The following is a 142,938-nucleotide window of genomic DNA, read 5'->3' as shown; positions in this document are numbered from 1 at the left end:
AGTTACATAGTTCATCATGTGACATTTCTGGTTTGCATGGAGATGTTATTGCTTTATCTGGAATGTTCCACAGCATCATTATCCATCTTGCATGTATCCAATTATGGCTGCCTTTATTACTAAAGAAATGCCTTGAAAAACATGAATTCTTAGAGTGAGGGAGTTTTACCTCTCCAAAGATCTGACCTGTAACTTGGCCTGGCAGCATCACCTGCTTTTTTCTTTATATGTTAGTTAGTTCTCAGTGCACCTTTAACTAACTTGATTACCGGTAACATCTAACTACAAATAGTCTAACTCTCTCTCCATATCCCCAGACCTGATGTATGTGCTGTGGATGTTCTTGGTGTCTTTGGCGTGGAACTGGAATGTTTGGCTTATTCCGGTGCGCTGGGCATTTCCATACCAGACTCCTGACAATATTTACTACTGGCTATTGGCTGATTATGTATGTGACCTCATTTATATTTTGGACATCACTGTTTTTCAACCACGCCTGCAGTTCGTTCGTGGAGGGGACATTGTGGTGAGTGAACTTTAAAGGTGCAATATTTAATTGTTCTGGTGGAGGGTCTGTCACTTATTTGTCTCCATGAAGATATTATTGCTTTAACTGGAATGTTCGACAGTATTACATTAAGCTTACAAATGTTGCATTCATTTATTCAGTCACATCACACTTGTTTGTATTGTTTTATCTGTTTATACTTACTGTAAGCAGACTTGCCTCTTCACAGATCTGTCCTGTAATTTCACATCATAGCATCATCTGCTTGTCTCCATGGAGATCGATTGGTTTAATTCCATACTGTGATACATGCCAGGCAATAATAAAACAATAATATCTCATATAATATGGAGAAAAACAAGTGGCAAACCAGAAAAGTTTCATAGTACACTTTTAATTTAAAAAATGTGTATGTCAAATGTCAAAATAATATGCCAACCATGATACTTCTGTGTAGTGTGACAAAACAGAAATGAGGAAGAATTATATGAAAACAAAGCGCTTCAAGGTAAATTATCATAAACTCCCAATCATAACTCAAACTACTTGTACATATATTTATAATATGTAATTTCTCTTCCATTTCAGTTGGATGTGATTAGTCTGGTACCACTGGAGCTTTTCTATTTTAAAACTGGGATCAACCCTCTGCTTCGGTTGCCCAGGTTGCTAAAGGTGTGACTCTACAAATCACTCTTAGGACATGAGCTTATGCACTTTAAACACGCTGACTAAATGTACCCTACAACCTTGAGTCATGACTTTACATTTCTTATTTTTCAATTTCTCTTTTTCAGATCAACTCATTTTTTGTATTCAATGAGCGCCTAGAGGCAATTTTAACCAAAGCTTACATCTATAGGTCAGTTATGATAATAATAATGTTCATTTCTCTTTGTCCTCAACAAATACTACTATATTGACACTAAAATGCCTATGTTTTGTTCAGGGTGATTCGTACCACAACTTATCTTCTTTACTGTCTCCACTTTAATGCCTGTCTCTATTACTGGGGCTCAGCTTTCAAAGGACTTGGATCAACTAAGTGGGTCTATAATGGAGAAGGAAACAGGTGGGTTACTTGTTTGGATAATACTGTATTTTTAATATAACTTTGTATTTACCTCTAATAAGTTGTAGTGATCATGTTTAATGCTATTTTAATCTAATGTTGCTTGAAATTAACATGTTTTTTTCCAGCTACATTCGGTGCTATTACTTTGCTGTAAAGACCTTGATCACCATTGGAGGTCTACCAGATCCCACCACCCTCTTTGAGATTATCTTCCAACTCATTAATTACTTTGTTGGGGTTTTTGCATTCTCTATAATGATAGGGCAAGTAAGTACAACTGTGTTACTCTGGATATTTTGTTTTGATGAGTGGAAGAAGATGGACAGTTTATCAATTTTTAAATATGAATTTGAATCATTAATTTGTTTCAGATGCGTGATGTAGTTGGTGCAGCCACAGCTAGTCAGACGTACTACCGCACCTGTATGGACAACACAATCAAATACATGTCATCCTATCGCATTCCAAAGGATGTTCAGAACCGTGTAAAAACCTGGTACAACTATACCTGGCAGTCACAAGGCATGCTCGGTGAGAACAATTTGTATTATTTCATGTCTTATTGTGTGCATTCTGTTTTATTTCAATTAAGAAGATGTGTGATTATTTAGGGTTTAAATCATTTAGCAGTCTATGAATAGCATGTTTTTTCTGCTTGTATGCTTATTTGCAAATTGTGCTCAAATTTATATTGCTAGCTTTCAGTAAATCAGTCTATTTTCCATTTCAGATGAGCAGGAGCTACTGACCCAGCTGCCTGATAAAATGCGAATGGATATTGCTATAGATGTGAACTACTCTATTGTAAGCAAAGTTCCACTTTTTCAGGTATGGAAAACTAAATGTGTACTAAATATGTGCAGTGCTGCAGTTGTAAAAAGTGTTTTCTTTCAATTTATAAAAATGTATCTTTTGATATATTTTTCCCTTTTGTGTTCATGTCATAAACAGGGTTGTGATAGACAGATGATCTTTGACATGCTGAAAAGTTTGCGCTCTGTAGTCTACCTTCCAGGAGATTATGTCTGCAAAAAGGTATCTTTATACTTACATTTTACATATATTTTTACATTGCCTATTCAAACCAAATGTGCATTATTTATGGACTTGGTTTCTTGTTTAGGGAGAGGTGGGCCGTGAGATGTACATTATAAAAGCAGGAGAAGTTCAAGTGGTTGGAGGACCTGATGGAAAGACAGTCTTTGTTACTCTCAGAGCAGGGTCTGTCTTTGGGGAGATCAGGTAGCTAATAAATGGTCATAACACATGTTGTCAAAGCCACATGTTTATGAGCATCTGCCTGTTAGTTTGCTTGCAGTCGGTGGGGGAAACCGGCGCACGGCCAATGTAATTGCTCATGGATTTGCCAATCTCTTTATCCTGGACAAGAGGGATCTCAACGAAATCCTGGTTCACTATCCTGAATCTAAGAAGCTGCTCCGCAAGAAGGCCAGGTTAGGCAATAAATACATGGTGGCTTTACATTTCTGTATTCCTATTCAATAACAAAGGCTTCATGTTTAAATATCAGAAAAATGCTTAACAAAGGCAAGAAACCTGAGCCTAAAGAAGAGCCCAAGGAGGTCCCCACTGCTCCAGTTCAAGCTGAGACGCCCAAATTATTAAGAGCAGCTCTGGAGATGACAGAGCGATCCACGGGACTCAGAGGAGCTTTGGCTAAAGTGAAGGAAAAGACAAACAAGTCCAGCATCTCATTACAGGTAAGACATTAGACATTATCACAGAGGTCACAGAGAAGGAAGTTATGCTGTCTCCTTTTATTCTAGCCATCCATAGCCTCCACCAACCCCACTCCATCGCCTACCTTCAGCTCTGCTGTTGATAGAGACATAGACACCCCATCACCCCTTTCTAGCAGCTGTGCTTCTCGTCTGAACATGGCCTCTCTGCTGTCCCACAACCCACAAAGTCATCAAGACGGGCAGCACATGGAAGCAGAGAGCAAGGAGGGAGGAGACGGGGTGGACGACACTCAACAAAAATAATGAGGAAGGCGTCAGTGTTTTTCTTCCTAGCATGGTCAACTGAAGCATATACAAAGAAACTCATTTAGAACGTTTGGACACCATTTTTTTTACATTGACCCGTTATCTTCCAGTTGGTTGATCTGTCTTTGCTGTTGTTGAATCTTTAACGTTTACAACTTCTGTTGATAGAAGACATAAAGCCTTATATTTTTGTTTTGTTTGCACAATTGCAAAAAACTGTATTTTATTATGGAGTTAGTCAATTATTTTTTTTGGTTTTGTACATAATTTTGTATGTTTATTTTAAATATATACATTTTAGCCAACAGGATTTATTTATGGGCAGGGCAGATTATAGGAAACTATATGAGATGACATGAGCTGCAGTTTTACCAATTAGCTGTACAAAAATGCAAGATTTTTAGTCTTTATTGAGATAGCCCTAATGTTGTAAATGCCTCTTCAAAATTTGTATGTTTGTGTAAGCTATTTTCTGTATTGCAAAACAATGTTCTTAAAGATCATTATGTATTTACATTGAAAATGTATATTTATTAAAACCAGCTAATCTTACTGCCAGACCATGAGTCAGATAGAGGGATGTATGAGAACTTGATGAATGATCATTGTATAGAAAAAGAAAGCAAGAATAACAGAATTAATGTACATAAATGGTTAACTCTTATTGTAGTTATTTTGTATGTAATTATAATGTAATAAAAGTGGATGTGAGTGTTATGCCAATTATGGTGTTGTAAAATATACGTTTCACAAAACATTTGAATGCCTTCACAGTAGAAAAACAAACAGAATTTTATAAAATCCACAATCAGCTCTCAGGAGGTGGTGGAGCAGCCTGGCGCACTGCTTTGGTCAGAGCTTGCTGGATAACAGGATACAATTTATAGCATCCCTCAATGCAGGTGCGAACCCCAGCTGTCAAAGTCTGTTCAGTCATTTCTCCGTCAGACTGCAGTCCAGAGATCTGATTCAGGCTGGGGAGGAAGGCAACAGTGAGGCCACCTTGATTATCCTGACCTGCTGAACCACCATGATTTTCCTCCAAATATGTAGGGTCCACCACGAAAGAATTCCCATCCTGACGCATAGAACAACCAAGAACAAGGTCGTACATCTCAATCCCTGCATCTGCGAGAGCCAGAGATGCACACGTGACAGCATGCCCCAAAACTGACCCACTGTTCTCCAGAACCATTACATTAACCTCGATCTGTGAGCGGGGATACTTGTGAAGGCACACAGCGGGCTGTAGACTCTCAAGAACCATCAAAGAGAAGTCCTTGTCCTGACTGCCCTGGATCCACGAGCCCCTTTCAGGACAGGAGAACGGAGCAAAGCGCATGTCTGCTGTCAACCTAAACACATAAGACATTTACACCAAGAAATTAGTTACCGAGTGTATGCTCATAAAGTGAATAATTAAGAGTTACTACCTTCCACATTTCATATCAGTTTCATCTTTGCGCTCTGTCTCTCTTGGGCCATAAACGCAGCATATCACCTTAGTATTTCCAGCCTCCATGTACGCGGAGCCTTTGGCTTGACTGACCAGCCCACAGCGGACAAAGACAGGCCGAACGTCAACCTGGTCCCGCTGACGGCCGTCCTCTCTTGTCCCTTGTAAGGGGAGCCTCTCAGCGGCTTGAGGTTTGCGCTGAAACACAGACGGGCTCTGGGAAAGCTCTGGGCCTCTCACACGTTTCGTATCTGTAGGCATGTTTCATCTGTTTTCCTTCCACCGCAGCGTGCAAAATGGTGCAATGCTCAAAAGTATCCCCCAGAAAACTGCCACATACAATAGTTCCACTCATGCGGTTTCCGTTGGTATAACATGCAGCTGAACTAGTCACAAGGAACTACTTTAACTTGCTTGAAGAAAAAAAAAAAACAACAACAGAAAATTAAAACTGTAAAAAAAACTTATCTTAGTGATATTATGACATATATTATGATATTTTTCAAACAGAACAGTACCATTCATTGCATCAGCCAAACCGGTAAATGTATGACCATCGCCGTGGCGGGCTTGACTTTAATGGATGCCTGTCTCCACCAATCACAGTCGCTCTTTTTGACGAGGAGGTCCGGCTCGTCCAATCAGAAGAGGCCATGGGGCGGTCACGTTTCCTGCGCTTTCCTCTTGGTTGTGCAGCGTGGACTAGAACGGTGTCACTGGGAGCTTTAGTCACTCATTCTCCGTCCAAACCACTTTCTGTGAGTATTTTAATATGTCATTTCTCACAATATTTACAGCAGTTTCAGTGATGATGCCATGCAGAAATTACAGTATGATTGCATGGAGGAAATGAGAAATGGACAATCTTGCTAACATGTTACTGCTAGCTTGCTAATGACAGGTTGATCTGCAAGTTGGCTGATGTAACTCTACATAGTGCTGTTGATGGCTCAATATTTTTCTCATTGTGCCTCTGGTTTGTGTTTTTGCAGTTGAACATGATCAGTATTTCAGCCACTGACTTAAGATAACAGATTTATTTTAGCTACCTCACCCTTTACAAAACAAGATAAGCTTGTGTTGAGAAAAGCAAACAGGCACAAAGCTGTTACTTCCATCTCATCACAAGAAGGTTTCAGATTCATGTGGTTTCCAACGAGGAGGTTTCGTAGTCAGGATGGGGATAGGAGCTGTTTACTGTCCGCTTGTCAGGGCCCTAGAGAGCAGGTGATACCGGCTGTGTGATTTCCATTCGCAACGAGTGTTCCTATGGGACAGAGAGGGTTTAGCGCTTTTTAATTAGAGGAACTTATAGGAACAATATCTATGACACTAAACACATGTCTTTTATATTATTTTTTTATGATATTCCTGCAATAAAGTAGATAATGGGCTATAATAATTCAGGTAACAACATAAACAACGTGTTTTTTTCTTTTGCATTTGTTGCAGATCAGAAAATGGACACTACTTTGAGTGCATCTCAAATTCGTGAGAAGTTTATTGACTTCTTCAAGCGATATGAACACCAGTATGTCCATTCATCATCCACCATCCCCCTAGATGATCCTACACTGCTTTTTGCCAATGCTGGCATGAATCAAGTATGTGCTGTTGACTTTGACGCATATTGTGCCAAAATAAAAAAACAAAAAGTTTATAATACATAACTCCTTTTGTATTATTAAAGTTCAAGCCTATTTTCCTGAACACCATTGACCCATCTCACCCAATGGCCAGACTGAAGCGTGCAGCTAACACACAGAAGTGTATACGTGCAGGAGGGAAACACAATGATCTGGATGATGTTGGTAAAGATGTGTACCATCATACATTTTTTGAAATGCTTGGGTCCTGGTCATTTGGAGACTACTTTAAGGTATTTCAATCAAGTTTTTATGGGTTATTCCTGTCCTTGTTTATTCTTCTCTGAATGTCTGTGGTTTTCACCCCTCCTTACAGCAACTGGCCTGTAAAATGGCCTTAGAGCTTCTCACACAGGAGTTTGGAATTTCCATTGATCGCCTGTACGTCACATATTTTGGAGGAAACGCTGATGCTGGTCTAGAACCTGACCTGGAATGCAAACAGATTTGGATTGACCTTGGGTTAGTATGGCTGATTTATTTATTTTAGATATAAAGGTATTTTCTCTGTAGCCTGTGCAATATATACAGAACATTCTTGTTAATATAATGACATTCCTGTTACTTTAATTGTGATTGACTGAAGTTGTTCAATTGTAAATCTGTTGACAGTGTTGCAGAGGCCCGTATATTGCCTGGTAGTATGAAGGATAACTTTTGGGAGATGGGTGATACTGGCCCTTGTGGACCCTGCAGTGAGATCCACTATGACCGCATTGGGGAACGGGACGCCTCTCACCTGGTCAACATGGACGATCCAAATGTTTTGGAGATTTGGAACCTTGTGTTCATCCAGTTCAACAGGTACTGTTCTATCTAAATTTTTCTTATTTTCTAATAGCAATATTCATGATTAGTAACCACTGTAGTCTTGTGAAGCACACCATCTGCCCTTAATGTGTATTGTATAGGCTTTAAATAGAAACAGTTTTCCTGTAATGTAGGCTTGCCCTTGTTTTTCCAGTTTGACAGGTCTGGTAAAACTGGTATTGCTACATAGATTTTATTTTAATACAGTATATAGAGTTGACCATAATACTTAATGTTATGATTATTATTATTATTATTATTACTATATTAATAATACTTAATTCGTAGTATCATGTTAATGATAATCATAAAAATAATAATCATGTAAATATAAAATAATGATAAAGATGATACATAATTGTATTATTATTATTAAGGTAAATTTAACCCAGCATAATTGCATTATGGGACATATTGATGCCTTGCAGGTTTTTCATAGTTCAATCTGTAAATCCAACTACTTTTGTCATTATGTATATAGTTATAGTCAAGTATCTCGGGGTATATAATATATATAATGCTAGCCTATTTGTGGGTTCTAACTTTCTTTTGGCTTGATCTTATGTAATATTTGTTGTATTCAATGTTAACCATTGCACCATTCCACCAGTTTGTGAATTCTGTGTACTTTTTAAATTCTCATTCCAATATTGTCAATTCAAAAGGGAGTCTGAGACTTTGCTGAAGCCCCTGCCTAAGAAAAGCATTGACACAGGAATGGGCCTTGAGCGCTTGGTGTCTGTCCTGCAGAACAAGATGTCAAACTATGACACTGACCTCTTTCTTCCATACTTTGAAGCTATTCAGAAGGTAAGAAAAAGTACAAAATGGGCCTAACTATTGGAGTTTAAAGTCATTGTCATAATTGTACTTTGTCTACTTCTTGGGCCACTAAAATTCCTGCCTCATTTGCTATAATGGCATTTTGACAGATTTTAACCTGCTTCAGGGCTTTGTAAAATTAATGCATCAATTAACTTCATCACTACACCTACACACATACAACACTACATCATAAATCATCATATATCCAGGCCTAATAAGAAAAAAAGAAAACATATTTGAAAAATAATTACCGGTACACAGTTCTGGAACAAAATTTCCCGTTCATTTTTCTTTCAGAATAAAAATAAATATTAAAAGTTCAAAATCTTGCTCTGGGCTAATCAGCCAAGTGGTAACTAGTGAAGTGACCACAAGACCTATAATCTTATTTAAAACTGGTTTCTGAAACTTTGTAAACGGTGAAGTTATTAAAACATATCGCAGAATTTTGCCTTTTTGGACGTAAAACGGCCACATTAATGATAGTAGTTGCCATATAGCTGGTTAGCCTCCGTGATGCCTTTGAACTCTTAATATTTGAATTTGTTGGAAAGTCTGGTAAAAATGAAGGGAAAATTACTTCCGGAGCCTGAGCAGGCTATCACTGTTGAATTTTTTTCCAGGGCACAGGGGCCCGGCCATACACTGGTAAAGTTGGTGCTGAAGATGAAGATGGCATTGATATGGCTTACCGTGTGCTGGCGGATCATGCTCGCACTATTACCATCGCTCTGTCTGATGGAGGTCGGCCTGACAATACAGGAAGAGGGTAAAGCATACATGCATAACTTACTGATGCAGCCCCATTGCGCAATAGTTATTTTCTCTTTAGTTTATGGTCACAATGCCTGGTTTTGCAACACACCACAATGATTAGGTGTTACCCTGATCTTAGTGAAGTGTTGAACTCCTCAGTCTCTGTGAAAAATGTCTTGTAGTTTGATGTGTCCAGTAAACAGATTTTTTTTTTTTCTTTTTAGGTATGTGTTAAGGAGGATTTTGCGTCGTGCCGTCCGTTATTCCCATGAGAAGCTTGGAGCTCAGAGAGGCTTTTTTGCCTCACTGGTGGATGTGGTGGTGGAGTCCCTTGTAAGCCTCTTTTCTATTATTGTTTGTCATAGATTTGTGTTGTACATTTACTCTAAACCTACTGTGCTGTAGGGCAATGCATTCCCAGAACTCAGGAAAGATCCAGACATGGTGAAAGACATCATCAATGAAGAGGAGGCACAGTTCCTCAAAACCCTCAGCAGGGGGCGTAGAATCCTCGACCGAAAGATCATGAGTCTTGCTGACAGCAAGACAATTCCTGGTGAGAAGCTGAATTATGAAACTGCATCATTTTGAAACTCAAAGTTGTTTATTTGTTTTTTAATTCCTTCGTTGGTGGGTAATAAATCTATGAATGTCTTGTGTGCATGCAGGTGACACAGCATGGCTGTTGTATGACACATACGGTTTCCCTCTGGATTTGACCTCTCTGATAGCAGAGGAGAAGGGGATGCAGGTGGACCTCGCTGCATTTGAAGAGGAAAAAAAGGCAGCGCAGGTGAGGATATGTAACAGTTTTAGGGCAGTATATACATGGAGGAGCTTTTATTCCCTGTGGTCTGAGTATGACCTTAGTATCTGAACATTGGTCCTTTAGTCAGCAGTTTGTTTCAGCACTTTCAGTTTCCAGTATTGCACTATTGGAAAGAATAATTTTTGTAAAAAATAAATTCCCTATATCCTGTTGTAATTGGACATTATGCATAAGTAAGTAGTGTCATTTCACTAACTTTACTAAAAATAAATTTGACAGTGTGTTTTTGCTTTGCTGCCTCATTGAATTAAGGGAAGGACCATGAACCTTTCATTTTTGACATTCGCTTTAGGTTCTGATTTTAGTTTACATGTAATGACTTTATTGCTATATTTTGCTTGTAGCTAAAGTCACAGGGAAAGGGTGCAGGAGACGAGGATCACATCATGCTTGACATTTACGCTATTGAAGAGTTGAGAAACAAGAACGTTCCAGCCACAGACGACTCCCCCAAATACAAGTACACCTCGGATGAAAAGGGCGACTATGGTTGGTGTTAATCTCTTAACATCCCAATGCTCTTAGATGGTGCTCTTTGTCTAATGCACTTTCCTCCTGTTCTCAATGCAGTGTTTGAGGCAGCCTCAGCCACAGTTCTGGCCCTGCGCCGTGACCGTGCTTTCTGTGATGAGGTGACCACCGGACAAGAATGTGGGGTGTTGCTGGACCAGACCTCCTTCTATGCAGAGCAGGGAGGACAGACATTTGACGAGGGTTATATGCTTCGCGAACATGACTGTACAGAAGATGTGAGTACACATAGATGGATTACACCTAAACGCTCATTAAAGGTGCACTATGTTGCACTAAATTTTATGGTGGAGGGTCCATCACCTGCTTGTCTCAGGTAAACAAGAGGTTTTATGTGGTTTTATGCCATTTTGTAGAACATTCCAGGCAAACATGTCTGGGGGGAAAAGAGAGTTTTGGAGTTTTAAACCTGCATAATGCTCCTTTTTTAATAATTGGAAATAAAAGCAAAAACATTATTGCTATGTTTTTTTCTGTTGAATTGTAACAAAGTCTTTCCTCTTTGTTGCAGCGTATGGAGTTCACAGTTAAGAATACACAAGTTAGAGGAGGCTACGTTCTGCATATCGGTACAGTTTATGGCACACTTAAAGTTGGCGACCATGTCACTCTATATGTAGATGAGGTAAAGTTCAACAAATATTCAACTTTTTGTTTTTTTAAAATGACCAAGGGGTGTTGAAAGTAAAATAAGTTGAAACTTTTTTTTAATGTTGTTGTTTAGGCTCGCCGGAGGCCAATTATGAGCAACCACACTGCAACACACATCCTCAACTTTGCCTTACGAGGGGTTTTGGGTGAAGCGGACCAGAGAGGCTCCCTGGTTGCTCCAGACCGTCTACGCTTTGACTTCACCGCTAAAGGATCTCTGAGCACTGGGGAGGTCCGACGCACTGAAGAGATCGCCTCTGCTATGATCAGGGACGCTAAGGTCGGTAAAAGGCATAAAAGTGTAACTCCATACTGTAGCTCATTTTTGTCAAGGAAATTAACTCATTTTAGAATGTGGACATCCAAAAAGGAGATCATTATGGGTTTTGAGACCAGTTTCTGTGGCTAAATTTGATAGTCTTCAAATATAACGAAATACAAAATACTACCTGTATTGCAATGATTTTGAACCTTGTTTCTATACAAACATACAAGTGGGCCATGCCTCTTTGCTCTACAATGTTCACACAAAACTTTACATCTTTCCTTTGAGCTGATATGCTGTGCAAATATCTTGAAAATATCTCTGTCTAAAACAAAAGGCAACTCCTGATATAAATAGTACTGCATACATTTTGAAACCTTTTTTATTCCCTGATTATAACTATATGCATACTATTTATCTTTAACAATTTGTATGTAAGATTTGTTGAATTTTGATGTTCAGCTATGTATTTTTGACTGAATGAATCCCATTCCCTGTTCCTTTAGCCGGTGTATGCGATGGAGGCTCCTCTGGTACAAGCCAAAGCCATCCAGGGGCTGCGTGCGGTGTTCGATGAGACGTACCCTGATCCTGTGAGAGTGGTGTCCATCGGCATCCCAGTCCAGGACCTGCTAGATGACCCCAATAGTGCTGCTGGTTCCCTCACTTCCATTGAGTTCTGCGGAGGAACGTAAGGAAAAGTTTTATTCTTAGTTCCAGCTTTACTTATAAAATGCTTTCTGTATGGTGTCATAAAAAAAGATCCTTGTATTAATAACTTTTAATTACACCAAATTGTCCTAGTGACACTTGCCTCTTTTTGATTTATATGCAATACTAGGCTGGGAACCAGATCCCTCACGATTCAATATGATATACGGGTCACAATACAATAAACTTGAAAATGCTACGGCGATACATGCGTTAAATAAACTATAAAACTGTAGTGCTGCCGTAACTTTTCTGAAATATACCAAAAGTACTCATAGATATATCGATACAGGAGGTGCACTTTCAATACTGAATCAGCAAATTAAGTATCATAAGTACTGAGTATCATCGGTGGTTTGCACACCTCTTTCTAATACTGCCTTTAATCATCAGCATAATTGCATGGCTACGATTTCCCAATTTAATCTTTAAGTTTTAAGTTTGCATTACACACAGATTGCTGAAATAGTAAGTTTTTTTTGGTTTGCATCGATCCAGTCATCTGCAGAACTCTGGGCATGCTGCACCGTTTGTTATTGTCTCAGAGGAGGCCATCGCTAAGGGCATCCGCCGCATTGTAGCTGTGACAGGAACAGAGGCCCAGAAGGTCAGCACTCACTCACACACTGCTTTAGCTAAAGCTCCTTCACTATGCATCACTACTTTGTATTCCTGAGTGTACCGTTTGTTTCTTCTGACTCTTAAAAGTACGAAGGGAGCCCTTATGGGTGCCCTTTAACTCAAATCACCTTTCACTGTTATTTAAACATGCAGTAGAATGGTTTTGAAGAAGTTTTAAACAGTCTTTCTGCTGCTCTGTTTTATTTATTTTTCTGTCTTATTCATGTTTGCTTTGAAACTTGAATTAACTTTTTTATGAGAGCAAAATTCTATATTGATATCACTGTATTTTATATCCACATTTGTTTTCCCAAAAGCCTGAGAAAATGCATTCCTAATAGCACAACATATAATGGTAATCTGCTAGGTTTCCTCTACACACTGTTGTATACTTATACTCAATTAAAAGTGCACAAATATATCTATGCCTTTTAATTCATGCATTTTAATAGACCATTTAACCTTTATTATCAAGTCTCCGTGACCCCTGTGCCGTGTCCCTCAGGCCCAGAGGAAAGCTGATGCTCTGCACCAGGCTCTGGCCGCTCTGGGAAAGAAGGTAAAGCAGCAAAGCTCACCCAACAAGGACATCCAGAAGGAGATCGCTGACATGACAGAGGTGGCTTTCTTTAAACATAATCTGTTCTTCTATATATTGTATTGTAATATATTGTTTTAACACTGCTTCTCTTATAGTCCATCGGCACTGCTGTCATCTCACAATGGCAGAAAGATGAGATGAGGGAAACATTAAAAGGCCTAAAAAAGATCATGGATGATTTGGACCGCAACTATAAGGCTGACATCCAGAAAAGAGTCCTGGAGAAGATTAAGGAGGAGATTGAAAAGAACCCCAACCAGGAACTGCTTATCATGGAGATGGAGCCTGGGGCCTCTGCAAAGGTGAACACAGTAAATGAAAGTTGGATATTGCTGTGTGGGGCCTCAGCGCTGGACCGGATTAGCATGCGGCAGAACACTTTATTAAAAAAGGATTCTTTGTTGCAGTGCACTTTTTCTCACAGCTTATCAGATTGTGTTTTCGCCAGAGACTAAATCAGCGCTGTGGCCATTAGTTCTGACCTTGGGACATCGATACTGCTGATAAGACTTTGCTTCATTCTTGTTTACTTTTCTCTCCTTCTTTTGCTCAGGCCCTTAATGAGTCACTGAAGCTGCTAAAGACCAACTCTCCTCAAACCGCTGCCATGCTGTTTACGGTTGACCCCGAGGCTGGCAAGGTCACCTGCCTCTGCCAGGTTCCACAGGTGAGCACAACAAAGGCAATGCTGGAATTGAAGCCGAACTTTTAAACTTAGTCACTGCTCGGTATATTCCTCATTAGAACTCTGTAATTAAGCAGATTTTAATTGAATAGAAATCCAATCATTCCAAATGATCAAGGATATGTTTGGTTCTGTTTATGAGAGGTCTGCAGCAAATCCTGTAGGAGTCTGTCTTGAATACTGAAAGACTTTTTTGATCATATTCTTTCTACTACAATCAATCAATACAAAACGGAAAATCGCAATACTGCTCAGCCGTTCTCTTCATACTACTACCATCTGACCTTTCTCCAGTTTGTCAGCAGACTAAAAAAAAAACAAAAAACATCTGAATTTAAGATGTAATCACAGTTTGAGTCTGGACCCAGCATCCCACACTGTCTCGTTTGAATAAACCATGAGGTACAATTCCTCAATGTGCTGTGTGTAAATAAACCTTGACTTTGCCCTTGTGAAAAAGTGTGATTATTTATTATTTATAGAGATAAAAAGATTTGAATATAGATTAATCATCTATAATTAAATCTATTACATTTCAATATTAATCTGGTCTTTTTGCAGCCATTGAACCACAGTTAATTTCTTTGTTGATTTCCAGGAGACTGCAAATCGTGGCTTAAAGGCCAGTGAGTGGGTTCAGGAGCTCTGTCCCCTCTTGGATGGGAAAGGCGGTGGGAAGGACATGTCTGCCCAGGCCGCCGGCAGGAATACAGAATGCCTGCAGGAAGCGCTACAGATGGCCAACAATTTTGCAAAGCTTAAACTGGGAGAGAATTGAGAAGGAAGTGATGAAGTTGTGTTTAAAAGAATTGGTTGGAAAAGTTAATGCCCTGACTGGGTCCGCCATCTTCATCAACTAACCATCTTCACTCCATCAGACATGAGAAAAGGTCGCAAAGCACACACAAAATAGCCACTATTTATTGTTTGAATAAAAGTGATGCAGGAAAGTCTTAACACTTGAATATGTGAAGATGCTATTGGTAGAAGACACCTCAGGCTGTCAGAATAAGGTTTTTTAATGTCTGGTTCCTTTTATCTTGCATGTGTCCATAAGAGAAGGATAACATGGCCTGATTTAGCCTCGTGGAAGTTCACTACAGCAATCCAGGTTAAAACTCGGTTAATTTTTTACTGTCGCTGTCTTGCTCTGTACATCTTTGAGCAAAGTCCAAGTTCTAATTGGTGGCTGAATTTGACTTGCTCATGCAATGGCTGTATGATAGGTTTGATGTTTCTCCACTAATTGTCATGTATAATACCTCTTACATGTATGAAAATTATGTATGTCATTTAAATATTAACATTTTATCATTGTAGCATTTCATTGTCAGTCAATGTAAATTGAATAAACTTGATACTTGATATCTTCTGTCTTATGATCTATAACTTGTAAAATCTTAATATAATAGATCTATTTAAAGACCTGATTTAGATTATCTATTAATAGTCTATCTATTTTTAATTAGTCCTGAACAAAGACTAGCCCAAAAGAGGACAAAAACATGACTCTAAAGTAAACAAACATTAAACCTGCAGACAACATTGGCAGCTCCTTCTGGTAGTATACAATGTTTGACAACCACAGTGATGCTGAATATAATATCACTTAATTACATCTAAATAACACCCAAAATAGGTGTGATTAATTAGTAAGCCCTAGTTAAGACATTTGAGAATTCAGAGGCATTCCAGAGGTAATACCACAAAGCAGTACTTTCATGAAGCTTTTATTTGTACAATAAGATACAAAGAGCCTAGTCACGCATCATACAGACATGTCCATGTAGTAAATACACAAGTACTCCCTTAGAGCTGTTGAGGCAAAGAGTATTCTTATATTACCAACTTGTTCTAATGCCAATAGGCTTTAATACACCTGTCCAGTGCTTATGTTAGTGGTGGTTAAGTAATAAGGTGGCAGGTATAGTCCACAGGTGAAGTCTGAAGCTGGAGTGGCATTTCTAGTGCAAGAGAGACTACAACAGTTTTGACCATGACATATAGTATTCCTTTAAGCCTCTTGTCCCACAGTGAAATCTCCAGTAAGCAATTGTCCAATACCTTAAGTAGAATCGAAAACACCTACACCATGGTGAAAAAAAAACAAAAAAACAAGTTTGAACAAGTCCGAGGATGCAATCTCCTTTTCTGTACGATTTGTTTGTATCCAGTTGCTAGAGAGCACACAGCTGAAATGGATCAATTTTTTGTTTTATGCATTTGTCCCTATCTGTTGCCATTCTCAAAATGCTGAATTTCACACTGACCTTTATGTCAAACTATTCAAAGGATTGGGTAACAGATTCAGGCACAAACCATCTCAAAAGAAGAACACAGGGATTGTGAGTAACCTGACTCCTACTTACATTTCAATGCCTTTCAAATTTACCTATTCATAATTTCTTACGTATACCAAAAGAATAATTATCTTTTGACATAACTGAAATTTATAGTCTCTCATTAGTAATAAAGCCAGATATATTTCTGCAGATATTTTCTTAACGTTAGAAATGCAAGAAGGGCAAAGTTTCTCTGTTACAACCCAAAATTAGTAAAGATATGGTTAGTTTTAACTGTTTGACTGTATTATTAGAAACTATTGTAAATAGGTCTGGGATGTACGCCCTAAAGTTATGAAAAATATGTCTTGTTAAAATGCATTTGATATTAATTTTCTGAACTTAAAAACATTTACTTTAAATCAATGCCCAGAAAAAAGTGCATTTCTTTATGCAAAGACTGAATTCTGCTACAAACCACCTTTCACTGACAAGATTGGCTGTAGATCACGATCAAAAAGACTCAAGCTGATAATTTGAAATCAGAAATAACTGAATCTCGATCTCGATTAAAATTTGATTAATTGTCCAGACCTAACTGAAATAGAAGTTTTGCACTACAATACATTTTTGTTTCCTTGATAGCTTTTATTTTTTTTAGTTTAATGCCTGATAACTACTACAAACAATATCTGCATCTTGGATCAGCAGTGAAACACCAGACCTACTTAAGGGTTATAAATTCCTCCAGGCTTCCAGATCTGTGTCATCTCCACTACTGTAGGTGGCAGAATATATATATATATAGGAAGAAACAACCCCACTGCCCCCCTTTCCATCTGATCGCAATGTTCTGGGACTGCAACTGCAAGGAGTACAGAAAACTGATGGAGCCCTCGTTTGTTCCCTCAGGTAACTACCGCTGTGTTACCAAAATGTGTTTTAGTGCTACTACTGAGGCCAGAACTGTTTTCTTCTTTCAACTTCAACAACACATGTAAGGTGAATAGGAGCAAACAAAAGCATAAACATTGACATAGCAGTGGTGCACAGATATGTTTAGGGAATCACAGTCTCTCAATCTTGAAACTGGGATTCTCAACAACCCATGCTCAGACCGATACACCCACCTCTAGTACGGTAATTACCCTCCCCCCCAGCACTTTACAGTACAAAACATTGACAAAGCCCCAAACCCAGGCAGAATGTATGCAGTTCAGAAAGGCACAACCACAAAGTTTCTGTCACTTTCTGTTAATTATAGGCTTGTATGTGGATGCGTGTTGATTATGGGGCAGCTGTAGGCGAGTAATGTCCGGGAGCAGGACAAGGCACAAAAGCATCAATGTGTGAATATGTTAAAAGTGTATAATATAATGGCTGAAAGTTTGCAATTTCCTAACATGATTTTTTAAACAGATGTGCAAAGAGGACTAGAAAACAAAGTAGTATTGTAGGACAGGCACCATTATTAGTAGCTATCCACATATTGTGGTTGTGGTTTTGACAATAAGCCAATCTCACACTTGTGTCAGTGTCACCTGAAGGGTAGCAGCTTTTCTCCACACATCTCACCATCTCCAGTCAGAAAATCTCAAACTGTAGCAGGTGGTACTCTGTTATCTGGCTGTGTATCAAGTTAACACCTACAGAAATAACACAGACTACTTCTAGGAGTTACAATGACTAGGTGCTATCATGCACTAATCAAAATGTGGGTTTTTGATGTATTAGATGTGGTTGGTGTTAGATAGTAAGAAGTGATGACATAGGTCTTTACCACGGTGATGCGCAAACTTAACTTCTGTTGCTATGAACAAACCTTTAATCCGCTTCCCAAACTTCAACACTTTAAATGACCAATCACAGCAGACCGTCTGTCCGGAGCTATCTAGCATCAACCATTAGATACTGGTCAGTAAAATAACCCGAGGTGGAACATCCTAATCCGCCAAAGAAAGAGACAAATTTACATTAGGCTAAACATTCTCAAATTTAAGTGTGTTATTAAGCACACTTTACTATAAATTCTATATACCAGTATACTCATTTAAACACTCTAAAATGAATGTAATATAAATATAATATAAAAGTCCCACCTCTGACTATCACTTCTAAAAGTAGTGTGTACATAATTTTATAAAGTAAACATTAAGTCTGCTGGTTAAAAAATAAAAAAATTAACTTTTTTTTGTAAATGTAACAGCTTTAGTTTAGACAATGTGAAGTTGATTTCACAGTTATGTAACAAACTGCTCTTTAATAATGGAAATATTTAAGACACTTGATCACTGGGCTTATATCCCCTACCCCTTGTGATATGACTTTTTACTCCCCTCTGAGTTCAGCGTATTGTATTAACTTCCATAATCTGTTACTACTATAAGATGCTGTATAATATAACATCTGTGGAGGAAATAAACCCAAGACAATTGATCAATCTGTGAGTGATAAACAAAACAATGTTCATGAAACTAATTGCCTGTGTTGTCTGTGGAGATGTGAAAAGAAATGTGGATAGTGCAGTTTAAGTGGTGTGTGGTAAAAAGCTAAGGCGTCAGGTGGCTCTAGATCAGTGGTTTGTGAAGCCACATTGTACCACATTGAGAAGTCCCTCCAACCTCAGTTCATTAAAAAAGTGGTGAACCCATAAACTGAAATAATTGTAGTGTATACACAGTATTTTTATCATGGGTAAATATTTTGTTATTCACCATCACCAGCCTTGCAAATAAAACCCTATCACACCACACAGAGATTAGACTGAATTACCACGTTTCCACTCAAACCCAAACTCCCAGGAGTATTTTGGCCTCCTTCAAACACCCTACAGCCCTGTCCGTCTCTGGGCGTGAACCAGAGATCTTGCTAACGATGTGTTCTGTGTTTTTCCTTGCTCCATTGATGCCTTGTTTATGAGTCACAAAGTCCAGGAGTCTTCAGCCAGCTACTACTTGATTTGGCAAGTCCAGTTAGATTCTCGGGGCATAACAAGGCAGTCACATGATGTTACCACACAGTGATTGGTCCTGGCCTAACACCAGACAACCCACCACTGCTTAAGGTGAAGTCTACAGAGCCACTTCTCTGGTAACTGGAGTCCAATGTGACAGCTTCACATTTTCAGCTTTGATGTTGACATGCCAAGTCCTACGGCAACAAGATCCTTAAGATTCAAGATGGCTGATATGCTCCAATGTGATAAGTGCAGGTCACAAACTCACAAAAGTGGTAATGTTGAATCTGCTGTTTTCAGTACCAGGCATACAGTTATTAGACAGAAGATTAGTTGTCCATTGTGAACACTTCTGCCACTGGATTAAGCCTAGAACAGGGGCTTTGCTTGTGAGAGCCGGCTAGAGCATTTCTCTCTTATCCTACTCTCATTTGTTGGTCCTCTTGAGGTAAAGTTGGCCTAACAAAGCTGAGGCTGCATTGTCACTCAAGCCGACCATTAGGACAAATCCAGCCAAAAAGCTCAGGGCCAGTTGTCCAGTCACAAGCCATTAGCAACAGTCAAACCTAGATGGAGCAGGTCCACCATAATTTTTTAAGAAATGCTAGGATATGTATGAAATCTATTTTCTGGATTTAACCTATTTAAAGGTTTTAGATGGGAGCTAATCATAGATATTTCAGACCTAGCTTGTGACATGATATGCCATTTATTTGCCAGGGAAAACTGTGATTTTGCCAGCTTTGGCTAGTCTCTGAATAATCTGAGCCTCATAGTCAGCATCATGCACTCCGGTCTTCCTGAACTCTCCAGAATAGCGGTTTTGTTCCCAGTAGTGGTGCCAGTTGCCCCGGCTGTCTGCCCCAAAACCAAACACATTCACCTACAACACAGTAATAGAAAATATGTGTTAACATGTTACATACTAAAAAGAGCTGGATTTGACAGTGGCTAAAGATGTCCTGACCTCATCACAGACATGCAAGGCAAAGAAGAGCACCAGCATGCCAGTCGATGGATAGCGGCCATGATGTTTGGTCCAGTGGTCATGGATGTATTTGAAGAAGGCTGGGTTGAAAACCTGGACCTGGAAATGTAATGTAAGAGATGTATATTTAAGAGAATTTTTAATTATTAAAACAGACAAAATGTTCAGAACAATAGAGTAATTTCAAAATTTGTTTTCGATATATAGTAGAAGATAATGTAAGTGTGGACTGCTTTCTTTTCTACAGAGAGAACGAGCTGTACTAAAGCAATAACACTATAAACATCAAACAGACACCAAAGTGCAAATCTGAGCGTTTTACAAAGACTTTTGTTGCTGCTGCAATAAGACTCTTTAATGCAGTTAATGCTTTTTCGCACTTTTAATATATGCGAATGAATGCTGTTTTTGATACTATTGTAAGTAAACTACTGCAACAAAATAATTTCCTGAAAAGTATAAATAAAGTATATCTAATCCATAAATTTTACAATGCAAAATAAAATGTATCTGACCCATATCTCAACTTTTTCTTTCCTTATTTGGGGTTGCTCTAGTGAATTATCTGCATCCCAGTGTAATGGTGGAACCAATACCATGCAATTCATATTTGCTGTTCACAACTAAGTCTCTCTGGCCTTGTGACCTGCTGTTGTTCACCCTCTTGTAAAAATATTTACTTGCTATGGGGGAAAAAATCCAAGGTTATATTATCTTGAAGGTGTAAAATAACTGGGTAGTAATAATTACAATGTATCATCAGCTTTTAGGCATTTTTACAGCACCAACACTCCAGGCTGCCCATAGCTCTTCTTTGGAAATCTTAGCACACTGATCTGCCACAGACTTGAACTTCACCCAAGACATAAAATCCGCAAATTCTTGGGACGACAGGGATTAGTCTGAGTTTATTTATTTTCACAGATTAAAGAGCAAGCAAAGGATTATTGAAACTAAAGGATGGTCTATAATCTAACAGTAATCCCTCATCAACAATGGGCAGGGGATAATATAATTGTGGTAAGGCAGTTTTTGTGTGTGTGTGTGTGTTTCAGACACACCTTGTCTTTATCCACACGAAGAAACTGCTTCACTGGAGCGTAAGTACTGAGGGCACAGAGTCACAGTATGATTAAACACAATCTCTACTTCATGTGATTGCAGCAGAAATTTCAGTTTGATACAGGCTTGACATTTGAACTAACTCTCCTCCATGTGTGTGTATGTCGTGTTCCTTACAATCTAATCTGGCCGGTTGACAGGGCGCTGGTGATCCAAACTAGGTCTAGTGTCTTAAATGGGACCAGGACAAAGCTGACGTTTGCTGCGAGATTCTTAGCGCTTTCCGGATACATGAAGTGGTGAGTGGTGCGGCTCCCTGCGTCCTCTTCGTAGCCCACTGTAGGAGCCAAGTTAATCCTACACAGACAGAAGCAACATGGGTTTAGTTAATATGCAGTAAAATGCGACATAAGTGATATACAACAAAATCTTTATGTAACTGTTATACCGTTTTTATGAGATACAGACAGATGCTTATAGATTTTCAGGGGCCTACAGTATATTTCCCAGGTTTCCAAGTTTTGCTGCAGTGCCCAGAGATAAAGTCTTAAAACTTGAGCCTTACACAAAAAAACGATAGCTGTGTTGAGTTTCAACTACAGAAACCTTTCCATTTCAGAAATCCCAACTTCACCTTACCTACTACAACAAGGTTACTGTGATAATGAATCAACCTCAACATGCACCAGTGAGCTACTAACTTAAAATGTGAGAAATGTGGCTACAAAGTTTGGTTACTTATGTTTTTCTATTCTTATATTGTAGATTGGCAGCTGTGTGTATTTACAGTAGGGGTGAGTCACTGTCTGGAGGTGTTTGTCTAAATATGAAAGCACTTCTGCGCAAATGATTTTTCGATGTTGCCTGCCCATATGAAGCTGAACAAAGCAGACGCACGCTGAGAGCCGTGAGCCAAAGGGCGGACAGGCAGGAGGCCAGACTGCAGTGATTTAAAACACAAATGAGAATCAATGTGTGCGGAAAATCTGGTGTCTGCCCACTCAGGCCTAAGAGTACACCATTCATGGATAATAACATTGATATGGTGTCTAACTGCAAATACAAATATTTGCCTGCAAAATCCGGTGAGGTGTTCATATATTTTTTTTAAATTAATGTCAGCCTGAAACCACTCAAGGGTGTGATAATTTAAATTTGACTTAAAGAAGGGCATTTGATTATTGTTGTGATTTCAAGAACAAAATTGATTGATGCATCATTACTTGAGAAACCAGGGCTCACAAACATCCAATTTCTGGGTTTCAGATGACATCAGAACATTCTATAGGTCAACAATATTCAGTACTGCTGGGGGCAACTAAAATTCATATTGTTAAAATGCAGAATACTTTTGCAGCTCTTCTTCTTCTCTAGTCACTAATTAAAATGATCAGGTTTGTAAATTCACCTTATGGATGTGGTATCTATGAGGAAAATGCGGATCTTACCCCGCATCTGAGTGTATGACATTATCACGCTCTAGAATATGAAAACCACAATACACATAAATAAAACAGACTGTCCTTGCACCTGCCTGGCACGCTGTATATTTTATGACAAGTGCGTTTCCTGATGCGTATTGGCTTAAATGGACCTTTTTATTTTTATATTTTCAAATTCCTCACTACAGTGCATGGTCAGTCAGCCCAACAGAAATATATATATAGCTGTATGTCATGCCAAGTGACAACAATTAGGCTGTGTGATTCATCTCTGCTGCAGTGCAAGGAGACAAAGGGATTTATGTGGCCTGCTGTGAGAGAGTGTATGAGGGAGCTGCTATACGCTCCAGCTTCTGAGGACATAAACCTCTTTGTGCTGATGCTGCACAAGTCAGGTGGCGACTCTTTTAACCAGTAACAGAGGGGCAAAGAATTTCACACAAGAAGTATAGATTTAGACACATGTATGTACCCACAACGTCCCATGTTCCAAATCCCAATCATATTTATATTCACAGTCTGTGTATGTATGTGTTATGAAGTATGTATATTCCAATACAACAATGATTATTTTTATTCAACTAGACACGATTAGTCGATTAATTGCTGCAGGTCTAGTCAGAACTGCTGAGTCCAATAGCTTTTCTCATTTGTTATCCAGATTTTTAATTTCCTTTAATGCACTTGTATCTGACATCTTCTACTATCAAGTCTCGTCATCTCACCTATCCTCTCACCTCATGATGTAGTTGTGCCCATCGATAGAGGCCCCGTATCCGGCTCCACGCAGATTTCCAGAGTTTCCAACCACCGCACAGCGCAGACAGCGACCTGGATCCCATGACCCATATGGAGATCTACCGGGAATCACCTAAGACAGCAAGCATCCAAGTTAAAAGAGCAGACTTTGTTTAATGAAATGGGACACTTGCCCTAAAATAGCAATATGAGGACAGGGAATAACCCGCAGCTAAGCCCTGTTTGATGAAACTTGTGATACTGGGGTGAATTGTTCATGAAAAATACATTACCCCCTGTGTACCCGCGGGGAGCTACAAAGGTTAAACTTATGGAGCAGATCGCACACACACACAAAACATTAAAAAGGAAGCTGGTTACTGATGAACCCCTAATGTCTACTAAAGAAAATCTGCTCCTGTTGGCCTTTGCCTGCAACTGTGAGGTAATGGGGTCCTGAGCACAGAGAAGATTTGACACTACCACAGTAATGGAAAGATGTATTCATTATATATATACCTGGAAGAGTCTCAGAAGTACTTGCTGGATGCTGTGTGGTTTGAACTGTGGCTGCAACATCTAGAGAAAAAGCATAATGAAAATCCTTTAAAGAAAACGAGATACACAAGCTTTACACTGTCAGTTAGTTACTTCATAGTCCACTGTGTAACTTTTCTGATGATGGTCTGCAATGCTATCTGCATGAGGACCAGCAGGAGGCACCATCAGGCCAAGTTACAGGTCAGGTCTGTGGAGAGGTGAACCCCACTTAAGAATAAGTAAGAAAGCATTTATGGAGGTAGCAATAAAAACACCTATTATAGAATAAATACATTATACACAGGTTTAAAGCCATACTGTGGAAAATTGCAGGTAAAACAATAACTACATGGAGACAAGCAGGTGGCTGACTCTCCACCAGAAAAGTTACATAGCAAGCCTTTTATAATTGTCATAATACATTTTTGAAAATGCCTCTTACAGGGAACATTATGAACAAATGGAAACAAAAGGTCCAGGCTGCCTCCTGTCAAAAAGCTTAGACAACTCATGGAAAGTACTGAAATGAGAAGAGACACTTTTGATACAAGTCAGAAAATGTTGAAGGTGCAAACACTTTCTTTACTTGTTTTTCTTCTTTTATTGCCTTTTCTCAGACTGTTTGCAAAAGAAACACCCAAGATTTACTCAAGGCGATGCTGAGCTGGAGTGTTGTGCACCACACAACTTTCCATTTCCACTGTCACTCACAAAAACATTGCTTTGTCCAAAAGGGATAAATAAAAGTGACAGCAATGACAAGCCGCTGAGCTCTCTCAGAAACACAAGAAAACAATCCAAAGCCTGAGCAGAATGTAAAGAATGTAACGGGAGTTGAGGTAATATGAGGCGTTGTTGAGGTGAGCGACATGGCAAGTTCAATTTGAAACCCCAACCCTACATTTTAAACCATAACACTAAGCTGCATTTAATGAGATGGAATATGTCTTAGGGTTAAAGCCTTGTGACATTTATGCGAAATTAGCTTTTATTGAAAAAGTAAACTATATTGTAAATCATCTGTAGAGTCCAATGTTTTGTTTATTGTTTCCTTTTAAAAGAAAACATGATTTATAGCTCATCTGAAATGAGTTACTTAAAATTCAAATGCATCACAAGAAGTCAAAAGGTGCTATATATTTTGTGCTAGTTCCAAGTCTGAATAGAAAAGGTTGCAGAAAAAAATGCCTGTGCCAAATCAATAATGAATAAAATATATATAGAACCTTATGCAACAGTGTTAATTTACAATACATTCCACTATATCCCAGGGCTGTATATTGTGAGACACTGCGGAGGCGTGTTCCCGGTCTGAAGTAAAAATAAATTCTTATTGTCTTGAGATGATTTGAATGCGGAGAGCCCAATTTTCTCCCATTTTAGATTTTAGATTCCACTTGGCAGCTCATAAACAGAAATGGTGATGACACTTTCTTACTGGCATTGGACCTCACCATTTGACCACATGAGTAAGCCTTCCCCCAGGCATGTAAATATACAACACCTGCATAGAAATTCACATAGACCTGGCAGATGCTACATGGACATTTTGGGTCTCTCTCCCACACAACCAGCTTTTGTCACTATTTTCTTTCACCCACCATTGGCCTTCACAACACACACACACATATTCTGAAAGCTTGTTTTTATTCACATACCATCCTGTCCCGAGTGTGTACTTCCTCCTCAAATTTCTCTTGCTTCCTCTTTGTATCCCCGCCCTCAATTCTAATCTAATCTCATGAGATATAGTTCATTCGTAACCTGTCAATCTTTTTTCAGTTCTTCAACGTTTTGTCTTCTCTTGTTCTAGCTGCAGTTTTTATTTTCACTTTCTTACTGCTCCACTTTACAGTCTGGCTTTCAAAGTGACGCAAGGGACAGACTTGGCATGCCCCGCTACCATTGTTGGGACTGCTGCTAATATCTGGCAGATGTACCTTGGAAGGAGTGCCAAAAAGTATCTTTGCTTTATTCTGTCAAGCCTCCCCTGACTATGCAACTATAAGCAACCTGGCTCCTATCCTTGGAGTTTATGGAGAACTTTTCTTGTCCATATCAAGGTCAAGTTCTTTTAGCCCTGCTTGTTAACACAGTGATCAGCATGGCATTGAAAGTATATATTTAGCATGTATTCATAATAATAATCACCTCTCTACAGATCTGATTTGTAAAGTGGCCTGGTGGTGTCACTTGGTTTATTTCATGTTTAAAGCCATACAGTGGAACATTCTATGCAAAGCCAATGATAGGTAATGATACAAGAAATTTAGTTCTGGATGGAAAGGATATGGATGAAAAGCATATTAAAACATATCGTGGAATTTACTTCAGTATCAGTGAAAGCTCAGGGTCAAGAAAAATAAACCTAAAATGTCAATATGCCCATAAAACTTCACTATTGTTTGGGAAAGAAATTACAACAAGAATGCACCTTCTCCGGCTATAGAGCAAGGATACACATCAATAAATATAAATTACTTTTTAAGAGGTTTAAAATGCAGGCGCAATTGCAATAAGTGACAGCCATAGTTTATAAATGGATCCACCCTTAAATAAATATTGGATACAGAAGTCAAAGTCAAGAAATATTGTAATACTATTCTTGAGCAGTACAGTATATTTTCCAAATTACAGAATAACAAACCAACTTGTTTTCTAATGTTCTCACCAATTTCCCACAACACAACCACCTATATTTTTTGTCATTTTAGTCACATACAGAAGAAAGTTAAATAGAACTTAAAAGAATTGAGTGCATCAGCTTAATAAAAGTGGCTATTCTAACAGCTACCAATGCATATAAAACAAAAACTACTCAACTTAACCTTAAAATTAATTCTCTTCCCATCCTAATTTGCACTTGACCTTTGCATGGTGATGACTGAAAACTCCTGCAGCTCAGATATATTGTGTTTTTGTTCTGTCTGCTCTGACCTCAGCTTCACCAGCACATCCATTAACTCAACTTAGGTTCAAATGCTTTTATTGATCTTCTCTAGCTTGCCTTTGCAGACTGCACATCTAATAAATTCCATATCTTGTCAATATAAAAGAAAGCTAGAAAGGCTAATAAAATATACCTCCGGGAATTATTTTAGCAAATCTAGGAACACAAGATCTATTTTGAAGAGTATAATGCATTCTCACAAAGCCAGATTATGTCTCATCTTTGCATTACATACATACTGTGTTTTGTAATCTAAAAGCTGCTATTCTTTTCAAGATTAACAAAGCCTTCTGGAAATTGTCCGTTAAACCTTATATACCTTGGATGCAGCAACACACTATCCCTGGCCATCTGTGCCTATGGATTCAGGGTATAATTTGAGCTTTCGTTTTTTTCATAAATTTAAAACCTGCCTGACGAAGCAGAACTCACTTGAATCACTTTTATGGAAAGTAACACTGGGCCAGGAATTATTGGGCACTAAAAGCAGGGAGCACTGCAACTCACTGATGAGGGGACAGGAGCAAGCAGAGGTAGACCGCTCAATGCGTCTGTCCACAATAAACAGATTTCACAAGCTAGAAAAAATATGACCGATGTTCCATTGCAACTTGTGGCTTCATACTGTAGGAAACTGTTGTGAAGTTGGCTTTATTAAATAATAGTTTCGTTAGAAGTTTTGTAATACAGCATCTTTTTTAAAAACAGAAACAATGCTGGTGAATGAGCTACTCTGCTATCATATTTCCAAAAAGGGAGACAAAAAACAAATTCTATTGGATTTACAAAGCCGCATAGTACAGGTTATGCCAGGTTTTATTGCCCAAAAGTGTCAATCAAAAGTAGCTTGTGTAGCATACTAATATTTTTCCATGTATTTAAAAAAAAAAATCACTGCAAGCTTAGTCCTTACTGATTAAAGTCCATATTTGAGCTAACCAGTCAACATGCTCATTCCTTCCTTGTTTATCCATCACTATTTGCCTTCTCCTGTCTGACCTTTTCTTCCCTTGTCCCTGCTCTGCCTCCCTGTCTTCCCAGGTTCCTCACCTCACTGTTGCAGAGTGTGTGACCTAATGACTTGGCAGGAGTTGGACTTGTGTTTGCACTTTTTGTTCATTTCAGAGAGTGGGGCAATGGCTCTGAAATAGGACTGTAGACCCACTACCGAAGAATACTGGACTTTGGACAGGTTAGTGGAAAAGCTGTGTCACAAACTTACTTGACTTTTTTTGTTACTTCACTTTAAAGCATATAGTCAGTTTCCTAATTCATCATCTACACTTTTACGGCACATTACGTTTTGTATTTGAGGCAGAAGTCGGCATAGTTTATAGGAAATGCAGTTGTCAAAGCCATAATGTGCCCAACTGGCAGAGATATATGGGGGCATGTCGTGCTTATATGAAGGGATTGGTTGGCTCACAGCTGAGGATAAAGAGGATGAAAAGAGATTTGTAATTGCAATGCATTACTTGCTGATATTCTTGCTAACTTATATCACACACCAATCATATAAATGTCACAGGGTAATAAAGAAGCCAAATTCAAGATGTTTGGCTGCAATTTTATTCAAATCTAAGAGATGCTAATTTAAGTAAAATCCAGTGGAACCTAATCTTTCTCACAGCTAAAGAGATTGTCTTTTGGTTCATCTTTTGTGCAGCAAGAAAAGCTCTACAGTACTTCTGCTGTTTAACTGTGCAAGTACAAATGGCTCATTAAACGTTGGCTGCATTGAAAGATAGGCTAATAACAGTAGGACACCAAAGCACTAAAAGCAATTAACAGCCTATTTTAATGCACTGCAAAATAAAGAAAGTGAAATAAGTACCTCACATGGTTGTACAAATCTACTTGAACTACTGTCTGCTAGCCTGGCACCCTTGTACTGTGTAGTGCCTACTATAGTGCCTCACCTATATCAACTTCCATTTCACATGTGGCATTGCACAAAATGTAATAGTACAACATCGTGTTACTTACCACCCACCAGTAGTACACATCAGAGGGCAGCTCGATGTTGTCACGGGTCCACACAGGAGAGATGTCCGGATCATAGTTCTCATCAAACCATTCTGACACCCCAGGGTCCCCCACACAGCGAGGGCAGGCACAGGTCTTCTGCTGAGGCAGGTCTGGGGGGGACAGGCGGTGGGCACCCACATAGTTTGGCACCAGCTTCACTCGCCTGGACTCCTCCCAGCTGGGAGGCTCCAGGTAGTTGAACCCCACCCCCCCACGAAGAGACATGGAGAAGAAGAGTGAGGTGAGGAAGACCAGCACCAGTGTCCCCAGGAGCATGCACAGTCTACGGGAGCACTTCATCCTGCCCCCCTTGTCCAGCTCACTGCTACCTCCGCTCCCTCCTGTTGAGAGCCAGGGCCTCATCTCGGACAGTCTGCCAGGAGCCCCTCTGGACAAACCCCCGCCCCAGGTCCCCCAGCTCCAGCGCCGCTCCCGCTGCAGGGTGGAGGACAGGAAGCGCCCCCCCCACGGCCATGCCCCCACCCCTGAGCCTGCCACTGTCCTGAGCCCACGGCCTCCACTAAGCCACCACCAGGACCTGCTCACTGTCACTGGGACCACCCCCTGGCTCACACTGTGCACCACGGGATCACCCACACTGCCTGCCCCACACGAGCTGTCCTGCAGATAAGCTCCACTCCAGATTTTTCCACTCCTGAACTCTGCCTTTAATTACGCCTCTTCTCTCGCTCCCCTTTCTGGCCTCCACTGCACCTCGTCTCTTTCTTTTCCCTCTGGCTAGCTCCGATGTTCATTCTCGTCCAAATCCAGTCCGCTGTGTTGATAGAAGCCGTTCCTCTTAAGTTTGGCAGCCAACTGTAGAAGCTGCAGGAGGGGGCTATGTGGCGTTCAGTGGCTGTCGATGCACTGGAGCGATGTGGAGAGCGAGCGGACTAGAGCAGAGCTAAGGAGTGAGGGAGGGCTGAGGGGAGGGGGCGGAGGAGGAGACACAAGGAGGACGTCTGGCTCCAAGGGTGTTCCATCATGACTACAACAGAGTTACAAGGAAAAAAACTTTCTCAGGCTATGTTTTTTATCCTTGTGTTTTCTTTTGATCTGACTTCTTTGGGCCTTCTCTTGTCTATTCCTCTTCTGCCTCTTAACACTACCACACTTTATATCCTCTCTTTTTCTCAAGATTTTTCTTTCCTTCTGCAGTTCTATTCAATCTATTGTTCTTGCCTGTTTGGTAAGGGTCCCGGTGAATGGAAGTTAAGAACAGTTTCATTAAACTTTTGCCAGATATAAACTTTTTTTTCAAATCTTCTTTCAACTCTTAGTGGTAGAAGCAATGCATTTCAAAAGGCTCAAGATAATACAAAAAAAGCCACGGCACAGTCCCAGTGAGAGCCTTTTTTGCTGCATCCAAGAAGGGATAGAAAAAATGCAAATAATTTTCAGCTTTTGAGAAGTAGTCAAAGCATACCCAATGGATTGTCTGTTCTGAAAGCTGATTTTTATAAATAAAAAAGAAGTGAACAAGCCGTGCTGAGAAAAGGTGACAGGAGTGCATAGAGGTCACAACAGCAAAAAAAGACAAAACCAATCAGTCACAAATCCCATCTTCTGTCCAGCTGGCTGTGGGACGACTAGAGGAAGTGGAGCAGGGGCAGCATCTGTCCTGCTCTGTTTGTCCTGCTCATTTAATGTGTGTGCGTGTTAAGCCAGGGCTGTATCTGTCTGCCACTGCCACTCATTTAATTGCTGCAGCTGAGCAGGTGTGCATATTCAACACACCCTTTCCACTGCAGGCTGAGCTTTCACAACGCTTGATGTGGAGATGACGTATGTTTGGTGGTTTAATCTGTAATCGGAGAGATAGACCCCAGAGCATCCGCTTCCCGTCCGATCACCTGATGTATGATTGTTGTGTTATAATAGCTGTGTCCAGGGCCTGAAGGCACACTCCACACTGTAGTGTTACTATGGCAGTTGAGCAGTGCTTCTGTGCGTGCTGCTTACAGACCTGTCTCCATCAAGAGCCGCCTGGTTTACTGTTACACACCTGCAAACAGAAAAATAAAGATATCTTCAGTTATGATTGTATGTTATTAACAAATAGTCACAAAATACATAAGGAATATTTATTATGTATTAAAGATTAAAGACTCAGTTTGAACTGTTAGCCCTACCCACATACTCCCTTCTCAGTGGGATTTTGAACCATAATATAAAAACAATGCTTCAGTATGATATCATTAAAAAAACAACAACAACAAAAAAACAAAGATTGAATTTAGTAGTGGCACGTTTAGTATTTGAATGTGTTCTTGCATTGCATGCCATACATTGAAGGCCATACAGTAAGAGTTATTCATGAAGCCTATTTTAAATACAGTTATCCGGGGAAACTAAAAGCATAAAGTTGTTTTTTTGTATTATTTCATTATGTTTTTTGTGTTCATCCAACATGGAAACCTCAGCTCGCCAATGCAGCTTTATTTTGCATAGAGTACTTTCCTTTTAGTTTAACTGTTTCAGTTAACATTCAGCAAGTTTATTTTCAAATGTCACAAGTCAAACTAGACTGGTTGACCAGATTGACAGACAGCCAAGCCCAGTGCGGAGAAGCGAATACTGAGCTGAATTATGACTGACACTCCTTACCCTCTGTCTGTGTGAAGCCGCTGGATCTAATACTGAACTATATGACTATACACAGATGACAGGCTCACATCTAAATGCATTATGCAGAGACGTTGCTGATGTTTTCTCAACAAACTCGCCCTATTTCTGAGGCATTGCCATGGCAGCCAAAGAAGGATGCTCAGTTGTTACGGCAACATGTGGCCAAAGCTACCAACCTTGACCCAGCTAATTAATGCTGGAGAACTAGGACAGGGACAGGTTTGCGTTGCTCCTGGTCTGGAGGTCTGTTTCTCTTATACAAAAAAACTATTCATGATTTCTTTAGGTTACGAAACACATTATTCAATATCTTTTTACGATAATCGAAGTTATGGTTATACTGAAGGACTGTACAATTAAATCTAAATCTACTGAACTGCAATTATTTAGGTCAATTAATGTGCAAACAGCATACACTGTATTTTTTGTGCTCTATGTGGACTAAATCCTTATTGAAAAACCTGAAACATTTTTCACATCTCAATTTGATTTTTTACAAAAATCATGTGGCTCTTTACTTTGTTAAAGCTACAGTATGGAACATTCTGGAGGTGGTACCTCACCTGCATGATTCATATACCGTACATAGAAAGTTAAATCATACTTTGAAACATGTAGCTAAAGAAACAACTTTTCGATGGAAACAAGCAGGAGAAGCCCCACCTCTTGGCCAAATAAGAGTCAGGTTTATGGAGATGCAAGCTCACAGTAGAGGATGAATATTTTTCAGTGCAATAAACACAACCAAAATTAAAATGTTTTAAAAGTTACATACTGTAGCTTTAAAAAGATGAAAATTTAGTTTTACCAAAACCTAAACCAAAACCTAAACCTGGTTGTGGTCGGAGGGGCTGTGACTGATGCATTACCACTGTAAAGTGACTGAGCGACTAAAAGACATCCATGTTTGATAGTGTGCAGTCATACAATGTTATGTGGGGACAGAGTGAAAGGACAAATGAGAGTTAGGTCAACACAGGCCTTTGACTCCAGACATGGTGTCAGGAGCACTGCAGGAGAAATCTAACATTGTGGACCTGGCATATTTTCACAGCCATTTAACACCAGATAGAACAAAAAACATTCATATTCTCTGCATAATAACTGTGTGCCTGCATCACTTCCATTTGTCATAACAGCCAAGGGGTACAATTAAAACTAGCCTTTGCCCCTCTGGTTTTCATAAGACATCCTCCCAGTGCACCAGCGTGTCCTCTGTTTAATTCTGCATTCATTTAAGGAAAAGTCAATAGCGAATGTTGATATCTCTGCTCCTTTTTCACCTCTTACCATTCAGTTTGCTTAGCTGCCTACAGTGTTTTGTTTGACATAGACTGGGTGTTTTGCTGCTACTAAACTGCTTTTACACAGTGGTTTCACATAGCTATGCATGAAAACACATAATCTGTAATGCATGGATACAAACAGCACAACTCTGAAGGAGAACATCTGAAATTGTGTGTTTAATCAGAGCAGAAACACAACTGGAAGGTGTAAATTTATCATCCATTTGTCTTGCCCAAGCCACATTTGTAACTTTGTTCTTTCTGATCAAAAACACATTTCAATTTCAGCACTTTAAACTGCCATTCACTGCCCACAATGTCTCCACCTTCCTCTATTTTCTGCGTGCACATTTACCTACTGTCACGTTCTGATGCGAGAAGTTTGATGCCATCACAGTTACAGCCAGCAATTATCTGCAAACGGCTCCTGACAACTATATTTTTTGTTTCAATAGCCCATCACATGTTCCAGATTTTTTCCTCCTCTCTTTTGAGGCTGGAGGGCCCTTAAGACACCATCAGCCTCCCAAACCACTTAACATTCTGGAGGTGGAGGAGTCTAATGATTGACTCGGAACAGATCTGTCCTTCTGTAAAGACGCAGCCGAGCCACGTTAGCGATGAAACCAGACGGTGCTGTACGCGGAAAAGTGGACCTAAAACGACATGGGTATTTTGTAATTATGAAGTTATGTGCTCGGTGCAATGCTACATGGAGTTCACATTCTCCTTAGTCAGCCTGGATAGCCTAATGCAGTGTGGTCTGGCAGTATACAAGCTGCTTCTGGTAGCACACAGGGCCTTCTGCAGTCTGACCATTTGTTTTATCACATCATTTAGGCCTGATAAAATTAGGATTTAGATCTGGTTGGACTCAGAAAGCCACATATTATCTCAGGTGGGACTAAGTTTGAAAACAACTGACCTACAGAATGGCACCATATGCCCCAATATCTACACTAATTGCCTTGTGTGACATTAGTTGGCAAAAAATGTTTGTCTCAGCCTCGACACAAGACAAACAGCCTTTTGTCTATTTATACTCAGCCCAGATTGCCCTCCTGATGTGCAATCACAGCCTTTAATGACTATAATGATTTCCCTTATCTGGTGTTTTATCTGGTGGGGCTTTAAGGTGCCCCTGTTGTTAACTAAGCTGAACAGTGCCAGTCCTTGCACATTGTATCCTCCTTTCTCATTATCACTAGACCCTTATGTACTCTTGAAAATGTATATCTTAATATGAATAGATTGACATGTCAATCTAACGAAAATGCTCTAGAATATTTCTTTAAATGTATCTCTGGTGGTATAATTATCAGACAAATGTAAAAAGAATGTATAATTATCCACAAACTTGCAAAAGTCTCACTTTAATATAGAGTTAAGTGATGATGTCACTTCCAACCAGAAAGTTAATAGCTGATTTCTAGCTTTGCTTTTGGTCCTTATTCATCAAACAAAATACTGTTACCTTTCAAAGGTGTATGTTTAACTGCAAATTGTATCAAATAAGTAAATAATGTAGTAATGATCTAGCATAACATAGGATTACCAGTGTGTATATCTCACTGTTGATCACTGCTAATGCTATCTTAGCCTAGCTTCTTACCTTTCTGTCACAGTTATAACCATAGATTCATGCTTATCCATGCAACCTTGTCAGCTTAAACGACTGCCATCTCTTTTTAACGTGAGATGTGTTGTTGCTAAAAAAGAGGAAATTGTAAACATTGTTTTCAATCAGCTGATTGGCCCAGAAGTAACATCCCATTTAACAACTTTATACCTTTTTTTTTTTTAAAGATTACAACATAGGATTGTTCTTTTGGATTTGTTTTTTATTTTAATTTTTTTTTTTATTAACAATTAACAATATACCCAATACTCAAATATTGCACATCTTCAAAACAACATTCACAACAGGCAATGCAAGTTTATTTGTATAGCACAATTCATAGACAAAGTAATGGAAAGTGCTTTACAAAATAAAAAAGACATTAATGCCACAATACAAAGAAATCAAAAAAATAAATAATCATCATAAAATTAACACATATTATTTATAATTCTTCAATATATGGCCCACCTCTACCCTTGAATATGAAAACTGTACAAACATTATTAGGACTACTTTTCTTTCCTTGCACCTACTTTTCTCCAATTAAACCTGACTATCTGCACCTTCATCTCACTCTTACCACTGCCAAATCCAAAATATACTTGTTGATAATGATAGACACTGTTGCTGGTGTTGTCCATTCAACATAACACACCTCACCTCTCCTGTCTGGTGCTTCTCTTTTTATTAAACCACTGTGACGAAAAATGCAATTTCAGACGCCAGATACCCTATCCCATTTTGTGTCTTTTGTTCACACATTGTTTTTGTGTGTTCACGCTCCTGCCTGGCACTTGGCAGCAGCAAAACTTCAATTTCACACAACACAGACCGCCACACTCCTATCAACATAAATTATATATGCACCCCAAGCCACCTATTCTACCATTTCTTTGCGGTTTTGTGCTTGATCTAAATCAAAGGGTCCTGTCTATACACTCACCTTAATTTTGTTTGCCTTATAATCACATTTTGGAGCAGTTCAAAGCACCAGTCTCTGCACTGGGCTGTCATTGTTACAGGAGCAAAAACCTTGTGTGATCTTTCCCCAATTAGCGATCATTCACAGCTCGACACCATGAGTGGAGGAAGGCGCACGCAGAGTCAAATCAAACACATGTGGCTGATAAAGTGAACAAAGTGTTTTTTAAAGCTTGTGTGCTCAGTGGCTTTTGTTGATGGGACCATTTCCTAAATTTTACAACCCTACGTTGTTTTCAAACGCTGGCATTTTAAGATAAGAGGAGATAAGATGACCTTTATTTGTCCCACAATGGGGACTACAGTTATGCACTTCAATTTTAATATTTATTTTACAAGACAAATCTGAAGCAAATGTGTAGTTACACAGAATGCAGTCTAAAATACTATAAATCTAAACAAATGTGACATCTTAGAGTCACACTCACAGACTGTGTTTATCTGTCAACGTAAAAGCTACCTTTGTTCTTAGAAATCAGTGTGTAGCTAAACACAATTCATTAATGGTGCAACACACACTAAAACTGACATATCTCTTGAGTATTTTGAAGAGACTGAATTTGTGTTCAAATATTTGAAGATTGTGCACTTCTCTAAGACCGCTCTGATTATAAACTCATATATTCTTTACTTTGCTCCAGGAACACAGTGACCTCACCTAGCACAGTACAGGAGCAAAAACAAAAACAGGAAATGAAACCCAGATAGCTCCCAAACCCAGACAAGAGGACTGAGAAGTAGATAATGTGTTATTTATCTACAAATTGTACACCCCACAAGTGCCTTCTTCTCTTCTCAAACTAAAAGCAGAAAACCTCGATTCTATTAGGCTGTAGTCATGGTAACCCCATCTGTCTCCTGGTCTTTTCATCACTACCTCCTCCAGTTAATTGGGCCACACATAAACTCTGTGATTACACAATAATATTACGGAAAATACTCCTTCAACGTTTAACTCCAAAAAGAGCTATAATTCATGTATTTCTTACCACTAAATCAGTATATTATGGAGACTACAGTCTTGCCTTTAACCACATCATACTATTGTTACTACTCAATACAGTTGAGTTCAGCATGTTTAAACAAGACCCAGCACACTGACTACTGCTCTTTAATGGTTTTTGTAACCAACTTAGTAACTTGTCCTCTCAACATGTATTTTTCAACAGCACACAAAGAACAAACCTATTTAAACCAAAAGGTGACATAGTTCAGTGGTAAATAATCCAGTTTTAGGGTGCCTTCATACTTGTCCCTGAGAGTAGACCTGGCTTGATTCTGTTCTAGTTCTTGGTTAGTTACCACACAGACCTTACCTTCATGTCTATGACAAGGATTCATCTGAAGATACTACTGATGCCAGTGAAAGCATAACTGGGAGACTTGACACAAGTTAAGATTTTCTTACCAAATCAAATCAAATCAAATCAAGTAATTAGAAATCTCTAATCTAAATTAATTTCTTGCAGATGAAGTCCAGCTTTGATGGTAACTCACTGGCAGCAGCTGTGTTGTAAATAATCAACTCTGCAATTGCTAAATGCATTTCTGGAGTTTGGTGCAGTCAGCATAGCTATAATTAGACAGGCTGGTCCTAAAGCAAAGGATCATTTTGTACTAAAGAGGCTCAGTCACGGAAGGACAAAACCAGTATGTACCACTTTTGGGTGGAACCTTTTGAATGCACAAAACTGCATGACTCAGAGAGAACAGTGAGGACTTGGTGAAGACTTAATCAGTGTTATTCACTTTGCCCATGGCACCTGTGGGTGGGATATACTGCATGAGACATTAGTTATAGATGATTGGCTCAAAGCATTATGAACACTACAGCTTGTGGAGTGTTCCCAAGCTGCAGTGAAAAATGCATCACAGTTTTTGAGAAAATGGCTTAGGCAATGTTATCACTGATTGGAGTCTTTTGGTGTAGTGTCAATGGGAGTTAAATTTTTTATTGATCACATTTATTACAGAAAAAACAACATTAGTTGTGTATTATTTTAATCACATAAAAAGTTGGCTTAATAAAAGACCTCATTAAATTAATGCTTTTGAGTGGCAGTAGCCAATTTTCTATCTGATTAGTCAATATAAATTTTTTCCCCCTTTGGTGCAGAGTTAAACAAATTCACATAATACCTCTGCAGACAATGCGTCACTTTGGCTGAGCAGCCCCCTTTGCACTATGCAAAATGCAAATTCATCTCTAAGTGGAGAGACGCCAGGAGCATATTTGAATACAATGATCCATAAAGTGTGAAACTAAACAGAGAAGCCTTTTCATTTTAGCCCTGCCATGGGTTACACATAAGTGTGTGTATGTGAGTCCTCTGTAACACTAAAAACTCAATTTATATGGGTAGATTCATTCCACGAAGTCCCGTCACACTAATGGTAGCAATTTAAGTCATAAAAGAGGAAAATCGGTTTCACTTCACCACTAAGAGTCAACCAAAAGTCTGCCTCATTGGCTTTCAAATGTACAGAAATCCCAACCCTTTCTCACAAAAGTAGAACTAAAAACACTGTAGCCACCAAATTGAGGTCCTTTAACATATTTCAAAAGGGGGACTCTGGGGTAAAATGACAAGACAGCCTGACTTTTGTTCCAACAAGCCTTCACAGTAAATCAAAGCAGATGGAGATTTGCATTTTCAGGACAAACAGAGCAGGGACAGACACGGCCTGACAGTACTTGCAAACCAAGTTCAAGGAGACATTACGAGTCACGATGTACACCCCACAAGTTCATTCACAGTAAATGAGAGGTAACATTACAGTGCAGAACAAATGACCCAATCAACCCAGGCAAACATCTGACATAGGATGGAGGAGGAGGCATGGGTCATTAGAGCAGAAATACATATTAAGCAAAACTATATTACTGGTTATCCTCTATGGCCTCCACGAACAGGGCTTATTTTTTGCTCACGCTGATCAATTCTATTATTTTTTATTTTATTTTAACAGATAACGGCTTTAGGTTCTTGAATGTAAACAAGATATTTAGTATTTTTAACACAGAAAACAGTCCCATTTCTTCTTCCAAAGTCTGTAGCTGTAAACTTGTCCATCCAAAAACGCTAAGCTTATCATCTGAAAAGACTGTATCTTGATTTGATTAAGATTGGATAGGTTAATTTAATAGCACAGCCCTCCACACAAGAAGTCATTTTAAATCATATCCACCTAAACCGGTTTCAGATCCAGTCAACACATAACACAGCAGGCAATGTGCAGTTTATTACGCACATAAATACCCCAATAGTCCCATTGGCTGCATATATATTCAAATACAAAGGCTATGAAGAAACTCCCAAAGGAAATTAATTTAGATGTCCACTGGGTTACAGCTGTGATTGAAATACATTTTATTTTGCAATGGGAATAAAACTGTGCTAAAGCTGATTTAAGAATGGTTCTTTGGTACAAGAGTTAGGCCTTTAATCAGTGTGCAATGGGGGAGCAGTAGCCATGTGGATAAAGCAATGGGGAGAGAATTGGAAGTCTCTGGGATGAATGGAACAAAAACAGAGAAATACAGCTCCCGAATGGCCAATTAACTGGCTATTTTTTATTCTTGAAGTCAGATGAATGTATGTGTGTAGGAATTATGTTTGCCTGTGTAAATGGACACTGATGATTTAGACAGAAGATAGAAGATTTGAAAAACAAGGGTTTCAGTTTAGATGCTTCAGCTCCCATCCAGAAACCTTTTTTAAATTCTGAGGCAGTACCTGAACTAGAGTTGAATTTGTACAGCAAAGAAGGGAGCAGTCTAATGGCCTATGGTTTTGTTTGTTTACTGCAGTTAACTTGATTAGCTTGTTTCCTGCTGGACTAGTACTAATGTTAAAGTTTATTCCTACCCATACTTTCCATTTGACCAAGTAATGTGGGTGTATAGAACATTGATGTACAAGTAACAGCAAGTAAATTAAATCCAAGTCTCCCATTCCTATTCAAAGATGTATTTTTATCACCTTTAGTTGGAGTGAGACATGCTGTGAAAAGAGTGTATGGGATCTTACTGTTGGACTGGAGTGTGTGACTGCGTTTTCTCCACTATGGTGACTTGACTGTTGCTGAGTCCTGCAATAAAGTAAAGCAATAGATCAGAACAGTGTTTTTATTTGTAATATATTCAAATGTCCAGTTACATTGTTTCTTGAGGAAAAGGAGTAAAATGATAAAGAAAAAGAAATACAAATCAACAACCATTAACAAAAGCTGTAATGTGGCAAACCAGTTTAAATTCACTCTGAACATTTAGTTGATAATTTTAGACTACAGGACTCTACAGGAACACACTATACAATGCAGTCCACATTAATAGAAGACCCAGTCGAATTCACTGATCAGTGTTAAATGCTTAGAGACGAATACGAATTTTTGACTATGCCAAAACCCATTACCTTTTAACTGCAACTCTTTAATTTCTTTCTCTTTCTTTCTCTTTCAAAATCAGAAATGCAAGTAGGTTATGGCACAGTTTGTAGAAAAACATTTGATGATTTCAGTTTAAAGCCCATCATTGTTGCTGTAATGTGCAATTTGGTGAAGCTTGTGAGTCATTGTCTTTGTTTATATGAAGTTATCTACTCTTTCTGTTCCTAAACTTTGTCCTATCTCCCAGACATCAAAGATGCACACTTGACCAGAGAGCTGTTACTCTGACATATAAAGAGGCTGCTTTCTCCATCTGCTTTTTCACTCACCTCATCTCTCCAGATTTATGGGTCGTAATGTATTGTATCTGAATTGAACAGCATTAACATCAACTGGGAAAAATGTCTGCACTTAAGGACTACCCTCTATATAACCAAACAATCTTCCTACTCTTTCATTTAGTTGATCTTGTCCCCCCTCCTGCTTCTAGGCCTCCATGCCTCATCTTTCTCGGATCTCTGGCTCACTCACATCTAGACATAAATTCATAAATTCACATAGAATTAGCTTTGTTAAATATATGGTATCTTCTTGTAGCTGCTTCACAGCTGTGCACAAACACATTTTCTAGCATTCTTACAATGATGACCACTCATATGAACAAGACTCAACATCAGACTGACCTTGACTGATTCCTGTATTTACATCAGTGAAATTAAGTAATGTAGAGGTTTGAAAGTGTGATAAAGAATGATAATAAGTCATGGTTTTGATTGATTTAGATAAAATAAGGTTTGAAGATCTGTTGACAAGTTTAACAAGTACACTGGCCTAAAAAGACATCAAAGTTCAACCTCTTCTTGATAGTTCATTAGTCCCCATCCATAAAAAAGTGAGAGGAATATAAACACCAATTTTTGGTATAGGCTCCGTGCCAAACACTGCTACAGAAGCCATCCATCTACTTGTACCCAAACAGCATTGGTTTGGAATTCAGCCATGGTGTCTGCATAAAAAGACAGGCCGTCAGTAGTGATAGAAACAACATGAGTCAACAATGTCCAGCAGGGACCTCAGAGAGGAGACTAAACAGAGCTGCAATGGGTCCAGTGTCTGACTCAAACAAACTTGTAGCACAAGTGCAAACAAAGTGCTTATGCAAAACACTATAGTATGGTTGGAGCCTTTAACACAAGTGTTTGCAGTTTGTTGGGTAACAGTGCATTTGTAGAATTAGCTAAAAGCTGTCCAAGTCTACACTAGGGATTGGCCTCTTCTAAGAATATTGTGCATATTTTTATTCAAGAAAAGGGGGGACAATGCATATCAATGAATATTTAGACAAATGTAAATATACTGGATAATCGTATAATAACTCATTTCCATTTGCAGACTCTATGAGAGGCCTGCAGATAAAAATGTATTACAACAGAGACACACTATACAGGCAGGCAAACAAGAACAGAAACAGTGTTTCATTAATACAGTATTACTATTTTTAAATTATGGCAAGAAACTGCTATGCATGGTATTTGATTCCCTTCCAAAATTGTCTATTTTAAGGATGTGAAATAACACAGAAATTGAAATGTGTCATGTTTCTGTATTCTATCACACTTGGAAGATCTATCACACTTAATAAATGTATACTTAGTGAGCAAAGGACATCATCCTGGAGACAAGTGTGGCTGGTTCTGAGGGACATGGATGGAATAAGAGTATTACGGTTGTCTGCGCGTACTCCCTTGGGTGCACTTTCAGGCTCCTCAGAGAAAGGACAAAGTAATGAGAAGGTTTGTGGGAGTCAAATGAAGTAAATTCTTGACAGACAACTATCCTGGAAGCGTCTCCTGTATGTCACTTTGGACCAAAGGGAGATTTCCTTTGAACTCAAATAAAAGACTCAGTTCTAGAGGTGTAAAATATCAGGGAGTTTTAGCAAAGGAAGGTCTAAGCGTGTGTGGTACACGTGGGTTCTCTGGTCAGGATATGGGAACCTGAAATATTATTATTACTTGAAATATTATTATTACTATTTCTATACTGTTAAGTGTTGCTAATTGTTTTAACCCTGTTCTGGCAGCTTCATTTCTAGTGTGCATTATTTAATGGTACAGGTACACTATGTAACTTTTCTGGTGGAGGGCCTAGAACTGCTTGTCAGTATGGAAATAAAACACCTGTAATTTAATTATATAGATTTTATAGGTTTAATGTCATATGTCATACTGTAGAGCATTTCAAGCAAAGCAATAACATGTCCATGGACACAAGTAGGGGGCATACTCCCCACTAGAAAAGTTGCATAGTGCACCTTTAATTTCAGACTTTGAGTTACACCTCTGGCTGTGGTGAGGACAAAGCCTGCCCCATAATCCTGCAGGCTCTGGGCTGCTTCCAGCTGAGCAGTGCACTGAAGTGATGGATGGACTCAACTGTCTCATGTCCCACTAGTCATCTGAAACACAGGCAGAGATGATGGGGTCAAGACACAGACTGCTGCACTGCCAAACAGGAGAGAGACAGCACAGCACCTAAAACCCAAATTCATCACAAAAATGTTATCAGAGATATAACGGTCTAATTACTCTCACTATCAACAATACAATGATTTTTCTATATACTCTTCTGACATTGAGGTTTCATCTTAACCTTGATGTCATATTCCAAGTACCTGCTTTGCATTGCTCTGTGTTACACACAATAGCTGAAGCTGTTGCATCAGATGACGCCCGATTCTGAGTTTTTCTAGCTCAGGGGCTCCTCTCAGGCAAACATGGACATGTCAAAGCCACACACTCTGTGGGCTGTAGCACAAAGACAAGTGGCCTTTCCCCCCTGTAACTCTAACTCTGCACCAATCAGATCAGACAGGAAAAAAATCTACTCAACATCGACAAATAAATGCCATCACAGATATGTAGCTGGGAAAAATCTAAAAGTTGTCTTCCACAAAACATAGATAAAAATATTTCAGCCACAACAGTACCAATAACAGGCCACTATTTTATTATGAACAACTAATTATTAACTCTATTATTTATTGTTACCAAACCAAAGTCACTACACTAAAATGTCCATTTTAAAATGTCAGTACTGATTTTGATACTACAGGGATTATTTTAAAACATATATATTTTATACTATAAAAATATATATTTTTCAAACTCAAAAGCAAAATAATTAGGTGCTTTAATTCAGTCTTATATTAGTCCAGATAAAGATCAAGACTTTCTATTCATAAAAGATCCAACTTCACATTTTTTTTTCAATACTGATACTTGCTAAAATTCAATATAAATTTTAATATCGATTAGTATCTGGATATACTGACCTCTTGTGGCTGTACAGAGCATATTTGATCATAAAGTGGAAGGTTAATTTCAAACTATTGCCTTTGCTTTGTGTCTCTTTGGTATTCTGGTATTCTTTGAAATGACCTGATTATAAGTATAGCGTGTATTTGGAATGGCAGTGTTGAGAGAGAGAGAGAATATGATGCGGTGAGATATTCTCCCTTGTCTCCGGGTATCAGAGTAACCTCATTAGGACGTCTCTTGATGAATAAATTACCCTGAATTGTAAGCAGGGCACAACAGCATTTTGATACAGAAGCCACACAGTTCTCTTAAACATAAGTAGGTGCAAACATCTAATTGTACAACATTCCAGTGGACTGTGTTGGTCGCCAGTGAATAATAAATTAAAGCCCCACAGGAAGTATGAATTTTCAGAATTTCACATTTAAGTTAGAATTTTGAGTTTTAAGGTACAAAAGCAACACAATGCACCATATTTACCGTAATAGATTATGATGCAAGTTAATGAAAAGACTGCATTTCCTAGAGAAGTTGTTCCCAAAGTCTGCAGCACTGCACCCCCCTTATTGATCAAAGGATCCCTTGGGCTCCCCAACAATTTGCTGTTAACTTTAAACTAAAAAACATTTTTAAAAAAAACCCCAACAACATTAATTTAAGTTTTCTCAATTGCTTGTTTTGTAAACATTTGTAATAAAAAAAAAAAAAAAATTCTGACATAAAAATAAAATGGATGTGGATGCAACAGTAGCATTTATTGAGCAACAGCATCTGGCCAGTACCACGGCTAGGCTATCGATGGATGCTGGCTAAACAATATTGTGACAGACAGAATTGAAATTTAAGTTTCTCTAACTTTAAAACTCAAAACTGTGATTGCTGTGTGGCATTTATGTTTTTTGTTCACTGGTAGAAATGGACTTCCATGAGCTTCAAATGAATCTGAAAATCATACATCCATGCGACAATTAACTTCCATACTCTGACACACTGGAAAGATTTTTACTTTAGCCTTTTACTGTGTCTGTTTCCCATTGTCCTCAAAGACTCAGGAGTAGACTCGGGCTTGTTGTCCTCCAGCCTTACCAGCCCCACCAGATCAAAACAAAATTACAAAGCCATTTAATTACAAGTTTGAAATACCAAATATACAGAAAACCATTACACTACTAGAAATGTACCAGTATGGAAGATGTTCTGGGTATGGGTCAGACTATGTAACCACGAGGAGCTTGCACCATTTGGCAAACATTCAGGCAATGTTCTTTGAGAATAATAATACATAATCAATTACTACAAGTACTTTAACTATGGTTCCATATATTCCATTCATCAAAGGGTGATAGTTCAAATGGAATAATTAAACATACAAATCAACACAAAATAATCAATAACATGGCAAACAAATGAACATCAGTGCAAGCACAAAACCTACTGAATTGATTTCCATTCATTTACATTTAAACACTGCAATACCACAATGAGAGCTGGAGCTGGAGCTGTGGTTGGTTATATTTGAGTGGATTCAAATCACCATGTAAACACAATGTGAGTGAGAAAATTAAGGAGTTTGCACAAATGGGATCAAGTGCGAGCACGTACGACTGCACAAGAGAGAAGAAAATTGTGTTAAGCCTTAAGTCATTTAAAATGATAGGATTATATGTGTGTTCTGCTGTGCAGAGAAATAGCTGCAATGGCCCTGAGCTCTGAGTCGTGTCCCACACGAGTCAGTGGCATGAAGGGGCTGGAGGGCCTTCACTTTAAGAGCAGCACAATGTGAAACGAGCCTGCTGCTCTTGGCATCACCACACTCACACAGGCCTATAAACTGTATCACTCTGAGGCCTTTACCACAGGCACTGTTTAAACTGGATGTATATTGCACACTTTCAGCAGCTCATTAGGCACTAAATTTTCTGTCACCATCAAATTCACACATGCTCTGTGATCCTAAAAGACTTTCACAGAAAACCATGGTAAAGGTTTGTTTTACTGTTATATAGTGAAACAGGCTTTCTTTGCAGTTCCAGAAGTGTAATTTTTGTCAACACAGTCAGCAGGTGATTCTCTGTGACTAATCAGATTAGTCACAGAGTCCCATTTGTAGAATTGGCTCAGGCCATTTAGAAGCAGGGATTCCATTTTTAAATCTACTCTTAGTATTCTAAGAGTTGACAGAAGTGTAATGACTACTGTCTGTGCGTGTGTGTGTGTGTGCGTGCGTGCGTGTGCGCGTGCGTGTGTGCGTGCGTGCGTGCGTGTGTGTGTGTGTGTGTGTGTGTGTGTGTGTGTGTGTGTGTGTGCGTGCGTGCGTGTGTGGGTGTGGGTGTGTGTGCGTGCGTGTGTGTGGGTGTGTGTGAGAGCAGTGAAGAGACACTTAAGAAACCTATTACCGGTAACTAACCTGATGGCTTTGGAGTCCAGCAGCACATGGTTCATATTTTAAATCAACAATGTTGGCTGTAGTAGCCTAAAAGTTGTGGTCACATGGGTACTGGGTAATTCTATGAATTGTGCTGTAAGTGTAAAGCTAATAAGTGTGCAACTGTTTAAAGAGTTTAAAGGCACAAAGGAGGCTAATCAGGGATGGGACAATATACAATAATATCGCTAATTGCAATCAAAAAGGTCTGCAATTTATCTTTTTTGGGATTTGTTTCCAGTTTCAAGGCAATGTTTAGATAGTTAGTTCTGATGTTAGCCCACAAGGGGGCCCTCTATTATAGCAATGAAACTTGTTAGCTTCTGTGCTTATTCTGAATTGGGGATGGTTCTTCACCACCATCAGTCACCGTCATGGCTAGTGGGCAGGCAGTGGATCTGCATCCAGATGACGCCACACATTTATATCCTCCATTCAAGAAGGTGAGGTCTGATGTGAGAATTATTATGGCTTTGAACCACAAGACCAACAAGGCGATGAGCCTTGCAGGTCCTGCCGAAAAAAAAGTTGCAGCTCCAAGGGCAAACATGAGCAACTTGCATACACATTTGTGAGACAACCATCCTGCATTGTTTGACAAACTTGAGCTGAAAATATCCATTGTAAGCAACATACTATGAGAAATAATGTGAATGTATGAATGTATGTAATAATAATAATAATAATAATAGTATGTGTTTGTGTCGACTTTGCTATCGCTAGGTTACCGCTAGCTAAATAACAGTTTGCACAGCATTTCCTTTATCATATCCTTTTTCTGCGGGCTTTCTCAGGCTGGTTCATGTGTTGTTGTTTTTTTATAGTCAAGAGTTATATAATTGACACATTTATTACTCATTCATTGTTTATTTCATTTGCAGCAAAAAAAACCAAAAAACAATAAAGGTGATCACCCAGACACCTGCAAATTGTATTTTAATTGATGTTTTAGTGGCTTTTCTAAAAACTGTAAAACTTGGTTTAATAATTATTGTGAGCCATAACAACAGTCGATAATCAAGACGAAATTTTAATATCGTCCCATCCCTAGTTGTAACTAATGGACATGTTTTCAGGCCAAAAAATACAACTTAAAATTCTGCTTTAAAATGTTTTTATAACTTAGAGCAGGGGTGTCCAAACTTTTCTCATGAAGGACCACATATAAAATCACAGACAAAGCCGAGGCCCGACTGAGGGCCATAGACTGGTCACCAATACAGTGAATACTTCAAATTTGTGTTATTATTACAAGTTAGACTGAACCGCTAGACCTTTATTCATGCTTACATATTCAATGGGACACATTAAACATTTGATAAGGGCTTGTTAAAGAAGATTTCAGAAATATACAGTAAAAAGTACTGGAACCTTGAGAGCCAAGAAAAATTGGTCTGAGGGCCGCATTTGGCCCCCGGGCCCCAGTTTGGGCATGACTGACTTAGAGGTTTATAATATTTCATAAATGGATCTTCAATAAAAATATCTAGGCTTGTGGTTATTAGTTACCACATAGCTGATAAGCCTCGAGCAAGCTCTCAAATTTGTAATATACTTTTTTTTCCAGAAAGTCTATGGTAAAAATGAATGGAAAAAGTACTTCCAAAACCAATTGGTGGGCGGCCATTGTTGACCTCCATAAATGTATTGAGAACATGATTAGGGTAGCATAGGATCAACAAGCTAACAATGTATTATAGGCTCAATAACGTATGGGTGAAAATATTAATATTCTCATTGAATGATCTGTTTCAATAATTTTTTTTCAAAAACAAAAAAATGGCTTTAAGTATTGATTTCAAGGACATACACCAGATAAACATTAAATGAGTGCCATTTGACAAACAAAATAGTCAAATTCCTCCTAAGTCTGAGCTCTGCAAACCACATGCTTTGACTGACAAAGGATTAGCTGTAGGCCTCTCTATTAAATAGACCAAAGCATATCACTGATGGTGAGACATGACTGAATTTTGATCATGATTCAAATTTGATGAATTACCCAGCCCTATTGCTCAGCCATTCACATTACAGGCCTAAGCTTTGAGTCCCTCAGATGAGAGTATGTTGTTTGCTTCTCTGGATGTTAATAAGCCTTGGGTCACTCCAGCCATGGTGCAGCAAAGAGCAAACACTACAAAGATTAGAAAGAGTCCATTTATAGAGACACGTCCTGACAAACTGATGCTGCGGTGCTTTAATGGAAATATGACAAGCACTGGAGTAGAAGACTGGGGGTGTGTAGCGTTAGCAAAGCTTCACACACACACACCATCTACACCGGCATAAAATGAGACAGGAGCAGCTTTAGGTGGTGTATTGACCGTGACTATAAAGGCCAAGCATGCTTTGTTGAGGCAAGATCTAAGCCTTCTCTAAACACTGTGGATGTGAATTCAAGCTTTGTGTTCGGTGCACTGGGCACACAGAAGGGACTCATAACCCTAGGGCCTCTTTCAGAATGCAACATACAAGCTTTCTGATCTGAAGTGGACTCAAAGAGCTGCTTGTCAGTTCCTCTAAAGGGGTATTTTTAACACTGCAATGGTTAAAGCAGACGGTCAGGTTGGAGGTTGTGACACTTTGTTTCCAGGGATTGCTAAGCTGGTGTGCGAGAGCACCCTCTGACTTGTAAGCCTCTGGAGTTGTCTTAGCAAGTGCAAGGGATGGAGAGGCGGTGCTGGACGCACTAATATTCTTGATTGACAGCAGCAGTGAGCTATTCATTATTTAAGATGATGAGCGGGGAGTTGTAATGGAAGGAAGAGGTTGCGTGTCAAATCTGGTCACTGTTTTAAGTCATCTGTCCTCTGGTTGAGCTTATCTGTCAGCTTGCTTGTTGGATTTAACCCAAACATCTGTCTTAGTGGTGGTTACTTCAACTGTCCCAAATACCCTACATCAGTTTGTGTAAGACAGCATATGCAATGTGAAAGCGAAACAACTGGTTTGCTTTTTGCATAATTGGAACCAAAGCAAAAGTACTGATGTCTGATGATATAGAGATATTTATGCTAAAAATCACAAGCTGTTTTTAAATACTATGGTTATAATTAGCAATGGACTACAGTCCAGTAGCATAATAGTCATCTCAGATAATGTCCCACTAAAAGAGGTTTAAAGGAGAAGTCTTATGCAAGTCTTATGGTCTTATGGTGTTCACTTCTAATTTACTCTTTCTAAGTTGTATTTAGAGGGATATCTGTATGTTTGGGAAATCTTTATTCTCCTGCATTCAAGACTCCATTGCTTTGAAAATTCTTATTTTTCATTCCTCCCCATACACACACACACTGCTCTACTTAGTACTAGTACTAGTGATATATGTAGGATTCAGCAATGTTGATTAACCATTTTGGCACAAACAAATCCACGGCCTGCTACATGATTGTTGTCAGTTACAAATTCAAGATTAAAGGGAAAGAATTGTGGAGTGAATCCTTAAGAAATTTGTGTATTTGTGTTTCTTTGAAAAACACTGAATCGCTCATAGAGGTATACTATACTCCATTTGAAATTATAACATCATCAAATTTTAGAATGTGAATGCAACCCAGGTATCTTCATCCTTAGAGTTCCTCTATGTAGTCATTAAACTATCCCATATATGCACACCAGTAAGAGTAAAGCAGCACAAAAAGCCCAAGTACATTCCAGCAACACGTGATCTGCCAGGAATGCACAGTCCTTTGTCACACAGCACATGTATACTGCTGCTTATTTCAAAACTTTAGGATATCAAATTTTATTGTTCTTGTTACTAAGAAGCATAACAATTTTATGATAATTCACGGTTATTTGCACCATGACCAAATACTCATAATTCAATCAGTGTCTCATAGCTTACCATTCCTCTTGTGTGTGACTTGATTTATGAAATTAGATTTTCTCAATTAAAAGTTAATGTAACATAAACAGTCAGGTATAACTTATATTATATAAAACAGGCACTAAATAAAACAATTTGGAAAAAAATGTACATGTATTTAATTATCAATCTTATCTTGTGTCATCAGGGCTGTAACCATAACAATTACTTTAGTCAACTAGTCAGCATTAGTTTTGGGTTTTTTTTAATTATTGATTAGTTAACTACTAACAATTTTTAAAATATTTTTTTTAACCAAGTAAAGGTCTTTGCGATAAAACATCTTTTTTGCATGTATTTTAGAGTCTGTATAGTCCAGTAAACAATTAACAAAATACAATTACTAGCCATAATTTCAATTAAACGTTGCTCTAAAATCACGTTCCATCAGTTGATTTACAAAGACAAATTGTAAAATACATTTATTACAACTATACAAACCAGTAACAGCTCTGAGAAACAGGCACTTTCCTCTTTCAAAGCAGGCAACTATCTGCTGCTTCCTCTAAGATCCCTGGCCACTATGGTCTCTTAGCAACGCCGCGAGGCAAATCAATGTGGGGGGGTAAAAGGAGAAAGACAGAGAGATAAATGGGGGTGGGAGGAAATGTGAGGAGAAGGGCACACCAGACCAGTGTCAAGGGTATAAAGAGGCATACGCAAGAATAGGACAGTCACAGTCCACAGAGCCATTACAAAAGGCCAGCTGGACAGTGATGTAGGCATACAGAGTTTAGGTAGCCCACATTACAGCCTGGTTAAAAGGTTAATGCAGTCATTCAAGTCTGCAGTGATGCTGCCCCTTTATCAATGCCTAAATGTACATATTTGTTGGAGAAAAAACTAATATGCATACATTTTTGTTTGAGACACAATGAGGCTTAAAAGCCATACGAGAAAAAGTCTGAACTGAACAAGCACAATGCATCTTGGCAGAGTGGGGTACAAATCGCCGGCCTTCAACAACAGCATCACTGGCATAGAATGATGCCTGTCTCTTTTAACAGACCACGGGTGCCCTTACCTAATGCATGCCTGTAAACAAAGACGTTGTAGGATGCTTACCTTGCAGTGATAGCGAATGTATTCTTCTGCAGCTCCTCAGAAATCTCTCCTACAGTCGGTGCTGTTCAAATCTCGCTGCCCTTTTTCAGACATCGTTCATGGCACACAGGCACGTTGTCTGAATAGAAATGCGTGAGGGGCTTTCCCTGTTCCAACTAAAACAGTAGTCCATCTGAATGGAAAGCCACACAGACAGAAATATTAGCCATTTAACGTAGCGATGCTAAGCAAAACCGCATGTTCCAGATGTTTAATATCTATCCACCTTGCTGATTCGTGAGCGCAGTGATGTTATCTCGTCTGGAGAGGACCACAGACCACTCTTCTCCGCGGCAGCCCATTTGACGGAGTCGAGGGGAGCGTGAAACCAGAAGGCGGCGTCGCGTCATCTGTGAGTGGATCGTCCTGAAAGACCCCGGAGGCCAGAGCCACCAGCTCGCTGCCATTTCTACCTTTTTCACGTTGTAAAATAAAAAAATAACTGAAACATGCTTTGCCACTAGCAATACAACCAAAAGTAAAACGTCTGTATATTATTGTTGTAAACATTATTATTGTCCTTATTTTTACTTTAAATCTGAATAGAAAAAAAACTTTTTTTTAATAGGCTGAAGTACATGGCTGAAGTACATGGCCACCCTGACCGTGGGTCAGGGTGGCCATGGGTGACACAGAAGCTCAAGCGTTATGTATTTCCAAAATGTCCTTAATTGGAAATCAATAAAGTACACAAATATAATTGCATCAGAAATGCTAATGCTTTGCTGCTAATAACATTTTTTATACGTTTTTGTAATATCTTTTAATACGCGCATTCTGATTTGTTAATGGTGATCCCACTATCAATTAAAGAAAGTCCTGCACATTTAAATCTTTTTCATTCTTTGTCTTTGTTGACATCTGCCGGTGAGTATCCGGTACTACTGTGCTTTTTTGAGCAGGCATCGCACTAGGCCACTCTACCTATGGTCTACGTCACTAAGGACCCCAAACAGCGTCGGGTCGTCGTTGCTTCTCATTGAAATGTTGGGAAACCAATTTTTCTAAAAACATCCGTTAAAATCAAAACCATCACAGCGGTAATTACACTGTTCTACATATCTATATGTTGTTCTATTTAAGTGCAGACATTCTGTGCATCTTTTTGCCGTGCAATTTATTAGTGAAGGCATTAGATGAAGAAGCGCCAATATCTTTAGGCACTTTGTTTGAATGGGTTTGTAGCCCGGGCTTGGCGGCTTCTGACCATGTTTCTTGTATCGTTTCCCTCTTCTGAAAATAGCTATACATGTATCAGTTCAGACAGTCTAAACACATCTTATAATTGCTTCGCTTTAGCGATACTCTTGGCATTTTGTCGGAAGCTAATATTAGCTTAGCCTTAGCAAATACGTAGCCTACTCTGTAAACAAATGTTATGCTCACCCCTATCCCTCATCCCTCACTCTTATATTTTTATCCTATCCCTGTGACTACATTACTAGATGTTTGGTGCAATTACATGACATTCATAGCTGTTATTAAATACCAGAAGCTTCCTATCCGAGTTGGATTTTAAGTTTTTTTTGTTGTTGTTTTTTTTAAGTAACAGGCATTCTGAGTAGTCCTCTATTGTATCTCTTTTCTCGTGTTACCCTATCTCTGGTTTGTTTCTTACTCCTATAGTCACTAGTGGGGTACCACTCACGAAGAGCCATGTTTCTGTACAACATTACCCTCCAGAGGGCAACTGGCATCACCCATGCCATCCATGGGAATTTTTCAGGTATAACACAAAAATTTAATATATACAGCAATAGTTGAATCTGCAACTTTAAAATGTAACCATTGTTCTTGTAGGAACTAAGATGCAGGAGATTGTGGTTTCCCGGGGGAAAATCTTGGAGTTATTAAGACCAGATGCAAACACTGGGAAAGTGCACACCTTGCTAACTGTGGAAGTGTTTGGGATTGTCAGGTCTTTGATGGCATTTAGATTAACAGGAGGAACTAAAGGTATGATGATCCATTGCATGTTTTTATATTTATTAGTTAAATCTGTTTCGAGATGGAATAATTCATTTTGTTTTTAGATTATATTGTTGTTGGCAGTGACAGTGGGCGCATTGTGATTTTGGAGTATCACTCTTCAAAAAACATTTTTGAGAAAATCCACCAAGAGACATTTGGAAAAAGTGGTTGCAGGCGCATTGTCCCTGGACAATTCCTGGCAGTTGATCCTAAAGGCAGAGCTGTCATGATTGGTATGAATTAAAGTTTTTTCTTGGTGCGCAAAAGTTAAAAAAGAATACCGTGGATATTCACCCACAACTAACCTAATTCCAGATGTCCATACATAACCATACTTGTCACTACATTTCATGATGCCACACAGATTATTGTTCTTTTTTTCAGGGGCCATAGAAAAACAGAAGTTGGTTTACATTCTGAACAGGGACGCTGCTGCTAGACTTACAATCTCATCTCCCTTGGAAGCTCACAAAGCAAATACTCTTGTGTACCATGTAGTAGGAGTTGATGTTGGATTTGAAAATCCCATGTTTGCTTGTCTTGAAATGGATTATGAGGTAAATTTGTGATCTTTAAATTTTACAGATGATTGTTGTTAAACTTTAAAACATTTCTGTGATGTAATTCTTGACAGGAAGCTGACAATGATCCTACTGGTGAAGCGGCTGCTAATACACAGCAAACCCTCACCTTTTATGAACTTGATCTGGGATTAAACCACGTAGTACGTAAATATAGTGAAGCTTTGGAAGAGCATGGAAATTTTCTCATCACTGGTAAGAAATTGATGTAGATGCAATGAAACATTCTCTCTGTGGCACAGAGGGTAAATTAGCACTTACCAAATATACAAAACATTATTATACAGGCTTTATTATCTGTTTTTGTTACAGTTCCTGGTGGGTCAGATGGTCCTAGTGGTGTCTTGATCTGCTCAGAAAATTATATAACATACAAAAACTTTGGAGATCAGCCTGACATTCGTTGTCCCATCCCACGACGCAGGGTAAGCTACACACATTTTTAAAGTAAATATTAGACCTTTAGATTTTTTGTGAATCAAGTTGATGACCTTTATCTGAATTTTTTTATCATTGTCCAGAATGACTTGGATGATCCTGAACGGGGCATGATTTTTGTGTGCTCAGCCACTCACAAAACAAAGTCCATGTTCTTCTTTCTGGCACAAACTGAACAAGGCGACATCTTTAAAGTTACTTTAGAAACAGATGAAGAAATGGTAAAACTAGTACTAACCATTTGAATGCATGTCCAATATTTTCAATTTGTTTGCTGCCTCCTTGTAGGTCACAGAAATCAGACTGAAGTACTTCGATACAATTCCAGTGGCAACAGCAATGTGTGTCTTAAAAACTGGATTTTTATTTGTTGCCTCAGAGTTCGGAAATCAGTAAGTCAACCTTTCAAAATTCAGTATATTGATTTCACATCATTTTCCTTACCATTAGCTCATACCCGTTTTTAGTTATCTCTATCAGATTGCTCACTTGGGGGATGATGATGACGAGCCAGAGTTTTCCTCTGCTATGCCATTGGAGGAGGGAGACACATTCTTTTTCCAGCCTCGTGCTCTTAAGAACTTGGTGTTGGTGGATGAACTAGAGAGTTTATCGCCAATAATGTCATGCCAGGTCTGATCCCTTCACATATATATTTATCTGTGTATAGTTTGTATAATTTATAAAGAAGATGTGCTTGTTTTATAATGAAGACTTTTCCTAAAAGGCAATACGTTTTCTTTTTGATTACAGATTGCTGATCTGGCTAATGAAGACACTCCTCAGCTGTATGCTGCATGTGGAAGAGGGCCAAGGTCTACCCTGAGAGTCCTCAGACATGGTTTAGAGGTGCAGAGACTTGTTTCTGTGCAAATTGTAATAAATGTTACTGTGAACAGTATGTATTTTTAACCATTGCCTATCAGGTTTCAGAGATGGCTGTTTCAGAGCTGCCAGGTAATCCAAATGCTGTGTGGACTGTACGCAGGCATGTGGAAGGTAAGGATTTCTGTTAATTTAAGATGAAACTCAATGTAACTACCTCATGCCTAGCTCTGACTATGGTTGTTAATCAAATACAAATTGCACAAAAGTACAATATTCAATGAGTCCTGCTTCTCCATCATTATGCCCATAACCATTTAATAAAGTATAAATATATTTTAAAATTTTAATTTTATATACTTGATTAATGGATAGGCTGATATATTTCCCCTTGCGCGTTTGCGGAGAAAGGATAAAACCATGTGTCAGTTTCCAACCAATGAAATGTCAGAAATTGCTTACTGTCTGCCTAACACTGTTTCTGATTTGGCCATTTATAATGTATATAGTATTCTACTTAGTCATCATTCACAATGGCTTATCTTGATACTTTTTACTTCTCAAAATCCAAGAGAAAATTGTGCAGTTCTTGAGAGCATAGCAGGGACTGATGAAGCACTGCTATCATGCGCCAATTAAAAAGTGCACTGCATTAACTATCAATATCAGCATCATAATGGACAAAGTGATAGCCAATTTGACGACTTGTTAAAAATTTCTTGCAGTTTTTAATGCTGTTATTCTCAACACTGGTTATCAAAGCTTTTTGCCTGTGAAACATAGATAGCGTTGCACATAACTATAACTTGATCTTTGTGTTTTTCGGTTCAGATGAGTTTGATGCGTACATCATTGTATCTTTCGTAAATGCCACTTTGGTCTTGTCTATCGGAGAGACTGTTGAAGAAGTGACAGATTCAGGCTTCTTGGGAACCACACCAACACTGTCTTGCTCATTACTTGGTGAAGACGCACTAGTCCAGGTGAGTGTGCCTCTCCCTCTATTCGAACCTTGCAACATTTTAAGACTAATTTGAGAAATATTTACTTATAGGTTTACCCCGATGGAATCCGTCATATTAGAGCCGATAAGCGTGTGAATGAGTGGAAAACACCTGGTAAGAAAACCATAGTGCGCTGTGCTGTCAACCAAAGGCAAGTGGTCATTGCCCTTACTGGAGGTGAGCTGGTCTACTTTGAGATGGACCCGGTAAGAAAAAACGCAGTAAAACTGAAAACTCTGAAAATGGGTCTATAAAGTGTTAGTTTTTTTATTTAGTCAGGACAACTGAATGAGTACACTGAGCGAAAGGAGATGTCTGCTGATGTGGTGTGTATGAGCCTTGCTAATGTCCCACCCGGTGAGCAGCGCTCCAGGTTCTTGGCTGTTGGTCTTGTAGACAATACTGTTCGGATTATCTCTCTGGATCCTTCGGTAAGCACAATTTTGCAATGCTTTGCATGTACATTTTAATAGCTGTATAATTACAAACATCATACAACTTGTTATATTAATTTAAGTTGCTGTATAAATTACTTGTCTCTTATTAGGACTGTCTCCAGCCGCTGAGTATGCAGGCCCTGCCAGCTCAGCCTGAGAGTTTGTGTATTGTAGAAATGGGAGGAGTAGAGAAACAGGATGAACTTGGAGAAAAGGGATCAATTGGTTTTCTTTACCTTAACATCGGACTTCAGGTATTTAGATATCAGGCCAGCACATAAGTTAGTATGTAATTGAACTAAAAGTGTATCTTTGTACTTCTCAGAATGGAGTGCTACTACGGACGGTGTTGGACCCAGTTACTGGTGATCTCTCTGATACCAGAACTCGTTACCTAGGTTCACGACCAGTCAAGCTCTTCAGAGTCAGAATGCAGGGGCAGGAGGCTGTATGTATCTGTATTTTGTATTAATTCTGTGATATGCATTTACACTTTATTAACTTCAATCTCTTGCCAGGTGCTGGCCATGTCGAGTCGCTCCTGGCTGAGTTACTCTTATCAGTCCCGCTTCCACCTGACCCCTCTGTCCTATGAGACTCTGGAGTATGCTTCTGGTTTTGCCTCAGAGCAGTGTCCTGAAGGCATTGTGGCCATTTCCACTAACACTCTCAGGTACAATGTTTAAAAAAACAACAAAAAAAACCCACTTAAAACAACTTTAACTAAAATACACAAGTGTTAGTTGAAATGTCCTGCCTAAAAATACTAAAAGAGCAGGGTTTAAAGCACTCTAACCATACTAATACATATGTAAGTGAGTGATAGGTGGTTGTTTTTGGTTTTATGGGTCTTTTGGCAAAAATTGGCAGCCACTCTTCTACCAGGCAACCCCAGCGCAGCTGTCATTACAGAAGTTGCTTACCAGTACTCAGCATGGGAAGTAAATTAATTTTGCATGGGATTGTGAAGAGAAAATGTAAGATTGAGTTTTTATTATTACTTGTAAAATCTGAAGTAGCAGAATGGCCATTTCTTTGTGAAAGCTTGCAAAGCTTGTCTTTCCTTAAGGTTGCATAAGTCACTCTGCGAAACATATCAAGTAAGCAGAATGGGATAAATAACTACCAGACTCGGGTCTACTAACCCACTAAACACTTGTCTCATGTTACTGCTGTAAACTATTCTGTCTGTACTATAAATCATTTTTAGACACCATTATGACCACTCAGACAAACCGATCTAGTCATACTTGCCCTATGACCTCTCTTTATTCTCACACTCTAACTCATCCTATGTCAATATTTTTCTTGTAGGATTTTAGCACTGGAGAAACTAGGTGCTGTCTTCAACCAGGTGGCCTTTCCCGTTCAATACACTCCCAGAAAGTTTGTAATTCATCCAGAGACAAATAACCTTGTTTTGATTGAGACCGACCACAACGCCTACACAGAGGCAACCAAAGCTCAGAGAAAGCAACAGATGGCTGAGGTATGTGTCTATTTAAATTGTTATAAATCATATTGACTTTGGACATCAAGCAGCAAGAGCAAAGGAAAACATTATATACCACCTTTGGGTGGGAAGAGATCTCATACCATGAGATGCATACAAGTGGAGAATGTTTTCTCAATATATTCCCCCACTTACATTTGACGTAGATGTGAAAGGGTTAAGTGCTGAAAAGTTGATGGAAAGTATCTTTGAGCAGCTGTTGTTAAGACTTCTCCATTGAGACTTGTGACGCACCTGCAAATGCAAAAAGAAAAAAAATACTTTTTTGAGCTTTTAACCGTGCTATAACTTTCCCTAATCAAAAACATACTTAGAATTTTAGAGATAGTATTTTAGTATTTTCTTCATTCACATTTGTTTTATTAATTCTATTAAGTAAGTCTGCTCCCGCTTAACTCTAAAAACATGTAACTTTTGAACTTCCCAGGATTGTTACATCACCTTTTAATAGTCCTGAGGTCTCCTGTGCTGTAAAGTAAATCAAAGCATTGGAGCTTTTCTGCCGGCAAATTGCGTTCTTTACAACTTAATGTTGTGCTAGCATGTCGGAAAATATTGCTAACCATAGTTTATTGAATAATAGTAATTCCCTCTGCTGCCAGTAGTAGGCGGCCTAAACCCAGTTCCAAGCATAGGGAGGGCAGCACCTATTGTCAGAAGATAGCCATTGTTTTAAGTTCTAAAACATGCAAGGAAAAGGTACTCAAGAATATGTTTTACAGCCAATAAAAAATGCCAGTTTTGTATAATATTTAAAATGTAATACTCTGCCTGGCCAAAACAAAAAGTCACCACCAAAAGAAAGGGTCACACACTAATATTTCATTGGATCGCCTTTAACTTTAATGACTGCACGCATTCGCTGTGGCATTGTTTCAGTAAGCTTCTGCAATGTCACAAGATTTATTTCCATCCAATGTTACATTAATTTTTCACCAAGTCCTTGCATTGATAATGGTAGAGTCTGACTGCTGCACAAAACTCTCTCTCTGTCTCTCTTCTCTCTGTCTCTCTGTCGTGTGTATATTCATATGTGTATGTATATGTACATGCATATACACGCAGACACATTCATAAATATGTTGTCACTCTCACTTGTACTTAATTGCAGATAATGTGATAAATTAAGTCTATTGACAAGTGAAAACACCTCTAACACTGTAATTGTGTTTATGAAGCCTTCAGGACATCCTGTGTAACTTATCCTGTGCTCTCTTTTGACCTCCGCAGGAGATGGTGGAAGCTGCTGGGGAGGACGAGAGGGAACTGGCTGCTGAAATGGCTGCTGCTTTTCTTAATGAGAATCTCCCAGAGGCCATTTTTGGCTCTCCCAAAGCAGGGACTGGTCAGTGGGCATCACTGGTGAGACTGGTCAACCCCATACAAGGAACAACACTGGACCAAGTGCAGCTAGAGCAGAATGAAGCTGCTTTCAGGTGAGCCAGGGGGTTGTGAGTGTGAAAGTATGCAGGGAAAATTGGCTCATTGCGTAGTTTATTTCCCTTTTGATGCATCACATGTTGTATGTGTGCGACGTAAGGACAGCAGGACCATGTGCATGTTAGTGTCTGTGTGTCATTTGTGTAGGCCTTATTAAAGACCTGTGAAGTTAATTCAAGTGGTATATCATAAAATAAAAACATTTTCATTGTAGACCTATCTTTAGTTGGGTGGACAAAACACACATGTTACAAAAAATGTTGCACAGAACAACCCTGTATATCTGCAAACATACAGCTTGGACTAATCCAGTAACACAGATTTCCAATACTGAGTGCATATACACTCATGCAAGCTCAAGATTAGGTACAGTAGTAATAATAGTCAACATGTTCTCAATTTGGTTGAACAATCTCAAATACTTTTATTACAATTCATTATTTTTACTCTCCAGCGTTGCAGTGTGCCGCTTCCCAAATACCAGCGATGACTGGTTTGTCCTTGTCGGTGTGGCCCGAGACATGATCTTGAACCCCAGGTCAGTGGGCGGGGGCTTTATCTACACCTATCGGCTCATTGGAGGTGGAGAGAAGCTGGAGTTTGTACACAAGGTAAGTTTAACTGGATTTTCTGCCTTTGTTTTCAATGACTTTGATGTCCTACTTGAGAAGTATTATGACTTACCAGTACAAACCTATATGCTAGTATCATAATTAAAGCCAACTATTCGCATGCATGATGTTTAGGCAAATAAGCTGATATTTAACCCCAGTTATATGTGAATAATATCTCAAGGAAACATTCCCCTTTACTCATTGGCTTAGGCTTTTTCAACCATGCTAAGATGAGCATTAGGCTCTGGGGACCCCTAGGCCCATACAACCTAAAGTCATTTTTAATGACACCATATGCAGATGTTACTGCCCTTGGCGCCATGCTCCACTGGGCAGGCAATTCCCCAGAAACCTGAGCCGGGTGGAGGCCATTGGGGTGAGGCAGCCCACATGTGTGTTACCTGATGATGTGGATCAGCAGAGGAAGTGAGTCATGGTGTCACCCAGCATTGGGTTACACACTTGTTATCCACTTTTTTTTTTTTTTAAGAGGAATTCCCCAACCACTTGACCACTTGCATTCATATGCATATGCATTCAATTCTATATATATATATATATATATTTTTTTTTTTTCCTTTGTAAATTCAGATACAATTTACAATGCAATACAGGGATTTTGGTCACCAATTTACATCGATTCAGAATATTGTATAAAATCAAATGCATGTGTATATAATATTTAGTCTTATTTAAAGGGGCAATATACAGAGACAATATCCCGCACAGGTTTATAGCTAAATGGCTAGTTTCCATCTACAGTCCCTGATTATGAATCTCTGAACTTTTTTTTCCCCACCAGACCCCTGTTGAGGATGTACCACTAGCCATTGCTCCATTTCAAGGGCGTGTCCTGGTTGGAGTTGGGAAGCTGCTTCGAATCTACGACTTGGGCAAAAAGAAGCTGCTGAGGAAATGTGAAAACAAGGTGTGATCCTTTGCACTGGTTTAAGTGTATTTGCTTTATTTGGTCTCAAAAATGTTATATAGTTATTTCTTTATAAAAAATAGAGTTTACTCACTCACTCGTTTAATCTTTGCTACTGAAAACTCATGTATTGCGTACCCAAGTTCACTGACCTGTGACCAGCTAAAGCCAGTCATTTAAACGTTTTCATTTTATTTCAAAATTGTTATTATACAAAACATCTTAGGACATAAAAAATGAGCTTTGGTGGCCTCTGCTGGCCCTTTAACCTTCTAGTTTCTGAATACAACTTTAATCATGAAACCCTTTTCAAAGGTCGTATGTTTTTAAGGTTATTAAATATGTCATGCTGCTCTAAAAGAAAATGTATTTTAGAAAGACAAAGAAAAGCCTAATGCTCCCCTTTAAACAACTGTATTTAACTTTGCTCAAACATGCCAATTCTACTAGCTTTAATGTCAATGGCGGCTTAATTTGGTCTGTGGAGTGGAGTAAATTTACTATAATTTGGCATATTTGCATTTGTTATACAGATGTTTTAATGTAGGCTATGTAGAATTGTAGTTTTAAATTTGATTTACATGACCCATGTGTGCCCACAGATATGAGCTAAATGTTTTAAGAAATATGGCTTTTACAGGTAATGTGTAGCATACATTTATTCTTAATTACAAAAATATTGGACACTTCATATACAAGATATTTGTCCAGTAAGCGCACAGGCTACATACAGTCCTATATGAAATAAATAAAAATGCTCTTCCTCTCTTGTGGTCTAGCATGTGCCTAACCTGGTGACAGGCATCTATACCATTGGCCAGCGTGTCATTGTGTCGGACGTCCAGGAGAGTCTGTTCTGGGTCCGTTACAGGCGCAATGAGAACCAGCTCATTATCTTTGCTGACGACACATACCCGCGATGGGTCACTACTGCCTGCCTACTGGACTACGACACTATGGCTTCTGCTGACAAGTTTGGAAATATCAGTATTGTGAGTTTAGCTTTCTGACGGTCTGTAAAGTTAATTTAATGATTAATTATACTGTTTTTATCTTGCGTTTTTCCAGGTCCGGCTCCCCCCGAACACCAGTGACGATGTAGATGAAGACCCCACAGGCAACAAAGCCCTATGGGACAGAGGTCTTCTTAATGGAGCTTCCCAGAAGGTATTCTACATAGCTATCCACATTCTGGGGCAGATATTTGCTCTCTTGCTTGTAACAACTATTGTGACATCAAGTAGAATAACCTCTTAATGGGCACTTTAGTGTATGATTCCAGGCCCAAACAGTTTAAGGAAATAACGCAATCATCTCCTGCGAGTCATTGCCTGGCCTCAAGCGCTAATCTGCTGCCTCCACTGTCCTCAACCACCTATTTACACACAAGAAACACGTGGCCACAGCTGCACAGCACTGGCAACCGCAAGTTTAGCTTGGTCTCACAGCATCAAACATGCCACAATTCAATTCTGGTCCAAATACTGTTTAGGTAGCACATCAACGGGGAAAGTACCTCCAATTTAGACTGCCAGTTGGCTGTGTGATACAACATTTGTCAGCCTGTCTGTCTGTGTAGATGTCTTTCAACTATTTAAAACTAGTTTTTGGAAATGCACAAAGACTCTTTTTAGACATTAAGCATTATTTGACAAATTTATTTCTGTATTTGAATTTTGTTATCGTTTGAGGCGCAACTTGCTAAAATATTGAGAGGTACAGATCTGCCCATAAATGGGAACAAACATTGCTGTCTTGGTATGTAAATGAACTTAACTAGTGGCTGCTTAAATGTCATCAGTTGTGCATTAAATTAGATGCATTCCACTTTAACTCAATTAATGTATCTCAAAGATCCAGGTCAGAGAAGCAAATTGTCCATCTAAAGAGTGATTCTGTGGTCTGTTTTATGATACATTCATTTCTTTCATTTAGAAAAAAAAATATCACTATTAATACTCATAATAGTTTAGTTTAGTCAAAATAGTGAACGAATATAAATGATATATATGCATTTTATTTGGACATAATTATGTTGTGAGCACTTTTTATAACGGTGAAATTCCCTTTGTGCTTTTTAAAAACTAATGTCTCACCCATAGTGTCACCTACACACACTGATCTGGCCACCTCAGCAGCACATTTTAAGTGCTTTGCCTGTGGGTTTAACAGAAATGTGCAGTGTTTTTTTTCACAATTTTTTCATGTTTGCAGCCCCAGCCAGTTAGAATAACAATGATGCCTAGTCCTAGGGTTTGTCAGAAACTACAGAAGTTTTAATCTGGTTGTTTGTCCTGCCATCAAGTCAGTAGCATTATCCATATTCATGAAGACCAACGTAGGTGTCTAAGCTGTCTAATAGTCCAAGGTCTTCTCATGTAGTCTTGTCTCATCACACGCTATGGGTCTTTCAGTTGCTGTTAAATTTTGCATTAATAAGCCCAAGCCACATTGTTTGAACTGAGAGGTTTAAATTGCCACTTTTTTTTAGACATTAAGGGTAATTTAAAAAAAAACAAAAAACAAACATCCTAGATATGCTAATAATTCTAATTCTAAGTAATGCTCATGTTATTAAAGGCTGATGTGATTGTTAATTACCACGTCGGGGAGACTGTGCTGTCTCTCCAAAAAACCACTCTGATTCCTGGAGGCTCTGAGTCGCTTGTCTACACCACACTATCGGGAGGAATTGGTATTTTGGTGCCCTTCACATCACATGAGGTACAACACCACTACTCTAGTCTCTTGCTGTAAAATCTGCCCTGACAACTTGTTGTCTCCTATCTTTTCCAGGATCATGACTTTTTCCAGCATTTAGAGATGCACATGCGCTCTGAGTTCCCTCCACTATGTGGCAGAGATCACCTCAGCTTTAGATCCTACTATTTCCCTGTAAAGGTTGGTATTTAGTAGAGGGGTGCCTTGTTTTGACTCCTTTAATTTAAGGTTTCTCAACACTTATTGCATTAATGGAATACATATTTTTCTTACATCTTGGGACAAAAAACAGCCTGTTGTCAACAAGACTAATTAAATACTTTATACATTTCATATATGATTGGTCATTTTGGGGTCTTTTTCTTTGATTTATCGTGGTTTTAGTGCTTAGAAATGGCTCCTATTACCTGTATATATAATGTGAAGAGGTAGCAGGTGATTGTAAAATTTCACTACATGGTTTAACAAAGTCAGGTTTTAACAGAGGCTTTTTACAACCAAATAAATAATGCTTGATGGATGCATTACATGTGTTTTTGTTTTTGCTTTGTAGCATTTCTCTAGCTAAAGATCAGTTGTTACAGATGCAGTAAAGTGATTTTTGTTTGCAGAATGTGATCGATGGAGATCTGTGTGAACAGTTCAACAGTATGGACCCTCATAAACAGAAGAGCGTGGCTGAGGAGTTGGACAGAACTCCACCTGAAGTCTCAAAGAAGCTGGAAGACATTCGTACTCGTTACGCTTTCTAAATGTGCATTCACGAGTACTGCTTTGACAAGGCAATATCACTTGCACCCCATTGAGATAGTTTCTTTGAAAAAGACTGATTTATGAACAGTGAGGATGTCTGTCTAAGCCAATAGCAGGTGACTTTGATTTTTGTTTCACAATTCATTTTATACATATTGAAAGTATGTGGTGCACATGTCTAGAAATGTATGTAAACGGAGAATTTTCTCAGATCTTTACATTTTTAAATTCACTTTTACCACAGAAAGAAAGGATGTACACATCTTTGACTGGCAATTTACCAGACTTCAAAATGTCATGTTTAGACAAAAAAATTTTTATCAACATTTGTTCAAATGTGTTTAGAACATTAGAATACCTTTCTTACTCTACTGGCCCCTAATTATGCCAGTGCTTACTAAACAGAAGCCTACCAGTGACCCAGTCTTGGTCACATTTTGCGGCACGATGGCAGAGCTCACTCAGACTAAATAAGTGGGTGGAAGGACACTGAAGGTTTGTGTTGGGTGGTGTTCTTCTCTGTGCTGAAAATTCCCAACCTCAGTCACAAGCATTCCAACATAGTCACAGAATTTAGGGCTTTGTGGAACGAGGCAGTGGTCTGTTGTGTAAATAAAGTTGTTTTTGTACTTTATAATTGCCTGGTATGTCGTTTCCTGGAGGTGTCTTGCAGTTCATTGTTCACAAAGACTCATATTTAACAGTTTGCATTATTACATAAATGGCCCAGCAATTAATTGCCGCAAAAAGAAACTATTACAATTGATAAGAATTCCAAAAGGTTTCTCCTACCATTTTCTAGCAAATTTTAGATTGCTAATGAGCACGATGCGATTTTCTTGTGTAGCCACTATTGATTTCCCTACTTTAATACAAAGGACTTGATGGCTCATCTGCTATCTAAACACTGACACCAGGTTGTACTTTTTGCTAAGAATTTAGTCCGCTGGTTGGATTACATTTTTTTAAGCCAAGTCTTAAATATGCATTGTTTACATTGCAGTCAGTGTTTCTGGACTTGTGTATTGTCTAAATCTAATTCTAAGTGAGGAAAAACTCCACAACCTGGCCACACAGCCACAGTTGAGACCAAGACACGGTCAAGTACCACTATGAAACCTGTCATGGACACAAAACCCCAATCAACTTTATTCTGCAAACATGTGCTTCTAATTTAGGCTGATTCAAAGTGTACTGCAGAAACTCTTATCAATGAGAATGCCAGTCCTAATGGAAATCAGCAGCTTCACATGCTTCATTTTTGGATTACTTTATTTCTGGAGCCTATGGAAACCTTGCTGTAGCAGTGTATAGCCTTGTGACAAATGTTAGAGCTCAGCTCTTTTACTTGACATTACCCCACTCTAGAAATAAAACAGTGGCCGCCTGTTAGAGGCATAATACTAGCTATAGCATCCATCTTCTGTTGTCTAGTCTACCATCAGATAATGTTTTTGTTGGACAAGATTGAATAATGCTCTTGCATTAAATCAAAAATAAACCATAAGATGTGTGTTTATTTTGTGGAATGCAATACTGCCTTCTTTTGAGCCTGTTGGACCCATGATAAATAGTTTTATGTCAGTCAAGTCCCAGAAAAGTTAAAAATTACAGGAGACAGATCTGAGTTTTAAAAAGCAGTCCCTCTGTGACATCAATGCACAACATTTCATCCAAAATGCAAGGACCAGTCTGCCCAAGAAAAGCATTTTTTAGTTTTAAGGTATATTTTTGATCTGTCAAATTATTAGGCTACTATTGTGTAATAATTGTACATTGGCCTTTGGTTACTGTGCAGTTGCTGGTAACAATTATGGCATTGCCTCCGTGTATGTCACATCTTCAGCCCAATACCAACTAGGTAATAAAACATTTTTTTATTTTTTTTAGAATTTCAACATCCTGTTAACTTAATTGATGGTTTTGCCCATTGTTGTTTCCCAACCAGGGTTGTGAGGTCTTCTGAGGGTACATAAGCACTTACTAGGGGGTATGATTTCAGATTTTGAAAGTAGGTGGTACTGAATAATATTTTATTATTTTTTAAATCTGTTTGTAGTCAAATTTAAAACAAGAAAATATAATGCAAATGATTTATGTTAGCCTATAAGTAAATAGTGGTTAGAGCATTGGTCCCCCAACCCGAAGGTCGGGGGATCGAGTCCTGCTCGGACCAAGTCCTGCTTGGACTAAGTTCTGTTGTTGTGTCCTTAGGCAAGACACTTCACCCACATTGCCTTGTATGAAAGTGGTGTGTGTGCGAATGATAGGTGGTGGTTGGTGGGGCCGGTGGCGCACATTGGCAGCCTCGCTTCCGTCAGTCTGCCCAAGGGCAGCTGTGACTACAATAGTACCTTACCATCACCAAGTGTGGAAGTGAATGAATAATGACTATAGTGTAAAGCTTTGAGAGGCTTTGACAAGCCTGTAAAGAGCATTACAAGTGTAAGACATTATTATTATTATTATTATTATTATTATTATTATTATTATTATTATTATTATTATTACTTGAAATAAAAAGTATTGGGGACCACTGTATTTAATAGACAAGCTATCTATAACTCAACATCCGAATGGCAAAGTGAAGAATCAGGTGGTGTGGGAAGGAACATCTCAGCATCTGATGTGAGTCTGTGTTCCGACGCTTGTTATGGATTCTCTGTGGTCTATTTTTCACTCTACATTCCTCTGCCACCCTCACATAACTCATTTTAACAAATGCTAAAATCATTAGAACATCAGATTGTGCTAAAATGCAAATGACTGGGTGTTTGCATTATTTGTTTGCATTTAAATCATCTAGTCTAGCCTACAAGATTCTCAATTTCATAACATAAAATACTTATTCTAATTTTTTTTTTTTTTTTTTGTCTTCCCAATTTACACAGATGGGAGACTCTGATGACCTTTGTTACTCATTGACTTTGCAGCTGGTGTAAGAAGATGCTTTCATTTATACCAATGACCAAGATGTTGTAAGTTATAGACTACCAATGACCACTGACCTATGTGTAAATTTCTGTTTCAATGGGATGGGCTTGAGACAAAAATATGTACCAGCAACTAGTTTAATTGCACAATATAAATTATAGGTCTATAATACAATTCAATCACAGAATCCAATTTTGAATACTTTTCACAATTCAAAGACAGAAAGACTATGCTTGTTTTGAATTGTTCACTATTAATTCATCATCATGAGTAGCTATATGTGTTCTTTATATGCAGGTTAAGGCACACATTGATAAATCTTCAGTTGTCATTGTAGTGCATTAACATTCTACTGATCCTAACCTTAACCCATTTAAGTAATAACATATAAAAAATAAGCAAACAATAATCATTGTAGCTGCGGGACATGGGCTCCTCCATCTAAAACATACCTACAAGGCTGATACATTTGGTTGAGCTTTATGAGTTTTGTTTGTTTTTTTAGCCAGTGTGGAGTTTGCTGTCACTTAGCCACTGACCTGGGATAACATATGAAAAGTAGCTGCTTATGTGGCCTATTTATTTTGTATGACTCTCTTATAAAGAAAAAGAAACAACTTAAATATTAAAATAAATGTGAGCATCTCTTGGTGCAGGTTAAATGAAATAATAGGGTGTTTTTACTTTGCCTTCTTCTCACATACCTAATGTGCATCATGTTAATGCAACATTTAAATAAGACTGTGACCAAGCAAGCCATTTCTTTGCAACAAAGTTTGCCCTACTGTTGGCCAATTGACTGGAATGATTTGTGGCTTCTGTGGTCTTTATATTGGTTACAGTTTATAAAAGTAATTTTACTCTTAAAGCCGATAAATGTGGTAACAAGACTGAAAGAAATAAAACGATTGTCAGTGAGGCTTGTAAATGTTGTTTTTGGCACATAGCACTCTCATTTCATGCTTAAGCCCATACTATTATGAGCTCTATATAAAAGTCTTTCAGCCTCTAAGATTTTGTTCTGAAGGATTGTAATGATGACTTTTTGGTGCAACAGGTCTGTCAATGTCATTGGGTGTTGTGTATGTGTAGCACTAAAGGATGAGGCACTTGAGCTTGTGTTCTTTATTTTTGGACAGATTTATTCTTCACATCTGGCTCAAAGGTGAGAGGGTCACTCACTAGCAGCCCTACATTAACCCCACTTGGAAGCAGCTTCAGTAAAGCCACATTTTCTTTACTATCAAACTGGTCAGCGTCACTTTAATCACAATAAACTCATATAGCAATGTCTCCAACTGTAATATAATAATAATAATAATTACTTGTTGTTTTTTTGTTTTTCATAAATAAAACAAAATAAGTAACATCTTATATCAAAACCTAATCATATGGTTAACTTTTGGAGTTTTGTTTTGGTCACTGTGTTTTGTTTTGTTTTTTTTGTTTTTTTGTTTTGTTTTTTTGTTTTTTTTTTACCTTGTTTGAGATTATCTAAATGGACAGAACCCTGCAGCACAGGATATGAAAGTAAACAATAATCAATTAAAACACATAGTCTGGCTTCAGTTCCCCATCACAGAAGAAGAAGAAATAGTCCAGACTACACTGTAAAGCATCCATTACATCACGTTTCACTGCATCAGAATTTCTTGTCTGCAGTTTCTCATTTATATAATCACTCAACTTGGGTGGTTGATTCATTCTCCCTGCTGGATCTGTTCAGGGTGAAATTACTAGCCACCCAGAATGGAAGCAAAAGTCATCTTTCCAACTATAGACAAAATGTATTAAAAAGATTGTCCTGGTTTGAATCATAAAGTAGTTTTTCATATAGTTTCTACATTTAATTTTTTATTTTTTTTTTATGTCTTTAACTAAAGATGAAATTATCTAGTGCAGTTGACTTGCTCCCCCAGATCAATGATCACCCAACTTGTATACTTACACCTAGTAATGATGTGACATTTATGATGAAACAGTTCAGATCTAGACAAGACAAGATCTAGAGAGAAACCACTTTATATACTCTTCATGTTACAGCAGGCAACATGCGTAAACGTTTTTGCACATAACAATGATTTTGCAGTGGTAGTAGTTTTTATTTTGACACACACTATTTGATTTTACTTAGATTAGATATTTTTATTTCAGAAAGTATTGAATGAAAAAGATAATCAGACTGACTTCTTACAGTTTAAATTGAAAAAAGAGTCTATTGAATGGCATTTTATATTGAACAATCCCAAAGATCCAGCTCCCATTTAAGAGCAGAAAGTGTCATCTCTATTCCTAGATCTTGTATAGGGCCATAGACATGGATTTGTGGATTGGATTAATGTATTAACAGTTTTGAACCTGGGATAGAACCTGGGATAGAAGCCTCTAAAGAACCTGAGCTACTTTCCATTTTTTTTTTTCTTATTTATTTATTTATTATTTTTTCTTTTTACTTTTTAAAATTTTTTTAACTTCTTGGTGCTCCATGTCCTGCTGGTCTTGGGAGGAAGCACTGGAAACACAGGGAGAACATTTAGACTCCACACATACAAACTGTTACCGTGGCCTGGGGCTCACACATTTATGTAACCACTCTACACCCCACATGCTTTTTCAGACACTTGTGTTCTTGTATTTATTGAAACTTCAATTAAGCTTATCCGCTATTTTTGTTTAAAAAGAAAAAACAAAACAAAAAAACCCATGGACCTCGCCCATCTTTCAATTATGGAAATACCACTTATTCTATGCTTACTTGTACTTACTTGTACACTCTTTTTCCACTCTTTGAGTGGAAAAAGAACATGTCATGCCGTGGAGAACCAGTTTGCAGTTGTTACAAATGGTGGTCCCCTCATCAGACCCCAACATGCATGAAAGTACCAGACTTGCAAAACAAGAACCTTGGGAAACATCTAGCACTGGTCCCAGTACAGGCATTAACCTCTTCTAAATTTCTTCTGTTCAAGCATATCACATGAGGTATAATTTACTGTTATTAAATCTGTATGAATAACCCATCTCCTGGTCTGGTCACTTGTGGTTTTCCTGATAAACAAGGTGACTACTGTTCCGATGTACTTCCTTCTGATGTCATCCAGTATACCCACATCATGACCACACAGATCACAGAGGACTGACTAACTGAGATGAGAATTTATGACAGAGAATGAAAACGATTGATGCACTTTGAATGTGCACTTTACAAAAATGAATGAATTTACACAATATTTTTGACTAGAGTAAACACTATTAAGACCTCTTTTTATGCTTTTTGACTATCCTCAGCTGTCTTGTGCATGTCTAATTAATCTAGCATTTTTATTTTAAAATTTCACAGATTTCAGATGAAATGCTGCTGGCAGAAACTGGAGCCCTGAGAGCCGTCATTGTTGAGCGAATGCTTTTTTCACAGATGGAAACAGCAAAGATTCGGGCTGCCATTGTATAGCTCTGCCTAATGCTTAGCTCATGGCCTCAGGCATTGATCACAAGCATATACAGCCTGAGTAAATAAGCAGCAGCCAGTAATTTGGAGTATCAAATAGTTCACAGTGAATCAACTGGCTGATAAACTAGTTCATAATCTAATTTTGTTAGCAAATATAAATTTCAAAAATCTAATTGGGCAGTGCTTATAGAACACATTTTGCCAAATTATTAAAATTAGTAATGTTTTACATATCTGCTGTGTTATTTCACATGTCTATTGTTTGATCATCCTTACCTGTACTCAAATGGTAATGAGCTAGCCAGGCCAAATGGCCAGCCACACTGACCTAAATGTAAATTGTACTTGGAGAAGGGCTCGGACCTCAGACAGTATTTGAGTATTCTTACCCCATTGCTCTGGGCCCACTGCAGCAGAAACTGTGTTAGTAATGGGACCATTTGTTTACTGGTGCAAACTTAATAAACCAACATAGACAATCTTCTTTTATGTTTTGGTATTATTTTATAGATAATTTCCCCAACATCCGTACTGGGTTAGGCATTGTAACTCAAAGGAATCATATCCATGTCAAATGATTGCAGTCCCTTAAGTACAGTCTGACTGCATGTGTTGGATGTGTCAGGCTAGTGCCAGGCAGTAGCTTGGTGAATCAGCCTCCTACTCTGTTCAAATGCTGGAGTGTCTGGGATCATGCTCACCACAAATCATTTTACTCAAAAGGTTGGGCGTCAAACCAGTCACAGCCTGTATCGGGTCACACAAATGCACTAAAACCTGAAACAGTCTTCCTGAACTTTGACAATGTTTAAATTCAGGTTCAAAATTGTTCCTTTTAGCTGTGCATTTGACTGAAAAGTTTTTGTACTCTTCTCTTTTTATGTTAATTTTATGATGATTATTTGTGATTATTTATATTTTGATTTGGTGTATGGTGATTTTAATCCTATTCTGTAAAGCACTTTGAATGACTTTCTGGATGAATTGTGCTATACCAATAAACTTGACTTATCTAGTGGGGATAAGACCATTTTTATTTAATGCAAGCCCAGCTGAGATAACACAGATGTGGTCACAAACTATGAGTATGACTATGGTTTTAGTTTACATAAAGGAATTGAATCTAATGCTGTTTTGCTCCAAACAATATTACATAATCATTGTAAAAGCCAGGGTCAGAAACATTTTTGTATCAGTGAATATATGGTAAATGCATTGTTAATCCACAACCTTTTAAATGCATTTGGCAAATTTGGTCTATGCTTCTGTATCCAATAGTAGAATTGTTGTTGTTTTTTTGTTTTATTTTGTTTTTTTGTTTTTTGCTTTAATCTAGGTTGTTGTAATACGTCTAAACAACACATTAAACATATGAACAATTGCTAAATGTTGTAAATAAATTACACCTGGAATCCCAAATATGTTCAATGTTGGCTTTGAACTGGTCTCATGTTTTAGCTTGCCATAAACCTGCATTTGAATGCTCGTATAAATGAATGGCTTCATGTCACTTTTTATAGCTTGTTTTATGGGTTGTACCACCTTTTTGTCGTCCTGCTCAAGACACCAGTCTGCCACACACCTTTGATCTTGGGCTCTCTCACAATCACAAACCATTCAAATGAGCTGCCAGTGCACACTAATCCAGTGCTCCGCTCTCCTCATTTAACTTAACAAGTACTAATAAAACTTAATGGGAGCCCATAAGATAGTCAAAATACAAATTTGTTTGGGACCTTCACACTGTTTGTTATACAATGGGTTAATTTTGAGTTCCATTTACTTGACCACCAAAAGACTATAATAATCATATTGCATCTGAAAGGTGTGTGTTGTTGTTGTTTTTTAATAGTGGTAACATGAGGGATGTTTTCTTCATTTTACTTGAAAACATTACAACTGCCAAGAAACCTGAAGCTATATTTAGACCATATTAGACTGATTGAATTTGCCTTTGGTTTAGCTACTAAACGTTCTCTGATGTACAGAATCAATCAGTCTCTTTCATTCACCTTCAGGTAGGGACACAAGTCCTGACTTAATTATGCTGCCTATTTACCTTGTTAAAATTGCATGGCACTGAAACAGAGCTGTGTAGAAAACTGCATGTTTAGATCTATGCAAATGTTTACATTTTCTGGGTGACTTTAACCATATATATGTTTGTAGGCATAAGTGTGTGTTTTCTTCTGCTACATTAGCTTGTTGCTTGTTGTTAGCTTATTGTGACTGATTTGATGATATGACAAATGGCTACTGTAGAACTTTAAACTTGCTCACCCTTTGTGTCTGTGCACAGGAGCCATTTGCATCCTGAGATTGTGGGGTGCCCCATGGGGTGGAGTTTCACCCTCAGCACCCTAGATTCTGAGCATATTCTTGTGTGATGGTTGGTGCAGTCTGTCAGTTTATGTGTCCCATTAGTCAGTGGTCCTCACACCTTCAGCATGGCCAACCCGCTTTGGATGTTCACTTTGGTCGAATTTTGCCGCCACTGTGTTTTGTGTATTCTCACAGCAGAGGTACTACTAACACGGCACTGCATTGGTGCGTTGCATCTTTTTCACAAATTTGCCAGTTTCCTGAACTGCAGATAGATCTTAGCATGCTGGAAGATCCTTATCTCCTTGTCTTAAAATGATTGGATTATGGACGTTCTGAAGAACTTTACCTGGATAATCACCACTTCTGTACAACAGGTGTCCACAGTGGTCTGGGGCCCTGGCCTCGGTCTATCATCCAGATCCAGGGATAAGCTCTCTCGAGGTAATCCAAAATGTTACTTATTAAATAGGTTCATACAGGTAAATGTATGAATGTATCAATCTGTCAAAATAAAATTCATACATAATAGGCGTGTTTAAGCTGTTGAAATGATCCATCCTTCTTTCCTTGTTCTTTCCATGGATGCACATGACAATGGCGCTGACACTGGTAGACAGGATTTCTGTCAAGAAACACCACTGTTTCTATTTATTAACTCAAATTTCACATCCTTTTATAATCTATTTTAAATCCAACATTTATCCAGTCCAATTCTACAACCAGTTCTTCTGACAGTTTTCTATAGGTTCAGTTTGAAAGGTGATTTTATTCAATATAACCAATAATTTATGTGCTTTAACCTAATTGTTTACATTTGTTTAAATGTAAATTAGTTGTTTAATCTCCATATTTATTATGTCTGAAATTGTTTTATCATAGTTTGTATTTTACTTTTTTAAATTTCATTGTTTTATGTTGCATCTTACCACCGAAGGAAGTTCCTACTTGGTTTTGTTTTTGTTCACTGGCATTAAAACCTTTGCTAATTCTGATAGTAACGGGATGGTGCAAAGTAGTCAGTGTGTGAAGGAACCATAACCATAATTATACATAACCATGACAACTAGCACTATGCACGGTTAGGTCTGGTTTTATCTGCAGAAAATCTCTGTTTCATTTTCTAAAAATGCCTCAACCTTGAGCCAAAACTCACAAGTTCACACTATTCAATTTAAGGGAGATAAATATTCATAGCTGTGTTATTTTAGAATGCACCAGTAGGAAGGCTAAGAACTTATCACAGGCCATAAGACACCTGAACTACAAATGGTAGTTTTCATCTTCCTTTTACAACTAAGTAATTAAGATGAATCAACTTTAATACTCCACAAAGACCATCAGCAATAATTGCTTTGACATTCTGTTTGCAAGGTCTAAAATATGTTATGTATTTGTGCTTGTGTGTGCAAACCTACAGATAGATTTAAGATCTATTGCTAACAGAACATATAAAATGAACCATTTTAAAACAGTACACAGTTCTCCCAGGTAGAACACGATATCTCTAGTTACATAAATAATGTAGACTCTCTCTCATTGAGCCAGCAGTTGCAAATGCATTGCTGCACATTGTTCTTGTCTCTTGTGATCTTCAAACATCAGTCAAAAGTCTAAGTGTACTGAAAACATATGCCCCTGCTCTTTGTCTGAATCAAAAGCACATGCATAAACATGTTGAAATGCTTTATGTCAGTGTTGTCAGGGGAATATGCAAGGAGATTATATTCCATATGAAAATAATGTCCAGTGCAGAGGTTGGATATATTTTGTACATGCGACATCATTTATGAGCATAGAACCAAGTCCTGATATTACACTTTTTTTTATTTTTTTTTTTTTTTTTTTTTTACTTATAATACTTACTTATGATATAAAAACAATAAATAAATGTATAATAGTTCAAAAATATGGGCTCTTCAAAGATGTGCAAATAACCAATTAAAATGACAAGCAAATACCCTTTGATATCAAGTGTGGGTGAGGGTAGACTCCATAGGTTAAAGTTTTTGTCTTTTTACTTGTGTTATGTTGGTTAATTGGCTGTAGAGGTATTACCTAATTGGAAAAAAAAAAAAAAAAAAAACGTTTGAAATTAACAGAGTTTTAAAAATTCTCATAGAGATCTAACAAATAAGCAGTTAAGCACTAATGTTACTAAATTTCTCTTATACCACACCACATAGCATTTTTTGGAGCTTTACATTTTCATTTTCAATATTTCAGAAAAATCCAAATAGTATTTAATAAAAGCCTAAACCATCTTTCCATAAACATGACCTAGAATCAAATTAAGTTTTGTTGCTATTGTCAATGAATAAAATTCACAAATTCGGAATTTGCTTTGGCAGAGGTGCAACATAAAACAAGGAATAACAATAGTAAATATAAAGTTTGATAAATAAAAATAAGGGCATTCGTGTAATAAGGTGAATAAAAATAGACTTTGAGTTACAAATGTGAAAATATACATATGGACAGAACAACAGTGTCCCCATATTCTAGGTAGACATGTTCAAATAAAATATATCTTTTACTGATAACAACTGTATTGCTGATTTATTCATAGTTACAAAAACTTTTGCCATAATGGCCAAGTTGTTATAATTTGGTGTTTTCATCTCGAGATCATTATCCAATCAGAAAGCAGAATGAGCTTTACATGAGTCTCTCATTTGGGTTGCCAGTTTCAATGCTGAAATTCAGTTGGTTTAAACATTAAAGAACTGTCTCTGATCTGAATCCTCATTACATAAACCCCAGCACCTGGTGAATCTTTAATCATGCTACTGCAGCCTCTGCAGCTCAGTGAATGAATTCTGGAGGATCTAAACCTTACTCACAATGAAAAACCTGTATGTATCCTCTATAAGCAGGTTCAAGCACTCACTGGCAGCTCAGGTTCAGTTGTGATTGTAAAACCTTTATTAAAACTGTAGAGTGCATGCTACATACTGTTCCCCAATTTTCAAGTAATAAATGATTCTAGATTTAATTAATTAATTGTTTCTGTTGATGGATGCTGGACATTTGTTACCCGTCCTTTGTTACCTGTAGTCTGCCTGGTAATGTCTGGAGTCAAAGTGAAACTGATTGGAAAGCTCTGTGATGGTCAGTGCCTGCTTCCAGCAAATTCACTTATCACATAAATAGGGCTCTTGACGTTGCTTAATACATTTGCAAAAGTGAAATCCATCCTGATACATTGAAAGCTATTAACGTTATGAGATAGAGAGTGGGGAGGGGTGTACTTAAGTTTAACTAAGTTCACCTCTAAATACATGTTGTTCTCCTCTCTACAAACAATTTGCTTTACTTTGATGATTTGTTATTCACTTTAGATAAGGCCTAAATGACGTAGATCTAGATCATTATGTCATTTAACTGGGAATTCCCCTTGCTTCAGTTTCTTTGTTTGTTTAATATATGTGTCTAGGCAGTGTACAGGTATGCAGTTAAATGTGTTTTAGTTTAATTGAGCATAACAGTAAGTTCATTTTATACATTATTTTTGCCCTTAGGCTGAAGACTAAACTCAACCTCACAATGATTAGATGAAGCGTGATATATAGGACAAATAATAGATACTTGAGGTTTCCTCCAGGTGCTCTGCTTTCCCGTACCACTAAAAACATAGCATAGGGTCTGGAACCAGGACTCCTCTGAAAAAGATTTTCTTGATCTCAGTGGGACTGTCCTGGTTAAAAAGGTCAATAAATAGTAATTACAGAAGTGGTTACTGCCTGTCTCACTATTTTGTGGCCATACCGGCTTGTCAAAGGCTAATCTTGTCAGATCTCAGAAGCTAAGCAAGACTGGGCCTGGTTATTATTTGAATGGGAGACTGCTGGGAATATCAGATGCCACAGTGGGGTACCAATGGCAAAAAAACCCCAAAACAAAACTGTTGTCATGTCCTGAGGGAAGGCACTTCCCCCAATTTGCCTAATGTAAATGCAATGTGCGTGTGTGTGAATGTTGGTGCTGGTTTGGGGGGGCAGCCTTACTTCTGTCAGTCAAAAAAGGTGTCATATAAATCTCATGCATTATTATTATTATTATTATTATTATTATTATTATTATTATTATTATTATTATTATTATTATTATTATTATTATCACCATCATTATTATTATTATTTATTTTATGTATTTATTATTAAGTTTGCCAAACCAGTCCACATGTGTTTTGTGGATGTGGAAAAGGTATTCGACCGTGTCCCTCGTGGTGTCCTTTGGGGGGTGCTCCAGGAGTATGGGGTCCGGGGCTCTTTGCTAAGGGCTGTCCGGTCCCTGTATGACCGGAGCAGGAGCTGTGTTCGCATTGCCGGCAGTAAGTCAGACCTGTTCCCGGTGCATGTTGGACTCCGCCAGGGCTGCCCTTTGTCACCATTCTGTTCATTATATTTATGGACAGAATTTCTAGGCGCAGCCAGGGGCCGGAGGGGGTCTGGTTTGGGAACCACAGGATCTCATCGCTGCTGATTGCAGATGATGTTGTCTTGATGGCTTTGTCGAGCCAGGACCTGCAGCAGGCACTGGGGCGGTTTGCAGCCGAGTGTGAAGTGGCTGGGATGAGAATCAGCTCCTCCAAATCCGAGGCCATGGTTCTCGACCGGAAAAAGGTGGCTTGCCCTCTCTGGGTGGGTGGAGAGTACTTGCCTCAAGTGGAGGAGTTCAAGTATATCATGGTCTTGTTCATGAGGGACGGATGGAGCGTGAGATTGACAGGCAGATCAATGCAACATCTGCAGCGATGTGGTTGCTGTATCAGACCATTGTGGTAAAGAAGGAGCTGAGTCAAAAGGCAAAGCTCTCAATTTACCGGTCAATCTACATTCCTACAAGCGGATGAAATGAGTTTTCTCCGCAGGGTGGCTGGGCGCTCCCTTAGACATAGGTTGAGGAGCTCAGTCACACGGGAGGAGCTCGGAGTAGAGCCGCTGCTCCTCCATGCCAAGAGGAGCCAGTTGAGGTGGCTCAGGCATCTATTTCAGACGCCTCCTGGATGCCTCCCTATGGTAAGTTCACATGGAGCAGCTTGTATGGCAAGAAGAACAAGAAGGCAAAAATGTTTGTTCTTGTCCTCAGTGAACCTCTGTTGTGTGAAGGTGGGGCCAGAGTTGGCCCCCTGTTGTGGGGCTCATGATGTAGAAATGATATGAGTGAGTGCCATATTTAGAGGGTCAAACTGAGTGTAGAGTGACCTGAGACCATTGATCATGTGCCATCACCTTCACTGTCACCACGCCCTGGGCTGACCCTCTCGTCCAGGCAGACAATGGAAAAGTGCATTTGGAATCAACAACATCCTTGGACCGCAGACCATCAACTGGTTGCCACTAAGCCAGTTCAGTGAAGCTGAATCATTACTGTTGGCCAAAGAGAAGCATTTCTATGGTCTTGAGGGGCATATTTTCATGCAAAAACTTATTCAAGCTGGAACTATTGGACAAGATATTTTGCCACAGATTTTATGTAGAAAACAAAATAAATGCTGAGGGCTGTGTGTCCAGTTCTAAATTTGATAAACACAGATGGTATGTTGGTGACTTTCTGAAGTGATAACCCAGTTAGGCTAGTTTATTTATTAAATAAAAAATAATGTATATCAATAGAAATGAATTTGTCCTGTGTTATAATCTACACTTGCATCAACCAGTTATATCATAATGCACCAAATATTAAACTTCTTTCTAAAAGAACAACCCAAAACATGTATTTTGTATCCAGATCCTTTTACTATCACTTTTTAAAATAATAAAATATTTATTTATATATTTATATTATTTATAACATTTAAAAATATGGTATGGTGTTGTGCAATAGTTGTGTGGTTCTTGGGCAAGTTCTTCAGCCTGAGTCTATGCAGAACAACAGATGGAAATCTGTCATGTCTGTTTTAAGGATTGTTATGCTATTATCACAGACATGTATCTAGACTTTAGCTGCGAGTTTACATTGAATAACAGGCACAGGCCATTGGGAATGGGTGGACTGTGGATGTGTAATAAATGATTTGTCATGCATGTTTGAAAAAAAAAAAACACAACATAAAAGTGACCTCCTATGACCTCATAAAAAATTGCTGTAACCTTGTTGGGCTTTCCCTCCTGAGCTCAGCAGCAGTGGTTGTGGTGAAGGTAAGGCTTGGTGCAATCTGCTAAAGATTCACAATGCTGTCATATGTCCCACTCCCATCTATGTGGGCCATACACGCCAGCCAGTACAATTGTAAAAGCTTAAATCCATTTGTGTGAGTGAAAGCATTATCCAGATGAATTTACAAGAATTCAAGAATCTCTTGCATTTCAAAACATATTTGTATCAGGTTTTACAAAAAATAAAACATGTGGACACAAACCTCTCATAGAGATCCACAAATTGCCAAAATGTATACTTATTTACAATTCTTTGTCCAACATGTTAGACTCTCACAATCTGCGCTTGATTGTGGCCGATGCTGAATTTGCATGTATTAATCACACTGAGAAAAAATGACTTTGTTATTATGTGTAGTGAAGCTCCTCCCTTTCGGAGGGAAAATTCAAATGTACACAGAGTCAGATAAGACCAGAGGGCACTGCAGTGTGGAACCTTGATGACTGTGACAACTGCTTTGGAGGTAAGACTTTTCAAAGATTTGACACACTTTCATACCTAGAATATAAGCATCGTAAACACATGTTTGTGTTACTTTATTTAAAATTGAGGTTAATCTAAGAAAGAAACAAACTGTTAGCATGACTGCCCACTGCCCATCTACAAGTGTGACAATTGTATTAACGTTTGTTGCTTCCAAGAGAGAGCTCCAGCTGCAGGTAAACGAACACATATACTTGATGTTTCATGTTTAGACAATAAATTCCCTGTATCTTTCAGAAAAAGACAGGACCTTTGAGAACCACCAAAACACACGCCGCAGGTGAAGTAAGTGAACCAACTCAAATAATTTAAAAAGGTATATATTTTTCCAAACACATACTTCCTAATGAAAGTGTATCATCACTTGTATCTACAGGGGGTGTGGCAGTAGGGGGGCTTTGTACCTGATGCCCTACCTGTTACAGAATGCCTACTGAGAAAGTTGAAGATAATCACATGGTGAGAATTCTTTCTACATTTTCTGTGTTCGACTGTGCTTCTGTCCTGGACTGGTCCATTATTGTATTAAAGAGTAATAGACCGAGTCCTATATTTATATATATTTGGCCGTTTTGTGACCCCAGCTCTTCGGACAATGGATGGAAATTATCCTTTGGCTGTAATCCGGTGTCTTTACATTCATGTTGTACATGTATGTTCATTAGCATGCATTGTCCCAGTCAAATAAATAAATGTGTACAGCACAAAGTAAGTATTCATATGGTAATCATGTCAAATTCCTCTCTCTGCAGGCAGAGACCAGAGCTTCTTCATAAGTCTTGTATAGGCTTTCTTTCTTTCTCTTTATTTATACAGAGGAACCCAATGAGAGCACTTCGGCTCAAGCAGGCCTAAAACTGAGCGTTGGGGCACTCCTTTACTTACACTTAGAACATGTTATTTAAATCCATCAGCTACTGCTGCCTGGGTTCTTTTTGAAAGATAATTTTTTAACCAATTACATGTAGCATTATCAAATTCAATATGCTTGAGAAGCTTCAAAAGGACTCAGGGAATCAAAAGCTTTAGTTAAATCAATAAACAGAGCTATGCAATCTTGTTTGTCATCAAGGGCTATGAAAACATAATTTAAAACCAAAATTAAATCTGCCAACTGAACAAAAAGTTGTAGGAGTGAAGATGTTTCACTGCTCATCCAAGTTTCTTCTTCAGTTCTGGTCAGATTGCTGGTGGACACTGCTTTATATCTATCGGAAGGGAGGAGATAACTGCACTGAAACTGTAAACAGCTATTGTTTAGTTTCTGTATGTAGGCTGTATTGGGCTACACTAAGTGAAATGAGCCTGGGACCTACTTAACATAATAATTAATTCATTAACTTCGGCTTTTACTATGGATCAGACCTGGACAACTGAGGCATTACACAGATGTCATTTAAAACGTTTGTGGATGCAGTGACAGTACTTTGCCCTTTTCTGAAAGCCGATTAATAAGACTTAAATATGGAGCATTTATTTAAATACATTGTAACTTGATTTGCAACTAACTTTTCTAAAACTTTTGCAAGACAAGATTATTTAGATATTGGCCAGAGATAATTTGCATTTTAAGTTGTCCCACCTTTATGTGCCATTTCCCATAATTCTGATACATTAAAAATATGTAATAGAGGTTGAATTACATATGAAGCAGCTGGTAATACAAGTTTTGGGTCAAAGTCATCAGCTCTCATGGGTTTCTTTGGGTCTATGGAGCGGATTGCATTTAAGACCTCCATGTAAATCTGAATTAAATAATAAAAAAACACCAAAGAAAGGTTCATTTTAATGCTTAAGTAAGGATAAATATGCACAGTCCGCATGATTTGGTCACATTTTATTAACTTGAAAATGTTATGTTTGTGGTGTAAATATGCATAGAGGGTATTGAATAACTTTCAAAGCCCCAAACATAATTTCACTGAATCAGTTTCAAAGCCTAAACATAATTTTACTTCAAGCAACTGCTTTCAGTATTTTTGAACGCAAATCCTGCGAACTTTTTCTTTCAGTGTAAAATCCAGCTGTTGTAAACTGTAACTGAAAAGCTGCAGTAATATTTGGCTTGGCCATTTATTTGAGCTGGAGACTGATTCTTAAAACGATGAAAGCGCGCGGGAAATTCATTCCCAGTGTGGCTCAGGAGCCCGCATCCATCACATGAGCCCATGAGCCTCCCGCAGAAGAGCCTGAGCTGGACACTTAGAACAGCGCGTTTGAAGTCCATTATCAAACTGTTTACGTGAAGCCAGAGGTTCCGGTTATAACACATTTCAAAATAAAATAAAAAAATCTCGATATGGCCAAAAAATTTATTTGGTGATGAGCAGGAGCAGTGGAAAGTGAAAACACGTGTATGTTCCTTCGGGGAAAATGTGTGAAAACATAGACTAAGTGAAGGGAAATACATTTGGACCAAAGCCTGTGCCTCAGTCGCCCAGGTATGATCCACAGTAAAAGAAAAACTCAGTTCTGTCAAATTGACTAAAAGTGTTTTGAGAAAACAAAAAAACAAAAAACAAAACACAATTATGAAAGGTTGTAAACAGATAAGAAGATGAAGAGGTCAAGCTCTCTCAGTCAAAGGCTATTTCCCCACAAAGACTTCTCAAGCCACAGATGCATCTCAAGTTCCCTGCAAGGTTATGTTATATTGTGCATTGCTTAGACTGTTGTGGACCTAGTTATTGTTAGGCAATATTATGATAGATTTAAACTGTAGGCTATCCTTTTATAAATATAGGCTGTAAATGTAAGTCACTTAGTCTTAATTGCAGCTCAGTAAAGAACAGAAACAGTGGGTCACTTACATGCTGTGGTGCCACATTGCACCACAGTCCTTCATAGGCTTGTGACAGACTGGGTGTGTCTGGGAAATTTGGTGGTTGTGATGTTTAGTCATGACGAGAGAGCACGCTTTTATGTTGAAAGGTCCACTGAGCTCGATGTTTTTCCGTGCCTTGACGTGCAGTGAGGTCCAGCCTGCTGCGCACTTGTCGGAACGCACAGATAGAGCGCACTATAGCAGTGGGGATGAACGGGGCACGTGTGGACTCTCGTAAAGACTCTTAAGCGCGCTTTATTGACTGGATTATTGTGTTGTTATTTTGCGAGAGTTGTTTACAGTGGTTACTTTGTGAGCGGATACCCTCCTGTCTGAGCGCATCCCGGGACAAGATTGCGACCTGGAGGGGCTCCTCCACACTTAACAGTGGGTATGTCTTGCAAGTTTGCGAAATTTGTACATGCTACTTTGCATAGTCTACCATTTGGTTATACTGGTGTTCACGCGCCTGGCGCGTCTATGCAGACGCTTTAGCACTTTCACTTTCGTCTAATGTCATTTAGGTGGCGCTTGAGATGTCGCCTAATAAAGCCTTGACACTGCTCAGGAGACTTGTAAAACAACTACACATTTGGCTTTGTCCTGTGTAACGGATGTGTTTGATCCTCATTTCATCACGTGGTTTAGAGCAACAGTAAAGCCTTTCACATTGAACTAGGTCTGCATTTGATCAGAAATAGGCCTAATCCAGATAAGGGCAATTGAACGGCAGATTATCACAAAACGATTCATTTTAAAGTGGGCAATAATTTAACACGGGACAGAGTAACTTGGACCATTCATTATTTTTATATTGTCTGATTCTGTTTAGACATTACTGAAAACATGTCTAAGTATTCGCAAAATAGGCTTACGGATTTGGACACTTAATGAACCAGATAGCACCCTTGTTTGGGTGCCATAATAATAGATTAAGGAGATCAATTCCTATTTTATGCGCTCCATGAATCAGATCCTCTTGAAGGGATTTCAGAAAAGAATAGAGAAACGAAGTGAATCTGCCCCAAGCCTTGCGCGTAAAAAGAGAGGTTAAGACACCGTGACCCATCCCCTCCCTTCAGTCTCTTTAATTGCCGTGGGGTTGATGTGTTGATTAGCTGTTTGAATTTCTCTTAAGCGTTCAGTACACAAGGTCGAGGTTATAATAAATATGTAAGGAATGTGTATTGCTGGAGGCGCAAGACCACCACTCTCTTGTGATATAATGTGAGGGAAGTTAGTCTTAGGTATCTCTCAAAAGTGCAGCCTGTGCTCTCGTCACTGGAGTGCATCAATGTGGTGTCTGCTCTCTCACTTCTTGACTCATTTTTATGCTCTATATCATACCATCAGTCTCAAGGTACAGACATTTTTACTGTTCAATCGTGAAGACCCATCTGAGGCTATGCAATAGTTTTTCTCCATGATATAAGTCACATTTACATCTGTTACCTTTCACTGCAGCCTAAGCACAAAGTTCCTGTAGCTTGATAGCTTAGCAGTCTTGTTGCTAAGCTACAAAAAAATATATATAAATTTTTTTTTGTATGAGCTGAAAAGCAATTGGCCTGTGTCTTGCGGACTTTAGTTGCACAGCAGTTTGGCTGTCTTCCCCACTGACTTCATCATTGGTTGCATTCAACTTAGTGAGTCTTGACCATGGACAATGACAAATCCAGAGGGAGAAGATCAGCGGAAGCAGCTCATTATTCAAAGCATAAATGTTTATCTTGATAAATAGGCCTGTATAAATTCTTTAAATGCTCCTTTAATGACTGAACTTTTACATACTTACATAATTGTTCTCTATTGAAAGAGCCAACAAACTATTAACTATTAAACATCTAAAGAAAAAAACACACAGAGGTTAGCATTTTTAGACAGAAAAGTTAATGCTAATTGTTCATTTTTAGCACATATTAAGGTGCCAGATGAGGCAGATGTGATGCTGACTAAGCCTTGACTGGATTGGCACATGTTAGAACTGCTGAACATTTTGGGAGAAATATTTGAAATTGTGATTTTTCTGTCAAGCATTCTGATTAGATTTGCTATTTATCTTTTAATAATAGGATTTGTTCAAACACATTTAAACATGTCCAGGATGTCTAAAAATCACAGATTGTTGAAATACAGCTTGAGCATTTTTTATGCAGAATAAGCATATTTCCTTGCTTGGGGAGGAAAGGATGGTACTTCAAATATTGCAGCCTTTGCAATTTGGTACTTGCATCTCTTCAAATTTTGATTTGATTTTGATTAATCTTGCAGCCCTACTATCATATAATTAATTAGTAAAATGCATGCAAGCAATGTGGCACTGTATTGTGCAGTACAACGTGAGGTCATTGACATGTACAGACAACCTTTTCCTTACGTGATTATTAACTTGTATTATATTTTTGTAACCCAGGTGTAAAATCCACTTACCTATAGTAACTGCAAATTCCCATTTCCTGTATATCAGTAAACGCCCCGTATAATCTCAGCCCCCTCACGTGACCACCTCAGCCAATCACACGCTAATGGCGCTTATATAATGCAGCTGCGCTTCTCTCCAGTCAGAGCTGGGAGGAAGCGCAACAGGGCAGCTGCACAGGTACCGTGTCTCCGCTATTTTTTGCAATAACAACCACCATCCATCTTCTAAACCTACCGTTACGTGTTTTAAACTCACAGGAGCCACTACCATTATCACGGACGCTGAGTAAAGACCGCGGGTTCTGACGCGAACAAGGGGATTTGGTGAGTCTGTTTGGTTGTCAAGTACTACAAAGCATTAGCATTACACACGTGCTGTTAATATACCGCGGTGCATTACTGTCAACATAGTCAATTTAAATTGTAATTGTATTTATACCAACAGTATTTTACATGGATTTTGTGTACACTAAACTAACGACAGCTAATACTAAAAGTGATAGTTTTTTTCTAAAAGGTAATTCTGTTTAATACAGGCCAGGTGTGCTCGGGTTGGGCACAATATTTGATGGCGAGCTAGGAGCCCTACCAAGAACTGGAACATCACATTCAACTCTACAGCCTTTGCGGTCTGGTAGGAGGCTGTTGCAGCCTGTCCCTCCCATAGACTCAAACATTCGCATTCACAACCTTAACATATGGACAAAAGGGGAAATTTTATGGACAATTAAGCCCATATCAGTGGCAACCTCATTTTTTGTTCTATTGTATGCCCATTTTTGGAGATGATATGCTGATAGTGCTGCATTGTTGTTGTATTGTGTGACCTAAACTGTGAAAGTGCACTTATTTTTGCCTTACTCTAAGGGTAAAATATTGAGACTGATACTGAAATCCTGCAGATTTTGTAAATATTGTGTTTTTGTGTGTTTTATGTTTCACTTGCAATACATGGTACCAACCACAAAGTAAATCTGTTCCAGTCTGGTTTATTGCACTGCTCTCCCACCTCCCAGTGAGCCGATACTTAACTCTTCTGATTTAGCCCAACGCCCAACTCAATATCCAAGTCCAAAATATCAATTCACCCTCTTTCTGAGCCACATGCGCTACATGCGTGCTACAGAAAATGTGGCGAGCCAGCCAGGAGATGGTATAGTAGTGCAATAATACCTGTTTTTTTTTGCAGTCTCACCAACCCCTTTTCAACATGGACATTTTTGAGTCCCTCGGTATTAACATACAAAACGCGGTTATTGTGAGTGCCAGCCCTAAATGTGAAGTTGATGAAGTAGAAGATTTTCTGCTCCAATACGGTGCTATAGAGCGTTCAGTTATGATAAACTCCCCTGAGTCTGAATTTCATGAAATGTTGGTTGTTGAGTTTAAAACATATGCAGCTTTCAATTTCTTAAATCCATTACTGCCGTACAAATTTAAACCTGCACATAATGAATACTGTGTTAAAAACCTGTCAAAAATTCACGCTGCTAGTGTAGGTTCCACAAGGACTAAGACTTACCTTGCTGACTTAAAACAAATGGCTGAGCTGTCTGGTCAAGATTTTGCGGAAGTATTACAGGAACTGATGACTCAAATAAATGAAGCTGTAACTGAACTGCACCCTGTTCCATCAGAAGGCACCAAGGAAAACCCTGTCACTGCACATCACAAAATGGCTGCTGCTCCAGATCCACAACCCAAAATGGAGGCCGATCCAGCTTTATCAACACATAACAAGCCTGCTACTTCTTCCCCCCTGCCATCTACACGACCTGCTGCTGGAATGAGAGAAAGATATCCAAGTAACATAGCCGCTGACTTCAATCCACCAGAAGTGCAGAGATATGTAGTTGAACATATTGTGAAAAGTGATGACATTTCCATGCGCTCACACAGGTTACGCACATTCTCCGGAAGAGTCCCCCGCCCACAGCATGAGGTGGACTATGACACATGGCGTTCAGGGGTGGACCTCATTCTGAAAGACTCTGCCATTTCGGACACCCAGCAATCCAGGTACATCCTCGACAGTCTTCTGCCACCTGCTGCAGACATAGTGAAACATCTCAGCACCGACTTGCCGGCAGAAATTTACATTCAACATCTTGACTCGGCGTATGGGACAGTACAAGATGGAGAAGAACTCTATGTTAAATTTATGAGCACTCTACAAGACTCCGGGGAGAGACCATCTGCATATCTACACCGATTGCAGGTAGCCCTGAGTTTAGCCGTCAAGCGGGGAGGAGTGAAGCAGAGTGATTTCAACAGACACCTGCTCAGTCAGTTTTGTAGGGGATGCTGGGATGACAGTCTCATCTCTGAGCTCCAGCTGAAGCAGAGGAAGACAAATCCACCTCCATTTTCGGAACTGTTAATGCTGTTGAGAACTGAAGAGGACCGTGAAGCAAACAAGGCTCAACGGATGAAGCAACATCTGGGAACATCTAAGAGTTGCTGCTCAAGCTCAGTTCGCAGTGGAAGAAGATGGAGTGTGTGCTGCCATTTCCTCCCTCTCAAAACAAGTTGCGGAACTGCAACGGCAGCTGGCCGCTCTCACTGCCTCCCAGTCCGGTTCTCAGTTCGCTCAGTCTCATCCAGTCCCAAAGCCACACCCACAACAGAAGATATCATCATCATCTTCGTGTCCGAAGCCTGGGTTCTGTTTTCGTTGCGGAGAAGATGGACATATCAAGCCACAGTGTGTGAACTGTCCTAACCCGGCACTCGTTAGCTCCAAACGCAAACAATACAGTGACAAGAAGCAACAGTGGCAGCAACAAAATCAACCCCCACGCAAGCATTTAAACTAGAATCAGTTCCTGTCGTGGGACACACAGGAACTGCGCAGGGCCAACACTGTCCCGCCAAGAAAAAGCAAGCTCATTGTGCAGAATTACAACAGCTCAGTCCAGGGCCAACAACAAGGCTGCCTAAGGGACTGATTGGACCAAGATGCACGGCGGAGATCAATATTTCTGGTCACGTTCATCAGTGCCTGCTCGACACCGGATCACAAGTGACCACGATACCAGTTTCATTTTACAACCGCCATCTGCATGAACAGCCCATTTATCCACTGCATGACCTACTTCAGGTTGAAGGCGCTGCTGGTCATAACGTTCCATATCTTGGTTACGTCAGCATAACAGTACAGTTCCCCAGAGACTTCATTGGCAAACAACGTGACATCTCCACACTCGCTCTAGTTGTTCCAGACACCCGTCCCGATGTTTCATCTATGCTACTTATCGGCATGAACACCTTAGAGCCGTTGTATGAACAATATATTGGCGAACACTCTTCATTTCAACCCAGCACTCATGGGTACAGAGCTGTTTTGAAGACCCTACAGCTGTCACACCAGCAGAAGGATCAAGGCAACATTGGAGTTGTGAGATTATTCAGCAAGTCTCCAGTGTGTGTACCGGCCGGCCGCACTGTTGTCATCGAGGGCTCAGCTAAAGTCTCCTCTCCACCTTCAAGCCAGAGTGTCCTCCTACAACATCCTGCTTCCACCCTGCCTGGTGGTCTTTGTGTCAGCAGTTGTCTCATCTCTCTTCAAGCTTTTTCCTCTCACAAGCTTCCTGTAGTCATCACAAATGAATCCGAGCAAGACGCATTCATTCCACCCTACAGTGTTGTTGCGGATCTTGAGACCTACCACTGCATCCTCAATGAACATCGTGTCACTCATCCTCCAGCTGGGAGAGCATCATCCAGCTTGAACATCGACTTCGGTGACTCTCCGTTGCCAACAGAGTGGAAGGAGAGAGTCAAAGAGAAGCTCAACGCGATTTCGGAGGTTTTCTCACAACATGATCTGGATTTTGGATGCACAACAGCCATCAAGCATCACATTCCACTCCATGACAGTACACCATTCAAACAGCGTGCTCGGCCTATCCATCCTCAGGATATCGAAGCAGTCCGTCGTCATCTTCGGGAGCTTCTGGAAGCCGGGGTCATAAGGGAATCATCATCACCCTTCTCATCTCCTGTCGTGGTGGTTCGAAAGAAGAATGGTGATATCAGATTATGTATTGATTACCGTAAATTAAACCTCCAGACCATAAAAGATGCATATGCCTTACCCAACCTTGAAGAGTCATTTTCAGCCCTATCTGGTTCCAAATGGTTCTCAGTTCTTGACCTGAAATCCGGTTATTACCAGATTGAAATGTATGAGGAAGATAAATCCAAGACCGCCTTTGTTACCCCCCTTGGATTTTGGGAGTTTAACAGAATGCCCCAAGGTGTCACCAATGCTCCAAGCACATTTCAGCGGTTGATGGAGCGGTGCATGGGTGACCTCCATCTGAAGGAGGTGCTTGTATTCTTGGATGACCTCATAATCTTCTCTAACTCCTTGGAGGAGCACGAATGCAGATTACTGAGAGTCTTGAACCGGCTGCATCAATACGGGCTGAAGTTGTCAACTGAGAAGTGTCGATTCTTCCAAACATCTGTTCGCTACTTGGGACACATCGTGTCAGAACGAGGCGTGGAGACAGACCCGGAAAAGATTGAAACCATAAAAACCTGGCCAATCCCCACCACGCTGAAACAACTGCGTTCTTTTCTGGGCTTTGCAGGATATTACCGCCGGTTCATCAAAGACTACGCTATCATAGCCAAACCACTTAATAACCTAACTCGAGGGTATGCTCCTGTTCGAAAGTCAAAGAAACCGGGACCTCACAAGACACCTACCTACAATCCAAATCAGCCATTTGGAGAGCGCTGGAGTCCCAATTGTCAGTCGGCTTTCGAGACCCTGATAAAGAAACTCACCACCGCTCCAGTCCTTGGATTTGCAGACTCCTCTCGTCCGTACATCCTCCACACTGATGCAAGCGTGACTGGTTTAGGAGCTGCACTTTACCAGGAACAAGAAGGGAAGCTGAGGGTCATAGCCTACGCCAGCCGTGGGTTATCACAGAGCGAGAGCCACTACCCAGCCCATAAACTGGAATTTCTGGCCCTTAAATGGAGTGTGACCGAGAAATTCCAGGACTATTTGTACGGAGCAGAGTTCACCGTGGTCACTGACAGCAACCCGCTCACCTACATCCTAACCTCTGCAAAATTGGATGCCACAGGTCACCGTTGGTTGGCTGCCTTATCTACCTACACCTTCAAACTCCTGTACCGGGCTGGTAAGCAGAACATCGATGCTGACGCGCTCTCACGACGCCCTCATCTGTGCTCTAGTGGAGAAGCCCCACAAGACAATGAACTTCTGAATCAATTCATCTCCCAGCATACAGTGGATTCTGATGCCATCTCAGGAGAAATTGTGAATGCCATCTGCCAAAATCATCTGGTTCGAGCTTCACAGCCGGAGGACCAAGGGCAGATCGGTCTCACCCTCGTTGAGTCCCTATCCATCAATGCTGACACCCTACTTGACAGCTACATCTCCGAAGATCTCCACCAGTTGCCATTTATCCCTACTCTCGACATCAGAGAGAAACAACACTCAGATCCCTCCATCCGAGAGCTCATCCATCAACTTGAGACGGGGGAGAAGATCCCACCTACTGTAAGAGCAGAGCTCCCAGAACTTCCCCTCATGCTTAGAGAGTGGTCAAAGTTGGAGCTTGTGGATGGGATACTGTACCGACGGAGACAGGATAATGAGGATCTCTCATATCAACTCGTCGTCCCGGAAGATCTGCGTCCACTGGTCCTGAGAAGTCTCCATGACGACATGGGCCACATGGGGATTGATCGTACACTCGACCTCGTCCGTACGAGATTCTACTGGCCCAAAATGGCAACAGACGTGGAGCAGAAGATAAAAACTTGTGGCCGCTGTGTGCGCAGAAAAGCCTTACCGGAGAGAGCTGCTCAACTTGTCAGCATCATAACATCACGACCGCTTGAACTCCTTTGCATGGATTTTCTCAGCCTCGAACCCGATTCCAGCAACACTCAGAACATCCTAGTCCTCACTGATCATTTCACCAAATTTGCCGTTGCCATCCCCACGCCGAATCAAACCGCAAAGACTGTGGCAAAAACCTTATGGGAGAACTTTATCATCTACTATGGCATTCCAGAGCGAATACACACAGATCAAGGGCGTGATTTTGAGTCAAAGTTAATTAAAGAACTTTGTGAGGTTGCTGGCATTCAGAAGAGCCGCACCACGCCGTACCATCCGAGGGGAAATCCGGTGGAGCGCTTCAATCGGACATTGTTGCAAATGTTAGGTACCCTGGAGCCAAAACAAAAGGCAAGGTGGAAGGACCATGTCAAGCCGCTGGTTCATGCTTATAATTGCACCAGAAACGAGGTTACGGGGTTTACTCCCTATGAACTCATGTTTGGACGAACCCCTCGGTTACCAGTTGATATTGCATTTGGGCTGCCAGTGCGGGACCCTCAGAACAAGAACCATTCCCAATACATTCAAGCTCTGAAATCAAGGCTCCAAGAAAGCTTCAAAATTGCTGCCAAAAACTCTTTGAAATCTACCGATCGTAACAAAGCCCGATTTGACAGTCGAGTAATCCCATCAGCCTTGGTACCAGGAGATCGTGTACTCGTCAGGAATGTCCGCCTACGTGGGAAACAGAAGCTCTCTGACAAATGGGAGCAAGAGGTCTATGTTGTAGTCCATAGAGCAGGAGATCTTCCAGTCTATAAAGTGAAGCCAGAACATGGCAATGGACCAATGCGGACACTGCACCGAGACCTCCTCCTGCCATGTGCCTTTCTCAAGGACAACAATGACTCGCAATCTGAAACAAACTCACCTGTCCAAAGGCCCAGAACCCGACAGCAAATGAAAAGAGCAAACCTTGCCACCGACATTCCTGCTGAAGAGGATGACAATCCAGAACCATTAACACCTTACCCGAGTTTGCCAACAGTCCATTTTACAGTGGAGAGACAATCTTCCATTCCTGTCTTGGATCCACCCACTGAGAATGACAGCCAAAGGCTTTCAACCTCCGATCATCCAGTTGAAGCTGAAGACCAAAGGGAGCCACCAGCTTCCTTCTCCAATGCTCCAGTCACCGAATCCAGCAGTGAACAGTCTGATGTGCAAGGAAATGAACCTGAAACTGAGGAAAACCAACCGGTAAACTTACCTGAAGAGATACCCACTGAACATTCTGTCGTTACAGCTGAAGGTCCTGCTGACGAGTCCAATTCAGTTAAGCCACCTGACAATGACTCTGACGTAACCCTAAGACGTTCACAACGCCAGAGAGCACCACCAACAAGACTCCATTATCCCACCATGGGCAATCCACTAATATTAGTCGTCAAAACCATGTTACATAGTTTATCGGACGCACTAGGCATCAGTGCTAACGTCGATAACTGTCCTTCGTCCATTTATGACGTTTAACATGCAACGGGACGTGCACGATTTAAGGCGGGGAGGATGTAACCCAGGTGTAAAATCCACTTACCTATAGTAACTGCAAATTCCCATTTCCTGTATATCAGTAAACGCCCCGTATAATCTCAGCCCCCTCACGTGACCACCTCAGCCAATCACACGCTAATGGCGCTTATATAATGCAGCTGCGCTTCTCTCCAGTCAGAGCTGGGAGGAAGCGCAACAGGGCAGCTGCACAGGTACCGTGTCTCCGCTATTTTTTGCAATAACAACCACCATCCATCTTCTAAACCTACCGTTACGTGTTTTAAACTCACAGGAGCCACTACCATTATCACGGACGCTGAGTAAAGACCGCGGGTTCTGACGCGAACAAGGGGATTTGGTGAGTCTGTTTGGTTGTCAAGTACTACAAAGCATTAGCATTACACACGTGCTGTTAATATACCGCGGTGCATTACTGTCAACATAGTCAATTTAAATTGTAATTGTATTTATACCAACAGTATTTTACATGGATTTTGTGTACACTAAACTAACGACAGCTAATACTAAAAGTGATAGTTTTTTTCTAAAAGGTAATTCTGTTTAATACAGGCCAGGTGTGCTCGGGTTGGGCACAATATTTGATGGCGAGCTAGGAGCCCTACCAAGAACTGGAACATCACATTCAACTCTACAGCCTTTGCGGTCTGGTAGGAGGCTGTTGCAGCCTGTCCCTCCCATAGACTCAAACATTCGCATTCACAACCTTAACATATGGACAAAAGGGGAAATTTTATGGACAATTAAGCCCATATCAGTGGCAACCTCATTTTTTGTTCTATTGTATGCCCATTTTTGGAGATGATATGCTGATAGTGCTGCATTGTTGTTGTATTGTGTGACCTAAACTGTGAAAGTGCACTTATTTTTGCCTTACTCTAAGGGTAAAATATTGAGACTGATACTGAAATCCTGCAGATTTTGTAAATATTGTGTTTTTGTGTGTTTTATGTTTCACTTGCAATACATGGTACCAACCACAAAGTAAATCTGTTCCAGTCTGGTTTATTGCACTGCTCTCCCACCTCCCAGTGAGCCGATACTTAACTCTTCTGATTTAGCCCAACGCCCAACTCAATATCCAAGTCCAAAATATCAATTCACCCTCTTTCTGAGCCACATGCGCTACATGCGTGCTACAAATAACATTTGGAAGTACAACTACACCTTTGTAAACAGACTCAAAATGTTTGGCTGTGGTTGTTAAAAGTACAAAAATATACATATTTTATTTCCATTCTTAGACCATTCATCAGACCAATCAGACATTTGATGAACTACAAAATGATCTGTGTTGCAAGACCTAATGATACAGTCATTGTCTTGTATGACAGACTAATGGTAATTCCAGGCGTTCAGCAAACTAATAGTGATGACAAAAAAATATAAAGCGCAACTGATGAGCTCCAGGTGCGGGTGTCATCAGGTTATGCACTAGTTCCATTTTATGTGCTGTTCAGAAGGTTGTTGGGGTTTCACACACGATATTTAAGTGATTAATGACACTGGGAGAGTGGCCTGAGCTCTATGTGAAATATCTCTGTGAAGGCACACTCATCCTGTCACTACTAACTACTGCATCATGGGAAATAGTAATAACAATAGTTAACATTAAAAGAGAACAATAATGATAATAAGCTCTTTCTTTTTCTCCTAAAAATCATTTTCTCTCATATCTGGCTGACTTAGCTATTCCCTGTTTGGAGAAAAATCACTTGTAAACACTTTCTGCTCAACACATAATACATAATTAATCTTACGTGTCAGCCATAAACATTATTCTTTCAGTTCAAAGTGTTAATTTATTTTATAGCCCAAGTTATGATTCGGAAGTTTACAAATACACTACAAAGGTGCATGTAATGAGTTGTAACAACATCATTACTCATGTATTATTTCCAGAGGCACAATCAGATTATTGACAAAATGAAACCTTCTGCCTTTCATTGAAAGTTCACTCTCTTGTCTGAAAGCCACAATTCTTTGTGTCTCATTTATGTATATGATTTATTATTTCTGTCAATTTAAAACCAAACAAATGATTTTTGTTTTAGAATGTGCTGCTTTTAGCTAGCTTCTGCGTACACTATTTTCTAGTCAGGGGGTATATTCACTTAACCTGGCTGTGGCTTATTGTGATTATTGAATGACAAATGGACTTGGTCCAGGGTCAGTAGCTAAGTGCACGATTCAAGTTGATTCAAGTCTAATCATCTGTGTGTCTGATTCTTTGCTCATTTTACACCATCAGATTTTTTGTTTTTAATGTAGATTTGACATGTTTTATAGCTAAATATATATTGTTCTTTATAACAAATATTATTTATCTGAAATATCTGACAAGTGATCCCAAATTGAATATTATAGCTGTGTCACAGCTGAGCAACATGAGTACAATATGAGTAACATGAGTAACATATGAGCAACATGAGTAACATAGGAGTTGGGATTGTCCTTTGACTTTTGACCTTTGACCCTGACATCAACACAATATATCTTCATTTCATTTTTTTCAATGGTTTAAAAACATTCCTTACATTAATCTCAGCAATTACTTTGAAGTACTAAATTATTAGAATATTCAGTTGATATCTTCAGGGTTTGCAGCGTCCCACCTTTATTTTTTCCTCCTCAGAAGAGAGCATCTTCAAACCAGAATTCCAAACATTTGAGCCTAAATCACATAGTTTAGATTTCATGAGATGACATTTGGTACATCCAAATGTTTGAAAACATTCTTCAACTTTGAGGGCATATCAGACTTCACTCTAGCTTTTGTTCTGTCCATTCTTTTATCAGTGGAACCCAAGGCCAGTTCTGACTTCTGTTTGTTTGCCAACCTATTTTTCTCTTGATCTCTGAGGTTTTTGTATTGTTTTCACTTAACAGAGTGGAGAAGCCAAAGTAGAAGTAATGTTTTAAGGATACGGTGAAGCCCGGGTGCCTGACAGCCCATGTGTGTCCGGGCCAACCCTCTCGGTGAGGAGTGAGGTGAAGAGTGATTGCAGTGCATCCTGGAGCCTGAGCATGGTTCACCTCTCTTCTGCCTGGCTGCTGGGAGGCCCTCTGGGTAAGAGCCACCTCTTAATATGTGGACATGTAGCTGAGGTGAAAAACTGTGTGTAAATTTGTATGTTTCTTCTACCTCTACTCAGGTATAGAGTAAAAGTAGTAATTAAACAAGTGCATAGTTTAAACATTTCTTTTGAAAGTTTTGTATTTGTGCAGGTAAATACTTTATAATTAATAGTGATACTATAACTTCTAGTATTAGTACTATTAAGACCAGCACTATCAAAGTGAGCAGGGGCTGTATGCTCAAACATAGACACTTTTTCTCCCTCCCACTTCTCCAATTGGCTGCCTTCTGTAAGGCTTAGTGAGTAACATCTGGATTTAACCAATCACAATTAAGTGTGAACTTTCAGAAGAAGTAGATTACTTTATTTACCTCTTAAATGCAATACAGAGTGTACTTGAATTTTTCCAAGAAAAACTGTGATATTAAATTTTTTGCCTTATTGCCCATCTATGAGTACAAAGAGCTAGTTCTTGCGACAGGTAGGCTCCTGTATGACCAGGGCAGCTTTAGTTCAAATCTTCTTCACTTCTGTAAAGTTTCCCGTGTGGGTGTGTTAGTGATTTAAATATTTCCTTAACAGTGTATTTGGACATAAAATTTAAAACAAAGCAGCATTTTACATTAAACCTTAGATACCTCATTCAAAAGGGTGTCTTACAGATATGGCTACAGCTGTAATGAAGCACAGGGCATTAGTCTTATTATTAGCAGGTTAGGGTTGGTTCCAGCAAAACTGAAGCTTTTTTGTTTTTTTCTTTGTTATATATAGTAAAAGTGAAACATAGAATGCAGCTATTTCTGCCCTGTGTTCTGGGGCATTTGGTTATTTTGGCCATAGCAGACTAGTTATGTACAAAAGCATAACAGCAGTATATTTGATTTTGGTGTTATATTTGATACAATATACATGCAGAGTTTCAGAGATACACTGGCAGTTACACTGGCAAAGTTCACCACATACCAGGCATTATTCTCTTTTTTAGTTTTGTTTCTCTGCATGGTGTGTATTTAAGTAACACTCCTGTGGATTTGACCAGGTTTTAATTTTAGTATTGTGTTGGTAGTCGTGAGTTGCAACACAATAGATCCTTTGACTTCACTTATCTACGAGTGGTCAGTCTGTGGTATGGCAGCTGTGGTCTAACATCATGGATGCCTTCAGAACTCATTGTACTTGGGTTGGGTTGACCTGTTCTGTTATTTTGTTCTGACTAAACCCACAGCTTGACATAAAATAATGACTTTTTTTGAAAGAGGTTTGGATAATTTATAACAGGTATTCAAGTTGGTTGACATTTACATAAATTCTAGATGGTACATTATGAAACACTATGGGCACACAATGAGACCACTGACTGGAAAATCTATAACTGTGTCAGACCCATCATATTTGATTAAGACACCACTGTAAAATCTTTGGTTCAAAAGCAAGACTGATCTTTTGTGGCTTGCAAAACATTATGTAAATAAAATTATTAACATTTACTTTTAAGTATGTTCAATGTACATGTATGCAATGTTCCTTCTAATTTTTCACGAGTCTGAGCAAACACACAAACTCCCTGAGCGGTCCCATGGACCACTGTGAGCGACATCAGACGTGCACACTGTGGTCATGCTGCATCGCATCCATCCAAGTTAAATGGTTTATTAAAATAATCAAATTACCACATTTACATTTGTGTTATAAGACTTATAATTGAAGTGAAGTGAAGTTAAAAGTCTTCGGCTAGGTTGAGTTATGAGGTTGCTGCACACTTTTTGGCCTGCTGTATTAATCTCCCCCATTTTACTCTTGATTGACTTGGAAAAATCATGATTCATAAAATAATAACAAAAAATAAAAGTAACAGAAATATCATATAATTAAAGCTGCAAGTGGCAATGATCTGTGGACCTCATCGCTGTGTGCACATCCCTCCCAATGTGCCTGCCATGGACTAGCAGCTGCCTCTGAATCATGACCAAATCTGTATGCGGCTGCCCGGCATGCCATTCTCCCTTCCTGACAAGCGCCCAGGCCACTATCTGCTGTTCACTTAATTTCCATAGTGGAGTGTGCCAGTTGACTTATACTGGCGTGATCCATAGCTTTAAACCAGCAACCTCGTGCATGATAAAATTATAGTGTAATTGACTTTTTCAATCGGATTGCATAAAGTCATTTCTGTCTCTTTATATAGATTTGGAAAGTAGTTTATGTATATTATAGGGGACACTGTAGTCACCACTGGTTATTTACTCATTACTCTGCTTTATTTTTTTTGATTTTGCACTATTGGTTAAAATTTTAGCTCTGTAAACTGTTGCATGTGGCAGTGAGGACCTATCAAAGAAAATAAAGACAACTGTGTGTTACACAAATATTGAAATGAATATCCAAGAAAAATGGATAACTATTGATTTAATTGGATGAAAAACCTGGGATTACTCATGTTTCATACAATGTTATAATGACAACAGAATTTCAATCCAATATGGCCAACTTTCTGTTCATTACAGGGTGGTACTTCAATCCAACTTTTGACTTGTCTCACGGAGCTTTTATCATTGTTCTGAATTTCATGAGCCTACTCCAAAATGTGCTTGTCCAATCTGAAGTGATGAATCGGTACATATCAGGCATTCTCTTGATGCCCATTTTATCACATTTTTTTAACAATGTTCAGCTGGTCAAAAACGCAATAATTTTTTTGGGAAAAGAAAAAAACCCCATCAAAAACAATTTCCCTCGCCAGTTACTCCAATGCTGGCTCGGGCCAATAATAGCAGTAGGGAAGTTTAACCACCTGCTAATGAGATGTCTTATTCTATCTGGCCAGTTGTAACAATACTGTATAATTTATCAAGGAGTTAGTGAGGAAAAGTTTATATAAAGCACACGTTTCTTGTTTGTAGCTTGACCCAGTCGCTTGTTTAAGCTCAGGAAGCAGGAAACACTACACCTCCCAGGGGCATGGGCTTTCACAACTGCTCACATTCTACAACATTACTGGCTGTACTTAACAAGATGATCCCGTAATCCTTATAGATTACATTCAAAGTTACCTGTCAGTGATATGGTTAGGATATTTCACTGAACAAAACACCAACCCCGTTCTCTTGACTTTTATAGAATTAAGTTTGATTTATAGTCAAGTGTGGGGTCTCTCCTCTTCAAAGATCTGTTAGTGTGGGTCAGTCATGTGCTGTAGTTTGTTGTTGAGGAAACGGCCTTTGTGACTCTCTTGTGACTCATGCCATCAATCTTGATCTGTTTTGTATGCAGGGTACTGAATGTGATCTATGAGGTGAAAGGATAATGTAATAGGTAAGGACTGACAGGTAACAACGCTAAGGAGGTTCCAGTCAGGTTATAATAGCATAACATGAGCAACCAGTCCTTTTGAGAATCAGTGGAGGAAATACCACCTTACCTTAGCTCGGAGTATGAGTTACAGTCCAATACCAACAATTGGTGTTAGATACAACGATACATGTTGATTTTTTTTTCTACAGTATTACTCCATACTTAATCACAAGTCTCAAATTTAAAAACTCACCTTCATGACCTTTCTAATCTAACATCTCTATAATTATTTCTCCTATGTACTGTGTTTAATAACTAATAACTCTTTAAATAGTAGTACATATGGAAACTGGCACCTAATAATTTTGACTGAAGACCTTGTACTACAGAACTCGTTTGAAATTTGACACAATATCATGTTATGTGGCTGGACCTCAGTTAATTTAATGAGTCTCTGAGAATGTCACCAACAAAAAGCCCCTTGAAACAGGATGTCAATTATAAGATCACTGGACAGGTCAAGCTTGAGGCAGTGGTCGTGTGAGGGAAAATGGTTTCTCATTGTACATATCGTACTGTGGCCCTTTAAATGCACACCAAAAATCAGTTCATTATCTGATTATGGACTTTTAAGATTATTTAAATTACATGCAAATAGCAACATCTGATGAGGGACCACATGATCACAAATCAGCAGTTTACATTACATTTTAATTATCTTAAAACTGCAAAAAATCTGATAATTATCTGATTTTGACCGTGTGTGCACTGCAGCTACTGACATCTGTTGTGAGCAATCTGATTTGTTTCTGATTGTTCACATCCATAAAAAAGAGATATTTTTAAATTAAGGGTACTTTGTCTTCCAAATACATCGGTTACTCAAAAAATCAGTTGACTCACTAATAAATGTTGCTAGTTGTTGATCAGATTTCTCTTGTCATGTCATTTTATAGTTATCAGATTTTTAGTGGTCTTTTGTGGTATAGAAAATTGTGGCCGACAGCAAAAACAACCTTTTAAAAATATGTATTCCTTTTAATCCTATCCCTTATTCATACTTGCATAATGCTGTGCAGGGTCGGCTCTAGCCTTAGTGGGCCCTAAAAAGAGCTTATATTAAAGCGTCCACCTTATGAATACAGTGCTGTGAAAAAGTATTTGCATCCTTCCTGATATCAAACAAATTTAAATATTAAACAGAGATAACCCAAGTAAACTTAAAATGCAACTTTTCAGTGGTAATTTTATAGAAATGCACATTTTGGATAGTATAGAAAAATACTATCCAAACGCACATGATCCTTGGTGAAAAAGTAACTGCCCCCCTTAAATGATGAGGCAAATGTGATTAATCATATTGAGTTGAGTTAAATTTTTAAACCAGACCCAGGCCTGATTGCTTCCAGACCTTTCAAATCAAGAGCTCACTTAAATAGAACCTGTCTGACAAGGTGAAGTCGGCCATATTGAACCCAAGACATCATGCCATGATCCAAAGAAATTCAGGAGTAGATAAGAAGAAAATAACTGACATTTATCAGTCTGGAAAAGGTTACAAAGCAATTTCTAAATCTTTGGGACTCTAGCGAACCACGACGAACCAGACCTGAAACTAATAGAGATGTTGTGGCATGACCTTAAAAAGGCAGTTCATGTTCGGAAACCCTCAAATGTGGCTGATTTAAAACAATTCTGCAAAGAGGAGTGGGCCAAAATTCCTCCACAGCGATGTGAAAGACTCATTGCCAATTACCACAAAATCTGAATCTGATCAGAAATGGCTAAGAGTGTCTAAGATGCAGAAAAAGTAAGAAATTGGTAAGGAAACTACTTTTTCACAGCACTGTGCATAAAAGTGAACATTGGTGTATTGCATTGTCTAAAAAATTGCATTTATGCAACTTAAAAAAGTGAATTAAACATGGATTAAAATTTAATAAAACATCCAATTGAAGGATTATTAAACATTACCCTGAAAAATTTCCTTAAACTTTTTTTAAATGACGTTTCTGATCTGCGATGTGATGTGAAAATTGGCTCCACACTTTACAGCCTCTGGATCATAGGCAAAACTGAGCTCTTGATATCACACAGTTTGGAACATGTAAATTGCAATTTTGATGAGTATTGTATCTGTGAATCTCTGCATTAGTTTTGAAGTAAAATGTGAAATGTTCAGGGATAGGGATTTTAGTTATATATAGTTTAAAAAATGGAATAGTGCATTGAATAAGACTGTCACTAACCGTGGACTTGGCTTTATTATGCTGCCGCTGCTCAGCTCTCCTACAAATGCAAAAGACCAGGCTCCCGTTAGTTCCATCAATGCCTCAGGCTCTCGCGATAATTCAGCCAAGCACCAAACACCGCAACGACAGCAAGACAGCACTGACAGCAGTGTGGGCCTTAGCCTGGATTTAATGTTCAGAGCTGCAGAACAACAGATTTCTCGCTAACTGGATAACAACAATATACTAATTAAAGTACACACACACATATATAATGTACAGGCAGGAAACACGATCATGAAAATGTTATGTTTCATAATGACACATGACTTTCACTACTAGGGAAGAAGGATGTGCGCTCGGTCACAAACATAGCAACAGCACCCTGCACTGGGCTGGGCTGAGGGCCCCACCACTTGCTACTACACCTGCCACTGCGGCGCTATGCTAAGTGCTAATAACATGTTGACATATTCGAGATGGTGGTGGGTGTGGTGGTGACATTGTGAATTAAAATGACGACAATAACGTAACTTGTCATATTAACAATTGCACTAACCTCTTTGTAAAATTCACTCAACATTACGTCGAGATTACTGTTTCTTCTCTTCTTTTACAGTGGGGCAAAAAAGTATTCAGTCAGCCACCAATTTTGCAAGTTCTCCCACTTAAAAAGATACAGAATGAGAGGAAATAACCCAGGAAATCACATTGTAGGATTTTAAATGAATTAATTGGTACATACTTGTTACTTGCTTGTTTGTATGTGATACTTATTTTATCACATACAAACAAGCAAGATTTCTGGCTCTCACAGACCTGTAACTTCTTCTTTAAGAGCATGTGTGTCAAACTCAAGGCCCAGGGGCCAAATGTGGCCCACCATGTCGTTTTATGAAGTCCGCGAGAAAGTAAATTAAAAGGCATGACTGTCATTTTGAAATAAGTCTATGCTGCTTTAATGTGTGAATGGACCATAAACTAATGATATTTTCCCAACAAGTGAAACTGAGAAATATTTGCAAATAATGATCCCAAAATGTTCAGGAAGAGGAAAGTTGTAGACATAGAAGGCCATGGAAGTTTGTGCTTCAAGGAGAAAAACCTATATGTTTTATGTGTTATGAGGTGGGCTCGGTTGGACAAAGGACACCAGAAACAAAATTGTAGACCTGCACCAGGCTGGGAAGATAAAATCTGCTATAGGTAAGCAGCTTGGTGTGAAGAAATCAACTGTGGGAGCAATTATTAGAAAATGGAAGACATACAAGACCACTGATAATCTCCCTCAATCTGGAGCGCCACGCAAGGTCAAAATGATCACAAGAACAATGAGCAAAAAACCCAGAACCACACGGGGGGACCTAGTGAATGACCTGCAGAGAGCTGGGACCAAAGTAACAATGGTTACCATCAGACACATACACTATGCCGCCAGGGGACTCAAATCCTGCAGTGCCAGACATGTCCCCCTGTTTAACCCAGTACATGTCCAGGCCCGTCTGATGTTTGCCAGAGAGCATTTGGATGATCCAGAAGAGGATTGGGAGAATGTCATATGGTCAGAAAACGTTTGACCTCTGTCATTGCCAACAAAGGCTATTTAACAAAGTATTGAGATTAACTTTTGTTATTGGCCAAAAACGTATTTTCCACTATAATTTGCAAATAAATTCTTCAGACAATGTGATTTTCTGGATTTTTTTTTTTTTAATTTTTTTTTTTGGTCATTTTGTGTCTCAAACTTGCAGTGTACTCCGTCCATACAAGTGCTCCATACTCTTCATCAAACTTCCTCGTCTTACTTTTCGTGTGACTTTCGTGTGTCTCATTACCTCCGTCGATCTCCGCTTTTCTTTTCATCCCTGTTAAAATGTTTTCTATAGTGTCTCTAGCAAAAGTGTTTCTTGTTCACTGTTCTGTGTCACGATCTGTTCGCTCTCTCCTGCTCTTTGCTGTGCGCTGCTTACGCGCTGTCTACAGTATCTACAGTGTCATACGCGGAGTCATACACGCCCCCCCGGCATCTCGCGCCACACTATTTGAGAACCACTGCTTTACGGAAACATTGCGCTACAATTATATGGTATATTGTGTTTTGTTTTCTCTAGTATGCACATGTAGTAAGTGTTTACAGTGAAGTTAAAAGTCAAGTGACATAGATAACTTAGGCTAGGTTGAGTAATGAGGTTGCTGCACACCTATGGACCTGCTGCATTAATCTTCCCCAGTTTACTCTTGTATAGACTTGGAAAAATCATGAATCATAAAATAATAACAAAAAAATACAAGTAACAGAAATATATAATTAAAGCTGCAAGTGGCAATGATGGCCCTCGCCACTGTGTGCACGTCCCTCCCATGCACCCGCCATGGACTAGCAGCTGGCTCTGAATTGTGACCTCTCCTTAATCATGCCCTTTGAAGTGCGACTGCCCCTGAACCATGACCACTTCTATATGCGACTGCCTGCCATGGCATGTAAATGTACCTAGTGTTTCTTTTTAAACTGCAATTTAATAGTGTCTATGTTGTGATGTTACTATAGGCCTGTTTCTGTTGGTTCCTGTCCTCATGGCCCCCACACCTTCCAGCCTGTGCACCCCTTTGAAGACCTTGAACGACAGTCTGAGCTACAGGAGGCGCTACATGGTGAGAGATATCTCGCTGGGGAGGAGCGCATGTACACGCTTCATGGGCCAAAAAGTATTTTGGCTTAATCTCTGGCTCACCAGGATAAAGCCAGAGCAAAAAAAGTAAAGAAAAGCTAAGATTATATTTAGATTTGTTAAGATAATGGCATCCCAAAGATTTTTCAAAGAACATTTACTTGTAAAACCTTTTATTTTCAAAAAGGCTTTTTATGCTTTAACTTTTGAATATAGGAGGCCAATTTAAACATTCTGAAGAATGCAAGAGTAATAACCAAGTGTTTTTAATTGTTTTTGCAGAAGCACAACTTTCCTATCAACTATGGCATTCGTGTTCATTATGAGGAAATATTTAAACTCTCCAACATAAGCTGGATGGTATGTATGTCTGTCTTTGGATACCATTTAATTTATTGTCTTTTCTGTGAAAGAAGTGCTGTGCTTTATGGGCACTCCCATTTGAGGTTTGTGCTTGTCAAAGGTCATGTTATGTGACACCAGTCTGCAGTGAACTACAATTGAACTATAAGTCTTTATTTCCTGTTTTTCATCTGTTGTTTGCAGAGAGTAAATGTGGAGGGCTTGGATGAGCTGACTCTCCAGAGGCTTTGGTTCCAAGTCAATCAAGGCATCTTAAAAAAGGTATGATGAATCACTACTAGTATTAATCAAATAAATGTAATTTTTTGACATCATTTTTGAGCACGTGGAGCTCTCTGGCCAGGGACTACATTTTCACCATAGATAATATTAATCCAATAATACACTTTTGTACTTTGCAGTTTCTCTTTGAGTTATGTAAGTGCTACTACTAAAAGGTGTATTAGTTGTCACATCTCAAATGTCTCTCTGGACTATGGCCATAAATACGCTATCCAAGACAGTTCTTTGTCATAAAAATAGCAGCAGGGATTGACTGTATTGTAACTCTTCATGAAAGACTTCAAATGAAAAGCTATTGTGTTTTCTAATGAGCACTGAGTTTTTATGCATGCATTTGAAAGATCCATGCACTTGTAAGTTTCAAATGTTTCTGACAAACTGCATTTGCAGCTTATTCGTGTGATGCCAGAAAGACATCCATCCCGGCCATACACTGCAGAGCTAGAGACGCGCCTCCGAGATGCAGAAGGGGTCTTTGTTTTGGCACATCCTGCTGAGGTACGTTCACTGCACCATGACTAATCTATTAATTATGTATACAGGTGTGGGGTATATCATTTTATTTCTAGTTCTACATAACACTAAGGAGACAATTTTGTGATTGAATGCATTTTACTTTGAAGTAGGACTTATTCGAAGTTCACCTTTGGTAAGATGACTAAGATGAAAATTTAGACTATTTTAAATTATACATTTGAGAAGCATGGTGAGTTATGAAATACAAAAAGGTTGATTCTTTGTTGCAAAGGATAGGACAGGACAGCCCTGGCCACAAACTGCCAATCTCCTGGCGTCCCAAGTCGCCTCTTCTCAGTCCATCCCTCCCAGATCATCTGAGCTTTGAGTACCAGAATAACAAACATCATACATTACAAAAGCAGGGTCACATCTCTTCACAGTTATGTGTTAATCAACCTTTGCACTTGAAGACAGTTAAAACAACGCAGTTTCCTATGGGATGGGTCTAATGTCTGGTCTGGGACAGACTGACATGGATCAAATGCATTTGCACAAAGATATATGATAAGAATATTTTCTTCACAACTAGAATACACATCCATTTCCATCACACTATCTCCCTTTTGATTATTATTTAATCATACTTCATAAACAATCATTGTCACAAACACGTCAGTTCCATTAGTTTGTTGATTGAGATGGAGGAAAATTCAACAGTTCACTTTTAAGGAGCATTGTTGTGTTCAGTTCAGCTTACCCATAGCCAGTATGAGTTGTATTCACAAGATGAATGCTGCTTTCACAAGACGGTGGTGTTATTCCCATTGCCTGTCCTCTGTCCCTTTGTCCTCCCTTTGACCACACATGGCTGTAGTCTCCATTTGCATGCAGCTCGGCATCTCTATAGCCACAGCTCCTCTCTGGAATCGTTCTTCTGCCCATGTGTCGATCTTCAGGACTATGGTTGGGGACATGAAGAACAGGTCAAATTCTTTTAAGTCACATAAAAATGGCTGAACTTTCTTAAAGTTTTCCTCCAGTGACAGTTGTGAAACAGAAGGATGGGTTTAATGATGCAGGTCTGGTTCTGCTCAGGGAAAGATCATATGTCCTCCTGCTCAGGAGGGTGCTTTTGGTTTTGGTCCAGCTGGAAAATTATCTTCAGATCATTCAGCTGTCATGGTTGGTTCACTGTGGTTAGCTTTGTCTTGAAGGGTGTTGTCAGGTTACAGTTCTTGTAGTTAATGGAAAAAAGTCTCTAAATGATTACACTTGTTCTCTCATAATCGAATTTTGTAAAACTAAAATCTAAAATCTGCTGTAAAAGAATGCTTTGGTTTAATTACAATTCTGAAAGAAACATTTTGTGTTATTGGTTTGTTGTTAGTGCTGTTAGTGTGTGATTATTTCATAGGAGCATGTGAAGAAAAACAAGAGAAATCATGCAACATCCACATTTCCTGTAACAAAAAAAGTTATTAAAGAAATCGCAGGTGCATAGTCAAGGATGGTCAAGTCAATCAGGTCAGTTTGGATTTGTGATCACTACCAGCTTTTATAAGTCCTTCATTTTGTTTTTAAGAGAACTCATTCAAATGTTGTGAATTCCCGGAAGAGTTTGGTTTCTTCCTTCCAGTTACAGTTGAGGAGGGTTTTTGGTACCAGCTGGACTTTTCTTAGGACACACATGCTATTAAACTCACTGCAGTGATGAGACTCATTGGAGGGATGAGACAAAAACAAATAAAAATAGAAAAAGAAATATAAAGAAACAAAGAAATCTAAAAGAATTGTGGACTTCATCCAATCATTTTCTTATTTCTCTGTTTACATGTGGCTCAAACATTGAACACAGATTTTCTGATAATGCATAATTTACACCCTGCAATTTGAATGATCAGATCCCATGAACACACAAATGTTCACTTGACTTCTAGTGTTGCACTCTTGTTTTGTTATGTTTTCCTACATGTTGCCACAGTTCTTCACACTTAACATTGCGAGTGAGACATGCTAAACATGGTCATTGTCCATCCATCCATCCATTTTCCTCCGCTTATCCGGGGCCGGGTCGCGGGGGCAGCAGTCTAAGCAGGGACTCCCAGACTTCCCTCACCCCGGACACGTCCTCCAGCTCCTCCGGTGGGACCCCAAGGCGTTCCCAGGCCAGCCGAGAGACATAGTCCCTCCAGCGTGTCCTGGGTCTTCCCCGGGGCCTCCTCCCAGTGGGACATGCCCAGAACACCTCCCTAGGGAGGCGTCCAGGAGGCATCCTGAGCAGATGCCCGAGCCACCTCAACTGGTTCCTCTCAACGTGTAGGAGCAGCGGCTCTACTCCGAGCTCCTCCCGTGTGACCGAGCTCCTCACCCTATCCCTAAGGGTGCGCCCGGCCACTCTGCGGAGGAAGCCCATTTCAGGCCGCTTGTATCCGCGGACCTTGTCCTTTCGGTCATTACCCAGAGCTCATGACCATAGGTGAGGGTAGGAACGTAGATTGACCGGTAAATCGAGAGCTTCGCCTTCCGGCTCAGCTCCTTCTTTACCACAATGGACCGATACAGCGACCGCATCACTGCAGACGCTGCACCGATCCGCCTGTCAATCTCCCGCTCCATCCTTCCCTCACTCGTGAACAAGACCCCGAGATACTTGAACTCCTCACTTGGGGCAGAGACTCACCACCCACCCGGAGAGAGCAAACCACCTTTTCCGGTCGAGAACCATGGCCTCGGATTTGGAGGAGCTGATTCTCATCCCAGCCACTTCACACTCGGCTGCAAACCGCCCCAGTGCCTGCTGCAGGTCCTGGCTTGATGAAGCCATCAGGACAACATCATCTGCAAACAGCAGAGATGAAATCCTGTGGTTCCCAAACCAGGGCCCCCTCCAGCCCTGGCTGCGCCTAGAAATTCTGTCCATAAATATAATGAACAGAACCGGTGACAAAGGGCAGCCCTGGCGGAGTCCAACATGCACCGGGAACAGGTCTGACTTACTGCCGGCAATGCGAACACAGCTCCTGCTCCGGTCATACAGGGACCGGACAGCCCTTAGCAAAGAGCCCCGGACCCCATACTCCCAGAGCACCCCCCAAAGGACACCACGAGGGACACGGTCGAATGCCTTCTCCAGATCCACAAAACACATGTGGACTGGTTGGGCATACTCCCATGAGCCCTCGAGGACCCGATGAGCTGGTCCAGTGTTCCACGACCAGGACGAAAACCACACTGCTCCTCCTGAATCCGAGGTTCGACTATCGGTCGGATTCTCCTCTCCAGTACCCTGGAATAGACCTTACTGGGAAGGCTGAGGAGTGTGATTCCCCTGTAATTGGAACACACCCTCCGGTCCCCCTTCTTATACAGAGGGGACCACCACCCCGGTCTGCCATTCCACAGGTACTGTCCCCGACCGCCACGCGATGTTGCAGAGACGTGTCAGCCAAGACAGCCCCACAACATCCAGAGACTTGAGGTACTCAGGACGGATCTCGTCCACCCCCGGAGCCTTGCCACCGAGGAGCTTGCCAACCACCTCAGTGACTTCAGCCAGGGTGATGGACGAGTCCGCCTCTGGGTCCCCAGTTTCTGCTTCCTCTTCGGAAGACGTGACAGTGGGATTGAGGAGATCCTCAAAGTATTCCTTCCACCGCCCGACAACATCCCCAGTCGAGGTCAGCAGCTCTCCACCCGCACTGTAAACAGTGTTGGTGAAGCACTGCTTCCCCCTCCTGAGGCGTCGGACGGTTTGCCAGAATCTCTTTGAGGCCGTCCGATAGTCCTTCTCCATGGCCTCTCCGAACTCCTCCCAACCCCGAGTTTTTGCCTCTGTGACTGCCCGAGCCGCGGCCCGCTTGGCCCGCCGGTACTCATCAGCTGCCTCAGGAGTCCCACGAGCCAACAAGGCTCGATAGGACTCCTTCTTCAGCTTGACGGCATCCCTTACTTCCGGTGTCCACCACCGGGTTCGGGGATTGCCGCGGTGACAAGCACCACAGACCTTACGACCACAACTACGAGCAGCCGCATCGACAATAGAGGTGGAGAACATCACCTGACAGAGGGCTCCGCCAGACGTTCCCAGCAGACCCTCACAATGCGCTTGGGTCTGCCAGGTCTGTCCGGCTTCCTCCTCCGCCAGCGGATCCAACTCACCACCAGGTGGTGATCAGTTGACAGCTCAGCCCCTCTCTTCACCCGAGTGTCCAAGACACGCGGTCGGAGGTCAGATGACACGACAACAAAGTCGATCATCAACCTCCGACCTAGAGTGTCCTGGTGCCATGTGCACCAATGGACACCCTTGTGCTCGAACATGGTGTTTGTTATGGACAAGCTGTGACTAGCACAGAAGTCCAATAACAAAACACCGCTCGGGTTCAGATCGGGGAGGCCGTTCCTCCCAATCACGCCCCTCCAAGTGTCACTGTCGTACCCACATGGGCGTTGAAGTCCCCCAGGAGAACAACGGAGTCCCCGGTTGGTGCACTGTCTAGTACCCCTCCCAGGGACTCCAAGAAGGCCGGGTACTCTGCACTGCTGTTTGGCCCGTAGGCCGACACAACAGTGAGAGACCTGTCCCCGACCCGAAGGCGCAGGGACGCGACCCTCTCGTTCACCGGAGTGAACCCCAACACGCAGTGGCTGAGCTGTGGGGCAATGAGCAAGCCCACACCAGCTCGCCGCCGCTCCCCGCGGGCCAACACCAGAGAAATGGAGAGTCCCAACCCCTCTCAAGAAGTTGGGTTCCAGAGCCCGAGCTGTGCGTGGAGGTGAGGCCGACTATATCTAGCCGGTAACGCTCAACCTCCCACACAAGCTCAGGCTCCTTCCCCCCCAGCGAGGTGACGTTCCACGTCTAGTCTCCATGTCCGGAGATCCGGTCGTCGAGGTCCCCGCCTTCGACTGCCGCCCGGATCTCTTTGCACCCACCCCCATTGTCTTCTAATTAATATTTCAAATTAGCACTTAATTTACTCATTTTAATACTCTAGGTCCACCATCTCTACCATCAGCGTGACTATACACTGTAATGTTTCCATCTATGCTCGGAGATCAGAACTCGTACCTTGGAGTTACGTTTTCTCACAGTTTCAGTGTTCCAGTGCTCAAAGCAGGAAAAAACAATGACCAGTACATTACAATATATGTACAATAATCACAAGCAATATAAACTAGGAAAGTGCTTGAATCAACAAAAAATGCTGATCGATTCAAGTTAATTCATCAAGCCAGACATTATTTTTGCAATTGTAATTTATAATTCAATGTCTGAAAGAAATGGTGCTTTTGGTGACATTAGCTCCATTTATTATTAGCATAACGGCACATTATAGCGCATTTATAACAGCCGAGTCTCAATTGCTATGCATGAGTAGGTTCAAAGGAATGGGGGGACAAGAGGGGGCAACTAAAGGGAAAATAATACCAGAACGATCAATATCTTAACTGATATCAGAGTTTATCCGAATTGCAGGGCACAGCCAGTGTTGGATTTTTCTGACTTGGGTCGAGCTCGGGGTTCTGAAATGTTGCCCAAGCTTCCGAGGAATTCTGAAATAGAAAGGTCTTCCAGTTTGAATTTACAAGTCAGAACTTGGAACCTTCAGGGACAAATGGAATGCAGTGTAGTTTTATCCTGCAAAACTTCAGGATCATGTTATTTATAGCACTTTTTGAAACCTTTTTTTTTTTTTTAGCTCAGTTTTTAATATCATATCATGGAGAAGAAGTGCAGCGTGCACAGTTCAAATGACAGAAGTTTACAGATTGTTGAATTGTGTGAAATAAAGCTGTTTTTGTCTGTATCCATGGTGCTTGTGCAAAGAGCTAGCTATGAAAACCTTCTGACATGCTACAAATGTTTTACAGCAAATGAGGTAAAAGACCTTCCTGATGAATACTTTGAGTGAATTGCACGTCTCATCACCAACGAAAAGACAGAGAACAATAACAGTGAGGCTTAGGAGACGGTATTCCTGTGTTTCCAGAGTCACCTGGTTTGCTAACTGTGATGCCTGAGCTGCAGGACACTGATGAGGGACACTTTGGTCCTGAGGGCTGCTACTTTCCTCAAACTGCCCTGACAAAGGATCTGCTGACCCTACCTGGACTGGTCAGGTAGGGCCAGGGTTAAGCTGCACTGAGACCTTTGACTGAGAAGGCAAAAATGGGGTACACATGTCACGGCAGCTAAACTTGAATTTTCTTTGATAAAAGGAGAAACTTCTCTTACTATCAGCAGTGCAGTAGCCTAACCCGCTGTGGCCTGAAGTTGCAGAATTGAGGCAAAGACAATTCTTCAGTGAAAATGTGGAAGGAGACAATGATGGACAAAGATTTTGGGGAGGGTAAATGTATTGAATGAAGTGGTGACTGAGCATGAGCTATGGGACAGTTTTTGTTTGCTCAAGTCTGCAACAAAATGTATAAATGTGTGCCATGTTTGTTTTTTGTTCTGTTTTTGTTTATTGTGAAAAAGACTGAATTATTATTATTATTTTATTTCTTTATATCCCTTTATACTCTAATCATGTATTTTGAATTAAAAAAAAAATCCTTTATTGGCATTAGTTAACACATAGCTTTAATAACTTAAAACTCTCAATATCAGATTTTTTTTTTTTTTTTTTTTTTTTAACTCAGTGGGAAAAATGGGAAATGTCCAAAACCAAAAGGTGTCCAAGACTGGTCCATGGCTAAAAAAAAGCTCATAATTAATAGTTGATTCTTTATAATATGCCCCTTTTAAGAATTCAGTTATTTCTTTTTTTCTGTATAACTATGTACAACCCTTAACAACCCTTAATAAAATAAAAGTTGAGGTGTGTATTTTATCTATCTGCATTTTGAATATAATGTAATGTAACTAGATAAGGCTTTGCTTTAATACAGGTGTACATTTCAAGTGTGTCTGTGTGCAGGTGTTCCAACAGGAGCTTCCAGACTCGGTCCAAGACATTTGGGATCAGTTAACTGAAGAGCCAGAAAAAGTGTCCAGCTGGAGATATGCCACTCCGAAGTCCCTCGTGGACAACTTGTGCCACACCATGCGCTGTCTTTTCAGCCAATGTTTTACCACAGAAGCACAGCACGACTGTGAGTAGGACATGTCGCTAATGTCCTAATGATATGAAGGTGTGGAATAAAATCATATACGTTTTTAAATTCTGTAATTCTGTAATAACAGCTGTTGCTGTGGCCAAGAGACAGTCTGTTATATTACCAGCACATTTTTTAGATGTCACCACAGATTAGAAGTTGAAACTGAGCCAAATCAAAATTTAAGATTTTTTGCGATTTTTTTCTCTAAACAGTTGTATAATTGAAAATTAACTGAGTGCTAACTTACTTTATTGTTTCTATTTGCTGTTAAACTCTATTTTGTGTACAATGAACTATAATGTAAACTATATATTGTACATAGCTTATACCATATATATTGCATATCAGTTTTCAAAGGAATGTACAAAAAGGTTGTTTGTTGCTCCTCCAGTCTATTAACAGCTTAAAGTAGACCTCCTGTTTTGTACTATATGCAGTTGTCATCAGTAGACACTAAACAGACTTAGTTAATGATGATGAATGTGGAAGGGCTTGGAACAAAAGCAGAGCTTTTAGGGGTTGTGTTTTTGACATCCTTTAACATCTATATCCAAGACGGGAAACAGTTTGGCTCCAACATGACAGGATTAAGTACATGTGACTGCATTTATCATGAAACACTGTCTACATTGTAAGGCCACTGAAGCCTCCTTAGTAGCCATCCTCTGTCAGCAGGTCTAATTGGAACTTAAATGAAATTGTGCACTGTATATTACCACTGCTTTAAAGTTTTTCACAAAAACTACTTTCTTCAAATCCAACATTTGTTAAAAGTACTAGAGTAGTAAAAACGTCCTTATAAAAAGAAGTGTAGGAGCACCTTGTACTGACATTTGTGGAGTCATGTTGTTAAAATTGAAATTGTAAATTCAGTTATGTAAATCCAGTATCAGCATGAGATCAAATGGTAACAAATGGAAATAAATTGAGAATTACATTGAAAATTACATTTGGTTCAATAATGGGTTTCCTCCTCTTCTTTCAGATTGTGACACATCACATTGCAGGAGAGGTAGGAAGAAGAATATGAATCCAAAAAGCTGAGAATAAACCATGAAGGTGAACTTCTTCATGGAATCATATTTTAGTCTGCCCCTAAAGCAAAGAGGACTGCAGAAGGACAATTGACACTGGCAGTGCCAGTCTTGACTTATGGACACCTGTGCAATGAGGATGAAGAATATCAGATGAACACACTTGGCAACAGACACGATATGGCATAATATGATTTTGTTATTATACTTCATATCATTACAAAGAGACAGATGTTTAAGAGATTTGTTATACAAGTTATATGCATATTCAATCATGTTAAATGATGTTTAAAGAAGGAAGAGAAGGAGCTGATTCAGGAATAGAAGGATACAGGAATCTCTGGAATAGGAGAATGGTCTCCAGCAGTCAGGATATGATAACTGTTGCACGTGCTGTGCACCAGTGGACCTGCCCGCTCACTGCACAAGAAGCCTACATGGAAGAACTATACGCAAAGGTTCATGTCTCCCTGACTTTGTACTATAAGTAAATATTACTGCTATGAATGCACGAGCTACAGCCAGAACCAACACATGGACCCAACTTCAAAGTAAAGCCAAAAACTGCTGTTGTCTATATATTTTGCGAATGCCTTAACTTAATGTGCCATTATGATATGCATTGCTGCCTATCCAAAGGTCTAGGACTAATGCAAGAGATTGTTAAATATTCAAAGCTGTATGCACAATGGAACCACAGTTGGAACAATAGAAATACTTTTATACAGAAAATGGAAGTCTAGCATTTGGTGAGAACTGAAGATATATATGCACTACATGAATTTATTTTAGCACAATCTTGGCAAATTTCTGAGCATTAAACAAAACAATGAATTGGCCTCCACAACAACCACATTTGATTTATGATTTATATGAATAAAAGATAAAGTGAAACTGGATTGACCAATAATTTGAATGTTAATGTTCTGCTCTAATGTTCTGTTATCTCAACTTTACAACACCTTCGTTTTTTAGAATGTATTTATTATTAAATGTAACTCTTCGGCAGGGAGAATGAACATGTTACAATTATAGAGATTAAGTAGCGCTGTCAGATGGTTAGACATACAGCCTTAGGCAGGCATCACAAACTCACAAATTCTCTCCAAAACTCACTGGCACTAACAATAAATCAAAACTATAATAGTAAAAAGCAATTTAGAATGTTGCCTGTGGTCTGAAATTGAGATTCTAGAAATAGATTTTATATGCAAGATATTGAATGTATTTATTTTTTTTTATGTATAGACTTCATTTTGAAAGAAAAAATAAAATGGCTGTGTAGCAATCATTGTTTTCCGGCTATCTCTATGTGTCAAAGGTGTAGGCCTTTATGTATAAATATAATTGATTTATTGATTAAACAGTCACATACCTGGATTTTTGTCCTACTTTGTAACTGCCGACGATGCTGTGTAGACACTTCTGCTCTCTTTTACATCTAATTTTGCTGCTCTTACAGTCACAAGATGGCCGCCATTGCCAGAGTACCAGTATCCATATCACTCTAGTTTTCATTGTAACTCAGTCCGGTGTGACCAGATAATACCCCATAAAAATGATAAAGTTGTTGAATTATAATAACACAGGCCTACGCTAAAATCATTGAATGATATATGGACCATTACAGCTATAAAGTAAGATAATGTCATTATTTAAGTTTTGTTTTGCAATTCCCCGGAAGTGCTTCGATTTGTGTTTGTTGTGACGCCGGTGGAGCACGCGCAGATACCGAGGTTATAACGATGTCGTCCAGCGGAGAAATGGAGTTACCGAGCCGTCTCCCGCTGCTTTTAACCCACGAAGGAGTCCTCCTCCCGGGCTCCACTGTCAGGTTCAGCGTCTATTCTCCGAGAAATATGCAGTTGGTGAAGCACCGGCTTTTAAGGGGGACTTCTTTGAAAAGCACCATTATTGGAGTCATTCCTGACACGAAAGACCCGGAGCATGAGATAGAGGATTTACCCTCGCTGCACAAGTAAAGATCGTCTTGAGTTTGCCTTGATCCGTGATTTAGACATTTGCTTTTATGGAATGTGATCACATTATATCACAGGGGGCGGGCCTCTGGGCTGCAAATCGAGTTTTGGCCAATAAATTGTTACTTTATGTGCTTGAGTTAGTTAAGAGCTTGCTTATTTTAAGACTAACAAGTATAGGCTACTGAAATAAAGTTGATCTTTTACGCTTCCCAATTTAGGGGAGGACAGCAAACATTACAGGCCTTCAGCTGTCTGGAAAAGTTCACTCGACTGTGACATCCGAGTCTTGGTTTGCACATAGCAGTAGATGGGCCTAGATGTGGACTTTACTCTGACACTGACATGCAGACACATTCAGCGTGTATTAACCAGCACACAGTCCACAACAAACTCAAATACAAGCCGCAGGCAGCACCAGTTTATTTACAGACCTCTTAAAAGTTAGGAAAAATACAGAAATGATGACCTCCCCAACAATATTTTTGGAGGAGTGGCTACAGCAGATCCCAGGACAGATATCTCAGTCCAGAAAAGTGCAGTAATAGGAACAGCAAATTGGTGATTTTTAATATGTTACTTTGCATTTTACCATTTGAAGTGCTAGTGTCACAACAAGATTGTGACTATAGTTTATAATATAAGTAGCAACTGATGAAACTATGCAAAATATAAAAAATGTCATATTCTATTCAGTGATACATTTTTGTTAAGAAAACTTGGAATGAAAAATTCCATTCTTTACAAAGTTGGTGGGTTTGTCAACTCCGTCAGCCACACATTTTAAAATGTTATTTATGATGTAATAATATACATTATATGAAACTTAAACAATGAAATGTCAATTTAACCCATTCATAAGTTCACAAATAACATTGTAGCACATTTAAAGACAACAGGTGGATTTGTCTCTGTCAGCGACCGGTCAACTCTGTCAAATTGCTATGCTGACCTCATTCAAGGCTTAGACTCACTTCAGTATTGTTTAAATAAATGTGTCATAATAGAGTGACAAAGATGATATTTTCCAGCTGTGTCAGGAATTTTAGTATTGTTGGTCTTAAATATATAAAGTGTAAAAGTGACTAGGCTTTTTGTGGTAATGCTGCATTCAGTAGAGGAAGGGTAACAAAATAGCGCCTGCAGAGATTCAATGAGGTTTTGGAAAATTTCTGACAAAGTTGATAAAAAGACAGGACACTACGTTTACCTTAAGCATTTTTTATATATTTAACACCTTTTAAAACAATATAATGCAATTTATTTAATGGGGGAGGGCACAAAAATGACATGAACTTTCAAAATGGCTACAGTATAAAGATCTCCTTTAGATTTAACTTTGTAAGTATGCCAGTTACAATATTCTGAAACTATACAAATTGCTGTGTTTTAGAGAGAATTTGTTTTGTCCTGACTCTCAGGAATCACAGATGTTTTGTATTTTTCATGTCTTTGTTTCTGTGTAGGGTTGGCACTGCAGGGATAGCAGTACAGGTTGTGGGTAGTAACTGGCCAAAGCCCCACTACACCCTTCTCATCACTGGATTGTGCCGTTTTAGTGTGTCTAGTGTGCTCAAAGATCGTCCTTTTGTGCTGGCAGAGGTATAATTTGTAATACTGGATAAAAATAACATAATAATTGTATTAATTATCTTGTAATACGGAATGATAATATTTCAGGTGGAGCAGTTGGATAAACTGGAGCAGTATACCAGTCCTGCATCAGAGGGTGCAGATGGGGAGCTAGGAGAGTTGTCCCAGAAGTTTCACCAGGCTGCTATACAGGTGTGTGTTTACATTTAGTAGCTTTACGTTTGGTTTACATTTGTTCATATTTATAAAAAGAACAGGGAAACCTCCAAAATCTCAAAATCAGTATAACTAGAAATAAGCAGCATTTGTTCTGAATGTTTCTCAGTGAATTGTTATGGATTGTGTCTAGGCCTTGGCAAGAAGTTCGATAAACGATAATATTGAAACAAATTTATGCCACTGTCACAATAATCTAAGAGCAGATTTAAACCACAAAAACTATTTTAAAAATGTACAATATTGTTTAAAAAAAATCATGAGCTACATAAATAATATACATAAATAAATAGCAGAATTTACTTAATTTGCATCTGTAATGAGTCATAGAGGTTATTAATTCAAACTTTTACAGCTTAAATCTTATCACCTAGCCAAAAAATAACCAAAAATCTCCCAGTAGTGCAAATAAAATGTACACAGGATAAATACCCCCAAAATATGGTTCCAACTTTCATATATTGAATTATAAGTCGATATAGTAATTATAATGACAGGCCTAATAGTGACCACTGCAGCCAGTGATTGATGAAAGTGCTGTTGGTAACCCTGGTTCAACTGTGCGTGTGTTCATGTTCGTGTGTGCAGTTGTTAGGTATGTTGGATATGTCTGTTCCCGTGGTTGCCAAGTTTAGGCGTCTTCTGGACAGTCTGCCCAAGGAAACACTTCCAGATGTGGTAGCATCGATGATCCGTACTTCAAACAAGGAAAAATTGCAGGTAAAGCTACTACTTTGTGCAGGTAAATTGCAACTTATTTTTATCTAGCAAATCACTTTTTTTCTTCCTTGCAGGTTTTGGATGCTGTGACCTTGGAAGAAAGATTCAAAATGGCTTTACCAATGCTGACCCGACAAATCGAAGCACTTAAGCTTCTTCAGAAAACCAGAAAGGGTAATCCTGACAACGAAAAGAGGGTTTGTACCTAATATGTTTTTTTATTTTAATTTTAGTTCTGTGTTGAAAAATAAAAACATACTGTATTTGTTAAGGTGTCTTTGGTGCATAAAGGGTTCCCTGGGCGACAGTTTAATCTGGATGAGGAGAATGAGGATGAGGACAGTGATGACACCACAGCACTAGAGAGGAAGATCTATGGAGCTAACATGACTGAGGCAGCACTGAAAGTCTGCATCAAAGAGCTCAAGAGGTACCTACATGCTATAGTAGTTCTTTTTGGACACATCATTTCTGTTTTTTGGTTTATTTCTGTGTAGGCTAAAAAAGATGCCCCAGTCCATGCCTGAGTATGCTCTTACTAGAAATTACTTGGACTTAATGGTGGAGTTGCCATGGAACAAAAACAGCAAAGGTTAGTAAAACATTTTTGATCCCAACATTTTGCCAAGATCAGAAAGTTCTAAAGCTGCTGAAGAATTTTCCTTTTTCCTGGGGCCAGCCAGGGCTTAACATATGAGACCATCAGAGTAGAATTGTCTCTAAACATTTTCTTCTGCTTCTCCTACATTGAACATTTTCAGAAGTTAAATAAACAACAAAAACATGCAAATGCTAATTAAAAAACACAAAGAGGAACATACTTTACTTCAGAAGTATAAAATGTGAACATCATATAAAAGTATAATATTTTGCCACAACAAAGTGTGTAGATAATCCAAACAAACATGAATCTAGTGAGTTATACTGAACCTCCTATGGGACTCTTGCCATTTTCAGATTGCCTGGACATTAGAGCAGCTCGGACTTTTCTAGACAATGACCACTATGCCATGGACAAGCTGAAGAGACGTGTGCTTGAGTATCTGGCTGTCCGACAGCTGAAGACCTCACTAAAGGTGCTTATAGACTTGACTGTGTTTTGTGTGTTGATTTTTATTTTAAATGACAATGGTACACATTTCTGTCCAGGGCCCCATACTGTGTTTTGTAGGCCCACCGGGTGTTGGTAAGACAAGTGTGGGGCGATCTATAGCTCGGACCCTGGGCAGAGAGTTTCACCGCATTTCTCTTGGAGGAGTGTGTGACCAGTCAGACATCAGAGGACATAGGTTAGTATGAAATCTGAACTTTTACATCGGGTGGGGACTAGAGACAGAATGTTAACTGCTGTGATCAGTTTTTAGGGTAAAATAAAAGAATAATCTACACTGAACATGTCTGAGCTGAATGCCACTTGCTTTTGGACTTTTTGTGAGAAAAACAAGATGATTGGAGAGGGGCTTAAGTCAATGTTTGAGAAAATTGTTCAGTTGACTTAAAATTTGGCATAGTTGTTCTCTAAATGATTTTCACATCTTTTAAAATTAAACTGATAATTGTTTTATCTAATTTCTATAATAATAATAATCATAGTAATAACATGTACATCCAGAGAAAGATTTCAACATGTCTTCTGGACCATCTGAATGTTCTGACTCAACAAACGGCTATTATAATGAGTGCTATAGGATTTAGCAGGTCCAGTGGGAATTCAAATGCAATTTTTCAGCATTCAGACTCACTCTAGTACAGTGAAAATGGCATGTAAAGACCCTTAATGGGTAAACCTGACCTTATAACCTCAGAGGAAAATATGTTGGCATTACAAATTGTAATGTCATTTGTTACTCTCACAAATCAGTTCCGTAGTTAAAGGGGAATAACAGTGCAATTGTCTTACATTAAATATTTACTGAACTTTTTGTACCTGTTCTTTATACACATCAGCGGCATGTCATTCATCTTGAGGAATATTTTGGGGTATATTTGAAGCTATTTTGGGGTATTTCTTGTGTGCAAACAAAGCGGTAAATTAGCTGGCAGACTTCAGATTAACCTGAAAGGCTTTGATGAGCTTCAGGATTCTGGACACTTCTGATGCATGTTGAGAACCATGTGTTCAAAATAACAACTGCAGGAGGTTAAGATACAAACATGAGTGCTGTTTAAAAAGCTCACTCTTCAATTTGATTGTCATAAATGAAATGACATTGAAGTTTGAAGAGATGACTTTGTTTTCCCAAATTGTTTTGTCAGACTTTTCTTGTATCGTTTTATGATAATGCTTTATGTATATTGTAAACTGTCAATCCTGATGGTGCGTTTCCTAGTATAAATAACTCATAACATGACAAGCCTTGATGTACATTCTGATGTGATTATTGTGCCCTTCTGCCTTCTAAGAAAATCTTCCTGTTTTACTGAGAATAACTTTGCTTTTCTCTTCCCTTCTCACATCTCCAGACGCACGTATGTGGGCAGCATGCCGGGCCGTATAATCAATGGGCTGAAGACAGTAGGAGTGAATAACCCTGTGTTCCTTTTGGATGAAGTGGATAAACTGGGAAAGAGTCTGCAGGGAGACCCTGCTGCGGCACTGCTAGAGGTAAGCTTAATTCTTTCTCACATTACTTGTGTTGAGGGCCCAACTCAAGCTGAGGGAAATGTATACATTAGGAAGATTATAATATAGTTTTGGCACTTGGAGCCCCCAGAACAGGATATGAGATACGAGTCTTTCCCTGGGAGTCTTGACTCTGGTGGTGGTTAAAAATGAAAAAGGCCTGAAAAAATAAACTGATGAATCCTTGGCAGAGGTGAAGCTGTGGTCCCCAAACCCAACACCGTCAGCCCCCCTGCGCCTAGAAACTGTTTATAAATGAACAGAACTGGTGACAAAAGACATCGATTGCCAACATGCACTGGGAAGTCTGACTTGCTGCTGCCAAAGCGATGGTAGGATTGAGTGTTAATACAAACAATAATATTTTTTAAATGGATTGACACTGACAGTCCAATGCATTATGACTGGTGTACCCATGTGATGGAAGTGATATAGTTGGAAAAAAAACTTTTGTAGGCTTATATTATTATATTATATATTATATTATTTTTAATAATAATCATCATCAATGTTTTCTAAATGAACTTGATCCTTCATAGGTCCTTGATCCAGAGCAGAACCATAGCTTCACAGACCATTACCTAAATGTGGCCTTTGACCTCTCTCAAGTCCTCTTCATTGCCACTGCTAACACCACAGCGACCATTCCCCCAGCACTGCTCGATCGAATGGAGGTCTTGCAGGTAGCAGGTGGGTTTACATGTCAGGTCCCAAGACCTCTCTACATTTTCTTTTCTCCAAAATGACCAGTTTTTACTTTGTATAAAAGGCCACGGTCTATATGTGTCAAGATGTACAACATGAGCATTTTGAAAATGGAAAAAGGTTGGAAGTAACTGTTTATTATGACATTAGGGAATAATTATAACAGTAGCATCGTCTTAACCACATATTTTGTTATTTAAGGTTGTCATATTGTTCCTCATGTGCTTTGAGTGTATACCCCTCTACATTTGTATTTGCCATAGGGTACACGCAGGAGGAAAAGATGGAGATTGCTCATAGGCACTTGATCCCAAAGCAGTTGGAAGAGCATGGACTGACTCCTCAGGAGCTACATATCCCACAATGCACCACTCAGGAAATTATCAGCAGGTAAACACCACTCAGGCTCAAAGTAAAAACTTATATATTTTGAAGTACTTTGTCAAAGTTTTTCATGGATCAATAATGTTTGTCTAAGTAAGTAAGTAAGATTTGATAGGGAGCTTTTAACTCTCCTACTGGGACCCGGTAGTGTAGTAGTCTTAGTGTACATGTTGTGTGCTTGTGTGTGGTTTCAGGTACACTCGTGAAGCAGGAGTGAGATCTCTAGAGAGGAAGATTGGGACCGTGTGTCGTGCAGTGGCTGTGAAAGTGGCTGAGGGTCAAAATATCTCCAACATGGAGAGTCTGACCCCTGAATGCCAGGGTCAGCAGGCGGGTGAGAGTAGTCTCTCCCAAAACAGCTTCTAACACACCACTCTGCTCTCTTCAAGGAGATTTTAATTACATCCAGTTAGGTTTTGATTTGGTCAGAAAGCATAATATTAATACTTTCTTTTCTTTGTTTCTGTAATAAATTATTAACGGTTACTCGTAAACTGAAATAGGAAATATCATCTAGATTTAATTCAGGGTTGTTTTGCAAACTAGTTAAATGTATGTTTAGTATTTACTTGTTAATTGTGTAATTTTGTTATTGACCTTTATTTAACCAGGAAACACTTTTTTCAGAGGGTCATGTCCCCAGAGGGCAGCCTATTGTATGTTTTTCATGACTGACACATAACATAACAATGTGCTTAAATGGCAGGTAATGTCATTGTCTTAAATTTGTGTTTTTCTTCTTTCTTTCTTCCTTTTAATTTAATTTAATTTTTTTACATTTTAGGGTGTTTCTGTTGGGTAAAGATGAATAATTGAATGCTTATTTTCAGCTAAGGAAGCTCCTCCTGAGATGCCCATAGTAATAGACCATGCTGCCCTCAGAGACATCCTGGGCCCTCCTGTGTTTGACATGGAGGTAAACTTCTGCACCTCAACAATAAAATGTGTGGAGGCGTTATAACACTACATTTGTGTTGGATGAATACTGACACATCTTTCATTTAAGACTAAAAGGAAAGCTGTCTCTCACCTCTTCTTTTCTTTTTCCTTTTCTTTTTCTGTTTGTTATTCACCCTCTTGTGTCTTTGGGTCATTGTTTGAAGTCGTTTTGGTTTCACAGATGTTTGACCATGTGTCTTGTTAGGTGTCAGAGCGCCTCACTCTGCCAGGTGTAGCCTTAGGTCTGGCCTGGACTCCTATGGGTGGTGAGATCATGTTTGTGGAGGCCAGTCAGACAGAAGGGGAGGGGCAGCTCACTCTCACTGGTCAGCTGGGTGATGTCATGAAAGAGTCGGCGCACCTCGCCATCAGTTGGCTACGGGCTAATGCAAAGGCCTACCAGCTCACGAACAGTAAGTTACACTTAGACTGATTCTGTTGGCTTCTGATGCCAGTGTATCAGAACCTACATTTACATAGCCTAAATAATCAGGTAACTAGTTTTGTGGATGTCTTAAAGCAGTAACTTTCTGGAGGTACTGGCAGGCACGTCACCTGCACGATTGCATGGAAACAGAAAGATAAAACCATACTCGGGAATGTATAGATAGATGAACTTTATGTCATACTGTGGAATTTTATAGCCAAAAGGAAGAACACGAAGAACACACTTAAGAACGCACTTAAAAAGCTACACGGTGGGGCTTTTGCTTGGTTTCTAACCCTGAGTAAATGGATATGGTTACAATGGTATAAAACATAAAGCCACACATAAACCATATAGCCTCATTTTAGACATGCCTAATCTTAAATGTACTTATGAACAGTTGTAGGGGCTCCAGATCCACTAGAAGGCTCTGACATCCACCTCCATTTCCCTGCTGGAGCAGTCACAAAGGACGGCCCTTCGGCAGGCGTTACTATAGTGACGTGCCTGGCTTCTCTTTTCAGCGGGAGACTAGTGCGCTCAGATGTGGCTATGAGCGGAGAGATCACCTTGCGAGGGCTGGTGCTGCCGGTGAGTTTCCTTACATACTTAGAGCCAAGTGTATCTGCTCCTGCTAGACCAGTGCTCTGTCTCTTCAGGTGGGTGGCATCAAAGACAAGGTCCTGGCAGCTTATCGTGCTGGAGTCAAATGTGTCATTCTCCCCAAGCGTAACGAGAAGGACCTGGAGGATCTACCGGCCAACGTGCGAGCGAATCTGGACTTCATCATGGTCTCAAGCTTGGACCAGGTGCTCAATAGTGCCTTTGATGGAGGCTTTCCAGGGACAGCCAGTGCATGTCCTCAACCCCAGATACTCAGCAAACTCTAATTTTTGAGGAAAATACTATCTCCAAATAGATTTTAGATTTCATTGTGCAATAAGCTACAATCTTTAGACACTTTGATAACAACCAATAACTTAACCAAAAGAAGAAATGTTAGATTAACAAATTAACAATACAAAATTTGTATAACAGAAAATCACATGAAACGCTAACAGTATTTGTTATCGACGGTGCATAAGTGTGAAAGTCTTGCTTTTGTAGTGTTTCTTATTCAGACTTGGGCTGACTTAATAAGGGCATACTGTATGTTAATCTAACCTAATTTTCAAGTAGCAGGTCATTTCACACTTCTGAGACAGAAAGACTGTGTTTTTATTTAATAATAAAAATATGGTAATATAAACCCTATGTTTGTAATCAATGGCCACTTTCTCCAGTAATTTATTTGTAAAGATATTTAAGTACCTTGTCCCTGTCAGTGCCTGTTTCCATGCATTTGACTGACTTCATCCAAAGAAAAACTTGTGCAGATGTAACTTTTCTCCCGCAGCGTACTAATGTGAAACACCAGCGTGTAGTATGTGTTTTGTCATATTGAGACAGGCATGAAAAGATCAATAGAGAGCAGCGGAAAACACTGCACAATACACAGTAGCCTCTTACATCAAACGAATTACATGAACACAAAACACATTGAGCATGCACACGCTTGTAATAGCCTGTATAAACTTAACTTCTTGAGACGATTTACTGTTTCAGAGGTGCAGCACTTATGGATGGCTAATCATATTTAAACTAAAGGAAGTGCCTGGACTGCAGAAAGCTGACTAAAAGAGGCCCTTGCAGTTCACTGGCCATTACGGTGTCATCTATAATCATAGGTGCACATTCTATCTACCCTTTCTGCGCTTGTTTTGCAGGACTGTCTATCTGTCTCCTGAGGTTTGCTGCAGATGGATAGTCTCAGTGGACTCAGACTTGAGTTGTTGGAGGAGTCTATGCACCAGTCTTTTTATTTGCTTTGATTTTGAGAGAGACTGGGAGATTGTTTTTGCACTTCTTAACTGTGTTGTCCAGACAAACCTGAATTATTCATCTAGTAATTCACAGAAACACATGGGCTTTTGTCCCATCTGTTTTTAGTTTGGGCATATACTCTAACCTGGAGTCACAGTGCTCACCGGTCTTCGGACTCTGGGTGATACTGACCTGTATGATTTGTGATATGTCTTTGAGTGGATTACTGTCTGCACCTTCATCTTTCTCTCAGGGACGTCCAGACCTCACTCTGTGATGCAATAGGTATGGTTTATGTGCCAAAATCTTTATATTACCTTTAAGTTGAATGACATTTATGGGACCTTGTAATATCTATTTCATTCTCATTGTGCTCTGTTGTTCTTTAACTGTTGGCAGGTGTCAAGCGCAAGTGCATTCCATGGCAATATTGCTCACAAAGCTTCTCTAGTCTATAAGCAGATCTAGTCCAAATGCAAAATGTAAACTTGGAGGCTTATAGAAAAAGCAATATTTTCCCTGATGTATACAGCATAGACTGTGCAGTAAATCTTCCTCTCACTTTTGAACTGAATAGTGTGACGTTTCACCTCTAGGGGTCACCGTTGTCTAGGGTCGCAGGCTGTATGTGTAGCTCAATCCCTGAAGTTCAGTAGTGGGCTTTGGGGCGGAGGACAGCTGGATGTTAAAGCAGGCACAACCAAATGCCGTGAGGCTCCATGTTCCAAGTGTATTTTGGACACACTCCGCCTGTTGGAGCTCAGTCTCCAGTACAAGGCCTTTACTAGGGCCATCATTGTGGCTCTACTGCCCCTCATCGCGTCAGTGCTCTCAAACAAGTAGCTCACATAATTACCCAGGGGCTGGCAGCTGGCCCAGAACACGTGGCAGAGCACACCCACATGAATGGTTGGTATGACATCATGCTTTAGGAGTGGTCCACTGCAAACTGCGCTCCTGTATGTGACCACTCAGGCCTTGTTTTAAACAGCTGGGCACTTTCTGGGGCTTGTTTCTAATATTAGTCATTTACTGTTAAAAACGGTTAACCATAAACTATAAAAAAAATATAGGTACATACTATATTAATAAGGCCTGTTTAAATATTCTCTTCTCTTTCTCTAGTTATCACAGACAAACTTCCTGCTAAAATAACAAGAAGACAGGTTATGAAAAAGATAGATTTATTTGATGACAAAATTAAAACAGAAAGTCAGAAGAAAGTCAGAGGTGAAGCAGCGCTGTGACATGAGGAGTGAGGAGAGCTGATAGGCTAGATCCCCTGCCTCCTCACTGACAAACTTTGCACACAAATGGATAGAGACAAAGAAGAGGAACACAATCCGAAAACAAAACCTTCAGAACGACACAACTTGCTTTTTAACTACAAACATTGAAGTTTAGCAACAAGTTTTACAACTGCCTTTTATTTTTTGTTTTTAAAAGTTATTACAAAAATTATAATTATGATAACTTTTCCATTTAATAACAATAGCAACATTGTAACGGTACAACTTGTCCCTCATTCCTGGTAGGGTGATCAGTCAGTCAGTGGTTGAGGCCAACACTGGCAGAAAAGACGCAGAAAAGAAAAAAGAACATTAGGGAACATGTCCAGTTCACACATACGCATGTATACAGTACACTCAGAGGCTCCTCCCATACAAAAGACAACTAAAAGAATAAAGAAACAGTGACAAGCAAACCACAAAAGAAAAGGTTTGAACTAAATTGCAGTGTTTTTCCTCATTCTCTAAGGTCCTGACAAACTCACTTCATATTCAATCTTCAGGTGAAGGAGTGCACTTCATTTAGAGAGTGGCAGAGGCCGGATTCTGAAGCGGAGGACCCCAGTGTACGAGCAGAGGACAGTCTATTGGTGAGTGGACCAGACCTCCATCTCAAATCTACAATGCCACAGAAAATACTCACACATGTCGGACCATTCCTTCAGGTTGGCAGTCCTGGCGCAGGTGAGTGTGGGTCTAGAGGAATAAATGTGAAATGAGGGTTCAACACCTCAGCATCATGAGCCTGAACCAAAGAGCCAATGTAGCGAGGGAAGTGTGCTCCAACTGAAGGTAGCCCTAAAGTGTTGTGAACCACTGGATTCAGGAGGTACTGAGAACTACAAGCAAAAGGATGGATCACAAGTTAGCTACTTGGCTAACTAGTGGCAAGTAGGATTCTGTCTAAACAGCCTTCGTTGAAGGAGTGGTGACCCACAGCTGTGTGGCGAAGAGGAACATGTTGAAGAGACATGAAAAAGCAAAGCACAGGCCGCTCAGACACAGCGGCAGGAGTCCGACAGAGCGCCAATTCAGTTTGTGTGTGGACCGCAGTCTCACAGACGTGGATTTGACAAGTCTAGAGCCGTCACTACAGTTCTGTTTGTCCACTCATCCTTCCATCCACACATTCATTCATCCCAGCAGGCCCTGGGCTCAGATTGTCCACAGACAGTCCAGCCCCACACGAGTCTGTCTCAGAGGCAGAGCGCTGCGAGGCCCGGGCCTCCAGCGGTCAGTAACGCGTCCCCCTGGTGGGCTGAGTCCTTAGCACATGGAGATGGTGACGTTGATGCCCAGGTTACCATTCTCTGCAAAGAGCTGCGCGATGGATGTGTCAAACACAAGGCAGTCGCTGTTCATGATGGCCGTGGCGATGCCCTCGTGGATGGAGCGCGGCGTGGCCTCCCAGGTAAGTCTACGCCGGTGCCCGTTCAACTCCAGGCGATACGCAAAGTTCTCTGCTTGCTTCCGAGTCCCAATGAGCTGCACAATGGCAAAGAACTGCTGGTGCCCATCGTATTTCTCCTGTTTCTCCAGCACCAGCATGAAGTGGAAGCCGAAGCACGACTGCATCATGACCCAGTCCACTGCCCCAGGAAGGTTTATGTCTGTGGCCAGGAACACTATGTCCTCCCCCTGAAACACAGGGTCAATTTTAAAGTCATATGACATGGACTTGTTGTATAGACTGACCTGTAGTGTGGTGATGGACTTGTTGTATAGACTGACCTGTAGTGTGGTGATGGACTTGTTGTATAGACTGACCTGCAGTGTGGTGATGGACTTGTTGTATAGACTGACCTGCAGTGTGGTGATGGACTTGTTGTATAGACTGACCTGCAGTGTGGTGATGGACTTGTGCTGATGCATCAGGTGGGGCATCACTGCATCCAGTGAGCCCTGCCATTTGCAGGAAGCTCCAGGACAGGGGCAGGAGTAGGGCCTGAACTCGCACAGCTCTTCGTGCTCTGTCTTGTCAGTGTGGGGCAGGGTGACTTCGCAGCCCGATGACGCATACTTGCAGGGGAAAAGCACAGAGTTTGCCACCTTCTCCATGGCCAGGTTCCTGATGGAGCCCAGGGGCCCTCTGCAGGTGGGGCAGCAAGTAAGCTTGGGCCTGCAGTTGGAGCACACCTGACAAGAGAACACACAATTAAGACTAAGAAGATAAAGTATCAAGTATAAATTCCTTATACAAAGGTATTCTGTCATGTTAGAAGCTCAGTATAACAGCTTGAATCCACAATACTGGAATTGTATTTTTGTGTGCGAGGTTCAATTGAACCTGCATTGGATTTTGTAACAATATTAGACGATGGTGTGAGGCACACATACCAGGTGTCCGGACTGACACTGCAAGATGGGGGGCAGGACATAGTCGAAGCACACAGGGCACTCAAACAGACTAGCCAGGTCACTGTTGGATGCAGTGGTGCCTGACAGAGTCTGCACGCGCTGGGAGGGGGGGCACTTGGAGGTTCCTGTGGGCAGCGCGGTGGCGGTCTGACGACTCATTTCTGCTTAAAAAAAAGACAAAGAAGACATTAGTCAAGTTTGAAGGGATTGTGTCACAAGATGTATGAAGAGGAAACAATTATTTAAGACAAAATGCACAACAGGATGAAAAGATCTAATCATTGTTCTTCAAACAAGCATGTCTCTCTCAGATTTAATGTCAGGAGTAGATCAGTCCCAGAGGTAACAAGCTTTAGCAATGCAGGTGTGATTACATTAGGAGGTGGATGTGGGAATCCTGTAACCGAAAACTACAATTTAAATCCTTATCGACCATTTATCAATGTTCTTGTTCATGCTTCCTCATGGAATACTGGCTTTAGATACATTTCATTTTAAAAACACTGGTGATTATTTTTTTTCCAAACCAAACTGCAGCCCTAAAGCTTCCAGATAAAACACAATATGTGGATTTTCTTGTGTAAACAGGTTGTGGTTGAATATGGCATGGAGACTCTCAATGGTTACACAAGTAGGTCAATGAAGGTAGTCAGAACACACTATTAAGACTGCGGAAAATATCTGGAGGGCAGTCATTGCAAAGGAGAGCATAAACAAGCAGAGCTCTGCATTTGCCAGAGGAACCAATAGGAGCAGGAGAACATGTCAAATGAGGACATGGCTGGAGGGGACAGACAGATGCAGCAGCGGTGTGTGGGAGGAGAGTTGGAGAAAGATGTCTGCGCTGTGTAGGACCTCCTCAGACAGGAGCCGCTAGTGATGGAGGGAGGCCAAGGCCAAAACCATCATTTATATAGATGTGTATATAGATCAACAGTTCACAGTCATGACTGCAAATAAACTGGCTCATTAGGCAGCAGTCCTCTACACCTTAAACAAGGGGTTACAAAGCTAATCTCCTTTCTTGACACAATTGCTACAATGCCAACATAGTAAACAAACCTTTTATTAATTTGAAGGTTGTACTGTATAAAGAATCTAAAACAAGTAAATATTTTGTACGTGTGGATCTCATTTAGAAGTGTATCATTAGTGAATCCGCTGCCTGGCACAGTAGCACATCTGCTGTGGTAGAGATAATGCCTTCCAATGCTATTATTAGATGTTCTTATGGCTAGCATGCTAACAGCAGAGCTAGAAGCAGTGAGCCAAAATTAGCTGAGGACTTCAAGCAAGACCAAGGCCAGGGTCACAGTACCCACGCAAAACCAAAATAGCCAGCATTGTCTGGCTGTTCCAATGAATATTATCCGTTACCAAACCATAAATATAATTTTAGTGAATCTCAAGATTATTCATTCTTCAAGTAAATTAGAAATACAGATTGTACTGTATAACACAATTTAAAATACTAGCCTATAAACTAACTATAAAGCATTTGTATTGTCCGCAAACCAGGTAATGCCGTTCTCATGTTTCGGATCAATCGTATATACAACTTTCCGAGCAGAAATTGCATATGAAAACCGCACCGGCTTGTTCAAGTCAGAGAAATGGGAATTCTGGAAGGACAAGACACAGACTTTTGTCACTTTTGATTTAAGTGTGTGGAAATGCGTCAAAGAACTTAAACACTCAAGTGCCCAAATATGAATATGAATATGAGAACCATACGCACCTTCGTCCATAAGATTTCCAAATAAGGCTTTCGTCTTCTCCTGAAATGTGGGGACCTCTGGAAAAGAGACAGAAAACCATGATAAGCATCAGGTTTAAGATCAGTGTTTGTCAGGTTGGGCAAAGCAGTAACCGTTACAACAATATGTAAAAGCAAAAGTATGTGTTCAGTATCATAGACACATGATGCTGGCATTTGGAGACTACACACTCAACATATTAAAAGGTGCTCATGTTTGGCTCTGCAGCGTCATGTTATGAGAGAGCAGTAGGATAAGAGACATAGCGTCTGTGTGGCGTCTGTGCTGCTGGTATTACACCGTACCAGCAGCACTAATGCACTTGGATCACAGTATGCTCTGGAAACTGCTCAGCCTCACAGAGAACACTTTTATATTTCATCAGCTGTGCTCATGCCATCTCAGCACAAAATCCATAATTTTCAATACATTGATCAGTGGACTGCTTAAAAAAAATGTTTGTGTAAAACATACACAAGCTCTTCTGTTTTCATTGTGACACATTAGTATGTTCAAAAAGGCTCATAGCAGTAGCAACAAATCCGTATCTATACATGTCAATACTGATGCTGAAACCGATACATCACGCTCCAGGTCATAAATTTGGAGTAAGTGTCCCACTGTCCCATTTCTATTATTAAACCCCTTTAGATCAATATTGTAGTTTACAATGAACAAAATGTAAACTAGATCTACACCTGAAGAGATGAACCCTGCATTGACACCATCCCATAAGGCTTTGATATGTGGTACAAAAACATCAAACATTTCTTTGGCTTGAAGTTTTTTTTTTTTACCGTTTTGCTGTAGCCATGACCATGATATTCTTTTCAGGACTGCAAACAAATCTATGTTACGCACAGATTATATTTTTCTTCTCTAAAACCTCTTTATGTTCTTAGAAATTTGACACAAAGTTTACACTACATATACTGACACTACAGTCAAACCAAGTGAAGAATCTACACAGGCACAACACAATCACAAGAGGGCCACAGTCATATTTTTGTAAATAGTCATATTCAGCATGAACCCAACATGACCATGTGACCAGCAGATCACAAGACAGGTGCACCACACACATTATGTCAAAGGCAAACTCCCAAGAGCCATGTTAGCGACAGGGCAGGCGTGTCCAGTGCTGAGAAACAAGCTGGACAATGATAAATGATATCATCTGAAGCTTTGTTGCAATATTTGCACAAGATAACAATGAACAGCAGTCTCAATGACAACCCATTTATTTGTGATGGAGCCTATGTGAGTGATATGTAACAGCAACCTAATGATTGCATACTTGTGACTACCGTTTCAATAAGAGTGATCTTCTCTTTACTGCCACATAATCTCTACATTTCAATGGTTTTAAGTGTTGAACTAAATTAGATTTATTACAGCAACTGTGATAAAATGTGTTGGACATGTGGTAAATTTTGGACCTTTTAGATGCACCGGAAAAGCATGATATCACCTTCAGTCTCTGGACAAAGGGACGGCACAGCCCCCCTCCAGGTCATCTCAGTATGGACTCCTCTGAGGAGAATGTCATTAACTGTGCCTCCTGAGCTGCTCCCCAGCTGATTGCATCAATTTCTGATTGGTCAAAAGGTTGTTGCTTTAGCACTGTTATGACAAATCAATGATGCAGACTTAACCTAATTGGGTTTTCAGTGGATTAGATTTCCCTGCCACTGTCTGATGTTGTCTTTGTCCAAATGATGATCAGAGGTGTATTCTTCTTAGTGGAGACAGTCTGTAGAAGAAATGCCTGCTTTGTTTGTGAAACCTGATTTGATTATGGTCTGTCAGGATGCAAATGTAGCTGCTGTTGAGGAAGATATAGCCCAGATTTGCCTTCTACTTCAACACTATGAAGGATTCACAACCATTTCCAAGCTAAAAAAAAAAGTAAACACTCCATTCTCAGCATGCTTTGGGGCATGGTGGCACCATCACTGAAAGGTGAGCTTACTTTAAAATCATTGTGGCTCAGAAAACATGCCCCAACATGTCAGAGACAAAACATCAACACATGCATTCACACAATCCACACAAGTGCTGTAGAGAAGTTTCCACTGCAGACAGCGCTGCCGTGTTGAGTGACTTTGTTCCATCAGGAGTACATTTGAGCCCAGAGTGAAGGGGGAGCAGTGTGCGCAGGCCAGCACACAAACATCTTTGTTTGTTTGTGAGGCTGAAAACACAGTGGGCCATGAGAACAACGTACAACAGTCACAGAGCTCCACAGCACACCCACACACTACAATAAAATTAAACACCATTGGTCCAGGGGCTGAAGCCTAGAGCCACGGCTTCAGAGTAGAGGTATTTATGACACCTCAGAGCTATGCTTCAACAACAATCAAGCTGACCAAAGTGGAAAGTGCAGTAAGCAGTTGTTATTCACCTTTCGTCTTGGAGACGCTCCTCCCGGCCACGCATGAAAAGAGACACAAAAAGGAATTCCAAGGTGGAGCTACAAGTGCAATGCTAGCCGGTCTCGATTTCACTCGCACCAAAGACATAAGAGCAGTGGCTTTACATTGTAGCCCCTTGCTGCCATGTTTCTTTGGCGCTCTCCATGGAAACCACACACACTTTTTGCCGGGCTAAACATGCCCAACGTAAGGGCGTAGCATTTCAGTCTCCCACTCCTATGAGAAGGTGTCCAGAAAAAGTCGGATTAAAAATTGCACAAAAAACAGAAAAGTATAAATCTTCCAAGAATTATCAGAGGGTGCCAAAGTAGTAAGCCCAAGGTACTATGTGCAACTACAGCAAAGATTTTGAGTCTGTCTTCCACTTCCAGCCAGACCTCCTCAAAGTTTCGCACAGTCAGCATCTACACATGTTGTTCATTGTTATTCCTTGTTATTCCCTCCTTCCACAGATAGCAGCAGTACCAGCAGTCCTTTCGATGTAGCACTTTTAACATTTTTAAACAGGACTGAATGTGTAGAGGTGGAGAAGGAGGAAGTCCCGCCTCTTGGACACCAGGCTGACTGTGTCCCCTCCAGAGAGTGGCGTGTCACTGCTGTGGGGCGTGTTTGTTTAAAGTCACCAGGAGCGCGGAGTAAACCTCATAATGCATGTTTCCTTATCTTATGTAAATGAATGAGTTCAGTTTTCAAACAGACCATGCATTGATTTAAGAAATATCTGGATCTTTCACAGTTTTTATCTCACTGTACATTTTGTGCTCCTACAGTTTTTTTTTACCTCCTTCCTGTGGGTGCATATTTTGTAAGTGGACATTCTCCCCCTCCCCTCGCCTGGCTCTGAGCGCTTCTCAGATTTCAGGCTTGTCTGGCTGCGGGCTGCACAATTGCCCTCGTTGACTCTACTTTGCTCACTCTATATCCTTTTTTTCCAAGTAAAATTGTCTCTGAGACACCACTTTTTGTCGATGTTATGAGCATCAAAAGCATAAATAAATAGAGAATGTGTGTCATGCCAGTAACTATAATACAAACTTGAGCAAACAACTAGGAGAACCTACTTGCTACATTTAAGACATTGCACTATTACTGTCCAACATTCCCAGGACTTTCTGAGATTGTGTCTAGGAACGCAGCAAAGAAAAAGCCACGCCCCTTTTCCTTTTCCAAACACACAGCAGCGAGGCAGCCAGGAAGAGCAGCCTGAGTGAAACCAAAACATGTCTGTGGGCCAGAGAGTTACTCCAGGAGATCTCAAACCAAACCGAGCCCTGTTCACACACCACAACTGTCTGAAGAACATACCTAACAAAATATCAATGCAATCAAATGGGATACAATAAAATGCTATGTAGATTACATGTAAAAAACTAGCAGCAAAACCATTACAATAATTAACAATGCAAGAGAAAAGGCAACAAGCCTTAATGCCTGATAATCCTGGTAAGTCTTTAGTCTTATTTAAGACTAATGGGTTTACAAATAAAAAGTACATAGTAAAGTGTCAACTAGAAGCACCCAGCCTACTTTGACCAAGGCATTAATCTCATGGTCTGTTAAGAGTCTGTATTTTTGTGGTGATTAACATTGAATGATTGTTAATAACAGGTGTGAGAAACAGTTCCATGTTCCAAAATTTTCAAAACATGCTCAGTTAGCCCTCTTTGCCTTCCCACTGCCTCTGAACAATGTGCTAGTACACACTCTGTGAAACAAACACCTCACACAACGTTGGAGTAAATTATGTACATATACACTTCTAGTTTTACATGAGAATAACAAGAGAGCAGTGGTTGGACACAGTCCTAACAGAAAAGCTCACTGTCCGTCCACTGTTACCAGGCTCATAAAACACTGGGGGTCCAAGGACTGCACGTGCAGCCTGTAAAAGAAGCTTTACAGTGTAAATCTGACCAAAGGTCCGTCTGTGTGTAATGTGACTACAGTGTATAGACAATATGACTATAGGCAATAGTCTGGCTTTTCTGGCTTTGTAACCGTTTAAATCAGTGATTCACACAGTGCAGGTTGCAGGTATAACCAGTCCAGTCAGATCCACAGGCACAGGATTCAAGAGGCTTCATATAGAACAGGGGTGGGCAGCTTGTTGATCACAAATGCAGGTCAATTGTGGAGCCCTGCCCTTCCACAAACAATGGTCTGTCTAACAGCACTCCGTGCAATGTAAACACAAGTTTTACCATGAGCTACAATCACAATAAAAGCAGGGCTTGGGCGTTTAGTGGCAGCTTTTTCTATGACAGTCACATTTTGGCTACAGCGCTGGACTGTACACACGAGAGGAAGAAGAGGAGGAGGGAGAGGTGAGGAGGGAGCAGTGTAAGAGAAGGAGGATACAGGTGAAGAGCGTGAAAGACAAATGGAGTACCCATTTGATAATGGCACAAAGTACTTTGTTGTTGTTGTCAAGTCGTAACTCATGAGCAAAAGAAAAGTTGACTAGAGTTTGTAAAGCCTTATAATAATCCGCTCTTATGGTGAATTTAAAAAATATTCCTGTAGAAATAGTGTATATTTATATTTATTTAATATGTGCTCATTAAAGTGGTAATTTAAATTCTTTAAACTTTAATCATCCTTGATAAACACCCAACGTCTCTGCTATTCTTTCTCTGTGGGGAAAAAACAGCTTTAACATAATCGCTTAACCAACTATTGACAGCTAAGGGCCAACTAATTGTTATACTAAAAAACAAAAAAAAGGCACCCTACTCAAACTGAAAAAGACTGTCCATTCGTGGCATAGAAGATACAGTACACTATAAATTATATTATATTATTATATTATATATTCTCTAGGATGCCACCTATTGTTTTTATTGGGTAAGTTAAAGTGATCATGTACTTTTTTTATATATTACATCTCAAATTATTATTAATAATTATTATTACATTAATTGAAACTTTATTTTGCCTTTCCTTTGCTCAATCCCTTGTGCATTTTCTTCAGAATTATCCCTTATGGGTTCAGGACAGCTGTACCCACTATTCAACATTGTGAGAGGGCTTCTGTCTTCTTGTAATTTATTCCTAAATGTACTATTAATACCTCTCAAATGTAAATCTTGCTTCTTTGCAATTTCCCAGACATCAATGAACTATACATCAAACTGTCCAAAGAGCCCAAACTCCACCTGCTGAGACGCACACAGAGGCTGAAGGCTACAGCAGCATGGGACACAGCCCATGACCGTGCTGTTAAAGGGGAGGTCCGAGTGCGCTGTTAAAGGGGAGGTCCAAGCGCGCTGTTAAAGGGATGGGCCAGCGCTGTACAAAGAGCCATCTGGAGCACCTTGGGTTCATCAGAGGCACATCCTTTGGCCATGCACATCTTTGGACAAAGAAGAAGGAGCCGCAGGGCTTTGTGTGGGCGGCCTGTGTTCAAAAGAGGGACAGGAGCGACAGAGAGACCATTACTACATTTCCATTTCAAATAACAGGGCACCTTTGCAGCTTACCTTGTTCCACTGGAGGCACACAACAGGATCTCCTGTATATACATGCCATAGACATGTCACATATGAACCATTTTAAAAGGTTAACAACTTCACCAGCACATAGCACTTCAACCTTCTATAAAAGATATTTGTCAAGTCCATGTATGGTTTATCTGGGCGATATGATGTTAAAACAAACTCCTTTTTCCCCCCTCATATTGAACATATGACTTTCTATTAGAATTGATTTGGTCTTTTCCTGAAATTACACAATGCAGATTTTTAATCACCAACATTTAACATAATTTAACCCCTCTATTATAGAGACCCAAGCTGATCAATGACTATAAAAAATGACTGAATCTTGATCTCAATAAAAACTTGATCAATTGCACAGTCCTATCTCAAACTTAATCAAAAGTGTTCCCTTACCATAACAATGAACAGCATGAAACAGGCTGGCCCCTGGTCGATGTAATCCATAATATATGAAACAAAAAGGAAAAACAAACGTATGCTTTTGTTGGTAGGGCTGTACCTTCTACACTCTGGGTGCCCTTATTTTCCACTGCAGATAAACACTTGGCTGACTGTGCTGCTAAGCAGCCTGTTGCCATGGAGAAGCCACACAGAACTGATATCAATACCAACTCCACATGAAAAACTCACACCTTCAGCCTTAACTGTAAACAGAGCCGTACAGCCGGGTGCGCACATGTGCACAGACATGTGCACGCTCATATGTGTACGGAGGAGAATTAACCAAACAGGGAGTCCCTTTGGTTTTACTAACACAGATAGAATTACCTCAGCCTGAGTCACTCTGTTATCCCCATCAGCAGACAAGCCTTGTATTACCTCCTTACTATGTTGTGACTGTTGAGGAACTTCAGAAACCCATTTCAGCTCCACACACACTGTCAAATCAAACTGGGACGTGTCGGTCATAATTCACTCCACAATTTCACTTTTTTGTATTAAATACTGTGCAGCACTTTGGAAGCTGTCATCATGTTTATAAATGTGCAGCTATATAAATAAAGTAGATTTGAATTTAACAATCTTGTTGTTCACTTAATTTCTCCAACTATCAGAAAAGAAATATATGCAAAAGTCATACAGTCATAAAGTGACCTAAACACAGGCCTGAGACTGTTTCATAACAGATCACAGTGCACTGGGAAAAAAAGGGCCGTGTTGGAGCCAGTGCCCATCAGTTGAATGGTCTTTTAGCTACTGTTAGAGCCTCCATTAGGTCTGGAAGATTACTTGCAAATCTAAATTTGAATCAAATCAATGAAATTGCTGCAAAGATTTACAAACATCTACAAACATGATATGACATGAATCGCATTCTTGTGTTAGTTTAGTGATTTTGCAATGCTTACTGGAGAAATTACAGTTAGATTATTTTTACCATAATTGTTAGGGCCCAGCTGCTATAATTAATGAGATCTATAGACTGCCAGGACAACTCACTGATTCTGTAGTATTTTAAGCGTGACCACATTTTTACCTCTTTCTATGTGAGGATTTTCAACAGATAAGTTTTTCCGTTCTGTGACATAATCCTTATTATGGATGCATCTGTCAACGTTCAGCCACATATGAAAAGTGAGCCGACTACAGCACTAACCTACTAAGCCTTTGCAAAAGCAACAGCAAACATTATTGGGTCAAAGTAAGTTTAGCTCTGCTCTACACATCACAGCATTCAACAGACAAATATATGTTATTGCTGTATAGAAACAATTTGCTTTATGCAAACCCTGTACAGTAAACTTTAAGTGACATTTGCGTTGTCCATCATCACTCAGCACTGATAGTACACAGTAGTGGTCCATTATTACTTATTAGATAAAGTAAAAATATGTGTTATGTTATAAATGTGTTATAAATCAAGTGCATTTCATACACTTGGTGTATAAGCAGAGGTTTAACAACATACTGTTGTAAAAGAGTAGCTCGCAGAAAAGCATGTGCAATACAATGATCATCGCATGCATCGCAGTATTGTGATATTATATTGTGAGCCATGTGTATTGTGTATTATATTGTATAGAATCGTGACGGAGACCGTGCTAGCCAGTCCCAGTATACAGGATGCGTGACACTTTAGTGTTGTTTGTAAACAATGAACAATTATTATTTTTTTAAACACAGGGAAAGTCGATGACCAGTGGTCAGAAAGATGCGTAAACACATATGTAAACAGAGTGTACAAAACTAAACTAGACAAGTTTCGGTTCAATAGTAGTGACTAACAAGGACCATATCCTGTCAAGTGCAGACCTGCTCCCTGTCCATCAGCGTTAAGAGTTCGCTTGTACATTGATTTCAAACCTAGGTTAACAAACTACATCACAAAAATAAACAGCTCACGTTGCATGTTTAATTTTGACTATCCTCTCCTGTGGGACAGGCCAGAGACGTAGTTAGTCACTCCTGACAGCAGCCAAACGGTACCCCATAGTAAACATTAGTCATCACTTCCTCCGCTGCCACAAACCAGGTTTGCCGGTATCGACAACACACAGCGGCTCCGCGCTTACTGTTAACCGATGCTGTCCAGCTCAGGACAAAACACATGCAAATGTCCTTGTGTGGTGAAACAGAAAGGTTCGGACCCGGCTAGACTAGCGTCACTGGTCTGCAAGGCCCCGTCGCCCCGTTCAGCACCACTACAGAGCGCATTAGCTTGGGCAAGCTAAAACCACTACCCTTTTAGCTTCGCACGATACATGAAGTATCACTACAGAGGCTAAGCGTTTAGCATGCAGTCCACTACATCCTGACAGTCAGATACGCTCTACACATAACGTTCACACACTATACACCAAAGGCAGATCTGCGCCTTTACACCACAATATAACTACAATCAGTTTCTGGTCAGCTTTCATCCAGTTTAGCCAATGCTAGTCCGATGATAGCCCAGTGCTACGGAGGAAGCTAACGTCTGCTATAGCTACATCGGGCTGTTGTTTTCCCCAGCACACTGCACTCGAAAATTAGCGCCCGTCTGGCCTCGGCACACCCGCTTACCTCGGACTAAATATCCCTCCTTCTACTGCAGAGAAATGGACAAAAGTGTGAAGCGTTGTCCAGCAGTGGATTCCTCTTTTTTGCCGTTCATTAGTATGTCGGTTTCTAGTCCTGTGCTACAGCTCTTGAAACACAGACGCCAGTGTTAAGTACCAGCCGCTCCGGAGCGCGCACAGTTGTTCAACTCGCGGGGGCGCGCTCTGCACGAGCCTTGAAGCTGCTACATTCATTTCTTGCGTTTTGGCTTTAACATGTGCATTTTAAAAATAAATTACTCTTGGAATATATGCGAATATGCAATAGAAATACAGATTATAACGGTTTTAGGTTTTTCACCTACCTAACACCTAACACAACATTTTAACACAGTATTCAAAGGGTTGTTTTTTTGTCATGACAATCAGACTTGGTAGTATAGTTACTCAATGATGCAACTGCATGAGATTAAAGATTAAGAGGACGTGTGCCTGCTTCCATATAATCTGGACATAAGGCATTCCCTTCACCCAAACAGAAAGGGGGGTATGTGGGAGGGGCTAAAGATTACACAGGGCCTGCACAGGCACAGAGTAGAGAGCAGGCTTGGTTATGTAAGTGCATTGTCCCAGCAAGCTAGCAGTAGCAGTCTAATGCACAGGACAGTAAGGTTCAGGCAACAGCAAGAGACCACACTCTGAAAATGTAATCCCTTTGTTTATGGGATGTAAGTGAGTCCTTATTCACACACTTCAGTAGCCTCCGAGAAACAACAGAGTCTGTTGTATCCTGCACTTCCAGCATGCCACAAACATTACTATGAAATACGGTGTACATGATGCTGAGAGTGGTATGGCAGCAGAGAAACAGCAGCATTGACAGGTCAAAGCGCCGGTGGTATCACCAGAGATGATGATGTTGGGGTTCTTCTGGGAAATGACAAGAGTCATATGTTCCTAAGAGAAATGCATGCAGTGAAATCAATCATCCCAATAATGTGCATTTTATTAAAATTGCATTTGAATTTATTTTATAGAGTTGGTATAGCCAGAGTGGTACAGCCAGAGCTGTCATGGAGCAAAGTGATAGAGACATGACTGCCATTTCTCTCTTTCTCCCTGTGATTCTTTTGGAATTTCACAGTCACACAGTCCCACTATCACAGTAATTCTAAAGCAAGATTGTGTCATACATTACTTTTACTATTATGATGGCACAATAAAAAGCCAAGTAGAACAGACCCTTGAACTTTGGTACTGTTGCAGTAAGGAAGAACTTTGGCTTTCTCATGAAGGATCATGAGCATCATATTTATTTATTTATTTCAAATTTGTTTGAAATCTCAAAATGTGAATAGTTGAGGATAAAGTGAGCACATTTACACATGGGAACATAGGTTCCTGGAGATCTGGACAGTCAAAACTTGACTATGACTGAATCCAAACAAGGATCCAGCAGTCACATGTGCGTGAGTTGGATGGTGTATAAAAGTGAAGCCATGCTGTGGAGGAGGTCAGATTCTAAACAGAAGAATGCATGAGAGGGGGAAAGGGAAAAGAAGAGAAGGAAGGAAGTGGGAGATCCAGAGCCAAATGTTAAGCTGTGATATGATCGCAGAAAGGGAATTAGAGTGTAGTGGGAAAGACAAAACACTAACATAATTGGCAACTGAAATATTACATTGCTTAGGAGTTATAGGTCTAGTTAGACTAAAGGGTTCTTCAGCATTTCTGGGGCAGCTTTAAGCACAGTCTCAGGGTGAGCTGTGGGATTTTTGTTGGTGGAGCAGGAGAGGTGGAGCCAGATGCTAAGCCTTTTCTAAGTTCATATCCTGGGAATTATATGAAAAATGTATTTATTCCTGTTATCAACCTATTTGGCCACAACTCCTCAATTTAAAAACAAAACAGAATGCAAAAAAAAACAACAAAAAAAAAAAACAACATAGAACAAAGAGTAGGGTGCCAGTGGCAAAAACGTTGTGCCCTTGGGCTAGGCACTTCACCTACATTGCCTAATATGAAAGTGATGTGTGTGTGTGTGTGTGGGGGGGGGGGGAGTGAATGAATAATGCAATGTAAAGCACTTTGGGTGTCTTGAAAGGCACTATATAAATCCAATGCATTATTATGCACTTAGTAGCACACATGGACAAACAAAAAGTATCTCACTGCTCAGTCACTGCTTTGCCCATCCCAGTCACCCTCCCCAACACCATCTTCTTCCCCCACATTTTGCCCATCACTTACATATAAGAAAAAACAAAGGGCCAGATATTTATTTTTCCATCCAAATAATTTCTGCTATAGATACAACTTTTTCAGTTGACAGATATATTGGACCAATATTTGCATCGACTATTAAAGGGCTTATTTTACACAGTTATGTTTTGTTTCATTCACACATATTTAACACACACAAACCATGTATATTTAGGTTAAGTTCAACTGTTCCACCTTGGAATGTCATATGGTAATACAGGAAGTGCTCCACTGTGTTTTTAAAAACCATACACCTTAACTAGAATCATTTGGATGAATTCAGCCCTGGAACTGCCAGTCTTTACTGAACTAAAGGTAAAAGGTAGTTGTACACTTGAACACTACCTCTTCATGACATCACAAGGTGGAACAGAGAATTTTGAGCTTTGGAGATGTAGACAGATTTATTATAAAGGATTTCTCAAGCATGTGTGAATGGAACAAAACAACTCCAGGCATGTTTCTGAAGAGGTAACAACATTATAACATGGTTTAAACTCATAAGTCAATTTTGCCTAATATAGGACCTTTAACCTTAAATCTCCAACACTGGCCAATATGTTGATTCAGTTGACTACCTGATTAAAGGAATGACATTTAGCTTGATTTGAACACTTAAGGGTAGTGGCACTGCACACAATGTGACAGCACAGCTCTTGTATGTGTTTGCAGTAAAATAATAAGTTTATCATAATTTTTTGCTGCCCATAAAATATCAGCCATCTGCTGCTCTGGTTTCTAAACAATCAGCCATGAAAAACATAGCAGTCCATTTACTATATATCCATCTACCCATTACCCATCTTATGGAGTGTTGATACATTTTCATAAATAAATATAACAAAAGGCTCACAGGCTCTCTCACCATTATTTGCGAGTCCCATGTGTCACCTTCAAAATTAAACTGAGATACTTCCAAAAGTGTTGCCTGGGATTCAGAATACACACTTCCTCAATACTTTTGAGGTGAGAGAAATTTGATCTTGTTAGTAAATTATATGTGACAAATGGGTCCCTTTGTTTAGGAGACTGGTTTAGGCTAGTATCTGTAAATATTTTTGTTTTTTAGTTACCATTTACTTTTAGTATATAATAATAATAATATTTATCTGAATATAGTTGTTAAGAAAAGGAGCTGGAGTGCTGCAGTGCACATGTAACAAAAAGAGGTTATGGCCTGTCTTTGTTCAACAACTTTGGTCAAAACATGTGCGGACAAGTACACAGCATTCAGTTGTCCCCTTACATAATGTTGTTGTGATTTTTGAACACCTACAGTAGCCAGAATCAAATCCCCCAATATCCAGTATCCAGGAAGCTACATATTACCTTTCAGTGTATGGGCAGCTTTTGTTTCAACAGAGGCCTGGGCCATAAACCATGGTGGGCCCACAGCACATAGTATCCATTAGAAAAAATACATCATTACAGATTTTGTGAGGGCCCTTCCTAGCACAGGGCCTGGATAAATGAGTACCCTTTTGTCCAATGCCCCTACATTGAATGTTGAATTCACCGCTTGAAGTTCACCATTTCTCATCAAAGACTTAAGCTGTTTAAAAATTTTAGTGTTTTGGAAGCTCAAGGGAGCAGTTCATTTTTTTAATATACAAGAACTCAAACCCTCAAATAAACTCTAATTTCAGTTTTTTGTTGTAGTATTATATAAAAGCATTTGGATTATCTTAAATATGCACCTCAGAGTAGCAAAAGAAGTTTAAATCTGTCAACTGCTCCACTTGACAGATTTAAACTTTGTCTTTTGCTATGGATCAGACCTGGACGACTGAGGGATTACACAGACAACGCCTCAGAGTAGTTAGAATGTTTACCTAAAAATACACATCTAAAACATATTTTCAGTTCACTTGTTTCTTGCCAATTCCACCACGAAAAGCTGTAACAACAGTACAGGTACAAATTCATTGAGAAATAAACTTCCATATAATTCTCACCATTGATTCTTACGGGAGTAGAGGTGGAGTAATTTCTCCCATGAAAAAAACAAAACAAAATTAACTTAACTAATTAACTTAAAATGATGTACTAACATAAATAAAGGTTACTGAAAATGTATTATATATAATCAAACGTGGCATATACCAAGGAGACGCACTGTCTACACTGCTGTTCTGCATAGATCTGAATCCCCTCAGGCAAATCATTAACAACACTGGCTATGGACACCAACTCAGGAATGGGCCTCTACATGGATGCCATCAAGCTGTACGCTAAGAATGGATCTACAGCACAGACACTGAATGTCATTTGGGCTTAAGTGTAGTCGGATGATGACAAAGAGAGTGAAGGTTGTCCACACAAAAGGGGTCTCACTCCTAGAAGGAAGAAAAGCAGATATTGAGAACAGTTAGGCTACAAGTACCTTGCTATCCCACAAGCAAATGGTAACCAGTGAGTAAGGCAAGTCCTAAAAAGTCACTCAGTGGCATGAACAAGAGCCAGGCAATAAGCAGCTACGCCCTGCCAGTAATCAGATACCCAGCAGGAATCATAAGCTGGCCAAAGGTGAAGATATAGACCACAGATGTTAAGACACAAAAGCTCCGCGGGACCCGG

At 39.7% G+C, this 142,938-nt stretch overlaps 8 protein-coding genes across 13 annotated transcripts in view; 5 read left to right on the top strand and 3 right to left on the bottom strand.

Annotated features, from left to right (window-relative positions):
- Positions 1 to 3,628, top strand: part of LOC117371898 (cyclic nucleotide-gated cation channel beta-1-like) — a 13,769-nt gene extending 10,141 nt beyond the window's left edge. The window contains exons 26-38 of the mRNA XM_055222227.1: positions 318 to 526; positions 966 to 1,016; positions 1,097 to 1,183; positions 1,306 to 1,370; positions 1,458 to 1,580; positions 1,709 to 1,850; positions 1,955 to 2,114; positions 2,314 to 2,411; positions 2,535 to 2,618; positions 2,707 to 2,825; positions 2,891 to 3,037; positions 3,115 to 3,304; positions 3,371 to 3,628. Of these exons, the coding sequence (XP_055078202.1) occupies positions 318 to 526; positions 966 to 1,016; positions 1,097 to 1,183; positions 1,306 to 1,370; positions 1,458 to 1,580; positions 1,709 to 1,850; positions 1,955 to 2,114; positions 2,314 to 2,411; positions 2,535 to 2,618; positions 2,707 to 2,825; positions 2,891 to 3,037; positions 3,115 to 3,304; positions 3,371 to 3,589 (1,694 nt within the window). The 3' untranslated portion in view covers positions 3,590 to 3,628. The remainder of the gene's footprint in view (positions 1 to 317; positions 527 to 965; positions 1,017 to 1,096; positions 1,184 to 1,305; positions 1,371 to 1,457; positions 1,581 to 1,708; positions 1,851 to 1,954; positions 2,115 to 2,313; positions 2,412 to 2,534; positions 2,619 to 2,706; positions 2,826 to 2,890; positions 3,038 to 3,114; positions 3,305 to 3,370) is intronic.
- On the bottom strand, positions 3,298 to 5,383 carry exosc6 (exosome component 6). The gene is made up of 2 exons (XM_033967881.2): positions 5,026 to 5,383; positions 3,298 to 4,947 (listed from the first exon to the last, which is right to left on the bottom strand). Exons 1-2 carry the CDS (start codon positions 5,307 to 5,309, stop codon positions 4,401 to 4,403), a joined length of 831 nt encoding a protein of 276 aa, XP_033823772.1. The 5' UTR covers positions 5,310 to 5,383; the 3' UTR covers positions 3,298 to 4,400.
- A 333-nt stretch (positions 5,384 to 5,716) lies between these two features.
- On the top strand, positions 5,717 to 15,380 carry aars1 (alanyl-tRNA synthetase 1). 2 transcript variants are annotated; one of them, XM_033967719.2, is made up of 20 exons: positions 5,717 to 5,806; positions 6,501 to 6,652; positions 6,739 to 6,927; positions 7,011 to 7,156; positions 7,307 to 7,498; positions 8,170 to 8,314; positions 8,953 to 9,098; positions 9,310 to 9,418; positions 9,491 to 9,641; positions 9,754 to 9,878; positions 10,259 to 10,403; positions 10,485 to 10,663; positions 10,957 to 11,070; positions 11,170 to 11,376; positions 11,868 to 12,052; positions 12,571 to 12,679; positions 13,199 to 13,312; positions 13,390 to 13,596; positions 13,848 to 13,961; positions 14,578 to 15,380. In XM_033967719.2, the coding sequence occupies exons 2-20, from the start codon at positions 6,509 to 6,511 to the stop codon at positions 14,755 to 14,757; spliced, it is 2,901 nt and encodes a 966-aa protein (XP_033823610.1). In that variant the 5' UTR covers positions 5,717 to 5,806; positions 6,501 to 6,508; the 3' UTR covers positions 14,758 to 15,380. The 2 variants fall into 2 exon arrangements, with proteins under 2 accessions (XP_033823610.1, XP_033823611.1); XM_033967720.2 differs by having other exon boundaries at positions 5,728 to 5,806; positions 6,506 to 6,652; positions 14,578 to 15,345.
- Positions 15,381 to 15,693: 313 nt separating this feature from the next.
- st3gal2 (ST3 beta-galactoside alpha-2,3-sialyltransferase 2) lies at positions 15,694 to 30,949 on the bottom strand. 2 transcript variants are annotated; one of them, XM_055222716.1, is made up of 8 exons: positions 30,819 to 30,949; positions 28,924 to 29,953; positions 23,967 to 24,026; positions 23,447 to 23,580; positions 21,445 to 21,624; positions 21,267 to 21,312; positions 20,185 to 20,304; positions 15,694 to 20,100 (listed from the first exon to the last, which is right to left on the bottom strand). In XM_055222716.1, the coding sequence occupies exons 2-8, from the start codon at positions 29,326 to 29,328 to the stop codon at positions 19,927 to 19,929; spliced, it is 1,119 nt and encodes a 372-aa protein (XP_055078691.1). In that variant the 5' UTR covers positions 29,329 to 29,953; positions 30,819 to 30,949; the 3' UTR covers positions 15,694 to 19,926. The 2 variants fall into 2 exon arrangements, with proteins under 2 accessions (XP_055078691.1, XP_033823463.2); XM_033967572.2 differs by having other exon boundaries at positions 28,924 to 30,949.
- Positions 30,950 to 51,527: 20,578 nt separating this feature from the next.
- sf3b3 (splicing factor 3b, subunit 3) lies at positions 51,528 to 64,449 on the top strand. 2 transcript variants are annotated; one of them, XM_033967693.2, is made up of 27 exons: positions 51,528 to 51,627; positions 52,214 to 52,313; positions 52,388 to 52,543; positions 52,621 to 52,791; positions 52,943 to 53,115; positions 53,193 to 53,334; positions 53,452 to 53,564; positions 53,661 to 53,798; positions 53,866 to 53,969; positions 54,045 to 54,210; positions 54,331 to 54,426; positions 54,504 to 54,576; positions 55,234 to 55,385; positions 55,457 to 55,612; positions 55,682 to 55,837; positions 55,954 to 56,097; positions 56,169 to 56,291; positions 56,362 to 56,516; positions 57,158 to 57,332; positions 58,587 to 58,792; positions 59,251 to 59,407; positions 60,213 to 60,338; positions 61,118 to 61,330; positions 61,407 to 61,505; positions 62,919 to 63,062; positions 63,135 to 63,239; positions 63,671 to 64,449. In XM_033967693.2, exons 2-27 carry the CDS (start codon positions 52,244 to 52,246, stop codon positions 63,809 to 63,811), a joined length of 3,654 nt encoding a protein of 1,217 aa, XP_033823584.1. In that variant the 5' UTR covers positions 51,528 to 51,627; positions 52,214 to 52,243; the 3' UTR covers positions 63,812 to 64,449. The 2 variants fall into 2 exon arrangements, with proteins under 2 accessions (XP_033823584.1, XP_033823583.1); XM_033967692.2 differs by lacking the exon at positions 51,528 to 51,627 and having other exon boundaries at positions 52,198 to 52,313.
- Positions 64,450 to 82,131: 17,682 nt separating this feature from the next.
- Positions 82,132 to 113,548, top strand: il34 (interleukin 34). 2 transcript variants are annotated; one of them, XM_033968785.2, is made up of 8 exons: positions 82,132 to 82,379; positions 94,707 to 94,887; positions 102,968 to 103,071; positions 103,371 to 103,448; positions 103,635 to 103,712; positions 104,124 to 104,231; positions 111,119 to 111,293; positions 112,285 to 113,548. In XM_033968785.2, the coding sequence occupies exons 2-8, from the start codon at positions 94,845 to 94,847 to the stop codon at positions 112,341 to 112,343; spliced, it is 645 nt and encodes a 214-aa protein (XP_033824676.1). In that variant the 5' UTR covers positions 82,132 to 82,379; positions 94,707 to 94,844; the 3' UTR covers positions 112,344 to 113,548. The 2 variants fall into 2 exon arrangements, with proteins under 2 accessions (XP_033824676.1, XP_055078695.1); XM_055222720.1 differs by having other exon boundaries at positions 111,119 to 111,332; positions 112,285 to 112,346.
- A 500-nt stretch (positions 113,549 to 114,048) lies between these two features.
- lonp2 (lon peptidase 2, peroxisomal) lies at positions 114,049 to 123,174 on the top strand. Its single transcript, XM_033967964.2, has 17 exons — positions 114,049 to 114,311; positions 115,779 to 115,914; positions 115,993 to 116,097; positions 116,710 to 116,841; positions 116,916 to 117,038; positions 117,114 to 117,271; positions 117,339 to 117,433; positions 117,799 to 117,917; positions 117,991 to 118,130; positions 119,305 to 119,446; positions 120,004 to 120,154; positions 120,433 to 120,559; positions 120,748 to 120,887; positions 121,384 to 121,469; positions 121,698 to 121,905; positions 122,320 to 122,510; positions 122,579 to 123,174. Exons 1-17 carry the CDS (start codon positions 114,079 to 114,081, stop codon positions 122,807 to 122,809), a joined length of 2,517 nt encoding a protein of 838 aa, XP_033823855.1. The 5' UTR covers positions 114,049 to 114,078; the 3' UTR covers positions 122,810 to 123,174.
- A 1,775-nt stretch (positions 123,175 to 124,949) lies between these two features.
- Positions 124,950 to 138,285, bottom strand: siah1 (siah E3 ubiquitin protein ligase 1). Of its 2 annotated transcripts, none has more exons than XM_033967875.2 (5): positions 138,125 to 138,285; positions 129,168 to 129,224; positions 127,409 to 127,590; positions 126,911 to 127,207; positions 124,950 to 126,709 (listed from the first exon to the last, which is right to left on the bottom strand). In XM_033967875.2, exons 2-5 carry the CDS (start codon positions 129,175 to 129,177, stop codon positions 126,338 to 126,340), a joined length of 861 nt encoding a protein of 286 aa, XP_033823766.1. In that variant the 5' UTR covers positions 129,178 to 129,224; positions 138,125 to 138,285; the 3' UTR covers positions 124,950 to 126,337. The 2 variants fall into 2 exon arrangements, with proteins under 2 accessions (XP_033823766.1, XP_055078692.1); XM_055222717.1 differs by lacking the exon at positions 138,125 to 138,285 and adding an exon at positions 131,594 to 131,850.
- Positions 138,286 to 142,938: the final 4,653 nt, after the last annotated feature.

The sequence above is a fragment of the Periophthalmus magnuspinnatus genome, chromosome 6 (genome assembly GCF_009829125.3).
Source record: "Periophthalmus magnuspinnatus isolate fPerMag1 chromosome 6, fPerMag1.2.pri, whole genome shotgun sequence".
In the NCBI taxonomy this organism is placed as follows: domain Eukaryota; kingdom Metazoa; phylum Chordata; class Actinopteri; order Gobiiformes; family Gobiidae; genus Periophthalmus; species Periophthalmus magnuspinnatus.
This window is presented reverse-complemented; position numbering and strand designations above follow the sequence as displayed.

What these genes read in the sequence shown, in the direction of transcription:
- aars1 (XM_033967719.2), top strand. Translation starts at nt 6,509, where the DNA reads ATGGACACTACTTTGAGTGCATCTCAAATTCGTGAGAAGTTTATTGAC. An exon ending in CAGATTTGGATTGACCTTGG is followed by an intron (nt 7,157 to 7,306) that starts GTTAGTATGGCT and finishes ATCTGTTGACAG; the next exon opens with TGTTGCAGAGGCCCGTATAT. An exon ending in ATTGAGTTCTGCGGAGGAAC is followed by an intron (nt 12,053 to 12,570) that starts GTAAGGAAAAGT and finishes GCATCGATCCAG; the next exon opens with TCATCTGCAGAACTCTGGGC.
- sf3b3 (XM_033967693.2), top strand. Translation starts at nt 52,244, where the DNA reads ATGTTTCTGTACAACATTACCCTCCAGAGGGCAACTGGCATCACCCAT. An exon ending in ATTAACAGGAGGAACTAAAG is followed by an intron (nt 52,544 to 52,620) that starts GTATGATGATCC and finishes TTTTGTTTTTAG; the next exon opens with ATTATATTGTTGTTGGCAGT. An exon ending in TGCCCTTCACATCACATGAG is followed by an intron (nt 63,063 to 63,134) that starts GTACAACACCAC and finishes TATCTTTTCCAG; the next exon opens with GATCATGACTTTTTCCAGCA.
- il34 (XM_033968785.2), top strand. Translation starts at nt 94,845, where the DNA reads ATGGTTCACCTCTCTTCTGCCTGGCTGCTGGGAGGCCCTCTGG. An exon ending in TCTCCAACATAAGCTGGATG is followed by an intron (nt 103,449 to 103,634) that starts GTATGTATGTCT and finishes TGTTGTTTGCAG; the next exon opens with AGAGTAAATGTGGAGGGCTT. An exon ending in ATCAAGGCATCTTAAAAAAG is followed by an intron (nt 103,713 to 104,123) that starts GTATGATGAATC and finishes CTGCATTTGCAG; the next exon opens with CTTATTCGTGTGATGCCAGA.
- siah1 (XM_055222717.1), bottom strand. Translation starts at nt 131,711, where the DNA reads ATGTCTTTGGTGCGAGTGAAATCGAGACCGGCTAGCATTGCACTTGTA. An exon ending in TGGAAATCTTATGGACGAAG is followed by an intron (nt 127,591 to 129,167) that starts GTGCGTATGGTT and finishes TTTTTTAAGCAG; the next exon opens with AAATGAGTCGTCAGACCGCC. An exon ending in AGTGTCAGTCCGGACACCTG is followed by an intron (nt 127,208 to 127,408) that starts GTATGTGTGCCT and finishes TTCTCTTGTCAG; the next exon opens with GTGTGCTCCAACTGCAGGCC.
- exosc6 (XM_033967881.2), bottom strand. Translation starts at nt 5,309, where the DNA reads ATGCCTACAGATACGAAACGTGTGAGAGGCCCAGAGCTTTCCCAGAGC. An exon ending in ACTGATATGAAATGTGGAAG is followed by an intron (nt 4,948 to 5,025) that starts GTAGTAACTCTT and finishes TTATGTGTTTAG; the next exon opens with GTTGACAGCAGACATGCGCT.
- lonp2 (XM_033967964.2), top strand. Translation starts at nt 114,079, where the DNA reads ATGTCGTCCAGCGGAGAAATGGAGTTACCGAGCCGTCTCCCGCTGCTT. An exon ending in CTCCTGTGTTTGACATGGAG is followed by an intron (nt 121,470 to 121,697) that starts GTAAACTTCTGC and finishes GTGTCTTGTTAG; the next exon opens with GTGTCAGAGCGCCTCACTCT. An exon ending in TGCGAGGGCTGGTGCTGCCG is followed by an intron (nt 122,511 to 122,578) that starts GTGAGTTTCCTT and finishes CTGTCTCTTCAG; the next exon opens with GTGGGTGGCATCAAAGACAA.
- st3gal2 (XM_033967572.2), bottom strand. Translation starts at nt 29,328, where the DNA reads ATGAGGCCCTGGCTCTCAACAGGAGGGAGCGGAGGTAGCAGTGAGCTG. An exon ending in TCAACCGGCCAGATTAGATT is followed by an intron (nt 21,313 to 21,444) that starts GTAAGGAACACG and finishes CTGTGCCCTCAG; the next exon opens with TACTTACGCTCCAGTGAAGC. An exon ending in CCTTGCATGTCTGTGATGAG is followed by an intron (nt 20,101 to 20,184) that starts GTCAGGACATCT and finishes ACTGTGTTGTAG; the next exon opens with GTGAATGTGTTTGGTTTTGG.